Source organism: Salmo trutta, chromosome 39 (genome assembly GCF_901001165.1).
Source record: "Salmo trutta chromosome 39, fSalTru1.1, whole genome shotgun sequence".
NCBI classification, from domain to species: domain Eukaryota; kingdom Metazoa; phylum Chordata; class Actinopteri; order Salmoniformes; family Salmonidae; genus Salmo; species Salmo trutta.
Genome location: NC_042995.1, coordinates 25517885 through 25653769, shown reverse-complemented (window position 1 = coordinate 25653769; position 135885 = coordinate 25517885). Strand labels below are relative to the sequence as shown.

Genomic DNA, 135885 nt, shown 5'->3' with positions numbered 1-135885 from the left:
CACTTCATCATGAGATGATTGAATCTGAGCCCTCAGCTGTTTCCATATTTACCCCCATCCTCTCCTTGCTCTCTCTGAGGACTGGCTGGCACTCCTTCACAGTGAAGTTTATCAGTCTGACCCCGTTCCTCACTATTATCTGATACTAGCTGTGTGCTACTCTCTGTCTGCTCTCTTCATCCCTATGTGACCTATTGATGAAAACTGGATAAGAATCCTCATCTGAGCTCTCAGACTCAGCTCACCGCCCATTTTTCTGCTTCCCCTTGTGGAGAAGGGTTGGTTCCCTTCTCCACAGACCTCTACTGGGTGTTTCAACAGGTTCCTCAAATGGTAGGGAATTATATGACATGAGCATATTGCGATGCAGAACTCCTCTCGGGTTTGACCTCAGACAGGGCTGTCATCACCTTTCCTGGTTACCACCACATGTATTTGGTCCTCCCAGTGTGATCTTATCTTTCCCGGCCAACCACGTTCTGACATGTTCCTCACCAGTACACGATCCCCTGAGACCAGAACCAAACTCATTTTCTTCTGATCGTAGTAGGCTTTTCCCTTTACTGTTGATTACTCCATGTTTCTAATGGTGATGTCATAGGCTTCCGCCATCTGTTGCTACCACTTCTTAGCATAATCCTGGTATGATTTCTCCTGTTCCTTTATCTGTAACCCAAAGACAAGGTCAACAGGTAGCAGTGAAGCCCTTCCAAATAGCAGGAAATATGGTGAGAACCCAATAGCATCACTGGTGGTACAGTTATATGCATGAATGACCTTGTTCAGATAATCACCCTAGTTGGCCTTTTTCTCTTCATCTAGTGTGCGCAACATTGATAACAGTGTACGGTTAAATCTCTCCACCGGATTCCCCTGTGGATGATATGGAGAGGTTCTGGAATTGGCTATTCCCGTACAGTTCTGCAAGACTCTGAATAACTGAATTTCAAACTCTCTTTTCATGATGTATTTTTGACAAAGCCAAACTTTGAGAAAAAAACATCTTAAATCTTTTTTTACTGCAGTTTTCTGACTTATTTCTGGTGGGGTAGGCTTGTGCAAATTTTGTAGTTATCTAAACTAACAAAAATATACTCATAGCCCCCTCTGCTTTCCTCCAAATGTACAGTCAATTGAAATAATCTCGAAAGGAGCTGTAGCTCGTACATGTTGCATTGGAGCCCTAGTTATTACACTGGGTTTCTTTTGTTTGATACACTTACACACTTTAGTGATAAAGTGTTCAATGTCATGTTGCATGCGCGGCCAATAAAAGCCTTCTTGTGCTAAGTTCAACACTCTTTCTGTTCCTAGATGGGCCATTTCACCGTGTCTGTAAGTACTTGTAAATCAGTGTATTATACTGACTTGGTACCACAACTTTTGTCCTTTTTACTGTTTTCCTTTGTAATAATCCATCTGGTGAGACATTGAGCCTTTTCCACTCTTGCAGTAACTGTTTGACTTTGTATGACTCTTGTTGGTTTAGGCTTAGTCCTTTGACTTTTCAGTTCCAAGATTCTCGATACAGCTGCATCCTTTAACTGAGCCTGCATGAGATTGTGTGGAGACAGTCGGTCTGTAACTGTTCCCCCCCACCATGACAGCTCATTTTGCACTGATGGCCTTAGTGTGACAGCGCATATCCAAGTTATACAGTCATTCTGTTGTGTAATACAACTATATTAAGACCCTTACATTTCACCCACAGAACTTGGTCAAAACGTGACTGGCAGAGTTCTATTAAGCTGGCTGGGGTTGAACCAGCCTATGGCGCTAAACGTGACTAGTGAAGCCTTGAGTGAGGAGCGCCCTGCTCAAATCAAACAGAAATCTGCAAAGCAGTTGAGGCAGCTGAGGGGAGGACGGCTCACAATAATGTATGGAACGGAACGAATGGAATGGCATCAAACTATGTGTTTGATATTTTTCTACCCATTCCGCTCCAACCACTACCACAAGTCCATCCACCCCAATGAAGGTGCCACCAACCTCCTGTGCTGCAAAGCTTGTTATGTTGTCAACAAAGCAGCATTATCCCTGCATAACATATATGGTTACATTTTTAATTAACTTTTCATTGTGAAGGCAGATAAAGCGTTTTTATCAAAAGCTTTTGCATGCATTAGTCCACCTGCTTACCAGGGTTGTAGTGCTGATGGAGCGCGGGGGAGCAGCGCGCCTCACTTTTCAATTTGAGAATACACAGAGTTGGTAAAACTATTTATTGAAAAATACATATTTAATTACTACAAAAAAATTGCATGAAAAACGATAGAATGACAAACCAAATAGATAGGCAAAGTGTGGTTTCTTCCCTGTCTTCTCTCTGGTGGTGGTGAGAATGATGAAGAACTGTGTGTGCACATTAGCCAATCAGAACATTGAAAAAATAAAGCTAATTTCACCTTGTGTCTGCCGTGATGTTTATAAAACTCCAGACTCCCTCTTGCACAGTGGAACTGTCACATCCTGACCAGTAAAGGGGTTATTTGTTATTATAGTTTGGTCAGGACATGGCAGGGGGTATTTGTTTAGAGGGTTTCGGGGTTTGTTGGGCTATGTGTTTATGTAGAGGGGTGTTTGGTTATGTTCTATGTTAGTATATTTCTATATTCTGGTCTAGTCTTTCTAGTTCTATGTTTAGGGTTATTGGTTTGACCTTCAATTGGAGGCAGCTGTTCTTCATTGCCTCTGATTGAAGGTCCTATATAGAGGGGTGTTTTTTGTAATGTGTTTTGTGGGAAGTTGTTTTTGCATTGCTGTGTGTAGCCTGCAAGACTGTTTGTCGGTCGTTTTCGTTACGTGTCTCAAATAAAGTAAATATGAGCACTCAACCCGCTGCGCCTTGGTCTACTACATACGACGACCGTTACAGGAACCCAGAACGATATGTAACCTCTTGGTTATGGCGACACCGTTCTGCTGAGGACAACCAAACCAGAACGGCCACCGCAAAGCCCAAGGAGCCTGACCCTCTGTAGAAGTTGCTGTAGCCCTGCTTGAGATATTTAGCCTACAGTGGGGGAAAAAAGTATTTGATCCCCTGCTGATTTTGTACGTTTGCCCACTTACAAAGAAATGATCAGTCTATCACTTTAATAGTAGGTTTATTTGAACAGTGAGAGACAGAATAACAACAAAAATATCCAGAAAAACGCATGTCAAAAATGTTATAAATTGATTTGCATTTTATTGAGGGAAATAAGTATTTGACCCCTCTGCAAAACATGACTTAGTACTTGGTGGCAAAACCCTTGTTGGCAATCACAGAGGTCAGACGTTTCTTGTAGTTGGCCACCAGGTTTGCACACATCTCAGGAGGGATTTTTCCCACTGCTCTTTGCAGATCTTCTCCAAGTCATGAAGGTTTCAAGGCTGATGTTTGGCAACTCGAACCTTCAGTTCCCTCCACAGATTTTCTATGGGATTAAGGTCTGGAGACTGGCTAGGCCACTCCAGGAGCTTAATGTGCTTCTTCTTGAGCCACTCCTTTGTTGCCTTGGCCATGTGTTTTGGGTCATTGTCATGCTGGAATACCCATCCACGACCCATTTTCAATGCCCTGGCTGAGGGAAGGAGGTTCTCACCCAAGATTTGACGGTACATGGCCCCATCCATCGTCCCTTTGATGCGGTGAAGTTGTCCTGTCCCCTTAGCAGAAAAACACCCCCAAAGCATAATGTTTCCACCTCCATGTTTGACGGTGGAGATGGTGTTCTTGGTGTCATAGGCAGCATTCCTCCTCCTCCAAACACGGCGAGTAGAGTTGATGTCATAGAGCTCCATTTTGGTCTCATCTGACCACAACACTTTCACCAGTTGTCCTCTGAGTCATTCATATGTTAATTGGCAAACTTCAGACGGGCATGTATATGTATTCTTGAGCAGGGGGACCTTGCGGGCGCTGCAGCATTTCAGTCCTTCACGGCGTAGTGTGTTACCAATTGTTTTCTTGGTGACTATGGTCCCAGCTGCCTTGAGATCATTGACAAGATACTCCCGTGTAGTTCTGGGGTGATTCCTCACCGTTCTCATGATCATTGCAACTCCACAAGGTGAGATCTTGCATGGAGCCCCAGGCCGAGGGAGATTGACAGTTCATTTGTGTTTCTTCCATTTGTGAATAATCGCACCAACTGTTGTCACCTTCTCACCAAGCTGCTTGGCGATGGTCTTGTAGCCCATTCCAGCCCTGTGTAGGTCTACAATCTTGTCCCTGACACCCTTGGAGAGCTCTTTGGTCTTGGCCATGGTGGAGAGTTTGGAATCTGATTGATTGATTGCTTCTGTGGACAGGTGTCACGTTCTGACCAGTATGAGGGTTATTTTGTTAGTGTTAGCACTCAACCCGCTGCGCCTTGGTCCATTCCTGACGACCGTTGTTACAACAGGTGTCTTTTTTACAGGTAACAAGCTGCGGTTAGGAGCACTCCCTTTAAGAGTGTGCTCCTAATCTCAGCTCGTTACCTGTATAAAAGACACCTGGGAGCCAGAAATCCTTCTGATTGAGAGGGGGTCAAATATTTATTTCCCTCATTAAAATGCAAATCAATTTATAACATTTTTGACATGCGTTTTTCTGGATATTTTTGCTGTTATTCTGTCTCTCACTGTTCAAATAAACCTACCATTAAAATTATAGACTGATCCTTTCTTTGTCAGTGGGCAAACGTACAAAATCAGCAGGGGATCAAATACTTTTTCCCCCCACTGTATATTGGCAATTGGTTGAAACTCAGGGCCCCATTCTAGCTTGGTATGTCAGGTTGGGAAATTGGAAATGTGAATTGGAGGTAATAATACATTTAGGTTACAGTTTATTGAGATGTGTGAATACACCACACTAAAGATTTTATAGCTGTTTTAAAGCACTGCAATTCTATGCATTAATGATGTCTTAACTACTTGGTCAATTGACTTGATAGCATGTTTCAATCTATGCAAATAAATAATATTAATTGATAGTTCACCTGTTTCCTTTTATTCTGTAATAGGGTATATTGTAACCATGCGTTCAACTAATGAAATCAATGTTTATTTATGATAGTGTAGTGTAAGCTACACAACGCAATTACATGCCTACTCGCAACTTAAGCTCTCCTACAAACATTGCAATGAAATTAAGCGATATGTATTTGTATTTATATGAGGCTATAGCCTACATATAGCTATACGAAATAGTCGTACGCCTATTAGGCTATACTGCACATAATTATTTATTTGTCCTGAACTGGCCAAATGGCAGACCTATCATTCAGCACAAGTTGGTTCAACTTAATTAACATCATTGCACAATCCTGGTGCTATCCTTTCAGAACCATGAAGGGCACTCCAAACGTTTAAAATAACACTCATCAAGATCTGTTGCCTATGCCTAATAGTCTTACTCATCACTTATTATTATTACAAATAGAAGATTACTAAATGAGCACCATTGTGAGAAGAGGTAAAGTTAGATCAAAGCTGAATTAATGTCTTGCATGATCACATAATGATGAATTTGTATTTTACACAACAGAACCAAATATACAGTAATAACATAGCATAGTAGGCCTATAACATTACTGTTACACCAAAAACACCGCCTCATTTCTTATGAGATTTCAGGATGGTTAGCAGAAGCTGAATAGTCACCTAAAAATGCACCAAAACTCAGAGCGTGCCATTAGGCAGGATATGCTTTGATTGAAACAAAATACAAGAAACTCGTTAACTCCATCTGCTCTAATTCACTCACAAAAAAGTAATTAATGAAGATTGAAATGCATAGTATATTCCCATGCGACTGGTTGAGATCAATCAAATACCAGTTTCACCGGTAAAACGTGAAGAACTATAATTTACAATTGACAGTGAAGATTCGGTATGCCTAACTTTGTCACGCCCTGATCTGTTTCACCTGTTCCTGTGATTGTCTCCACCCCCTCCAGGTGTCACTTATTTTCCCCAGTGTATTTATCCCTGCGTTTCCTGTCTCTCTGTGCCAGTTCGTCTTGTATGTTTAGTCAAGTCAACCAGCGTGTTTTTCCCGTACTCCTATTCTTACAGTCCTCCCGGTTCTGACCCCTGCCTGTCTCTGGACTACTTTCCTGCCTGCCTGATCATCCTGCCTGCCCTGACCTTGATTCTGCCTGCCCTTCGGTACCTATTGGAGTCTGAACTGTTTTTTTTACCTTTTTGCCTGTCCACGACCATTCTCTTGCCTACCCCTTTGGATTAATAAACATGGTAAGACTCCAACCATCTGGGTCTCGCCTGTGCCTTGATAAACTTGGTGTTTGAGGGTATTAAAAATAGAAAATGTTCTTGAGATAATGTGGACATAGACAGACCTTGAATTTTATGCATATTCTATATAATAGGTTACATCAGTCGGTAGAAATGTTGATTGAGGAAATGACTTCATAAAAATCTGAAAATGCACTACCTCACCTAAAAAATAAATAAATGCACTACACAACTGGTGCAGACCTACATCACTTTTGTTTTGAGCCTACTTTGCCATCGGCCAGGAGGCAACCTGGTTCCAAAACCAATGCAATCACTTTCACCCAGTGCAAACTAGGCCTACGCTTGCGCCTGTGCCAGCTTAATAGATGCTTCTCCCTCTTTTTCACATGCCCCGCTACAAAGTTTCTCCCTGCAGGCAGTCACTGAGTCCGAGGAGCTCCTGAAACTTGACCCCAAAAAGCCATCTGGATCAGATGGTTTAGACCTTTTCTTCTTTAAGGTTGCTGCCCCTATCATCGCCAAGCCAGTCTCTCCTTTCTGTGAAGGTTCCCATTGCTTGGAAGGCAGCCATGGTTCGTCCATTATTTAAAGGGAGAGATCAAGCTAATCCTAACTGTTAGGCCTATTTCTATTTTGCCCTGTTTATCAAAAGTGTTGGAAAAACTTGTCACTAATCAACTGACTGGCTTTCTTGATGTCTAGTTTTCGCTCTGGTATGCAATCTGCTTTCCGCTCAGGTTATGGACGTGTCACTGCAACCTTAAAGGTCCTCAATGATGCCACAATTGCCCTTGATTCTAAGCAATGTTGTGCTGCTATTTTTATTGACTTGGCCAAAGCTTTTGATACGGTGGACCATTCTTGTGGGCCGGCTAAGGAGTATTGGTGTCTGAGGGGTCTTGTACTGGTTTGCTAACTACCTCGGTTAAAGTCAGAATCTGCTGTCTCAGCCACTGCCTGTCACCAAGGGAATACCCCAAGGCTCAATCCTAGGCCCCACGCTCTTCTCAATTTACATCAACATAGCTCAGGCAGTAGGAAGCTCTCATCCATTTATTTGCAGATAGTCTTATACTCAGCTGGCCCCTCCCTGGATTTTGTGTTAAATGCTTTACAACAAAGCTTTCTTAGTGTACAACAAGCTTTCTCTAGCCTTAAACTTGTTCTGAATACCTCCAAAACAAAGGTAATGTGGTTTGGTAAGAATGCCATTCTCCCCACAGGTGTGATTAGTACCTCCGGGTTTAGAGCCTTCCCTGTAGCTCAGTTGGTAGAGCATGGTGTTTGCAACACCAGGGTTGTGGGTTTGATTCCCACGGGGGGCCAGCACAGAAAAAAATGTATGAAATGTATGCATTCACTACTGTAAGTTGCTCTGGATAAGAGCGTCTGCTAAATGACTAAAATGTAAAATGTAGAGCAGGGGTGGGCAATTCTAGTCCAAGGGTCTGATTGGTGTCAGTTTTGCCCCAGCTAACACACCTGCCTCCAATCACCTAATCATGAAATTCACTTTAGAATGCAATTTGATTAATCAGCTGTGTTTGCTAGGGATGGAGAAAGTGTGACACCAATCAGGCCCTCGAGGACTGGAGTTGCCCACCCCTGGTTTAGACCTTGAGATAGTCACCTTATACAAGTACTTGGGAGTATGGCTAGACAGTACACTGTCCTTCTCTCAGCACATGCTAAAGTTAAATCTAGACTTGGTTTCCTCTGCCGTAAATCGCTCCTCTTTCACCCCAGCTGCCAAACTAACCCTGATTCAGATGACCATCTTACCCATGCTAGATTACGGAGACATAATTTATAGATTGGTAGGTAAGGGTGCTCTCGAGTGGCTAGATGTTCTTTACCATTCGGCCATCAGATTTGCCACCAATGCTCCTTATAGGTGTCGTAGGGTAGAGACCAAGACGCAGCGGGAAAATATACTCATCTTTTTATTTGGTGAAGAAGGGAAACACAAACGTATACAAAACACAAACGAACTGGACAGTCTTGTCAGGCACACAGCTAAACAAGCACAATCTCCCACAAAAACCCATGAAAAACAAACTCCTAATTATAGGACCCTCAATCAGAGGCAACAATAACCAGCTGCCTCCAATTGAAGGTCCAACCCCAATTAACTCAACATAGAAAAATACTAACGGATACAGGTATCCTGTGTGTGTATATCTTTTCTCTCCTCCTCCTCACAGGTGACAATCATCATTCCCCAATCAGTCATCAATCAGTCCCCAATCAGAAGACACCTGCTCCTCTTCCCTCACCCAATCACAGCCCCTTTCCCTTGGTTTAAAAACCCCAGTCAGTTGCTTTCTCTGTAGCTCATTCTCATGCTCTGTATTCAATCGCTCGCTGTGGCCCTAGCTATAGCGCTGTATTGATCTCTTTTGTTTTGCAACTACATGTCACATTTGTCCGGTTATCCTGTGAGTTTTGTTGTTTGTTTGGTGAGAAAAGGGGGTACCAAGACAAGTCGCCCATGGGCATACATTACCCTTAGGAATACTTTGTCTAGTTAGAACTGGGCGGACCACGCACTGTATTTTTTGATTAGCTAGCTAGCTGTTGTTGAAGTAGGCTAGTCTACCTTAGGGGTGTTTTGGATTATTGTTTCTTTGCTTGGGTCCAGCTCAGCCCCTTTTCTCACACCCCTTTACCGTGTGTTTAAAATAAACCCTGAGTGTTTGACGGTAGATTTCAGTAGTCCGTGGTTTTTGTTCTCACTGTTACTTGTCACGATTATCATTTGGATGATTTATGTTACGGGTCTCGTATCAATCCCCCCTAGACTGCAGGGCCAAAAGGGATTCGTAACACTAACAGAACATAGACTAACAAACCCCGACCCACATAAACCAAACACCCCTCTACCTAAATACATAGCCCAAACCACATGAAACAAACACCCCCTGCCACGCCCTGACCAAACTATAATAACAAATAACCCCTATTACTGGTCAGGACGTGACAATGGGACACATCACTATACTCCTCTGTAAACTGGTCATCTCTGTATTCCCGTCGCAAGACCCACTGGTTGATGCTTATTTATAAAACTCTTAGGCCTCACACCCCCCTATCTGAGATATCTATTGCAGCCCTCATCCTCCACATACACCCGTTCTGCCAATCACATTCTGTTGAAGGTCCCGAAAGCACACACATCCCTGGGTCGCTCGTCTTTTCAGTTCGCTGCAGCTAGCTGCTGCAACGAGCTGCAACAAACACTCAAACTGTTTTCTCAGTCTCTTCATTCAAAGACTCAATCATGGTGTCACGTCCTGGCCAGTATAAGGGTTAATTAGTATTGTAGTTTGGTCAGGACGTGGCAGAGGGTATTTGTTTTATGTGGTTCGGGGTGGTGTGTTTTGTTGAAGGGGCATTTGGTTTAAGTATTCCGGGGTTTTTGGGCACTGTTTGGTTTTCAGGTATTCTGTTTAGTCTAGTATGTCTGTTTCTATGTTTGGTTAATTGGGGTTGGGACTCTCAGTTGAAGGCAGGTGTTGTCTATCTGCCTTTGATTGAGAGTCCCATATATTAGGGTGTGTTTGTTTGTTATTTGTGGGTGATTGTTCTGTGTTTCGCCTTGTGCCTTACCAGACTGTTTTTGTTGATCGTTCGTGTTTTGTTATTTTTGTACGTTCATTTTGATAGTTAATAAAAGTCAAGATGAGCCTGCACATACCTGCTGCGTTTTGGTCCTCCTTAACCGACGACAACCGTGACACATGGACACTCTTAATTACAGTTCTGGCTGCTTTGTGTAATGTATTGTTGTCTCTACCTTCTTGCCCTTTGTGCTGTTGTCTGTGCCTAATAATGTTTCTACCATGTTTTGTGTTGCTACCATGTCATGTGTTGCTGCCTTGCTATGTTGTCTTGGGTCTCTCTTTATGTTGTGTTGTCTCTTGTCGTGATATGTGTTTTGTCCTATATTTATAGTCCCAGTCCCCGCAGGAGGCCTATTGCATTTTGGTAGGCCGTCATTGTAAATAAGAATTTGTTCTTAACTGACTTGCCTAGTTAAAAAAAATCTAATAATCCCCTCATGTAAACAGGAACCAACTTTGCCGCAATTCATGTATACAGTGGATATGTAAAAATGAACGTAACATACAAATATCAGGGCCTCCCGAGTGGCGCAGGCTGTATCACAACCGTCCGTGATTGGGAGTCCCATAGGGCAGAGCACAATTGGCCCAGCATCGTCGGGGTTAGGGGAGGGTTTGGCCGGGGGGGCTTTACTTGGCAAATCGTGCTCTAGTGACTCCTTGTGGTGGGCCGGGCGCCTGACTTCAGTTGTCAGTTGAACTGTGTTTCCTCCGACACATTGGTGCGGCTGGCTTCCGGGTTAAGCGGGGTTTGTTTCGATAGGACTCGACCTTTGCCTCCCAAGCCTGTTGGGGAGTTGCCACGATGAAAAGATCGAAATTGGGGAGAAAAAAGGGGGTAAAATCCAATAAATAGAAGAAAAAAATCTATATAATATACGAATGTCAACAAAATGTTGGCTATCGTGGTTCCAAGTGTTTAATAGCTACAAAAATCTCCGGTGTGACCCTTTACAAAAAACAATCATTTTTACATGAGGAAAAGGGTCAATGGGCGCAACATCGAGACTTCCAGGAAGCTTGTGAATCACACCAAGCAGCTCAGGGCCTCATTTATAGAGTAGCACAGTATGAGTCATAATACCCAGAAAACGTAGTGGTCAAACAGGGAAATGGTTCCAATCATTTCTCTACCATACAGGATTGTGTTATGGTATGACACCGCCACTATAACCATTGCTTAAAAATGTAACTAAATATCTGCATGCACCTTTTCTGAAAAGACTGCATGACAAAAATATTTAGGTTTATAAACTTGGATGCCATACATACACGTTTCCTGTTATAAATCAGACACGTCATAAAACTGTGCACAAGCATTACAACTCCACCTGAAAAACACCAATCAGTCAACTTTTGGTGACAATGCCCTTATTTGAAAGTATTGGTTAGCTAACTAATGAAACACAACACTATTATATACAACAAAGGAAACATGATACTATAGCAGTGCTAATATATGACCAACAGCTAAAAACAGGAAGCAGTATGCTTTGAACTTTTTATTACCCAGAAATCGTTTTGACATTGTGCAGGTATTCAATTAGGCCAAGACAGTAGCTAAAGGAAATAACAATGGCAAACCTGATCAAATCTCTTTGTAGGTGTTAGTACAACACTGTCAAAGAGTACAGTAAGATAGGCAAACTGCTTTTCCAAAAGATATCCTAAATGTGATGTCATGGCAACATTGGCTAGCTAAGCTCATGCATAGAAACACATCGGGTCTTACGGTCATCTCACACTGAACTGCGCATCAAATCAAAAGCACTAACGTTTTTATATTTTTTTCATTTTTTTTAATCGTGTCAGTTTCTCTTTCACTAGGTTATGCCTTGAATTTGAGAAAATTAACAGCTAAGGAAGAGTTGTTCCCTTCTCTCATTGACTTCTAAAACCATGGCCTGGTCTGCTTGGTATGTTTTGCAAGCGTTCCCGGAAATCTTGCGATGTTGCGCCTCGGTTTAAAAACTGACTGTGTACATACGAGTTAGGGGGCAAACATACTGCTCACCCAGACAACATTGCGGTCTGTATTGTCCAATCACAAAGCAGATACAAGTGACCTGACAGCGAACACGTGATGAAACTGTTCACTAATAGATCATGTGACTTGTATCTGCGAGGTTCATGTTATGACGAGTTATCCAGGGGAGAACGACTGCTCCCTCGCATTGAGGACTTCAAATTCAAGGCAGACCGCCTTTGCAGAAACCAGGATCCCCATTATAGTCAATGGGACACAGGATGTCACGTCCTGACCAGTAAAAGAGGATGTTTGTTATTGTAGTTTGGTCAGGGCGTGGCAGGGGGTGTTTGTTTAGTGTGTTTTTTTTTTTTTGGTTAATGCTCTGTTAGTGTATTTCTATGTTCGTTCTAGTTCTTCTATTTCTGTTTAAATAAGATTAGTTTACACATTCCCACTTCAGTTTGGTCCACTTTGTATGACGAACGTGACACAGGAACACTTGTAATCAAATAAAATTGTATATGTCACATGCACTGAATACAACTATCACGTTTCATGTAAGACCCAAATGCAGACTGTTGAAGTAACAATGTTTATTACAGCAACAGGGGCAGGCAAACAGGTCAAGGCAGGCAGGGGTTGATAATCCAGAGTTGTGGGGCAACGGTACAGGACGACACAGGCTCAGGCCAGGCAGAGGTCGGTAATCCAGAGTAGGGGCAAAGGTAACAGATGGCAGGCAGGCTCAGGCAGAGTGGTAAGGCAGGCGGGCTCAATCAGGACAGGCAAGGGTCAAAACCAGGAGGGCGAGAAAAAGAGACTGGGAAAAAGCAGGAGCTGAGACAAAATGCTGGTTGACTTGAACAAGACGAACAGGCAAAAGACACAGAAAACAGGTATAAGTACCCAGGCGATAATGGGCGATACCTGGAGGGAAGTGGAGACAAGTGAAACAGATCAGGGTGTGACAACAGGTACAAGACCTTAACCAACAACGCAGTTCAAGAAATAGAGTTCAGGAAATATTCACTAAATAAACTAAAAAAATGTAATAAAAGTAACACAAATAACAATAACGAGGCTATATACAGGGGGTACCGGTACCAAGTCATTGTAAATAGTCCGGGTAGCCATTTGAGTAATTGTTCAACAGTCATATGGCTTGGGGGTAGAAGCTGTTAAGGAGCATTTTGGACCTAGACTTGGCGCTCTGGTACCTCTTGCCGTGCAGTAGCAGAGAGAACGGTCTATGACTTGGGTGACTGTAGTCTGACAATTTTTTGGACTAATATCAACTCCAACATGCACCTGCTTGTTGTGGCAGCATACATAGACTATGTGGCAGGCAACTAACGTTAGGCCGAATGAAATTAATCTTGTCTGTATGCTATCGGCAGGTTAATTTATTCACCTTCCCATTTTATGACCCAACTTTATTTTTTGTCAACATTTATCACATGTAATCTCCTGTGAACTAGCTGACACGTAAGACAGACACTTAGCTGCACTAGCCTTCTTTTTCCCCAGAAACTGCTACTTCATCATGGAACTAAACTAGAATGCCCATTTAGTGGAATACTATCGGACACAAACAGGATTATGACATTTAATTCACATTCATAGAGCGCTGGTTGCTATTACGTGAAGATAGCACAATCAGCCATGTTACAACTTGTGAATGCATGTGACTGAATGCAAATGACTAAGCATTGATGAAAAAAAGCTTACACCTATTCAAAATTATTAATTGTTTTGTACAGTGTGTCATATATATATATATATATGCTGTGTCATGCAGGATGTAATTTCATGTGAAGCTATGTGCAAACAAAACTCGTAATAAAAATCAAGGGTGAAAGGCGGTAAGCAAAATAAATAGCTTGGTTAAGCTGTACCGGTAACACAATGAAAACAAAATGGCAAGAAAACTGTAGGGTATTTCACCACTGCATCTCAGAGGCATGAAAAATTAGCAAATAGACTTGAAAAAGGGTGGTATAGCCTAAGCTCCAAAATGCAACTTGGTTAGACTAGAAATTACATTTTGCCCTGGTCAGAGATGAGTAGCTGAGATGCGAGCAGACAGCAGTGGACACATGAATTCAGACCTAATCACAATAGCTGTCACATCCTGACCATAGAAAGCTTTTATTTTCTATGGTAGAGTAGGTCAGGGTGTGACTGGGGGTTAATCTAGTTTATATTTTCTATGTTCGGGTGATTTGTATGATTCCCAATTAGAGGCAGCTGGTAATCGTCTCTAATTGGGGATCATACTTAAGTAGCATGTTTTCCACCTGTGGGTTATGGGATATTATGTTTATGTGTAGTTTCATTGTCGTCACGTTTCGTTTATTCTTTTTGTATGTTTCTTAGTTTCACTATATATTAAAGATGTGGAATGCTACTCATGCTGCGCCTTGGTCCGATTATTCCAATGAACGTGACAATAGCCAAATGTCATCCCTTACAACAAAAGACTGCAGTATAACTGTACAGTGTGCCATCAAAGAAAAACCTTCTGAAATAAGTGCCTCTGGTGCCGAGTAACTGAACCCCTATGCTTTGCACTGCAAGTTGGTGAGTGGTAGTTCCTGTTTGATACCTTCACCAAATAAACTACATTTGTCCACCTCAACCTTTTTTCGCAAAGCATAGCCGCCAAGAACTGTACTCAGGAATTTACTGGAGATGCTATGGTCTTGACCCACCGATGGCCTTCCGTCCTGTACTTGCCTGACTTGAATTACAACTGTCTGCCCCTTGTACTATAATAAACTGAGACTCGTACTAGCCGTCTCATGTGTATGTGCATGTCTAACATGCCACCCATGTACCTCAAGCATGTTTGCTTCAGACATAGGATGAGTCGTTACATTCTTCCAAATCCAAGTCCTGACTCTCACGCATCTCCATCAGCCTAAAGAGGAACACAACTGTCCTTTTACATGCAGACTAGCACTGTAATGTTTTATTAACTTAAGCCTACCTGTGTGTGTGTGTCCAACATGCCACCCATTTAGATGGGGCAGGCAAACGACAAATCCAGGGCAGAGTCCTTAAGGTACAGAGTGGCAGGCAGGCAGAGGTCAGTAATCCAGGGCAGTGTCAAAAGGTACAGAACAGCAGAAAGGGTCAGGGTAGGCAGAATGAGCAAAACATGAGTAGGAAAAACATGCTGGTAGGCTTGACAAGACGAACTGGCAACAGACAAACAGAAAACAGAGGTATAAATGCACAGGGGATAATAGGGAAGATGGGCGACACCTGGAGGGGGGTGGAGACAAGCACAAAGACAGGTTAAACAGATTAGGGTGTGACATCATCATTACTTTAAGACATGAAGGTCAGTCAATATGGAACATTTCAAGAACTTTTAAAGTTCCTTCAAGTGCAGTCACAAAAACCATCAAGCGATATGATCAAACTGAGGACCGCCACGATCCGATGAAGAGAGAGGAGGAGACACCATTGAGGTAATCTCTTTGACTGATAGAAGGGTTGGTTTAATTGTATTTAGCAGAAACAAATCATATATTAACCTCTAGGGGCTATGTGGGACACAAGCGTTCCACCCTATCAACAACAGGTGAAATATCAAGGGCGCCAAATTTGAAAACAATTAAATGTCATAATTCAAATTTCTCAAACATACAACTATCTTACACCCTTTGAAAGATAAACATCTCCTTAATCTAACCACGTTGTCCGATTTCAAAAAGGCTTTACGGCGAAAGCATAAAGTTAGATTATGTTAGGAGAGTACATTGACAATAGCTGTGTGTAATGTTTTGTCAATTCAAAGACAGGCGTCACCAAAAGCAGAAATCAAAAATACTATGTAAATAATCCATTACCTTTGATTCTCTTCATCAGATGTCACTTCCAGGAATCCCAGTTCCATAACAAATGTAGTTTTGTTCGAAAAAGCTCATAATTTATGTCCAAAAAGCTCCGTGTTGTTAGCACATGATCTATGCCCGCCGGACTTGTCTTCATGAACGACGGGAAAAAATATATTTACGTTCGTTCAAACATGTCAAACGTTGTATAGCATAAATCATTAGTGCCTTTTTAAACCAGAACATGAATAATATTCAAGGTGGACGATTGCATTCTCTTTGAAAATGTATTGGAACGAGAGTACCCAACATGAACTCGCTCGCCAGAGTCTAATCGGCCACCACCGTTCCAAGGCTCTTGTTCGGTCAGATCTCACAGTATAAGACTCAAACCACTTTGTAAAGACTGGTGACATCTAGTGGAAGCCATAGGAAGTGATTAATAAGCCCCTGTGTGTTTCAATGGCATAGGCTTAAAGGTAATTCAACACATCAGGTATCCACTTCCTGTCAGAATTTGTCTCAGGGTTTTGACTGCCATATGAGTTCTGTTATACTTACAGACACCATTCAAACAGTTTTAGAAAATTCCGAGTTTTCTATCCAAACCTGAACAATAATATGCATATTCTAGCTTCTGAGTTGGTGTAGGAGGCAGTTAAAAATGGGCACATATTTTTTTCAGAATTCTCAATACTGCCCCCTAGCCCTAAGAAGATTTAACTGAGTGTACACTTTGTAAAGCAAATAAATCACATTTTAACTTGCCCAAGTCATATTTTCAGGTGCACAACCCTTGTTTCTCCCTTTCTGTCTCGATCTCCCTTTCGTTCACTCAAACTCACACACGCAGTTGCAGATAAGGGGAAACATATTTACCTTGACAGTAGGGTTGATTTACAATTTTTTTGTCCATTAAAATAACATCAAATTGATCAGAAATACAGTGTAGACATTGTTAATGTTGTAAATGACTATTGTAGCTGGAAACTGAAAGCTGAAACTTGTCAGTCTATTCTTGTTCTGAGAAATGAAGGCTATTCTATGCGAGAAATGGCCAAAACTGAAGATCTCGTACAACGCTGTGTACTACTCCCTTCACAGAACAGCGCAAACTGACTCTAACCAGAATAGAAAGGAGTGGGAGGCCCCGGTGCACAACTGAGCAAGAGGACAGGTACATTAGTGTCTAGTTTGAAAAACTGCTTCATTAAATAGTACCCGCAAAACACCAGTCTCAACGTCAACAGTGAAGAGGCGACTCCGGGATGCTGGGCTTCTAGGCAGTTGCGAAGAAAGACATATCTCAGACTGGCCAATAAAAATAAAAGATTAAGATGGGCAAAAGAACACGCACTGGAGAGGAACTCTGCCGAGAAGGCCAGCATCCCGGAGTTGCCTCTTCACTGTTGACATTGAGACTGGTGTTTTGCAGGTACTATTTAATGAAGCTGCCAGTTGAGGACTGGCGAGGCTTCTGTTTCTCAAACTAGACACTGTAATGTACCTGTCCTCTTGCTCAGTTGTACACCGGGATGGTGAGCTTACCCAGAGAGATCAACATTTTCGATTCCATGCAGAAGAAAGACATCTGATCACCCCAGTCCCAACAAACACAGTAAAGCTGTGGAGAAGAGTGTACTTAAGTGTCCTTCAAGAAAAGGTCCTCTTGAAGGGATGTCTTCAGATATCTTCTGTGAAATATTGAATGTCAATTTGTTTTCTGAATTTAACTTTACTGGTGATAATTGATAGGTAAAATCGGTTCTACCTTCTATACTGAGGTATTGAAATAGATCCATAGATTTTTTTGAACACTGAGTATATTTGTGAAATATTATTATTGTGAGTTGCATATTTTTGTTGTTGAGAAGTACAATTTATTATATAACAAACATACCGGCATTGGCATGTATATATTGGTCTCTGGTCTAATCTTTCTATGCTAATTTCATTACTGCAATTTCCGAATAATATATCCCAGAAATGTTCCATAAGCACAAAAAGCGTGCACAAATGTGTTTACATCCCTGTTAGTGAGCATTTCTTCTTAGCCAAGATAATCCATCCACCTAATAGATGTGGCATATCAAGAAGCTGATTAAATGGCATAATATAATACACAGGTGCACCGTGTGCTGGGGACAATAAAAGGCCACTCTGCTGTTTTGTCACACAACACAATGCCACAGATGTCTCAAGTTTTGAGGGAGCGTGCCATTGGCATGCTGACTGCAGGAATGTCCACCAGAGCTTTTGCCAGATAGTTTAATGTTCATTTCTCTACCTTAAGCAACCTCCAACGTCATTTTAGAGAATTTGGCAGTATGTCCAACTGACCTCACAACCGCAGACCATGTGTAACCATTCCAGCCCAGGCACTTCACATCCAGCTTCTTCACCTGCGGGATCGTCTGAGACCAGCCACCCGGACAGCTGATGAAACTGTGGGTTGGCACAAAGAATTTCTGCACAAACTGTCAGAAACCATCTTAGTGAAGCTCATCTGCATGCTCGTTGTCCTCACCTTGACCTAACTGCAGTTCGGCGTCATAACCGACTTCAGTGGGAAAATACTCACCTTCAAAGTGAGGATAAATCCCGGTTTCAATTGTACCGGGCAGATTACATTGTGTGGGTGAGTGGTTTGCTGATGTCAACGTTGTGAACAGAGTGCCCCATGGTGGGGTTATAGTATGGGCAGGCACCTCAGGTTTCTTCCTAGGTTTTGGCCTTCCTAGGGAGTTTTTCCTAGCCACCGTGCTTCTACACTTGCATTGCTTGCTGTTTGGGGTTTTAGGCTGGGTTTCTGTACAGCACTTTGATATATCAGCTGATGTAAGAAGGGCTATATATAAATACATACATTTTATGATAATGCATGTCGCAAGGATCTGTACACAATTCCTGAAAGCTGAAAATGGCCCAGTTCTTCCATTGCCTGCATACTCACAGTTATGATACCCATTGAGCACGTTTGGGATGCTCTGGATCGACGAATACGACAGCGTGTTCCAGTTCCCGCCAATATTCAGCAACTTGATTGTGTTAGGGTTGAACTGGCTATTTGTATGCATAACCTATATAATATACTGGGGAAGCTATGCTACAATATTAAGTATATAAACTACGGATAAGTCAACTGCTGAAGACAAGAACTACAATCGGCGACAGGAAGTGCGTCACGAGGCTGGAACCAGCCTGCACGCCGACGATAGGAGGAGCAAGTTTAAACCACGCTCCTCCTCCCTCTGACAGGCCAGCATTGAGCGGGAACGATCAATGTCAGAGTATATAAGAGAGAACAATAGGATGTGACGCTCTCTTCTCTGTCTGCCCTGCGAGGTGTAACAGCGAGACCATATATATATATATATATATATATATATATACACACGAACCACATATTTACCATACACGTGTTTGCATTAATTAAAGTACAAATAAATCAGAAGTTACTATGTGCTGACTATTTTGTTCTGATACCAGAATCTAATTGACGCAACTTTAACAATTGTAAGGATTCAGCATAGCCATGCTAATATGATATAAACCTGAGATTTGCCCATAAGTTTTCACAAAATTAAACTGACTGGAGCTCTATACTAAACATGTCAATTAGACAGGCTTTTTTCAAGGTCAGTGGAAGGTCATTAGTAAACAGGAAACAATTATGGTCCAAGCTGAATTCTGCGGTACACATACACTCAACCGAATTTGCATTAGAGAGGCTTCCATCAAAGACAACCCTTTGTGATCTATTGGATAGGTAACTAACTGTACATGCATGATAAAGCAGAGCATGTTAATCCATAACATCTATGTTTTTTCAGCAATATGCTATGATTAGGACTGTTATGGTGACCGTTTCATTTTTTTATTTAACCTTTATTTAACTAGGCAAGTCAGTTAAGAACAAATTCTTATTTACAATGACGGCCTACCCTGGCCAAAATCGGACAACGCTGGGCCAATTGTGCGCCACCCCGGCCAGATGTGATGCAGCTTGGATTCAAGCCAGGTACTGCAGTTACACCTCTTGCACTGAGATGCAGTGTCTTAGACCACTGCGCCACTCAGGAGCCCAAACGGTAACTAGGCTTCTCCAAGCTCTGATACTGCTGATGGTCATTAGTAGTCTACCAAACTTGCTAACTACCTGGTACTCAGTACTCTATTGTCCCTCTAATCACTCTGACGTCAATGCAAATGTAATCAGAAATCAAATCAAACACTTCATGAGAGCCCATGAGCTCTCATGTTGCACAACATTTCTATAGGATGCAATCGTGTGACAGTTTTGATGGCCTCTATTAAAGGCCATCAGCTTTCTATAGACTAAGCCTACTATATTTATTTCTCAACTTTCCTAATATTAAGCACATTGCATTGTTTTACAATAGGAGTTTAGCCTACCTGGCTGGCACTTAGGCCACTTGTGAATGATGCCCAGCTTGTGCAGTAACGCAAGAAACAGCGCATGCCTTTTTTTTGTGTGACTTTTTCCAATGATAGTCTCACACCTCATGTAGCCTAGCGCATAGGCCTATATGTGTAAGGAATGATGCTGTAGTATAGAAGCAGGTACGGGGAGTTGACATTTAATTAGGAACGGACATGCAGCAGGACAGGAACAGCGTCAGAACTGGGAAACACAAAGACAGACAATGCAGCAACGGGGAACAGAGCTGGGGAACTGACAAATATAGGGGAGGTAATAAACAGGTGATTGAGTGAGTCCAGGTGAGTCCAATATCGCTGATGCGCATGACGAGGGAAGGCAGGCGTGCGTAAATGATGGTGGCAGGAGTGCGTACTGCAGGACAGCCTGGCGCCCTTGAGTGCCAGGGGAGAAGAGCGGGAGCAGGCGTGACAAATAAATTATCTTGAATATCCATAGCCAAAGACACAATACTACTATATATAACATGATATAAACAAAGACAGTACAGTGAAGGTAAGCAAAAACTGCTTCTCCAATAGAAATCCCCGATCAAACTACTTTGTCATGGCGACGTTGGCTAGCTAAGTTCATGGGCAGAAACACCCCATTGGGTCTAACGGTCATATCACTCTGAACTGCGCATGTGCAGGCCCTCAATTCAAAGGCACTCCTTCGATATAAACTTGTTTTTGACGAAAATGAAAATGTGTCAGTTTGTCACTTTAATGAGTTTGGAGTAATAACATCTTCAACTACTAAAGACATTGGCTCGAATCTAGGTTGTGCCTTTAGATTTTGAGTTAACAACTTAAGGAAGAATTTTGGGTTTAGAAACTGTAAAGCACATTTTTGTTTTCCTTAATTTTTACAATATAGACCATTTTGAAAACCATTGTGCCTGTTCACACTACTGATGTATAATTAGAACTGGAGACTGAATCCAAGATGTCCACCAGTTCTTTTTAAGGTAATCTACTAACGTTTGCATATGTCGATTCAAGGACCGTCAATATCTGGGTTGCATCTGGTTAATACGGACCAACATCACATGAGCACTAGTAGTCAGTGCGCACAGTGAGCAGCGTGAACAGCAATGACGTCATCATGGCAGACATCGGATGAATATGAGTGTGAGTGATGGGAAAAAAATAGGCCTCAGCGACAATTATTTGAATAACTCAATGGATGTTTTGTGCACAAAATTGATGACTAAAGTGTCTTATTAGGAATTTTCAAATCTGACCTCTCTATGAGGCCGTGTATGTAAATTCTCTTTCTGGGCAGGGCATCAGTTAAAGCAACAATCAGCAGTAGAAACAATAACAAAGCGGTGTCTTCATCCCTGGTTTGGTAAAAAGCTGAAGGATGGGGCTGGAGAAATGTAACCACTCTCAAATTAATAGACAGAGCTATGGATGCAAGGACTGACCATCCCTGATATCAAAATTATATTTTAACCATGTTTTGAGGCTATTATAGTGTTTGTTTACATTTTCTTTGTATACAAACGATGAAGTAAAGCAAGCTTATATTTTGTGTTCTGATGGGGTACGACAGCTGAACTGAGCTGATGATGCATTTATAAGTTATATTCTTTAAAAATCAATGGGTACATATCATTAATTTAAGTAAAAAATGTATGAAGCAACTGCTGATTGTCCTTTTAAACTGCAGTACTGAAACAAAACTGTAAGACCCTGTGAACTAGAGGTCTTCATGGGTCCAAACAGTTTGACCTATTCCGAAATGGACCTGGGGCTTTCCCACACGGACCCTACCATTTTGCACGGCCCTGAGGACAACTAGACCCGTTTCGTATAGACCTGGTTGGATCCATAACCTGTCCGAACGGAGTGAGGGAAACAGCAGAAAAGCCATTTTTTAAGCTACTTTATTAAACAGAGTTGATAAAGCGTGAGAGCAGAGAGAGGTGCCACAAGCAGGCGGGGGAGGGGCCATACTGTGAGCAAGTGACATGGGGAGCAGGGAGGGAGAAAGACAGCAACCAACCAAGCCGACTCGTGCTATAGTAAGGTTATCATCAAATATGATTACATAGTACAGTGAGGGGAAAAAAGTATTTGATCCCCTGCTGATTTTGTACGTTTGCCTACTGACAAAGAAAGGATCAGTCTATAATTTTAATGGTAGGTTTATTTGAACAGTGGGAGACAGAATAACAACAACAACAAATCCAGAAAAACGCATGTAAAAAATGTTATAAATTGATTTGCATTTTAATGAGGGAAATAAGTATTTGACCCCCTCTCAATCAGAAAGATTTCTGGCTCCCAGGTGTCTTTTATACAGGTAACGAGCTGAGATTAGGAGCACACTCTTAAGGGAGTGCTCCTAATCTCAGTTTGTTACCAATATAAAAGACACCTGTCCACAGAAACAATCAATCAGATTCCAAACTCTCCACCATGGCCAAGACCAAAGAGCTCTCCAAGGATGTCAGGGACAAGATTGTAGACCTACACAAGGCTGGAATGGGCTACAAGACCATCGCCAAGCAGCTTGGTGAGAAGGTGACAACAGTTGGTGCGATTATTCGCAAATGGAAGAAACACAAAAGAACTGTCAATCTCCCTTGGCCTGGGACTCCATGCAAGATCTCACCTCGTGGAGTTGCAATGATCATGAGAACGGTGAGGAATCAGCCCAGAACTACACGGGAGGATCTTGTCAATGATCTCAAGGCAGCTGGGACCATAGTCACCAAGAAAACAACTGGTAACACACTACGCCATGAACGACTGAAATCCTGCAGCGCCCGCAATGTCCCCTGCTCAAGAAAGCACATATACATGCCTGTCTGAAGTTTGCCAATGAACATCTGAATGATTCAGAGGACAACTGGGTGAACGTGTTGTGGTCAGATGAGAACCAAAATGGAGCTCTTTGGCATCAACTCAACTCGCCGTGTGTGGAGGAAGAGGAATGCTGCCTATGACCCCAAGAACACCATCCCCACCGTCAAACATGGAGGTGGAAACATTATACATTGGGGGTGTTTTCTGCTACGGGGACAGGACAACTTCACCGCATCAAAGGGACGATGGACGGGGCCATGTACCGTCAAATCTTGGGTGAGAACCTCCTTCCCTCAGTCAGGACATTGAAAATGGGTCGTGGATGGGTATTTCAGCATGACCCAAAACACATGTCCAAGGCAACAAAGGAGTGGCTCAAGAAGAAGCACATTAAGGTCCTGGAGTGGCCTAGCCAGTCTCCAGACCTTAATCCCATAGAAAATCTGTGGAGGGAACTGAAGGTTCGAGTTGCCAAACGTCAGCCTCGAAACCTTAATGACTTGGAGAAGATCTGCAAAGAGGAGTGGGACAAAATCCCTCCTGAGATGTGTGCAAACCTGGTGGCCAACTACAAGAAACATCTGACCTCTGTGATTGCCAACAAGGGTTTTGCCACCAAGTACTAAGTCATGTTTTACAGAGGGGTCAAGTACTTATTTCCCTCATTAAAATACAAATCCTTTTATAACATTTTTGTTATATCATTTTTTATTTTTTTTTGTTATTCTGTCTCTCACTGTTCAAATAAACCTACCATTAAAATTATAGACTGATCATTTCTTTGTCAGTGGGCAAACGTACAAAATCAGCAGGAGATCAAATACTTTTTTCCCTCACTGTACATGTCTTGACTGCATCAAACCGGGAGAAAATAGTTAAGCTAGCCAAATTTAGCTAGCTAGGCTAATTGAGGCTGCAGTGCATATGCTTTCTCATCCTACAGTTACAAATAACAAAAACTCCATTTAGAATATTAATCTTGAGCGTCTCATCCCGTTAGCGGGATCATTTTCCAGCGAAAACTCCTAGCGACATTAGCATAACGAAATTCAATATTTTTCTTTTTCAAATATAGGGCTGTCTCATATCGTTTTATAGATACACCTCTCTTGAATCGACCCTCGTTGTCCGATTTCAAAAAGGTTTTACAGGAAAAGCACAATATTAGATTATGTTAGAGGAGTACTTTGTAAAAATTGCATCATATGAATTTTCCAACCAAGCACATGCATCACATATAACCAAAAAACAGCTAAATGCAGCACTAACCTTTTACAAACTTCATCAGATGACACACCTAGGACATCATGTTACACACAGCATGCAATCTTTTGTTCAATAAAGGTCATATTTCTATATAAAAACAGCATTTTACATCGGCACTGACGTTGAGTAACTATTTTCCCATAAAATGCGTCCCGGGAAACAGTGCTACAATTTTATAAATTACTATTCGAAAACGATTTTTTTTTTTATATTGTTAATCTAAGATTTATAGATGAATATCTCTTGAAAACACCTGTCATAACAGATTTTAAATTAACTTTACAGGGTAATCACACTTTGAGATCAAATGGGATGCGATACCCCAGAAAATGAGCTCCAAAGCCTAGCTCGGCGCCATCTTTGAACAATTGCAAATCACATCTGATCTTGTATAATATCGCCAATAATCCCTCACCTTTAGTTGTCTTCATCAGAAAGCACTTCCCGATATCCCAGGTCCATGACAAATGTATTTTCGGTCGAAAAAGTCCATGCTTTATGTTCCATTAGCTTCCTGTTGTTAGCGCGTCCTAAGGCTGTAATCAAATGTTGATCCGTGCGCGGCACCTGTCTAACGCAAAATGACTGTTTGCGATTAGTTAGGGTCGTTCAAACATGTCAAACGTTGTATAAAATAATCGTCAGGGCCTGTTTCAACAAGAGAGCCAATCAGATTCGAGTGGGACGATTTCATTGTGTTTCAAAAGGTTTCCAAAGGTGGGGGCAGACACGGCCGCCGACGTCACAATGCTCATGGCCCTACTACAGTGACCAATTGCCACATCGTCTCTTTCACTGAGTTTCTACCGCAGAACCCTCAAAACACTTTGTAAAGACTGGGGACATCTAGTGGAAGCACTGGAAAGTGCTCACTTATCATTATTTCACGTTGTGAATTATAGGTAAGGCTGTGAAGTCGAGTCGACAATTCAGATTCCCACTTCCTGGTTCAATCGGTCTCGGGGTTTTGACTGCCATACGAGTTCTGTTATACTCACAGACACCATTCAAACAGTTTTAGAAAATTTAGGGTGTTTTCTATCCATATAAAATAAGTATATGCATGTCCTAGCTTCTGACTTTGATTAGTAGGCCGTTGAAAATGGGAACGATTTTCTTTCAAAATGCGCTGTGGCGCCCCCTATCCTAGGGTAACGTCAAGAGGATTAAGAAGCCAGTAGCAGCTCTTGGTCGTTGTAGCCTATCATTCTCCTTTACCTTTTGATTGGAGACTGCCAGAAAACGTGGTTGTAACATTAATAATTTGGTTGTTATTTCATTGGTTACCTCTACGCAGATGCCCCAGGGGCAGAGTGGCACACACTCATTGATTATGGCACTTTTAAATGTTAGCGCAATCACTAGTACAACTTTTCTTGTTGATTGCATGTTTGTCACTGAAGCATGGCTGTCTTCAGCCTGTAGTGTTGCTCTTATTGAAACCTCCCCCCCAGACTACAGCTTTTCATACTCAGAAATGCTCTCAGCTGTAAGAACTTTTTGTGTATAAACAATACCAACCAAATTAGGTTTAGGACCAAATAGGTTTAGGACCTATTTAACCGGTCGAGAGGTTTTTGTCACCTTTGGTGAACATAACTCAGAGAAAATACATAACACGTGGCATTCCACAACGATACATTTTGGGTCCGGTAATGTTCAGTTTATATATGTTACCCCTTGGCAGCATTACCAGAAAGCACAGCATTGATTTTCACTGCTACGCAGATGATGCACACCTTTACATTTCTGTGTCACCAGAGGATTTTAGCTCAATGGATAAATGATTAGACTGTATTAGTGATTTATATACTAGGATGGCTCACAACTTCCTCCAGCTAAATCAAGACAAGACTGAGGTACTTACTTTTGGAGCCAAAGCACAATGAGAGAATCTGGCAGCACATTTTAATTCATGGGCAATAAATATATAACACCAGTTAAAAAACCTAGGTGTTGTTTTAGTCTCCCGAGTGGCGCAGCGGTGTAAGGTAATGCATCTCAGTGCTAGAGGCGTCACTACAGACCCTGGTTTGATTCCAGGCTGTATCACAACTGGCTGTCATTGGAAGTTCCATAGGGCGGCGCACAATTGTCCCAGCGTCGTCCGGGGTAGGCTGTCATTGTAAATATGAATTTGTTCTTAACTGACTTGCCTAGTTAAATAAAGGTTACATTTATATTCTGAACTCAATTTCGACTCACACATTAGGAATGTGACCAAAATAGCTTTTTACCACCTGAGGAACATTGCCAAGGTGCAGCCGTTTCTCTCTCAGGTTTATACAGAGAAACTCATCCATGCTTTTATTACAAGCAGGCTTGACTACTGTAATGCTCTCCTGTCCGGTCTACCCAAGAAAGCCATTGGTCAACTGCAAAACATACAGAATGCTGCAGAATGGGTACTGACTAATACAAGACGGAGAGCATACATTACACCGGTTTTAAGGTCTCTGCACTGTCTGCCTGTGAGTTTTAGAATTCATTTGAAGATTCTTCTATTGGTTTTTAAATCAATCCATGTTTGTGCACCCCAATACATGTCAGACATGCTTTTAAGTTATGAACCCAGTAGGTCCCTCATGTCCTCTGGCATCGGTCTTTTAACTATCCCAAAGCCGAGGACCAAGAGGCATGCAGTCGCAACCTTTAGTTACCATGCCCCCAGCCTCTGGAATAGACTGTCAAAGAACCTAAGGGAGGCCGAAACTGTTGACATTGTTAAAAGAGGTTTTAAAACACCTTTTTAATCTTTGCTTTTCCTTAGGGTGCTTTTAGTCATTCAGTTTTTGTTGTTATTCTTTAATTTTTTATCCTCTTATGTTTGTTGTGTAGTAAATATTTATTTTCATTGTTATTTTTATTTTCCTGTGAATCACATTGTGTTGCATTCCATGTCTGAAAAGTGCTGTATACATAAAGCTTAATTTGACTTGTATAAATAAAGTTTGATTTGATCCTAACTTTTGCCACACACACGCTATGACTGTAGCTTATTGTCACTTTGATGACTTATGACTGGCCAACAACAACAAGCTCCACGTGCCACACTCGTGCCACAGAATAAATGATAAAATGTCTCTCTCTCTCTACTGCAGCAGTCGCATTTGGATCTGTGCGGGTCCTTCCGGACAAGTCAGTTAAAATTACACATACAGTGACCAGTGACAATCATATCAGATCCGACCCAGACCCATGACATTATTTAGAATTCTGGATCCGGTCTCGGATATTTGGGAACAGGCGGATCCGTGAACACCTCTAGTGCAGTGTTTCCCAAACTCGGTGCACATTTTGGTTTTTGCCCTAACACTACACAGCTAATTCAAATGATCAAAGCTTGATGATCAGTTGATTATTTTAATCAGTTGTGTAGTTCTAGGGCAAAAAACAAAACGTGCACCCATTGGGGTCCCGAAGAATGAGTTTGGGAAACCCTGCTTTAGTGTGAACCCTGGACCCTTGGTTCACACACACATCTCCCCTCTCATTGACTAGAATCGTCCCACCTGATCTTGCCTCCACCTGACTGCTTTCCATTTTTTAAGACATTTATTTTAATTGTTAGGGCTTCCACTACATAATCTGTGATACCGCCACAGATAAAACAATGTGCCAGATATTTCACCAGATGTATAAATATGAAGCATCCGATTGGCGTTTCCACTCACTGCCAAATATGGGGATGAGAGGAAGCCCAGTGGGTGAATATCGAGTGAGGTGGATTTTGGCCAACATTCTGCTAATTTTGTCATAGATGAAACATTTGATCTACATACAGTTTTCTTTTTGCAAAAGTACAATCTGTAACAAACAGAGTGGACTGCGTTTTTGTATACTACCTTTGCCAAAGTTACAAAACAATCGCGTTGCTTAGGAGTGCAAGGGCAAATTGAGTTATTGCACAAGCGCACTTTAGATTAGGTGTTCCCTAATAGAAATATGCAAATAAATGCTAGAACGCACGGATAGGATCTCACTAGCTCTTGCTTGGCTCTGCCCACTTCCTTGCTTGTTCTGGCCAATATGATAAGTTTGATCCATTGTACAACGACGGGCTCTAGTCAACGTGTGAGCGTTGCAAAATACATTTACACATACTGTACAGTGCATTCGTAGAGACCCCTTCACTTTTTCCACATTTTGTTACATTACAGCCTTATTCTAAAATGTATTAAATTCATTGTTTTCCTAATCAATCTACACACAATACCCCATAATGACTAAGAAACTTTTTTTTTACAAATGTATTAAAAATAATAAACAGATGCCTTATTTGCATAAAAATTCAAACCCTTTGATATGAGACTTGAAACTGAGCTCAGGTGCATCCTGTTTCCATTGATCATCCTTGAGATGTTTCTACAACTTAATTGGAGTCCACCTGTGGTATATTCTATTGATTGGACATGATTTGCAAAGGCACACACCTGTCCCAGTTGATAGTGCATGTCAGAGCAAAAACCCAGCCATGAGGTCGAAGGAATTGTCTGTGGAGCGCCGAGACAGGATTGTTTCAAAGCACAGATCTGGGGAATGGTACCAAAAAATGTCTGCAGCATTGAAGGTTCCCAAGAACACAGTGGCCTCCATCGATCTTAAATGGAATAAGTTTGGAACCACCGAGACTCTTCCTAGAGCTGGCCGCCTGGCCAAACTGAGCAATCAGGAGAGAGTGTAACCGATGTGAAATGGCTAGTTAGTTAGCGGTGGTGTGGGCTAATAAGCATTTCAATCAGTGATGTCACTCGCTCTGAGACCTGAAGTGGTTGTTCCCCTTGCGTTGCAAGAGCTGCGGCTTTTGTGGCGCGATGGGTAATGATGCTTCGTGGGTGTCAGTTGTGGATGTGTGCAAGGTTCCCTGGTTCGAGCCCAGGCTGGGGCGAAGAGAGGGACGGAACCTACACTGTTACATTGGTGCCGTGACCCGGATCATTGGTTGCTGTGGAAAAGGAGAAGGTCAAAAGGGGGGTGAGTGTAACAAATGTGAAATGGCTGGTTAGTTAGCGGTGGTGCACGCTAATAAGCGTTTCAATCAGTGACATCACTCGCTCTGAGACCTGAAGTGGTTGTTCCCCTTGCGTTGCAAGAGCCGTGGCTTTTGTGGCGCGATGGGTAACGATGCTTCGTGGGTGTCAGTTGTTGTGTGCAAGGGTCCCTGGTTCGAGCGAATAGAGGGACGGAACGTACACTGTTATACCTTTGCACTCCTAAACAACAAAATGTTTTACTTAATTAAAGTCTGCAAAAGTCAACTCTGTTTGTAACATATTCTAGTTTTGGGAAGAGAAAATTGTATGTAGATCAAATGTTTCATCGATGAGAAAATTAGCAGAATGTAGGCCAAAATCCATCTTCTCCCACTGCCGGCAACTGGGCTTCCTCTCACTACCATGCATTGTAGTGAGTGGAAACGCCAAGCGGATGCTTCACATGTATACATCCAGTGAAATATCTGTCTCATTCGTCTATCTGTGGCTGAACTGAGGTCCACACTCCAGTCCAGGTGTGGACCTCAGCACCTTTAAATTGGATTCCAACCAATAAAGACCATAGAGGAAGACCAAAAGAGGCAAGATTACTAGAAACCAACTAGGTTTTCCCTTTTATCTGTAGATTAATTGTCGGAGTAGGAACACAGGATTTTGTGTGACTCAAAATGGATCGAAATTCCACAAAGATCAAGGGAAAAAAGGACCTTGTGCATTTCTGGTAAAACATCAACCAGATGTTTACACCCCAGGACAAATTTGCTAGCAACTGCAAACTTAACTAGCTAAATGTCCATGAATGTTTCAACCTGTCCCCAAATTAATATAGTTGGTTCAGAGTCCATTTTCATATTTCAACCTGCTTATCCTGATCGCGTCTGGTGTGGATGGACCTAAATCAACATGCCGTGCCCGGTAACAGTACTGTAATATTCATATGTGTAAACATACTGAACTGTAATTGGATGCATTTTACCGCCGTATCATACTGTGCTATTGGTTAAGACCACCTAGATGGTTAGGTCATGGTCAGTTGATCATGGTTGGAGATACGTGCATATGCATGTTGTAGCTAGCTAATAAACAGCTACGTTAAGAAATTGTTACGAACCGGCTCAGAGTTCGCAACAAAAGGGAGACAACGTGGAGACAAGGAGTATCAAAAATATATATTTATTAGATACCATAACTAGCACAACCAAAAACAAGGTGTCTGCATGGAGAGAGTCTCCCAATGACTGTGGAAGAGGTCTATTTATCCTGGGACACACCCGAGCCCAGGTGTTTTCCATGAGGCTGACGACCCTTCCAACTCCGCCCACCAGCATCCTAATAAGGAACAAGAGCAAAGAGAGAAATACAGCAGACAGAGTGGGAGGGTCGTCACAAAATATCCTGTAGTACTGCATTTTATTATTTTGTACAAAGCGTGCAAAACAAGACTAGTACCACTACATATTCGTCGAAAGCTAGCACGTGACTGAAGTATTGCCTGATTGTGACGTCAAATGCCGGCGCCTCTAAAATGATGTGACCTTCCATTACCCCCCACAGCAGGACCATTCCATAGGCAACCGATAGATGACAATTCCTTGGCAGGTTTAAAAAGATATTATTCAAAGGTAATAATCGTGACTAATTTTGTTTTATCTTGCGACCGTATCACTGCTGCTGGTATTCTACTAAAATTATGATATACCGGTAAGTTTAACGTGAGTAGGACAGCGTGTCCTGGGCTTTGAAGAATAGGAATTGCGTAAACCTAACCTGCAATTCGGAAACAATTGACTAAGGCTGTGCCCCTCCATCCATGCCCTTTTAGATTCTTTCATTTATAATTGATTTGATTAAAGTGGTATGATTTTATAGGTAGTTAGATCATTGACCTCTTCTTAGCTTGCTATAGCTAGCTAGCTAGCTAGCCTAGCTCAGCATCACTGACAGCTCCTTGTCAATAATAGCGGCAAATTACTAACTTGGCCAAACTAGCAGCACTACCCATCTGACTAGCAAACTCACCTGTCAGCTTTCTTCTATAGAAAAATGTGTTGTCGTAGTAAGAAACCCAATTACAATTAGCGAACTCGTTTTTGTTTTAACTATAAATTACGTATTGGTTCGCTAAATCGACTGATTGTTGTAGTTACGGGCCCGCGATGTCGGCTACAATGCTCCGTTGATGGTTACCTAGTTAGCTAACTTTAGCTGGCTGAGCTAGCTCAGGGCAGTGTGGCTAATTTGGCCCGTGAAGTTATATTTTTCTGAGCAAAAAGTTGCTGATTTGGTAGCTAGATCACGTAATCTCAAATTACCTTTCGATGGTAGAATCATCTTCATCGGGGAGGTGGCCCAGTTGCTTGCTGTTAGTCAACTGAACATTGCCCAGACTAATCCAGACCAAGTCCTGGATAACGTTAGGTGATAAACCAGAGTGTAGCTAACCTAACGTGTTCTGTATCTTCCACTAGGTTACTATGGGTGACATTGCAAAGGGAAAGAAGGCCTTTGTTCAGAAATGCGCCCAGTGCCACACTGTCGAAGACGGTGGGAAGCACAAAGTGGGTCCAAACCTTTGGGGTCTGTTCGGACGTAAGACTGGTCAGGCTGAGGGCTACTCCTACACGGACGCCAACAAGAGCAAAGGTAGGCCTTTTCACCTATCCTCCTAGTTAGTGGGAAATGGCTGGAAGGGATCCAGATTGTCAAATTAACCACATTTTCCGAACTTGCTGCATAAATTCTCCTAATCTGCTACGAAAGTCAAATCGTCTCGATTCGGAGTAGCGACAGGGCTAGAAAATGGTATATCATACACAACAGTTGAGGAACAATGGGGAAAGTAATTCGGCTTTGAAAGTTGATCATCTTGTAACCCCAATTTTGAGAAAATGGCCCTTTGAATGTTTTGGTACCCCTACTAGAGAGCTCTTCATTGTCTACACCCATTCAGCATTGTCTACACCCTTTCAGCGTTGTTTACGCCCTCTTAAACCTTAGCCCCACCCATCTCTTTAAGGATTTACATATGAGGCCATGTGCTAAACAGAGTGAGTATGTTAATAGAATGCTAAACATCCAAAGATTCCAAGACTAAAGACTTGTTTATACTACGTCTATTGTCATGTCTGTAGACAGTTGTTGCAGTGACATCATGAACATTCTATTGTCATCTGACATCAAACTTGTCGTTATGAAAAAGTATAAACCTAAAAATGACAGGCTGCATGACATCAGCAGCCTGGTGGTCCAACATAGCAGAACTGGTATATTTTAACACCAATGAACCCATCCATTTAAAAAATGAATTTAGTATATCTCAATCTAGAAAACGAGGCAACTAAAAGCAACTTTCTAAACAATGTTTTGGTTCATTTCTAGCTTGTTAGTTAGTTAGTTAGTTCGCTAGCCAGCTAACGTTGAGTTAACTGGGTAGCCAGTTCAATTAATGACCATATCATAGCTGACTGATTTAACTTTAGCACATTTTTAAAAATTATTACAGGTAAATAAACTCAAAACAACATCATTATTTACAAGTTAATGGCAAGCTTATTAAAGAAAATTGCTTACGTTTGTGAGTGTGACGGAATAAAAAAAGGGCATTCTGCCTGGTAAACACACAAAAATCTACGTTTATTTGTCACATGCACAGGCTACAGAAGGTGTAAACGCTATAATGAAATGGTTACTTGCATAGTGGAGTCTTTTGTTTAGACATGTAGCTAGCTAGCTAAACCATTCACCATAATACCAACTCATGTTACTACCTCATCTCTCGGGATTTCCAGCCCATCCATTATCTCAGCAAATTATGCCTAGCGGGAAGGTTCCTGACTTTTTCCGTGGCTAAACCAACTAGGCTCGTAATTTAATTTGTATTTACAGATGGCATACAAGTTTGTTATTAAGGCAAATTAAAGTTCACATGTTCCAGAAGGCATTTCTGCCACCAAAAAGGCTTTTTTGGTAAAGAATAAATATTTAAGTTCAAATTACTCTCCTGTGAAGTAGTGATGTGACATACGCCTAGTTTGCTGACAAAAGTCACAATTTGACAAAAGCTGGATCCCTTCTAGCCATGAACTAATTAGTGCTGCCTGAGTCAATTTACATTTCTAGTCAAGTGAGGAAATCTATAGCTGTCCCCAAACCTGCAGGTCATGAATAAAATGTCAGATAATTAACTGAATGTAGTCTTGATGTACAGAGTTCCTTGCCTTAGCTAAGGGATTGTATTATTCTCTTGTAGGCATTACTTGGGGTGAAGCCACCCTGATGGAGTACTTGGAAAACCCTAAGAAATACATTCCAGGAACAAAGATGATCTTTGCTGGCATCAAGAAGAAGGGCGAGCGCCAAGACCTTGTTGCATATTTGAAGTCTGCGACATCGTAAAACATTGTATTTGATGATAAATATTTAAGTTAAATGTGTTTTTAGTCTGAGTTTGTTGTCTCTTTTTGATCTGTACTTCAATGACACAAAATCACTATTTAATGGCCAGGACTCATCAATCTTTGTGTTGTCATGGCATCCGTCCTATGCCAGACCCATCTTACTTGTGAACAGAATCCAATATCACTTGATTTAATGCTGAGATATCAGTCATAGTTGATCAGCTGGTGGTTACTGAAGGCCCCTGGTTTCTCTCCCTCTTGAAGGAATGACAATATATTCCCTGGTTTCACAGGAGCTGTTGAAAGTTAAGTTATTTCACTTTAATGAAAGTTATAAGTATTCCAGAAGGCTGTTGGCAATTGTGAAGTGGCTATATGCGCTATGGTTATGTACCTGAAGGAATTGATCAATAAAGTGCTGACATTAGAGCATGCAATGCTTATTTTTTGTCTTTGTGTGGATTTTGTCTTTGCATAAATAACATAGGATTGATATTCAACAAGGAAATAGGTTTAGGTACATTGAGAGGTCTTTTAATTATAATAGGATATGTCATTAAACCTCAAAGTTCCAGAATGGTTTGAAAATGGCAGCCATATTGGTCAGGGAGAAATCCAAACCAGTCTAATTGGAATGAATGGCAGAGGTATAATCCTGATTATACTTTCAGCAGGAAAATATGACATATCAACAATTGTGTAATAGAATTATCATATAAATAGTTTATTGGTTTTATACCAATGTTCTGTATAAATAGCCTCTAAAATGTATGTAAACAGACCATATGTTTTTTCTTGGCGAAATTATTATGATACAATATCAGTACTTGTTGCAGTTACAGCTTGTTGCAGTTACAGCTTGTCTAAGTCCTATCAACTGATTTCAGCCTGTGTATGGCTGCATTGTTTAAATGGAATATAGACAAAATTGTGATCAGATTCAGTGGCAGATTTAAGTGCTAGCCCTGAGTTTTCATGGAGCAATCAATTGCTTGGGATTAAAGACACTGAACAAAAATATAAATGCAACATGCAAAAATGTCAAAGATTTTACTGTGTTACAGTTCATGTAAGGAAATCAGTGAATTTAAATACATTCATTAGGACCTAATCTATTGATTTCACATGACTGGGCAGGGGTGCAGCCATAGGTGGGCCTGGGAGGGCATAGGCCCACCAACTTGTCAGCCAGCCAATCAGAATGAGCTTTTCTCCACAAAAGGGCTTTATTACTGACAAAGACTCCTCTCCCCCCAGATGATCCCCGCAGGTGAAGAAGCTGGATGTGTAGGTCCTGGGCTGGCGTGGTTACACGTGGTCTGCGGTTGTGAGACAGGTTGGATGTATTGTCAAATTCTCTAAAACGACGTTGGAGACAGCTTATGGTTGAGAAATGAACATTACAGTTTCTGTCAACTGCTCTGGTAGACATTCCTGCCGTCAGCATGGCAATTGTGCGCTCCCTCAACTTGAGACATCTGTGGTGTTGTGTGACAAACCTGCACATTTTAAAATGGCCTTTTATTGTCCCCAGCACAAGGTGTAATGATCATGCAGTTTAATCAGTTTTTTGATATGACACACCTGTCAGGTGGATGGATTATCTTGGCAAAGGAGAAATGCTCTCTAACAGGGATGCAATCAAAATTGTGCACAAAATTTGAGAGAAATAAGCTTTGTGCGTCTGGAACGTTTCAGGGATTTTTTTATTTTAGCTCATGAAACATTTGCGTTTACATTTTTGCTCAGTGTATTATATATATCTATATATTATACTTCTAGTACCTGAGGTCTGTACCTGGAAACACAATATAAAGATGGCTAAGCAAGATAATCCTTAATCAAAGGTACTCTATATCAGTGTTTCCCAACCCTGGTCCTTGAGTACCCCCAATAGTATACATTTTCTTTGTAGCCCTGGACAAACACACCTCATTTAACTAATTGAGCATTTTATGATTCGTTTACAGTTTGAATCAGGTGTGCTTGTCCAGGGCTGCAATGAAAATGTGTACTGTTGGGGGTACTCGAGGACCAGGGTTGGGAAACACTGCTCAATATAATGACGAGATGGTGTTGTCTCCGTCCTAACAATTGGAGTTATTGGAGTTCTCATTTGGTCAAAAGTTTGTCCTCCGTCCTCTCCTCCGTAACCCAGAAACCAATGAGTGTGTCAGTTTGTTAGTAGGCAAGCGGCAGACAGTCCTCCCCTCCTCAATAGCATCCTTTTGGCAAGGAAACACAAGTGCATCCTACCGCAGAAGAGTTCTGATTTCTGCCTACCACACCCCCTTTGAATCTGCTGTTGTATTGTTAGAGGGGAAAAGCATGCACACATTTAAAAATGATATGCTACTTATCTTTTTAGCTCAAAATGTCTTGCACAACTACCTGCATTTGTTTTATCACTTTATACATTCAATTTTGGATTCTACCCTGTAAACATAATTTGCCTGATGATGCGCGATTGGAGAATTCATTTCAAATTTCATACAAGACCATTTTTGTCCATGCTGCCTCTCCTCGATTACCTTTGACCTGTTTCAAAAGGAGGCCAGAGAGGATGGAGGAGAGAGGACGCAGAAGTTGAGGAAATCCTATTGAGAAAAGGCCATAGTCGCAGGAGGAGGCGAGATCAGATGTAAACATTCTAGCCGATGAGAGCGCAGATACGAGTGTGAACAACAGACACAAACAACTCCGATTATAAAATCTATTTGATCACATAAGACTTGCTTAGCAAATTAGCAATTACATTTTTTTGGACAAAATCCCTCACACTCTCACAGACCCTAATACAAAAAAAATCCACACTTGGGGCTCTATTTAGTCTGTATCACTAAGGCGTTGCGAGAGAGAAATGTTAAGGTAATTTCCGATTGAGCCGACATATGCAGCATCTATTGTGAATGCAGCCCTAATTTCAATCATGCTCTAACGTGGACTTCAGCGATACGGATTGAATAGAGCCCTTGGTCTGCTTTTCGCTATATTCTTGAGTGGATCGTTTTTGACGGGAGTGGAGCCTCGCTTCGCCTCTTCTTCGCTGCCTTAATTTATGTTTTATGGTCTTTTTCCACAAATGCATTTCTTACAAGGGGTTGGGCAATGATTAACAACCAATCAGGAAGTAAAAGTTTAGAGTCTCTAAATTACCACTGTAAAATTATCCTGATTGTCAGTCTTAATGTAATTTGTGTTCAAAGATCAGACCCGGTTTTGTCCTCATATGACCTCAGCAAAAGACTTCAGTTCAGAATGGTGCACTGGACTGCAGCTTGATTTCACACAATCTTCATGAACTCAATGTAGATTATTGATAGACTAGTTTATAGAATTTAATATGAAGCTAATGTCAAAGAAATGCAAACTAGCGACAATGGACATACTTATAAAAATAAACTGGGTGAGTAATAATAGTGTAACGACCCTGGTTCAACAGTAATAATATGTGAAAAGATGTGGTTCTTGTGCGCCTCCGAGTGGGAAAAAAGTGGGTTGTGCAAGAAGTCTTCTAATCAGACGGTGCGTGCTCATATGCATAAACTAAGTAAAATTATCTGTCAAATTCAATATAAGCAGCATTTTTTGCATGAAAGATACTATTCATAGCTCTTGTGAAGAATGTTCCCCCCTACCGTCAACCAATAGTTGTATTTATTATGGATCCCTGTTAGCTCCTGCCAAGGCAGCAGCTACTCTTCTTGGGGTCCGTCAAAATTAAGGCAGTTATACAATTTTAATAACGTCACAATACATTCATTACCGATTTCACAACACACTAAGTGTGTGCCCTCAAGTGTGTGCCCTCAGGCCCCTACTCCACTACCACATACTACCAGCTGTACACAGCCCATCTGCAAATAGCCCATCCAACCAACTACCTACCTCATCCCCATATTTGTTTTTGTTTTTCTGCTCTTTTGCACACCAGTATATCTACTTGCACATCCTCATCTGCACATATATCACTCCAGTGTAAATTGCTAATTTGTAATTAATTCGCCACTATTGGCCTATTTATTTATTATTTTTCTATTGTGTTATTGACTGTACGTTTGTTTATCCCATGTGTAACTCTGTTGTTTTTGTCGCACTGCTTTGCTTTATCTTGGCCAGGTCGCAGTTGTAAATGAGAACTTGTTCTCAACTGGCCTACCTGGTTAAATAAAGGTGAAATTAAAAAAATATCTACGACCAATCATGTTAATTGTTACAAAATGTAGGAGGCAGACGGCATCGCCATACAGTGCTCGATTTGGCTTCACAATTCGCAATTGCGTTACACCCTCCGTACTGCGCCTCTGGCCGCATTTTTGGATCAAGCATAAATCGGTTTAAATCGGCTATTAGGTGGCAGAGGGTGAGACGAGGGCGGCATTTTCCGACCAAAACTGACCAAGATGCACCTCCAAAAACACCTCACATAATTCTGCCCCAAAACAATGAAAACATATCTCACCTCGTGGCATAAGGGCCATTAAGGTGAGGCCTAACAAAGTTGATTTACTGTTAGAAGGATGCCCTGCTTCCAGTGGCAACCTGTCATTCAGGGCAGGTGGGGCAGAGCCCCATATTTTTAACATTATTATATTTTCTTGGAGCTTGCCTGTTTTGCATGTTATTTTGGCATTAATACGTGTCACATATCAGTTTGCAAACAATGTAAAAATAATATATCATTGAGTTAACGAAGCCACATACAAACATGGTCTCTTTTTTGTTTTATTGAGTAAGGCAGCTCCAAAATGCAGGTATTTCAGCCTACCTCAGTGCTTTCTGTGGTGGTGGGGCAAGCCAGCAGAAAATACGGAGAGTTGCGCCATGATTGGCTCAGTGTTCTGTCACTTATGGGGACAATCTACTGGCAAATCCTTTTAAATCCTTGTCATATGAAGAGATATAATGAAGAGAAATTATAGATAAAATGTATCAGTACTCATCGTCCATTGGACATAAACATTACGCAAATTCAACGAGTGGTTTGAAAGGAATCAGTGAGAGTGGGTGTGGTCCCAAATCTGGGGCTCTTTTCCAAGTTTAAAATGATAAACATTCAACATTGGCCATGCTGTCAACGAAGCATGATTTGTGCCGCACACAAAACAACTGTTAACTCGGAACTATGAAAACTTCATAGACAACTGGGAAATCGGGAATAAACGAGCTCCGACTGGGAAAATACGTTTTGAACAGTCATCCAACTTGGAATTGTAAAGCACCATAAATCCAGAGAATGCAGACTTTGATGACAAAATTTGCCCATGAAGGACCGCTGTGCCACCTTTCTTTTCAAGTGACCACAGCACAACAAGGATTCCAAAAATGTATTGTATGCTGCTGCATAAATGATGTAATATGCCAGGGTGATATGTATATTGTTGGTAAGAAAGTAATACTAAGTGTATGTTGTGTGCCTCACCCTAATAATTTGGTCTATTTACCCCTCTTAATTTAGGCAACTGTTCTGACTGTTCTACTGTAGCCCATAACCTGTTTTAGAGAAATGTAATCATCAAATATTGTAAGAGCTTTAATTTTCTGCTTAGAACTGTATTTATCCTATAGTTCTGACCTGGTGTACAGTTGTCGCCAAAAGTTTTGAGAATGACACAAATATACATTTTCACAAAGTCTGCTGCCTCAGTTTGTATGATAGCAATTTGCATATACTCCAGAATGTTATGAAGAGTGATCAGATGAATTGCAATTAATCGCAAAGTCCCTCTTTGCCATGCAAAAAACATTTCCACTGCATTTCAGCCCTGTCACAAAAGGACCAGCTGACATCATGTCAGGGATTCTCTTGTTAACTTTTTAAGGTATAGAGGGCAGTATTTTCATTTTCGGATGGAAAGCATGCCCAGAGTAAACTGCCTAATACTCGGGCCCAGAGTCAAATATTTGCATATTATTAGTAGATGTGGATAGAAAACACTCTGAAGTTTCTAAAACTGTTTGAATGATGTCTCTGAGTATAACATAACTCATATGGCAGGCAAAAACCTGAGAAAAATTCTACCAGGAAGTGGGAAATCTGAGAATTGTAGTTTTTCTTTTGAATCCCTATCGAAACTACAGTGTCTGTGGGGTCACGTTGCACTTCCTAAGGCTTCCATTGGCTGTCAACAGCCTTTAGAAACTTGTTTCATGCGTCTCCTGTTACTGGGCAGAGAATAGGAGCTCAGTCAATGAGTGGACTGCCTGGGACCAGTGAGTTGTTTACTGCGCAGGCACGTTTGGCGCGCCGCTCCTTCTTTTTCCTCTGTAATGAATACGCTATTGTCCGGTTGGAATCTCATCGACGTTTTATGTTAAAAATACCCTAAGGATTGATTGTAAACAACGTTTGACATGTTTCTACGAACGGTAATGGAACTTTTTGACTTTTCGTGTCTGAATTTATGCTCACGCGTTATGCCTTTGGATAGTGATCTGAACGCACAAACAATACGGAGGTATTTGGACATAAATATGGAGTATTTCGAACAAAAATAACATTTCATGTGGAAGTAGGAGTCCTGGGAGTGCATTCCGACGAAGATCAGCAAAGGTAAGAGAATATTTATAATACTAATTCTGAGTTTAGTTGCCCTCAGAACTTGGCGGGTATCTGTATAGCTTGCTTTGATGGTTGAGCTATGTACTCAGAATATTGAAAAATGTGCTTTCTCCGTAAAGCTATTTTAAAATTTGACACAGCGGTTGCATTAACGAGTAGTATATCTATAATTCTTTCAATAACTGTTGTAAATTTTATCAACGTTTATGATGAGTATTTTTGTAAATTGATGTGCTCATTCACCGGAAGTTTTGGTGGGAATACATATTCTGAACATCACGCGCCAATGTAAAATGGGGTTTTTGGATATAAATATGAACTTTATCGAGCAAAACATACATGTATTGTGTAACATGAAGTCCTATGAGTGCCATCTGATGAAGATCATCATAGGTTTGTGAATATTTTAGCTGTATTTTTGGTTTTTGTGATGCATGTCCTTGCTTGGAAAATGGCTGTGTGGTTTTTCTTGTGAAGTTTATGTCCTAACATAATCTAATTTTATGCTTTCACCGTAAAGCCTTTTTGGAATCGGACAATGTGGTTAGATTAATGAGAAGTTTATCTTTAAAATGGTGTAAAATAGTTGATTGTTTGAGAAAATGAAATTGTGAGATTTTTGTTGTTTTGTATTTCGCGCCATGCTATTTCACTGGCTGTTGAATAGTGTGTCCCGAAGGTGGGACCTAGCCCATAGAAGTTAACAGTGCACTTGTTAACATCCTAAAAATACTACCGTTTACTATAGAATACTACAGTACTTACTGTAGTAAATTGTAGTATACTGTAGAATACTATAGTAAATACAACAGTATTATTTGGAAAACAAAAACTGTAGTAAATACTACAGTAATATCTGCAAAAACACTAGAGTAACTACAAACACTTTTCTTTACTATAGTATATTTTACAGTATTTAATCCCAATTTGTGCCACCCATAAATGAGAAATCTACATGCCAACTATAGACCACATATTATGTTCCCTACCAGTTATAGAAAAGAGCAGAAGTTGTGAACTATCTGTTCAGATCCCAGTCCTACCTACGTGTTACGGAAAAAGTGCTATTAGTATTTCTCCAGTAGGTTTCCTCAAAGAGTAAGCCTCCACTTCTATGTCAAAGATAATAAAGCAATAACACTATAGTTAATTCTACAGTAATGTCTGCAAAAACTCTACAGTAAATACTACATTATACTAAAGTCTGAAAAAACACATCATTAATTACTATATTATATACTATAGTTTTCTTTTACTACATTATTTATACTATAGTTAACTGTAAATACTATGGTATACTACAGTAAATACTACAGTATACTACAATCTGCAAAACACTACATTAATTACTATTAGTATATACTACAGTTTTCTTTTACTACATTATTTATACAGTATACTACAGTAAATACTACAGTATTCACTGTAGTGTTTTGCAGACTATAGTCCGTAACAGTGAATACTACAGTAAAGTCAGCAAAAACACTACAGTGGACTCACTCTGTATGCAATAATAGTGTTTAACATTATTTTTGAATGACTACCTCATCTCCTTACCCAACACATACAATTATTGTATCTATAAGATCCCTCAGTTGAGCAGTGAATTTCAAACACAGATTCAACCACAAAGATCAGGGAGGTTTTCCAAAGCCTCGCAAAGAAGGGCACCTATTGGTAGATGGGTAAACTCAGTTGCCAGAGAGGAAGGAAACTGCTCAGGGATTTTACCATGAGGCCAATGGTGACTTTAAAACAGTTACAGAGTTTAATGGCTGTGATAAGAGAAAATTGAGAATGGATCAACAACATTGTACAATAGTTACTCCACAATACTAACCTCATTGACAGAGTGAAAAGAAGGAAGCCAGTACAGAATAAAAATATTCCAACACAGTAGGCCTTCTGGAAAACCCTAGAAAGGTGTGCCAAAGGAGAAGAACGGATCTTTAATGTCCTACGGCACATAGAACGCATTTACTCACAAATAAAATAGGCCCGCAGGCCACCAGTTGGCCCTCTATTTATTTTTTACACCCCGTTTTTCACCCCAATTTCGTGGTATCCAATTAGTAGTTACAGTCTTGTCTCATCACTGCAACTCCTGTATGGACTCGGGAGAGGTGAAGGTCGAGAGCCGTGCGTCCTCCGAAACACAACCAAACCAAGCCACACTGCTTCTTGACACAATGGCCACTTAACAAGGAAGCCAGCCGCACCAATGTGTCGGAGGAAACACCGTGCACCTGGCAACCGCCAATTTAGGCTACTTACATACAGGTGCATATGCTAATAATTGTGCATTCTGTAGGTTTAGATAGATTAGAAAACTTTTTTAAAATTACACCAAATGGAAAATTGCATTTGGCGCCCTGGCTTACATTAAAGGGATAAAAACAGACATAAAACATACACATTACACACATTGAGCATTTACGTGTCAGATCATCAGTCTTATTTGGGATAAAATACTTTTTAGGCCATTCTTCCCGAGGGGGGGGGGGGGGGGGGGTTGAGTTGTTGTTGGATACTTGGAGAGCTTTTTTGTGAGGTGTTGTATGTACAGTTCATGAAGTGGTGTTGGCCTGATTTACAAAATTGTGTATTTATAAAAGTGTGTCTTAAACTAGGCCTATTTCGTTGTATTGCCTACAAGCTTATGGGATACAACTAATAGACTATACCCACTAGATGTCACTGAATGAAAAGGAAACATTCTGGGTGTATTTTTATGGTGAGCTCTCAGTGTCCAGACAGCGCCAGGGGCCGTTACCACCTTGTCAGTCAGGCTGCCGCTGCTTTACGCTTTCATTATTTCTAGACCTCATTTTTTATTTCTATACAAGTGAACTATGTTCATATTCAGGACGCTGTTCGGTAAGATTTAATTTGATTTGTGTTAGTGTAAGGGACTTTAAAGATAATTGCGGCTCTGGGTGTTTAAGAGCAAATTCACAAGGGAATATCAACTGCGCAATGATGGAGGTAGAATTGTCAAGTGCACATCGAAGTCAACAGGTAAGAACAGAGGCTGAATAACATGCTTCATAGGCAGCCTAACAAATTTGTTTCTGACTTAAGAGAAACGCTTAGACTATAGAAATTGTGTCATAAGCCATTGTTGTTATCCTGTGGTAGGCTACTTAAAATGTTGCAGTATAGCCAACAGTATAGTAGACAGAGGAGGAGGCTAAGAAACGGCATCATAAAGTAGACTAGGCAAACTGGATTAGGCTATTTTGTGTTATATGGAACAAATTAAATGTAGCATAAATAAAGCCTAATAAATAAATGTGGATTGAAATGATTTCAATAGGCATAGAATCTCACCTTTTCCAACATTTACTTGTTGTGAACCTTTTCTCATACATCTGTAGAAAAATCTGCAAAGTCATTGGACAGCCTCATACTTGAGTTCTTTACCACAGCTGCACCCTATAACACAGTTTCAACCTGTTTCATAAAGATTCAAATCCACGTTTAAGGTTGAATTTCGAAACCAGGATGTCTTTGAATTGGTCCGGAAAAAAACATTTTATACATCTGATTCTTCCCCAAAAATAATGGCATCCAGTTTATTGTTTGTCGAGAGCCCCCTCCAGGACTGTGGTGGTACCCTGTAGCGTGTGATCTCTGTATCGATGGCATATCATCAGAGGCCACCTTCGCTCAGTCCACTAGGTCCACAATTGTAGGCAGTCTCATAGAGGAATGTTTGTTTGTAAAAGCTTATGTTTTGAAGTTCTATGAATTAAATATATTATAGGAAGAGATGTTCAAAGATAAATGTATCTTGATACAACTACTATATACTCCAAAGATGTATCAAACCAAAATATTTTAGCAAAGCATTGTATTCAGATAAACATTATCAGTGAAGGTAACATACATGTTACTTGCTATAACTGTGATATATGGTTGAATGCACTGACTTTAAGTCACTCTACGTAAGTGTCTGCTAAAATGACCAAAATTAAATGTGAAAAAGAACCTGCAAAGCACAGTGGGTATTGTTATAATAAGGGGTGGAGCTCATAAGACTAGTGGCCAGTGTGCTTTGCAAGGGTTCATTTTAACGTTTGCATTTTGGTAATTTAGCAGACAATCTTAATACAGCATAGTGCTATCAGATTTCTTATACCAAAGCAGCAAATTTGATGTGAACCGCTATAAAATTGTGAACCGCTATAAAAAAAATGGTATGGAAAAGTATTTTGTATTTTGAGAATACAAATTACAGCTCTGAACGTGTCTTGTTACAAAATACATTGGTTTGTAGTTCAGGCCAGCAAAATACAAATGACAAACTACTCAAAAGTAATTGAAATACATGCAACATAAATACTGCCCATCTCTGATAATAGGCCTACTGCACTTTATCAAGCTGAGTTGTATGATGTAGTTGGACCTTGTAGGTGGATGAACAGCTCTCTTGTTATGATGGAATGTGTTGTTGTAAACACATCAATGAAGAGCACAGCAGTAAATATTACCCTCTTCATTTAAAGGGTGATATAACCTAGGATACTGATGGTGTGAATACAAAGCATATTTTATTATTTTCTATTCTACTTTATTCTATTCTAAGTCTTTGATCCCTCCTCATGCCATGGGGTGGGGGCTAATTAAAGGGGTATCCGCAGCGTTCTCCCAACCACTGTTTAGGTAAAAAGGTGAAGGATGGAGCTGGAGACATCTAACCACTCTCAAATGTATAGACAGAGCTATAGATGCAAGGACTGACCATCCATTATAATTTTAACCATGTTGTGAGGCTATACGGTGTTTGTTTACATTTACTTTATTTACAAACATTGGAGTAAAATAAGCTTATATTTTGGATTCTAATTCGATACGACAGTTGAACTAAGCTCATGTCATGAGGCATTTCTAATTTATATTCTTCAATAATCATTGGGTACAAAAAGTTGATGTAGCCTTTTTAATGTCCTGAGTATATAGATGGTTTGGGCAATAAGGTCAATTGAAATTAATGAATTAGGCCCTAATCTATGGATTTCACATGACTGGGAATACGTACACTAACGTTCTAAAGTTTGGACTCACTTAGAAATGTCTGTCACGTCCTGACCATAGAAAGATGTTATTTTCTATGGTAGAGTGGGTCAGGGCGTGACAGTTTTTTTTCTCCTCTATGTTTTCTATTTCTAGGTTGTCCGGTTCTAGTTTTGTATTTCTATGTTGGGGTTTTGTTTGGGATGATCTCCAATTAGAGGCAGCTGGTCCTCGTTGTCTCTAATTGGAGATCATACTTAAGTAGGGTTTTTTTCCACCTGGGTTTGTGGGAGATTGTTTTTGAGTAGTGTATGGTTCACCTCTTCGTCAAGGTTTGTTGTTTTGTTCTTTAGTTTATGTTTATGTATTGCATAGTTTCACAGTGTAAATAAAATGTGGAACGACACACACGCTGCACTTTGGTCCGCATCTCCTTCCTACGACAGCCGAGACAATGTCCTTGTTTTTGAAAGAAATGCACATTTTTTGGTCCATTAAAATAACATCAAATTGATCAGAAATACAGTGTAGACATTGTTAATGTTGTAAATGACTATTATACCTTCATTTCAACAAGGAACACAGACTGAGACCAAGGTCTCTTTTACAGCTGGGCCCTGCGTATACATGTTTACACATACAGTTTAGGTACAATGATTAAGAAACTACACAAGACAAACAAAACGATCACAGATAACACAAAAAAATACAGCAACAGATTACATTTACACATAGGTTATTCCCCTAACAGCACAAGAACTTGCATTACCCGAAACAGTTACAAGCAATACAAAAATAAATATCCTCCAATAAATATTGGGCAAGAGGGACAAGAGTCTCAAGTTTAAGTTTAGTCTGCAGGCTATTCCATAGGCAAGGAGCGTAACAGGAAAAGGCAGCCATACCCAACTCTGTGGAAATCGCATGGACATCAAGTGTAATCCATGCTTGAGACCTGGTTTTAGGAATTCTAATTCTAATATTGATGAGTGATGATAAATAAGAAGGTAGCTTATTCAGAAGTGCTTTATAGACAAACACGAGAGCATGTTGTTCTTGTCTCACAGACAGCGAAGTCCAACCCACATTTTGATATAAAACACAGTGGTGAGTTCTGTAGCTAGCACCCATAATAAATCTAAGTGTGCAATGATAAGTAGCATCCAGCAATTTAAGTGTTGATGCCGTAGCATGCATGTAAATAATATCCCCATAATCTATAACAGACATAAAAGTAGCTTGCACAATTTGTCTTCTATTTGTAGAGGACAAACATGTCCTGTTTCTATAGAGGAAGCCTAGCTTGATTTTTTGCCGTTTACAATGTTCGTCAATGTGCATTTTAAAAGACAGTTTATCATCCAACCATATCCCTAAATATTTATATGCAGAGACCTGATTAATTCGAGAACCATCTAAGCTCATAAGTGCAAGTGTATTTTCAACCAACTTTTTGAACCTATTAAAAATCCTAAAATGTGTTTTCTTTGCATTTAAAACAAGTTTCATCTGTAAAAAAGTCCCTTGTAATATCTTAAAATCTGTCTCCAATAATGATAATGCTTGGTCAGCCGTTGAAGCGATAGAGTACATGACAGTGTCATCAGCATATAAAGGAATTTGACATTTATCTCATCACCGATATTGTTTGAATAGAGAGTGAACAGTAATGGACCAAGTATAGAACCTTGTGGGACCCCAAGGTTACAAACATTGGAGTAAAACTAGAAAGAGAAAAAGGAGTGGGAGGCCCCAGTGCTCAATTGAGCAAGAGTACGAGTACATTAGAGTGTCTACAGTCGTGGCCAAAAGTTTTGAATGACAGAAATATTAATTTTCACAAGTCTGCTGCCTCAGTTTGTATGATGGCAATTTGCATATACTCCAGAATGTTATGAAGAGTGATCAGGTGAATTGCAATTAATTGCAAGTCCCTTTTTGCCATGCAAATGAACTGAATCCCCCAAAAACATTTCCACTTCATTTCAGCCCTGCCACAAAAGGAGCAGCTGACATCATGTCACTGATTCTCTCGTTAACACAGGTGTCAGTGTTGACGAGGATAAGGCTGGAGATCACTCTGTCATACTGATTGAGTTCGAATAACAGACTGGAAGCTTCAAAAGGAGGGTGGTGCTTGGAATCATTGTTCTTCCTCTGTCAACCATGGTTACCTGCAAGGAAACACGTTCCGTCATCATTGCTTTGCACAAAAAGGGCTTCACAGGCAATGATATTGCTGCCAGTAAGATTGCACCTAAATCGACCATTTATCGGATCATCAAGAACTTCAAGGAGAGCGGTTCAGGGCGCACAGTACTACATAGAGCCAATGCTAAATGGAACTCTATTCCACATCAAGTAACTGACACAAGCAGTACAATTGTATTTTAACAACACCAACATTGGTACAGACACACACACACACACACACACACACACACACGGATTTAGTTATGTAGATACAATGCCTTGCAAAAGTATTAATCCCCCTTGCCGTTTTTCCTATTTTGTTGCATTTTATTTGGATTTCATGTAATGGACATACAAGACATAGTCCAAATTGGTGAAGTTTGCTTAGTGTCATTGTCCTGCTGGAAGGTGAACCTCCGTCCCAGTCTCAAATCTCTGGAAGACTGAAACAGGTTGCCCTCAAGAATTGCCCTGTATTTAGCACCATCCATCATTCCTTCAATTCTGACCAGTTTCCCAGTCCCTGCCAATGAAAAACATCCCCACAGCATGATTCTGCCACCACCATGCTTCACTGTGGGAATGGTGTTCTCTGGGTGATGAGAGGTGTTGGGTTTGCGCCAGATATAGCATTTTCTTTGATGGCCAAAAAGCTCAATTTTAGTCTCATCTGACCAGTGGACTTTATTTAACGAATTATGTGACTTCTGAAGGTAATTGGTTGCACCAGATCTTATTTAGAGGCTTCTTAGCAAAGGGGGTGAATACATATGACTGCACTACTTTTCAATTTTTTTATTTTTTATTTTTTGAAAGAAGTTATTTTTTCCATTTCACTTCACCAATTTGGATTGTGTTGTGTATGTCCATTACATGAAATCCAAAAATCTATTTAAATTACAGGTTGTAATGCAACAAAATAGGAAAATCTCCAAGGGGGATGAATACTTTTGCAAGGCACTGTAGCCCACCACATGCACTGTTTTCAAACCATATCTGGATGGATCCATAATGAATTACTATGGGAATAAATATCAATGAGTTACAGAAATATTGGAATAAAGTAGATGATAGGCTTTCTTTTAAAAAACATGTTACTGAATTGGGAAAAAAGCTCAAATTCAAGATAGGGTTCCTTTACAGAAACAGGGCTTGTCTGTCCTCTGTAAATAGAAAACAAATTGTGCAGGCTACTTTTATGTCCGTTTTAGATTATGGTGATATTATCTATATGCATGCATCGGCAAACACATTAAAACCACTGGATGCTATTTACCATTGTGCACTCAGGTTTATCACGGGTGATAGTTACAAAACTCATCACTGTATCCTATATCAACATGTGGGTTGGGCCTCTCTATCTGTGAGGCGAGAGCAACATGCTCTCTTGTTTATTTATAAAGCACTTCTTTTACAATTACCTCCATATATATCATCATTAATTTCCACTAGATATACTAATTTTAAAACCAGATCACAGATGTGGATTACATTAGAGACTCCTGCGGTCTCCACAGAGTTGGGTAGGACTGCCTTTAGTTCCTTTGCACCTTATTTATGGAACAAACTGCAGATCCAACTTAAGTTAGACACTCTGGTGTCCCTTGCCCATTTCAAAAATGTTATGGAGGATCAATATGATGTTGTCTGTGATTGTTTCTGTTGAATTGTGTCTTTGTTTTGTATGTTTGAAATGTTCTTGTCTGTATGCCTAAAACTGTACATGTCAACATGTTTACACGGGGCACAGCCGTAAAAGAGATCCAGGTCTCAGTCTGTTTTCCCTGTTAAAATAAAGATTTAAAAAATAATTTAAAAAAAAGTAGTCTAATGCAATTGAAGGCAACAAATTGTTGCTTACTGAAACACCCAAAGTCATCCAATGTGTTATCATAGGATCTACCTGCGTGTGGTCAACAATTTCAGCACCGTTTCGTGCTGCTTTCAGAGAAGCATGGGGAATTGTTTTGATAAATCAATCATATTTTTCTTTTCACTGAATCTTCGTTTGGGTAGTGGTTAGCCTACAATTCGGGTGTGGAAATGTTAGAATTATTTTGCTCTTCACTCGTGGTCGCTTAGTAGCCTAGGCCTACTCCCAACTGGTCACATTGTACAGCGTCATATTTTCCTACCGGAAACCCTGAGGCCTACATAGGTTACTGTAAAATGCATTTGAATGTTTCTTGGAATAGAAACTGTCACGTTGTCTAATGATTGGAGACAGGCACAGGAATACGTAATAGCGGTTTTTTTTCCAAACAGAGAGTAAAGGTGTAAACCTCTAAATAATACAAAGGACGAGACCCGTAAAACAAGTGCACAAATACATGCAGCATGGCAGCCGATACAAGAGCACAGGTACTCACAGGACCAACGGACATGGTAAAAATAACCAACAAGGACAATGGAGAACAGAGGGCACATATATAACATACTAATCAGAGGGAATGGCAACCACTTGTGCGTAATGAGACAAGACAGTCTGGGGTTGGTGGTAATGAATCTAGTTCAGTGATGTCTAGAAGGCCGATGACGTAGACCTGGGCTGGTGAACGGAATGAGCAGCAGTACTGAGGGGATCCGTGACAGTACCCCCCGCTGCAATAGCAGTGGGACAACACCGGCCTCGTTGACGACCACAAGGACGCGAGGTGGGTCGATCAGGGCGCCGAAGGTGAAAATCCCTGGTCAGCGAAGCGTCCAGGATGTAGGAAGTGTCCAGGAACCCAGCACCGCTCCTCTGGGCCGTAGCCCTCCCAGTTGATGAGGTAATAGAGACGCCCCGCTCTACACCTCGAATCCACGACTTCACGGACCGAGAGCGCCGGACCTCCCTCGATATCCAGAGGAGGAGGCGGGGCGTCACTGGGTCCAGCATCAGCGAGGGGACCAGGCACCACTGGCCTGAGGAGAGACACATGAAAAGTCGGTTTAATGCGGTAATCAGCAGGGAGTTGCAAACGGTACGTTACCACATTTGTATTTGTATTTATTATGGATCCCCATTAGCTGCTGCCAAAGCAGCAGCTACTCTTCCTGGGGTCCAGCAAAATTGAGGCAGTTCATGCAATTTTAAAACTTTACAATACATTCACAGATTTCACAACACACTGTGTGCCCTCAGGCCCCTACTACACCACTACCACATATCTACAGTACTAAATCCATGTGTACAGTGCCTTGCGAAAGTATTCGGCCCCCTTGAACTTTTCGACCTTTTGCCACATTTCAGGCTTCAAACATAAAGATATAAAACTGTAATTTTTTTGTGAAGAATCAACAACAAGTGGGACACAATCATGAAGTGGAACGAAATTTATTGGATATTTCAAACTTTTTTAACAAATAAAAAACTGAAAGATTGGGCGTGCAAAATTATTCAGCCCCCTTAAGTTAATACTTTGTAGCGCCACCTTTTGCTGCGATTACAGCTGTAAGTTGCTTGGGGTATGTCTATCAGTTTTGCACATCGAGAGACTGAAATTTTTGCCCATTCCTCCTTGCAAAACAGCTCGAGCTCTGTGAGGTTGGATGGAGAGTGTTTGTGAACAGCAGTTTTCAGTTCTTTCCACAGATTCTCGATTGGATTCAGGTCTGGACTTTGACTTGGCCATTCTAACACCTGGATATGTTTATTTGTGAACCATTCCATTGTAGATTTTGCTTTATGTTTTGGATCATTGTCTTGTTAGAAGACAAATCTCCGTCCCAGTCTCAGGTCTTTTGCAGACTCCATCAGGTTTTCTTCCAGAATGGTCCTGTATTTGGCTCCATCCATCTTCCCATCAATTTTAACCATCTTCCCTGCCCCTGCTGAAGAAAAGCAGGCCCAAACCATGATGCTGCCACCACCATGTTTGACAGTGGGGATGGTATGTTCAGGGTGATGAGCTGTGTTGCTTTTACGCCAAACATAACGTTTTGCATTGTTGCCAAAAAGTTCGATTTTGGTTTCATCTGACCAGAGCACCTTCTTCCACATGTTTGGTGTGTCTCCCAGGTGGCTAGTGGCAAACTTTAAACGACACTTTTTATGGATATCTTTAAAGAAATGGCTTTCTTCTTGCCACTTTTCCATAAAGGCCAGATTTGTGCAGTATACGACTGATTGTTGTCCTATGGACAGAGTCTCCCACCTCAGCTGTAGATCTCTGCAGTTCATCCAGAGTGATCATGGGCCTCTTGGCTGCATCTCTGATCAGTCTTCTCCTTGTATGAGCTGAAAGTTTAGAGGGACGGCCGGGTCTTCGTAGATTTGCAGTGGTCTGATACTCCTTCCATTTCAATATTATCGCTTGCACAGTGCTCCTTGGGATGTTTAAAGCTTGGGAAATCTTTTTGTATCCAAATCCGGCTTTAAACTTCTCCACAACAGTATCTCGGACCTGCCTGGTGTGTTCCTTGTTCTTCATGATGCTCTCTGTGCTTTAAACGGACCTCTGAGACTATCACAGAGCAGGTGCATTTATACGGAGACTTGATTACACACAGGTGGATTCTATTTATCATCATTAGTCATTTAGGTCAACATTGGATCATTCAGAGATCCTCACTGAACTTCTGGAGAGAGTTTGCTGCACTGAAAGTAAAGGGGCTGAATAATTTTGCACGGCCAATTTTTCAGTTTTTTATTTGTTAAAAAAGTTTGAAATATCCAATACATTTCTTTCCACTTCATAATTGTGTCCCACTTGCTGTTGATTCTTCACAAAAAAATACAGTTTTTTATCTTTATGTTTGAAGCCTGAAATGTGGCAAAAGGTTGAAAAGTTCAAGGGGGCCGAATACTTTCGCAAGGCACTGCATGTATAGTGCGGGCATGTGTGTGTGTGTGTGTGTGTGTGTGTGTGTGTGTGTGTGTGTGTGTGTGTGTGTGTGTGTGTGTGTGTGTACGTGCGTGTGTGTGTGCATGTGTCTGTGCCAATGTTTGTGTTGCTTCACAGACCCCACTGTTCCATAATTTTACTGCTTGCGTCAGTTACTTGATGTGGAGTGTGGTGTAGCCATGGCTCTATGTAGTACTGTGTGCCTCCCATAGTCTGTTCTGGACTTGGGGACTGTGAAGAGACCTCTTGTGGCATGTCTTGTGGGCTGTGCATGGGTGTCCGAGCTGTGTGCCAGTAGTTTAGACATGTATAGTGTTGAGTAATCCACATACATAGCAACTCTGGCTTTACTCAAAGTCAGTGGCATGTCGTTAATTAAAATTGAAAAAAGCAAGGGGCCTAATTAGCTACCCTGGGGAATTCCTGATTCTAACTGGATTATATTTGATAGGCTTCCATTAACTTCTACGGGCAAGGTGGGACGTTTGCATCCACCCTAGTCAACAGCCAGTGGAATCGCGTGGCACGAAATACAAATACCTCAAAAATGCTATAACTTCAATTTCTCAAACATATGACTATTTTACACCATTTTAAAGACAAGACTCTCATTAATCTATCCACATTGTCCGATTTCAAAAACATTACATTATGTCAGGAGAGTACCATGCCAAAAATAATCACACAGCCATTTTCAAAGCAAGCATATATGTCACAAAAACCAAAACCACAGCTAAATGCAGCACTAACCTTTGATGATCTTCATCAGATGACACTCCTAGGACATTATGTTATACAATACATGCATGTTTTGTTCAATCAAGTTCATATTTATATCAAAAACCAGGTTTTTACATTAGCATGTTATGTTCAGAACTAGCATACCCACCGAAAACTTCCGGTGAATTTACTAAATTACTCATGATAAACGTTCACAAAATACATAACAATTATTTTAAGAATTATAGATACAGAACTCCTTCATGCAATTGTGGTGTCCGATTTTAAAATAGCTTTTTGGCGAAAGCACATTTCGCAATATTCTGAGTACATAGCTCGGCCATCACGGCTAGCTATTTTGACACCCACCAAGTTTGGGGCTGACTAATCTCAGAATTACTATTAGAAAAATTGGATTACCTTCGCTGTTCTTCGTCAGAATGCACTCCCAGGACTTCTACTTCAACAACAAATGTTGTTTTGGTTCCAAATAATCCATAGTTATATTCAAATAGCTCCGTTTTGTTTGTGCGTTCAGGTCACTATCCGAAGGGTGACGCGCGAGCGCATTTCGTGACAAAAAATTACAAATATTCCATTACTGTACTTAGAAGCATGTCAAACGCTGTTTAAAATCAATTTTTATGCTATTTTTCTCATAAAATAGCGATAATATTCCAACCGGGCAACGTTGTATTCATTCAAAGGCTGAAAGAAAAAAATGGAGTAGTCTCGTGAACGCGCATCTCAGTCTCACTGTCCCCAGTCTGACCACTCACAAACTCTGCTGCTGTTCTTTGCCCAGAGACAGCAGACACCCCATTCCACTTTCTGGCGGCTTTAGAGAGCCAATGGAAGCCTTAGAAAATGTCACGTTACAGCACAGATGCTGTATTTTTGATAGAGATGCAACAGAAGGACAACAAATTGTCAGACAGGGCACTTCCTGTATGGAATCTTCTCAGGTTTTGGCCTGCCATATGAGTTCTGTTATACTCACAGACACCATTCAAACAGTTTTAGAAACTTTAGAGTGTTTCCTATCCAGATCTACTAATTATATGCATATTCTAGTTTCTGGGCAAGAGTAGTAACCAGTTTAAATCGGGTACATTTTTTATCCGGCCGTGCAAATACTGCCCCCTAGCCCCAACAGGTTTTAAAGAACACCCTCTGTGTTCTGTTAGACAAGTAACTCTTTATCCAGATTATAGCAGGGGGTGTAAAGCCGTAACACATATGCTTTTCCAGCAGTAGATTATGCTCAATAATGTCAAAAGCTCAAAAGCTGCACTGAAGTCTAACAAGACAGCTCCCACAATCATTTTATCATCAGTTTTTCTCAGCCAATCATCAGTCATTTGTGTAAGTGCTGTGCTTGTTGAGTGTCCTTCCCTATAAGCATGCTGAAATTCTGTTGGCAATTTGTTTACTGTAAAATAGCATTGTATCTGGTCAAACACATTTAACCCTCCTCAGGACTTTAAACGGCCCCTCCGTCTGGCTTGGATGCCAAGGTGCCAGGGCCGGCTGATACCCCAACATGCATTGGAAAGGAATGAGGTTAGTGGAGGAGTGGCGGTGGGAGTTATGCGCATACTCAGCCCAAGGTAGAAAATCTGCCCACTCCTCATTCTAGTCCTGACAGTAACACCTCAGGAACCTGCCCCTCCTCCTGATTGACCCTCTCTACCTGCCCATTAATTTGAAGACGGTACCCGGAGGTGAGACTGACCATGACCCTCAGGCGTTCCATGAACGCTTTCCATATGCGTGAGGTGAGCTGAGGGCCACAGTCTGACACAATGTCCATCAGGATCCCGTAGTGCCGGAAGACGTGCATAAAAAGAGTCTCTGCGGTTTGCATGGCTGACAGGATTCCAGGCAGAGGAAGGAGGCGACAAGCTTTGGAAAACCGGTCCACAACGACGAGAACGGTGGTTTTCTCCTGGGAGAGGGGAAGGTCAGTGACAAAGTCCACCGAGAGGTGAGACCAGGAACATTGTGGAACCGGCAGGGGAAGGAGCTTTTATAAGGGAGGTGTCTGGGTGTTAGACTGGGCACAGATGGAGCAGGAAGAGACTTCTCAGTCAGGCAGACGATGGTACGGCTTATCCCAGTATGACTCGACACAGGCGCCTGGGGCAGAGGCCCAGATTCCTCCTTCTCCCACACTCTGCTTCGGGCAAACGTGCAAAGCCCACCTCCATCTTCTCTGGCCATGGAGCAGGTGTAGCCATAGGCTCTGGATCCCGCGCAGGTCTTCGTTGGGACCGCAGGAGGGTGTCCAAACAAATCTCCATGCTGATAATCTGTGCCTCCTCCGCAGTCCGCTGCAGAACACGGTGACCAGAGCCAACTCGTTCCATCCGGTGGAGGTCCTGAACTCCAGGGCGAACTCCGAGGCGGTCCTAGATCCCTGGTGTAGTGAGAGTAGGCGCTCACCCCCCTCTCGGCCCTCCACAGGATGATAAAACACAGAGCAGAAGAGAAGCCACAGTGAAGCGCTCATAGGACTCAACCTCGGGTCCACCCGTTTCTCAGACCGCGGTCCCCCAGTCCATGGCCCGTCCGGTCAGTGCCGAGAAGAAAGTGGCAACCCTGTCTCTCCCGGAGCGAGGTACAGGTCGCATTGCAGAAGGAATCCTTTGCATTCTGCAGGCGCGCCTTCAAAGCACTCTGGGAGGGACAGGGGTATTCCGCGGGCCGTTCAGATGGGAAAGAGGCAGGTTGTGGTGTGGGGGCTGGTGCCGGAAGCAGTGCTGGAGACTGGCGGGACTGCACACTCTTCTCCAAGTGCAGGATGGTTGCCAGCACACTGTCCATGGTGCTGCCAAGTCTGGAGAGACAGTCCTCGTGATGCTGGACTGTCCCTGCGATGGTCACCAGCTCTGCCTTTCCCACTGTCTCCATAGGTGGTCGGTTATTCTGTTACGTTGTCTAATGATTGGAGACAGACGCAGGCATACGTAATAGCGGGCTTTATTTTCTCCACCCAAACAAAGAGCAAAGGCGTAAACTAGTGATGCATCGATATGACATTTTTGGCCGATACCGATATCCGATATATTTTTTTGGGGGCCTTTTAAGCATTCTAGTACGGTTAAATAGTTAATACACACACATGGACACAGCGGTCTAAAGCACTGCATCTCAATGCAAGATGCGTCACTACAGTCCTTCTCGAGGCAGTATCACATCCGGCCGTGATTGGAAATCCCATAGGGTGGCACACAATTGGCCCAGCATCGCCCGGGTTTGACCAGGGTAGGCTGTCATTGCAAATAAGAATTTGTTCTTAACTGACTTGCCAAGATAAATAAAGGTTACACACACACACACACACACACACACACACACACACACACACACACACACTGGTACTGTATTTATAATGTATCATAAAAGGTGCTTTGAAAAAGAAACCTAGGTCTCTGTGTTCCCTGTTAAAAAAAGAAAAAACACACAACCTGGTCCAGGCCAATTGATGAAAGCCTCTGAATAAGTAATGAGTGAGCCACAGTGTCGAAGGCTTTAGACAAGTCAATGTCTGCAAAGGTTCATACTGTATCTAGCTACTTCTGCTCACAGAATGAATAGCAGGATTTGGTTCTGGGTTCCGAAATTAGTTGAAACTAAGCCTGAAACTAGACTGCACGTTCCACATGTCTGTTTTTCTAATGTATGTTATCTGCTGCTGAAATGAACCCATAGTAATCAATGAGACATGCTACACTGGCCACAGAAGCAGCACATCAGTGAATTTTAATGTGTATAATTTTTTTAACCAGGCAAGTCAGTTAAGAACAAATTCTTATTTACAATGACAGCCTACCCCAGCCAAGCCCTAACCCAGATGGCACTGGGCCAATTGTGCATCACCCTATGGGACTCCCAATCACAGCCAATTGTGATACAGCCTGGAATTGAACCAGGTCTGTAGTGACACCTCTAGTACTGAGATGCAATGCCTTAGACCGCTGCGCCACTCGGGAGCCCAAGTGAAGCTTGCATTGGTGAACGTTCTTAAACTTCAAGTCTATTTCAAGAACAGAGACCCGTGTCTGTGAAGCGTATCCAACTGACATTTGGATTATAGTTTTGGCATATACTATACCCTTTTTGCACTACTGAGCCAAACTGAGCTGAGCCAAGCCAAGCTGTACTGGGCTTTCCTGATTATGCATTCATCAGGTTTGCTGGAAACGTGCTAGAAAGGAAAATGTGAATCAGGCACCCACATTATTTTGGCCAGTAGCAGATGCTCTTATCCAGAGTGACTTACAGGAGGAATTAGGGTTAAGTGCCTTGCTCAAGGACACATTGACAGATTTTTCACTTAGCCAGCTCAGAGATTCGAACCAGCAACCTTTCAGTTACTGGCCCAACTTGGAAATGGAAAAAATCATGAATATTTGTCATTTGAGTGACCTATACCTTTATTAATGGTGGAATGTAAGTTTCTGTAGCTGTATGTCGCTCAGGATACAAAAAGTTCAAAAAGTTATACAGCTGCACCATTGTGAGCATCTTTACTGGATACATCACTGCTTGGAATAGCAACTGCTTGGCATCTGACCACAAGGCGCTACAGAGAGTAGTGTGCATGGCCCAGTACATCACTGGGGCTGAGCTTCCTGCCATCCAGGACCACTTTACCAGGCCGGGTCATTGATCCTTCTTGCACAAACTTCTTTGACTCGTCACATACGCTGCTGATACTGTTTACTATCTGTCACTTTATTTGTAGTTACTGTATATGCACAGTTGAAGTCGGAAGTTTACATACACCTTAGCCAAATACAGTTAAACTCAGTTTTTCACAATTCCTGACATTTAATCCTTGTAAAAATTCCCTATCTTTCGTCAGTTAGGATCAGCACTTTATTTTAAGAATGTGAAATTATTTATTTCAGCTTTTACTTCTTTCATCACATTCCCATTGGGTCAGAAGTTTACGTACATCAATTAGTATTTGGTAACATTGCCTTTAAATTGTTTAACTTGGGTCAAACGTTTCGTGCAGCCTTCCACAAGCTTCCCAAAATAAATTGGGTAAATGTTGGCCCATTCCTCTTGACAGAGCTGGTGTAACTGAGTCAGGTTCCTAGGCCTCCTTGCTCGCACATGCTTTTTCAGTTCTGCCCACAAATTTTCTATGGGATTGAGGTCAGGGCTTTGTGATGTCCACTCCAATGCTTGGGGTCTTTGTCCATTTGGAAGACCCATTTGCAACCAAGCTTTAACTTCCTGACTGATGTCTTGAGATGTTGCTTCAATATATCCACATAATTTTCCGTCCTCATGATGCCATCTATTTGGTGAGCACCAGTCCCTCCTGCAGCAAAGCACCGCCACAACATGATGCTGCCACCCCCGTGCTTCACGGTTGGGATGGTATTCATCGGCATGCAAGCCTCTCCCTATTTCCTCCAAACATAACGATGGTCATTATGGCCAAACAGTTCTATTTTTGTTTCATCAGACATTTCTCCAAAAAGAATGATCTTTGTCCCCATGTGTTAAGAGTGTGTATCGGAGGCGAAGTCAGGTGCAGGAGAGCAGAGTGTAGTGAACAGGCACACTTTTTATTCCAGTCAAAATTACAGCACAAAATAACATAAAATGTGCCCAAAACACGGAACATAGACAAAAAGTAATGCGCGTAACAATATCCACAAAAATACATATGAAAAAAATACATATGAATTGATTGGTGAATGAAAACCAAGTGTGCAGGGAACAAGACAAAACAAATGGATACATGAAAAATGGAGCGGCGATGGCAAGAAAGCCAGTGACGTCGACCGCCGAACGCCGCCCGAACAAGGAGAGGGGCCGACTTCGGCGGAAGTCGTGACACCATGTGATGTTGCAAACCGTAGTCTGGCTTTTTTATGGTGGTTTTGGAGCAGTGGCTTCTTCCTTGCTGAACAGCATTTCAGGTTAGGGCTAGGGGGCAGTATTTACACGGCCGGATAAAAAACGTACCAGATTTAATCTGGTTATTACTACTGCCCAGAAACTAGAATATGCATATAATTATTGGCTTTGGATGGAAAACACCCTAAAGTTTCTAAAACTGTTTGAATGGTGTCTGTGAGTATAACAGAACTCATATGGCAGGCAAAAACCTGAGAAGATTCCAAACAGGAAGTACCCTCTCTGACCATTCCTTGAGCTTCTTGGCTCTGTTTAAAGAAAATTTAGGATCTTTGCTGTAACGTGACACTTCCTACGGCTCCCATAGGCTCTCAGAACTCGGGAAAAAGCTGAATGATGTAATTCCAGCCGCTGGCTGAAAAACTTTAGCGCCTTGGTTAAGTGGTCGATCAGAGGGCCATCAGACTGAGGCTCGTGCACGAGGGGATCCCATGCTTTTACTTTCTCTCTCTTTGAACGTAAACACGCTTTCCTGGTCGGAATATTATCGCTTTTTTACGAGAAAAATTGCATAAAAATTGATTTTAAACAGTGGTTGACATGCTTTGAAGTACGGTAATGGAATATTTAGAATTTTTTTGTCACGAAACGCGTCGTGCGCGTAACCCTTATTTACCCTTTCGGATAGTGTCTTGAACGCACGAACAAAACGCCGCTATTTGGATATAACAATGGATTATTTGGGACCAAACCAACATTTGTTGTTGAAGTAGAAGTCCTGGGAGTGCATTCTGACGAAGAACAGCAAAGGTAATAAAAATTTTCTTATAGTAAATCTGACTTTGGTGAGTGCTAAACTTGCTGGGTGTCTAAATAGCTAGCCCTGTGATGCCGGGCTATCTACTTAGAATATTGCAAAATGTGCTTTCACCGAAAAGCTATTTTAAAATCGGACATGGCGAGTGCATAGAGGAGTTCTGTATCTATAATTCTTAAAATAATTGTTATGTTTTTTGTGAACGTTTATCGTGAGTAATTTAGTAAATTCACCAGAAGTTTGCGGGGGGTATGCTAGTTCTCAACGTCACATGCTAATGTAAAAAGCTGGTTGTTGATATAAATATGAACTTGATTGAACAAAACATGCATGTATTGTATAACATAATGTCCTAGGGGTGTCATCTGATGAAGATCATCAAAGGTTAGTGCTGCATTTAGCTGTGGTTTGGATTTATGTGACATTATATGCTAGCTTGAAAAATGGGTGTCTGATTATTTCTGGCTGGGTACTCTGCTGACATAATCTAATGTTTTGCTTTCGTTGTAAAGCTTTTTTGAAATCGGACAGTGTGGTTAGATTAACGAGAGTTGTCTTTAAAATGGTGTAAAATAGTCATATGTTTGAGAAATTGAAGTAATAGCATTTCTAAGGTATTTGAATAACGCGCCACAGGATTCCACTGGCTGTTACGTAGTTGGGACAATTTTGTCCCACCTACCCTAGAGAGGTTAAGAAGCATGTGTAAAATACAAATTGATTTTAAAAGAGCATCTGCCAACTGACTAAAATGTGAAATGAATGGCCTCTTGTTTAAAAAGAGATGTGGAGTGTCTGCAATTAACTTACAAGATTTTGCCTGCTCAATGTGTACATTTATGTTATTAAACTGTAGTACTTTGTTTTTTATGTTGTAAATGTGTTTTTGCATAACATGTAGTGTGCTGCTATTTTGGCCAGGTCAGAGATTTTTAATCTCAATGAGACTAACCTGGTTAAATAAAGGGAACATTTTAAACATTAAAATAAAGATCAGCCTGAGGATAGCCTCTAGTCAGGCTGCTTTAACAGGTTCCAATACTGGCTGATTGATGGGCCTGCTAATATAACTATGCATGTAGCTGTGTTCACCTCTCACTTTCTTTTGTTAGTTGATAAATGGGTTTGCGTGGGCCTAAAGTGAAAGCTATATTGTGTAGTCATTTGAGATAAGATTGACAAATGAGCCTTTACCATACTTTTGTCATGCTCACAGGGCCAGGTGAGTCTCACCCAACTCTCACATTAGTTTTCCTTTCATACTATTGACCTAGTCAACTGACACCACAAGACATTGTATTTCAAGGCATTTAGACACATGAAAACGCATTCCATTGTGTTGTGGGATGGTCATGCTGCCATGTTATCTGCACAATCCGCACGCTAAACAGGAAAGTGTACATGCAGTTACATCACCCCCTCTGCTGTAATCTTTTCCCAGGTGGTGAAAGGTGGCGTGCCTCTAAGTAGGTTTCAGAGGGCCAGACCGTCACTGCAACAGAATGAATATTATACTGGAAACAGAGTTTCAATTACATTTTGGCACAATACTACAGTGCCTTCAGAAAGTATTCACACCCATTGACTTTTTCCACATTTTGTTGTGTTACACCCTGAATATAAACTTGATTACATTTCCATTTTGTGTCACTGATCTACACACAATACCCCATAATGTCAAAGTGGAATTTTTGTCTTTTGATTTTTTTGCAAATTAATAAAAATATGTTTTAGATACGTTCAGGAGTAAAACAAAAGTACTTAATAAGTGTCATAATAAGTTGCATGGACTCAGTCTGTGTGCAATAATAGGGGTTAACATGCTTTTTGAATGACTACCCGATCTCTGCACCACACACATACAATTGTCTGTTTTGTCTCTCAGTCGAGAAGTGAATTTCAAGCAGAGATTCAACCACAAAGACCAGGTAGGTTTCCCCATGCCTTGCAAAGATGTGCACACATTGGTAGATGGGTAAAAATAAAAGAATGCGTTTCCTTTTGAGCATGCTGAAGTTATCAATTACGCTTTGGATGGTGTATCAATAAACTCAGTCACTACAAAGATGCAGGCGTTTGCCGGAGAGGAAGGAAACAGCTCAGGGATTTTACCATGAGGCCAATGGTGATTTTAAAACAGTTCGAGTTAAATGGCTGTGATAGGAGAAAACTGAGGATGAATCAACAACATTGTAGTTACTCCACAATACTAACCCAAATTGATTAAAAAGAAGGAAGCTTGTACAGAATAAAAATATTCCAAAACGTGCAACCTGTTTGCAATAAGACACTAAAGTAATACGGAAAATACTGTGGCCAGGAAATTAACTTTTATCCGGAATAGAAAGCATTATGTTTGGGGAAAATCTAACACAACACATCACTGAATACCACTTTCCATATTTTCAAGCATGGTGTTGGCTGCATCATGTTATGGGTATACTTGTCATCGGCAAGGACGTGGGAGTTATTTAAGATAAATATAAACTTAATAGAGCTAAGTGCAGGCAAAATCCTAGAGGTAAAACTGGTTCAGTCTGCTTTCAAACAGTCACTGGGAGACAAATTCACCTTTTTAGCAGAAAAATAACCTAAAACACAAGGCCAAATATACACTGGAGTTGCTTACCAAGACGACATTGAATGTTCCTGAGTGACAGAGTTACAGTTTTGACTTAAATCGGCTTGAAGATCTATGGCAAGACTTGTAAAAATCTGTCTAGCAAGCAATTGACAGAGCTTTGACTTAGGGGGTTGAATGCTTATCTAATCAAGATATAATGGTGTTTTATTTTTCATTAATTAAAAGAAAATCATATAGTTTTTTCCCCACTTTGACATTACAGAGCATTGTGTGTTTGTGGATCATTTACAAAAAATAACCAATTCAATTAATTATAATCCAACTTTGTAACCTAAAAAAAATGTGTAAAAAGTAAGGAGCTGTGAATACTTTCTGAAGGCACCGTGTATTTAAAAAAATGCAATGTGACAGCTTTACACACTCATTGGCATTCTCTCAAACAGCTTCATGAGGAATGCTTTTCCAAAAGTCTTGAAGGAGTTCCTACATATGCCGAGCACTTGTTGGCTACTTTTCCTTCACTCTGCGGTCCAACTCATCCCAAACCATCTCACTTGGGTTGAGGTCGGGTGGTTGTGCAGGCCAGGTCATCTGATGCAGCACTCCATCACTCTCCTCGGTCAAATAGACAGTCTTGAGGTGTGTTGGGTCATTGTCTTGTTGAAACAAATGATAGTCCCACTAAGCGCAAACCAGATGGAATGGCGTATTGCTGCAGTATGCTGTGGTAGCCATGCTGGTTAAGTGTGTCTTGAATTGTAAATGAATCCCTGATTTACCAGCAATAAAATCCTCTAAATTAACTGAAGTTCTACATGGTTGTCAGGAGGTCTATGTGTAGCTGGTGTGTAGGAGTCAGGCGCAGGACAGCAGATATGAGTAAATAGATGTACTCCAGATTGCGGAGGTCAGTCCAGATGAGACAGGGTGTTTAGCCCCCTCAAGCCAATGTCTCCACGCCTTCAGAGCCTTGACAACAGCCAACAGCTCCCGGTCCCCCACATAGTTTCGCTCCGCCAGGCTGAGCTTCTTCGAAAAGAAAGCACAGGGGCGGAGCTTTGGTGGCGTGCCTGAGCGCTGAGATAGCACGGCTCCTATCCCAGCCTCGGACGCCTCCACCTCCACTATGAACGCCAAAGAGGGATCCGGATGAGCCAGCACGGGAGCCGAGGTAAACAGAGCCTTCAGGTGACCAAAAGCCCTGTCCGCCTCAGCAGACCACTGCAGCCACACCGGTCCCCCCCTTCAGCAGTGAGGTAATGGGAACTGCTACCTGACCAAAACCCCGGAGGTTTTCCGGTAGTAGTTGGCAAACCCTAAAAACCTCTGCACTTCCTTTACCGTGGTGGGAGTTGGCCAATTACGCACGGCTGAAATGCGGTCACTCTCCATCTCCACCCCTGAAGTGGAAATGCGGTACCCTAGGAAGGAGACGGACTGTTGGAAGAACAGACATTTCTCAGCCTTGACGTACAGGTCATGCTCCAATTGTCGACCAAGCACCCTGCGCACCAGGGACACATGCTCGGCGCGTGTAGCGGAGTATATCAGAATGTCGTCGATATACACCACTACACCCTGCCCGTGCAGGTTCCGGAAAATCTCGTCAACAAAGACCTGGAAGACTGATGGAGCATTCATCAACCCGTACGGCATGATGAGGTACTCATAGTGCCCAGAGGTGGTACTAAATGCTGTCTTCCACTCGTCCCCCTCCCGGATACGCACCAGGTTGTTAGTGCTCCTGAGATCCAATTTTGTGAAGAAGCGCGCCCCGTGCATTGATTCAATCGCACTGGCGATGAGAGGCAGCGGGTAGCTGTACCTCACGGTGATCTGATTGATACCTCGATAGTCAATACACAGGCGCAGACCCCCATCCTTCTTTTTCACAAAAAATAAACTCGAGGAGGCAGGTGAAGTGGAGGGCCAAATGTATCCCTGTCCCAGGGATTCGGAGACATATGTTTCCATAGCCACCATCTCCTCCTGTGACAGAGGATACATGTGACTCCTGGGAAGTGCTGCGTCTACCAGGAGATTTATCGCACAATCCCCTCGTCGATGAGGTGGTAATTTAGTCACCCTCTTCTTACAGAAGGTGAGAGCCAAATCGGCATATTCTGAGGGGATGCGCACGGTGGAGACCTGGTCTGGACTTTCCACTGTTGTCGCACCGATGGAAACCCCCACACACCTCCCTGAGCACTCTCGTGACCACCCCTTGAGAGCCCTCTGTTGCCACGAAATAGTGGGGTCATGACAGGCCAACCAGGGTAGGCCCAGCACCATGGGAAACACAGGAGCATCAATAAGGAAGAGACTGATTCTCTCCTTATGACCCTCCTGCGTAACCATATCTAGTGGAGCGGTGGCCTCCCTAATCAGCCCTGACCCTAATGGTCGACTATCTAGGGCATGCACAGGGAAGGGCATATCCACAGGAACAAGGGGGATCCCTAAACTAAGGGCAAAATAACGGTCAATAAAACTCCCAGCTGCGCCTGAATCTAGGAGCGCCTTATGCTGGGAATGTGGAGAAAACTCAGGAAATGAAATAAACACATACATGTGAGCAACAGGGGGCTCTGGGTGAGCCTGGTGCCGACTCACCTGGGGTGACACAATAGTGCCCTGCCTGCTGCCTCAACTCCCTGAGGAACCCCCCCAGCACCGACCAGCAGTGTGCCCTCGGTCCGGAAGTCCAATGAAAAATCCTGTGCGCTCCTCGTCCCCTGCCTTAGGTGGAACAGTCGTTGACCTGCCTGAGGGTCAACGACCACCCTCAGGTAGGTGGTCGAACACTGCCCGAAAGCGGTGAACTCTGCGTAATGGTCCAACGCCGTGTCTCCCTCACTCCATACGGCGTTGGACCACTCCAGGGCTTTGTCTGAGAGGCAGGAGATGAGGGCGGACACGCTGTCACGTCCCGAAGGAGCCGGGTGGACGGTCGCCAGGTAGAGCTCAAGCTGGAGTAGGAACCCCTGGCATCCGGCAGCCGTCCCATCATACTCCCTCGGGAGCGCAAGCCGGATCCCACTAGAACCAGGTGAAGGAGGGGTGGACAGTGGGACCTGCTGTAGTGGGGCTGGTGGAGGCGCTGGACGACCTCCTCCTCTCTCCCAATGATCCATCTGGTCGCGTGCTGCTGGACGCGCTCCTCTATCTCTGAAGGGAGGGCGTCTGCTCCTGCTGACTCCATTCTATGGGATGAGTGATTCTGTCAGGAGGTCTATGTGTAGCTGGTGTATAGGAGTCAGGTGCTGGACAGCAGATATGAGTAAATAAACTTATTTTACTCAACATAATAAAAATGCAATACAAAAACAGAACCCACAATAACAGACCTTCCTACATAGAAACAATCACTCACAAACAAACATGGGGGAACAGAGGGTTAAATAATGAACAGGTAATTGGGGGATTGAAACCAGGTGTGTAAGACAAAGACAAAACAAATGGAAAATGAAAAGTGGATCGGCGATGGCTAGAAGGCCGGTGACGTCGACCGCCGAACTCCGCCCGGACAAGGAGAGGGACCGACTTCAGCGGAAGTCATGACAATGGTTCGCTCTGAATTTGTTTAGAGTACAGTATACTGACATCCACTTGGTATAAATCCATAGTAAATCCCATTACCAAATCATAAGAAAGTTACCCGAGAGTGCCACTGAACTGGATTGGCATAAGTTTACTAGGTACAGTCTATAAATTATATTCATCCATCCTCAACAGTAGGTTAATGCATCTATTATTACGCGTTTTCCTTTTCAATTTAAAAAAATAATAATTCTCTGCATTGTTAGGAAGGACCCATAAGTAGGCGTTTCACTGTTAGTCCACACCTGTTGTTTACGAAGCATGTGACAAGTACAAATTGTTTTTATCAGAGCGTCTGCCAATTGACTAAAATGTGAAATGAATGGCCTCTAGTTTAGAGAGAGATGTGGATCTGAGTGTTTGCAATTAACTTGGAAGATTTTGCCTGCTCAATGTGTACATTTATGTTTTTAAACTGTAGTACTTTGTGTTTTATGTTGTAAATGTGTTTTTGCATGACATTTTGTGTGTTGCTATTTTGGCCAGGTCAGAGATTTTTAATCTCAATGAGACTAACCTGGTAAAATAAAGTTAACATTTTAAACATTAAAATAAAGATCAGCCTGAGATTAGCCTCTAGTCAGGCTGCTTTATCAGGTTCCAATACTGGCTGATTGATAGCTCTGCTAATATAACTATGCCTGTTGCTGTGTTCACCTCTCCCTTTCTTTTGTTAGTTGATAAAAAGGTTTGCGTGGGCCTGAAGTGAAAGCTGTATTGTGTAGTCATTTGAGATAAGATTGACAAATGAGCCTTTACCTTACTTTTGTCATGCTCACAGGGCCAGGTGTCTCACCCAACTCTCACATTAGTTTTCCTTTCATACTATTGACCTAGTCAACTGACACCACAAGACATTGTATTTCAAGACATTTAGACACATGAAAACGCATTCCATTGTGTTGTGGGATGGTCATGCTGCCATGTTATCTGCACAATCCACACGCTAAACAGGAAAGTGCAAATGCAGTTACATCACCCTCTCTGCTGTAATCTTTTCCCAGGTGGTGAAAGGTGGCGTGCCTCTAAGTAGGTTTCAGAGTGCCAGACCGTCACTGCAACAGAATACATATTATACTGGAGACATAGATTCAATTACATTTTGGCACAATACTACAGTGCCTTCAGAAAGTATTCACACCCATTGACTTTTTCCACATTTTGTTGTGTTACACCCTGAATATAAACTTGATTACATTTCCATTTTGTGTCACTGATCTACACACAATACCCCATAATGTCAAAGTGGAATTTTTGTCTTTTGATTTTTTTGCAAATGAATACAAATATGAAAAGATGTAATGTCTTGAGTCAAGTATTTTAAACCCTTTTGTTATGGCAAAGCTAAATACGTTCAGGAGTAAAAAAAAAAGTGCTTAATAAGTGTCATAATAATTTGCATAGACTCAGTCGGTGTGCAATAATAGGTGTTAACATGCTTTTTGAATGACTACCCGATCTCTGCACCACATACATACAATTGTGTTATGTCCCTCAGTCGAGAAGTGAATTTCAAGCAGAGATTCAACGACCAGGCAGGTTTTCCCATGCCTTGCAAAGAAAGGCACCTATTGGTAGATGGGTAAAAATAAAAGAAAGCGTTTCCCTTTGAGCATGCTGAAGTTATCAATTACGCTTTGGATGGTGTATCAATACACTCAGTCACTACAAAGATGCAGGCGTCCTTCCTAACTCGTTTGCCGGAGAGAAAGGAAACCGCTCAGGGATTTTACCATGAGGCCAATGGTGATTTTAAAACAGTTCGAGTTAAATGGCTGTGATAGGAGAAAACTGAGGATGAATTAACAACATTGTAGTTACGCCACAATACTAACTTAAATAGATTAAAAAGAAGGAAGCTTGTACAGAATAAAAATATTCCAAAACGTGCAACCTGTTTGCAATAAGGCACTAAAGTAATACGGAAAATAATGTGGCCAAGAAATTTAATTTTGTCCGGAATACAAAGCATTATGTTTGGGGAAAATCTAACACAACACATCACTGAGTACCACTCTCCATATTTTCAAGCATGGTGTTGGCTCCATCATGTTATGGGTATACTTGTCATCTGCAAGGACGTGGGAGTTATTTAAGATAAATATAAACTTAATAGAGCTAAGTGCAGGCAAAATCCTAGAGGTAAAACTGGTTCAGTCTGCTTTCAAACAGTCACTGGGAGACAAATTCATCTTTTTAGCAACAAAATAACCTAAAACACAAGGCCAAATATACACTGGAGTTGATTACCAAGACGACATTGAATGTTCCTGAGTGACAGAGTTACAGTTTTGACTTAAATCGGCTTGAAGATCTATGGCAAGACTTGTAAAAATCTGTCTAGCAAGCTATATAATGGTGTTTTATTTTTCATTAATTAAAAGAAAATCATATAATTTTTTTCCCCACTTTGACATTACAGAGCATTGTGTGTGTGTGGATCATTTACAAAAAATAACCAATTCAATTAATTTTAATCCAACTTTGTAACATAACAAATTGTGTAAAATGTAAGGAGCTGTGAATACTTTCTGAAGGCACTGTGTATTTCAAGCAATGTGACAGCTTTACACACTCATTGGCATTCTCTCAAACAGCTTCATGAGTAATGCTTTTCCAAAAGTCTTGAAGGAGTTCCCACATATGCCGAGCACTTGTTGGCTACTTTTCCTTCACTCTGCGGTCCAACTCATCTCAAACCATCTCACTTGGGTTGAGGTCGGGTGGTTGTGCAGGCCAGGTCATCCGATGTAGCACTCCATCACTCTCCTTCTTGGTCAAATGGCACTTACACAGCCTTGAGGTGTGTTGGGTCATTGTCCTGTTGAAAACAAATGATAGTCCCACTAAGCGCAAACCAGATGGGATGGCGTATCGTGCAGAATGCTGTGGTAGCCATGCTGGTTAAGTGTGCCTTGAATTCCAAATAAATCACTGATTTACCAACAAAATCACCCCCAACCATCTCACTTTCTCCTCCATGCTTCACGGTGGGAACCACACATAAGGAGATCATGCGTTCACCTACTCTGCATGTCACAAAGACACAGTGATTGTAACCAAAAATCTCAAATTTGGCCTCATCAGACCACAGGACAGATTTCCAACAGTATAATGTCCATTGCTAGTGTTTCTTTGCCCAAGCAAGTCTATTCTTATTATTGGTGTCCTTTAGAAGTGGTTTCTTTGTAGCAATTCGACCATTAAGGCCTAATTCACGCAGTCTCTTCTGAACAGTTAATGTTCAGATGTGTCTGTTACTTGAATTTTGTGAAGTGTTTATGTGGGCTGCAATCTGAGGTGCAGCCCACATGAACATATCCTCTGCAGCAGACGTAACTCTAGGTCTCCCTTTCCTTTGAGCCAGTTTCATCATAGTACTTGATGGTTTTTGAAACTGCACTTTAAGAAACTTTCAAAGTTCTTGAAATTTTCCACATTGACTGACCATGTCTTAAAGTAATGATATACTGTCGTTGCTCTTTGCATATTTGAGCTGTTCTTGCCATAATATGGACTTGGTTTTTTAGAAAATAAGGTAATCTTCTGTATACCACTCCTACCTTGTCACAACACAACTGATTGGCTCAAACACATTAAGAAGGAAAGAATATTCCACAAACGAATTTTTAACAAGGCACACCTGTTAATTGAAATGCATTCCAGGTGACTACCTCATGAAGCTTGTTGAGAGAATGCCAACAGTGTGCAAAGCTGTCATCAAGGCAAAGGGTGGCTACTTTGAAGAATCTCAAATATAAAATATATTTTGATTTGTTTAATACTTTTTTGGTTACTACATGACTATTTCCTAGTTTTGATGTTTTCACTACAATGTAGAAAATAGTAAAACTAAAGAAAAACACTGAAATGAGTAGGTGTGTCCAAAGTTTTGACTGGTACTCTATATATATATAATTTAAATACAGCGTTGATGTCTTCTGCTTATTTTTGTCAAATAGCTATAATAAAATGTATGATAATTGCTAATGTCTTCCTTCACGTTGTCATACACATGTAGTTGTCATTATATCATATTTTAATTATGCATGTATGTATATTGAAAAATAGTGAGGAATCGAAATGTGACACCTGAAAGACGTGTATTTGTATTTGTATTTATTATGGATCCCCATTTTGGCAGCAGCTACTCTTCCTGGAGTCCAGCAAAATTAAGGCATTTTCTACAATTTTAAAACGTTGCAATACATTCACAGATTTCACAACACACTGTGTGCCCTCAGGCCCCTACTCCACCACTACCACATATCTACAGTACTAAACCCATGTGCATGTATAGTGTGTATGTATGTGTGAAGTTGCAATGCCTGATATTGTCTGATATTCCATTTATTTCTGTACCCCATTCAGTCATGTAACTTTAAAGGGGAAAACCGTAGTTGCTACATCCATTTTAGGACTTAAAAATGTATATTATGTACCCATAGATTTTTGAAAAATATAACTTTTTTATAAAGGCCTCTTGAACTTAGTTTAACTATCGTACCCCACCAGAACCAAAATACAAGCTTGTTTTACGCCAATGATTTTAAACAAACACTGTATTGCCTCAAAACATAGCTACAACTATAATGATTATATCATATATAGATGGTAGTGTAACCGATGTGAAATGGCTAGTTAGTTAGCGGTGGTGCGTGCTAATAGCGTTTCAATCAGTGACGTCACTCGCTCTGAGACTTGAAGTAGGGTTTCCCCTTGCGTTGCAAGGGCCGCGGATTTTGTGGCGCGATGGGTAACGATGCTTCGTGGGGTGTCAGTTGTTGATGGGTGCAAGGGTCCCAGGTTGGGGCGAAGAGAGGGACGGAACCTACACTGTTACATTGATGCTGTTGACCCGGATCATTGGTTGCTGCGGAAAAGGAGGAGGTCAAAGGGGGGGTGAGTGTAACCGATGTGAAATGGCTGGCTGGTTGGTTGGCGGTGGTGCGCGCTAATAGCATTTCAATCAGTGACGTCACTCGCTCTGAGACTTGAAGTAGGGTTTCCCCTTGCATTGCAAGGGCCGTGGCTCTTGTGGCGCGATGGGTAATGATGCTTCGGTGGGTGTCAGTTGTTGATGTGTGCAAGGGTCCCTGGTTCGAGCCCGGGTTGGGGCGAAGAGAGGGACGGAACCTACACTGTTACAGTAAGTCCTTGCATCCAAAGCTCTGTCTGAATTTGAGAGTGATTACATTTCTCCATCCCCATCCGTCAGCTTTTTACCGAAACAGTGGCATGGAGAACGCTTTGTTATTGTTTCAACTGCTGATTGGTCCATTAAAGGAGACGTGATTCCTGAGAATGGACAGACACATACTCAGTCATTTACTTATGGCCAATTCAAGTTATTGCATGCATTTTATTCGGAATTGTCGGTAATTTTATTTAGAAGAGTAGTCCCTGTGATGCTGTATGGGGAAAAACCTCTAAAGCTGCCCTGATTTTACACATTAGTGGAAAGACTATAGTGTAACCGCCTAGTCATAAAGCAGGGACTAATCATTCAAAACCTGCCCCAATACAGTGGCAATAACGCTATCACAACAGCCGTCTAGCCATAAATATGAAGTTAATGGCCGATTGTACTGTTTAATGGGGGGGGGTAAAACAACTGATACGGGAGGAAAATGTGTACTTTACCAGAATAGTTTTCTTGTTAAGTTATCTACTGCGCCAAAGGGTTGATGTTGGTTGAGTCAAGGTCACTGTCTGTCCTTTTGATCCTCGCCTTGCGTTCCTTTGAAACTCTTTTGTAATGGATGTTTAGCTTGTTACTGAGTCAACACCACACACTCTTGAAGCTTCATGGCCACATAATGAGCTGCATGTGTTTGTGAAAAGAACCTTTGATACCCAGAGATACCCACTTGGACCCAGAACCGAGATTAAGCTTTTTAAGCCTATGCTTAATCTGGGTCCAGGAAACAGCCCCACAATGTCTGTGGCTCCTACTGTCATCTTGAAAATAAATGAGTTGGGACAAATCTTCTAAAATGTGTGCCTTGCTAGCAGGTGTATTCATCAAATGCATTTTGCATGATGATTGTAGAGGTGAACAGCCTAAAGCAGTTACTGCAACATTCCAGTGGCAGACCTATGAATTAAACTGTCCAAACACATGTTTGGCAGTCTACCAGCCAAATATTAGGTGTTACGTTCTTTGTCATAATCATCAAAGTTTAATATTCAGTGTAAAAACTGTAGACAATAGAATATAATAGAAATCTTATGAAACAACCAATGATATAATAACTGTGAGAGGTTCTTATATGGGTTCAGCTTTATCAAACATAACACATTTGTCTTGTTACCTATTGGTCAGGTTAGATTTGGTCCAGCATGTTTGCGATTGGACTAAAATCCAAGCCTGCTGAATAATAATTACCAATCAGAGAGTATCTCGGCCAATGGCTTATTATTGAGTTGAGCAGCGTCTTTCAGCCTCACTGTGTGCTGCTCTTGCATATAGAAACAAAGGCTGATCAAGGACATAAAAAAATGCTGGTTTTGTAAGCTGTGCAATATGCATGCAGTACTCGTATTTTACTCTGCGCTCTTTAGTGGATCTTGCTCAGTCATTCCTGATGGTATTTGGTGGTTTAGCTAGATGCTGGTGTTGGAGGTTGCTGAAATGTACACGTGGGTGTGGAGCCATACTGCTTTAAGAATGAGGAGAACAGCATGTATTATTCATACATCCTCGTCACACATCTCATCTGATTGAGTTGTGTTATGGCTAAAGGTGGGGGTAAGGGACAGCTGTCCACAGGGAGGGGAACAGGGGATACAATACGTGGCACAGAAGCTTTCTGGGTATTGTCGACACACCCTTTTTGATCCCACTTGTCTGCCTTCTGTTTGTTCGTGATGGGTGAGCATACAATATCCATCTTATCCTAACATTTTGTCAAATACTTCAGGATCCCTGCATTAAAAGTGGTTCTTTAAAGAACCCTGCCTTCAAATCAAATCAAATCAAATTGCATTTGTCACATGCGCCGAATCCAACAGGTGTAGATGTTACAGTGAAATGCTTACTTACAAGCCCTTAACCAACAGTGCAGTTTTAAGAAAATACCAACAACAAAAAAGTAATAAATAAGAATAACAAATAATTAAAGAGCAGCTAAGAATAGTTGCAGTAGCAGTGGTGTTGGCTGTATTGTTGTCCTGCTATCCTCCTATCTTACTCACTATGGTCGTTGTTCTCCTGCCAGGATATGAACTTAATTGACATCCTGTGGAGGCAGGACATTGATCTGGGTGCCGAGCGGGAGGTGTTTGACCTGAGCCTGCGGCAGAAGGAGGATGAGCTGCGCAGGCAGAGGGAACTGGAGGAGGAGAAGAGGCTGCACCTGCTGAGGGAGCAGGATAAGGCCTTGCTGGAACAGCTGGAGCTGGACAAGGAGACTGGAGAGTTCATGCCCTGCCTGCTACCCAGTGAACCAGAGCTGCCCAACACAGATACTACCCCAGAGGGAAACCAGGTATCTGTCTGTCTGTCTGTCTGTCTGTCTGTCTGTCTGTCTGTCTGTCTGTCTGTCTGTCTGTCTGTCTGTCTGTCTGTCTGTCTGTCTGTCTGTCTGTCTGTCTGTCTGTCTGTCTGTCTGTCTGTCTGCCTGCCTGCCTGCCTGCCTGTCTGTCTGTCACCAGAGAGTGGTCCCCCTCTGGAATAGAAAAGAGAAACGAGATTAGCATTTATGCTAGGGAAATGCATGTGTATGTGTTCTGTGTCTTGTTTTTTTAAATATTAATTTTGAGGGTGGTATACAAAAGTATCTACATCCACAGTAAAACGAGTCCTATATCGACAAAACCTGAAAGGCCGCTCAGCAAGGAAGAAGCCACTGCTCCAAAACCGGCCAAAAAAGCCAGACTACGGTTTGCAACTGCACATGGGGACAAAGATTGTACTTTTTGGAGAAATGTCCTCTGATCTGATGAAACAAAAATATAACTGTTTGGCCGTAATGACCATCGTTATGTTATGAGGAAAAAAGGGGAGGCTTGCAAGCCGAAAAACACCATCCCAACGGTGAAGCATCATGTTGTGGGGTTGCTTTGCTGCAGGAGGGACTGGTGAACTTCACAAAATAGATGGCATCATGAGGACGGAAATTAGGTGGATAAATTGAAGCAACATCTCAAGACATCAGTCAGGAAGTGTCACAGCTGCCTTCAGAAATGGACCAAAATGCAGCAGAGTTAGTATTCATCCTTCAATTTAACCTGTTAGGGCTAGGGGGCAGTATTTACACGGCCGGATAAAAAACGTACCCGGTTTAATCTGGTTACTGCTCCTACCCAGTAACTAGAATATGCATATAATTATTGGCTTTGGATGGAAAACACCCTAAAGTTTCTAAAACTGTTTGAATGGTGTCTGTGAGTATAACATAACTCATATGGCAGGCAAAAACCTGAGAAGATTCCTTACAGGAAGTGCCCTCTCTGACAAGATCTTGTTCTCCTTGTCTCTATTTATTGAAGACTGAGGATCTTTGCTGTAACGTGACACTTCCTACGGCTCCCATAGGCTCTCAGAGCCCGGGAAAAAGCTGAATGATATCGAGGCAGCCCCAGGCTGAAACACATTTGCGCTTTTGGCAAGTGGCCGATCAGAGGACAATGGGCTTAGGCGCATGCACGAGTCGACCCCGTGCTTTATTTTCTTTCGTCTTTTTACCTAAACGCAGATTCCCGGTCGGAATATTATCGCTTTTTTATGAGAAAAATGACATAAAAATTTATTTTAAACAGCAGTTGACATGCTTCGAAGTACGGTAATGGAATATTTAGACATTTTTTGTCACGAAATGCGTCGTGCTCGTCACCCTTCTTTGCCCTTTCGGATAGTGTCTTGAACGCACGAACAAAACGCCGCTGTTTGGATATAACTATGGATTATTTGGGACCAAACCAACATTTGTTATTGAAGTAGAAGTCCTGGCAGTGTATTCTGATGAAGAACAAGCAAGGTAAGAACATTTTTCTTATAGGAAATGTGATTTTGGTGAAGCCTAAACTTGCAGGGTGTCTAAATAGCTAGCCCTGTAACGCCGGGCTATGTACTTACATTATTGCAAAATGTGCTTCATCCGAAAAGCTATTTTAAAATCGGACATATCGAGTGCATAGAGGAGTTCTGTATCTATAATTCTTAAAATAATTGTTATGCTTTTTGTGAACGTTTATCGTGAGTAATTTAGTAAAATCACCGGAAGTGTTCGGTGGGAATGCTAGTTCTGAACGTCACATGCTAATGTAAAAAGCTGTTTTTTGATATAAATATGAACTTGATTGAACAGACATGCATGTATTGTATAACACAATGTCCTAGGTGTGTCATCTGATGAAGATCATCAAAGGTTAGTGCTGCATTTAGATATGGTTTGGGTTTATGTGACATGATATGCTAGCTTGAAAAATGGCTGTGTGATTATTTCTGGCTGGGTACTCTGCTGACATAATCTAATGTTTTGCTTTCGCTGTAAAGCCTTTTTGAAATCGGACAGTTTGGTTAGATAAAGGAGAGTCTTGTCTTTAAATAGCTGTAAAATAGTCATATGTTTGAAAAGTGTAAGTTTTCGGATTTAGAGGAGTTTGAATTTCGCGCCCCGCCCATCATTGGATATTGGATCAATCGTTCCGCTAGCGGAACGTGTAGATGTTAACGAGAGTCTTGTCTTTAAAATGCTGTAAAATAGTCATATGTTTGAGAAATTGAAGTAATAGCATTTCTAAGGTATTTGAATAACGCGCCACAGGATTCCACTGGCTGTTACGTAGGTGGGACGATTTCGTCCCGCCGACCCTAGAGAGGTTAATTAGAACGAACACTATACAAAAACAAAAACAAGGAAACTGACAGCCAACAGTCCTGTCAGGTGCAACCACACTAAACAAGAAACAATTACCCACAACCCCAAAGAAAAACACACACTACTATATAGGACTCCCAATCAAAGGCAACTCAACACACCTGCCTTCAATTGGGAGTCCAATCACCAACACAACACTTAACACACAAAAACCCTGCCACGTCCTGACCAAAACTAATACATTTGCTCCCTCTGCTGGTCAGGACGTGACAGGAAGTTAAAGCTTGGTCGCAAATGGGTCTTCCAAATGAACAATGATTCCAAGCATACTTCCAAAGTTGTGGCAAAATGGCTTAAGGACAACAAAGTCAAAGTATTGGAGTGGCCATCACAAAGCCCTGACCTCAATCCTATAGAACATTTGTGGGCAGAACTGAAAAAGTGTGTGCGAGCAAGGAGGCCTACAAATCTGACTCAGTTTCACCAGTTCTGTCAGGAGGAATGTGCCAACATTCACCCAACTTATTGTGGGAAGCTTGTGGAAGGCTACCCAAAATGTTTGACCCAAGTTAAACAATTTAAAGGCAATGCTACCAAATACTAATTGAGTGTATGTAAACTTCTGACCTACTGGGAATGTGATGAAAGAAATGAAAGTTGAAATAAATCATTCTCTCCACTATTATTCTGACATTTCACATTCTTAAAATAAAGTGGTGATCGTCACTGATCTAAGACAGGGAATGCTAAAGGGATAACATGTCAGGAATTGTGAAAAACCGAGTTTCAATATATTTGGCTAAGGTATATGCAAACTTCCGATTTCAACTGTACATTATGTTTAAAAGAAATTCAAATAACTTTATCGCTCATACAGCCAGTAATTTATATCTGTGTGTCTGTTTTTGTAGAACACCATTTTTTCCAGAGTGGATGGGGATGCACTTTCATTTGATGAGTGCATGCAGCTTCTCACAGAGACATTCCCTTTAGTAGAAACCATTGAGGTAAGAGAATACACTACCAATACCTACAAACCAGTAACATAATTCCAATCTGTTTCTCCTCTTATCAATGCATCCCCTCTAATTTCCAGTATTTTTCTGTGTATTCTAGCTCCCCCATCCTCCTCCTGCTCATATCATGCCCTCCCCTTCCATTGGCAACAGTAGGCCAGATATGCTGACCTCCCAGCAGTCACCTGTGGCCCAGAACCCCATGCTCTCTGCTCTGCTGGCCCCCCACAAGGCTCCCACTGTTGTGCCTGCGTCTCTGGATCCAGCCGCTGTGGATGTGGAGCAGGCCTGGATGGAGCTGCTCTCCCTGCCTGAGCTCCAGGTAGGTATGACACAATGGTACAATTCATAAGGCCACAACAAGCCCTGTTCAGCTAGGTAACGGACACCTAAAGAATGCACGAGTGGCTGCTGCAGAAGGGCGGACGAGGACACAGCACAAGCACGCCTTTGTTAGAACAAATTTGAAAAGTAGACTTCCTGATAATTCTCTTTTATTTATGCCCTTTTCTGTTGGCATGAACTTTCTCAAACAGATATTATTGTGCATCACACAAAATATACGTACCCCGCATAGGCCTAAATGCAAGAAAATACATTTGCCAAATGAGTTTCCATGTTCTGAAATAGCACGCACATTAGAACTCATCGAACTCAAGTCCAGGAAAGTTTACAAGCCGAACAAGCCTTATTGGATTGATGAGTTAAGGTACCTATGATCTGTACACTGCAAGGCTGAACACTTATTTCTACAGTGTAAAGATAGGAATACAAGATAACATTTTAGAAAGGATTTTAAGAAAAAACAGCATGTGTTTGATTAAAGACTGAGCCAATTCAAACAGAGATATCAGAGACGGCAGGTATTACACCTTGAGAAGATACAGAAAATAAATTCTCAACAGTTCTGGAACCAAATAAGGTAGGACCAAAACGACATAAGAAAATTCCAATGGAAGTCAGTGAAGAGCAGGGGGGCTGAAGTTCGATATTACACGGGTACTTAATGAGTGGGAGAAGGGGTTTGCAAGTTTGTTCTCAGGTAATGAAAATGTGGCATATTTTGAGGAAGAATTTTATAAAGACACATGTTCCCTGAAAACTGAACTGGGAAATGGCAGGTAGCGGCAGCAGGTAGCCTAGTGGTTAGAGCGTTGGACTAGTAACCAATAGGTTGCAATATCAAATCCCCGAGCTGACAAGGTACAAATCTGTTGTTCTACCCCTGAACAAGGCAGTTAACCCACTGTACCTAGGCCGTAATTGAAAATAAGAATTTGTTCTTAATTGACTTGCCTAGTTAAATATAGGTAACAACAACAAAAAAACACAACGTCAAACTCAGAACCCTCTTATATACTGTATTGAAATGTCAGAATGACAGTAGATAGAATAATTAATTTCAGCTTTCATTTCTTTCATCACATTCCCAGTGGGTCAGAAGTTTACATACACTCAATTAGTATTTGGTAGCATTGCCTTTAAATTGTTTCACTTGGGTCAAACATTTTGGGTAGCCTTCCACAAGCTTCCCACAATAAGTTGGGTGATTTTTGGCCCATTCCTCCTGACAGAGCTGGTGAAACTGAGTCAGGTTTCTAGGCCTCCTTGCTCGCACATGCTTTTTCAGTTCTGCCCACACATTTTCTATAGGATTGAGGTCAGGGCTTTGTGATGGCCACTCCAAAACTTTGACTTTGTTGTCCTTAAGCCATTTTGCCACAACTTTGGAAGTATGCTTGGAATCATTGTTCATTTGGAAGACCCATTTGCGACCAAGCTTTAACTTCTGACTGATGTCTTGAGATGTTGCTTCAATATATCCACATAATTTTCCATCCTCATGATGCCATCTACACTGCTCAAAAAAAATAAAGGGAACACTTAAACAACACAATGTAATTCCAAGTCAATCACACTTCTGTGAAATCAAACTGTCCACTTAGGAAGCAACACTGATTGACAATACATTTCACATGCTGTTGTGCAAATGGAATAGACAACAGGTGGAAATTATAGGCAATTAGCAAGACACCCCCAATAAAGGAGTGGTTCTGCAGGTGGTGACCACAGACCACTTCTCAGTTCCTATGCTTCCTGGCTGATGTTTTGGTCACTTTTGAATGCTGGCGGTGCTTTCACTCTAGTGGTAGCATGAGACGGAGTCTACAACCCACACAAGTGGCTCAGGTAGTGCAGCTCATCCAGGATGGCACATCAATGTGAGCTGTGGCAAGAAAGTTTGCTGTGTCTGTCAGCATAGTGTTCAGAGCATGGAGGCGCTACCAGGAGGCAGGCCAGTACATCAGGAGACATGGAGGAGGCCGTAGGAGGGCAACAACCCAGCAGCAAGACCGCTACCTCCGCCTTTGTGCAAGGAGGAGCAGGAGGAGCACTGCCAGAGCCCTGCAAACTGACCTCCAGCAGGCCACAAATGTGCATGTGTCTGCTCAAACGGTCAGAAACAGACTCCATGAGGGTGGTGTGGGGGCCCGACGTCCACAGGTGGGGGTTGTGCTTACAGCCCAACACCGTGCAGGACATTTGGCATTTGCCAGAGAACACCAAGATTGGCAAATTCGCCACTGGCGCCCTGTGCTCTTCACAGATGAAAGCAGGTTCACACTGAGCACATGTGACAGACGTGACAGAGTCTGGAGACGCCGTGGAAAACGTTCTGCTGCCTGCAACATCCTCCAGCATGACCGGTTTGGCGGTGGGTCAGTCATGGTGTGGGGTGGCATTTCTTTGGGGGGCCGCACAGCCCTCCATGTGCTCGCCAGAGGTAGCCTGACTGCCATTAGGTACCGAGATGAGATCCTCAGACCCCTTGTGAGACCATATGCTGGTGCGGTTGCCCCTGGGTTCCTCCTAATGCAAGACAATGCTAGATCTCATGTGGCTGGAGTGTGTCAGCAGTTCCTGCAAGAGGAAGGCATTGATGCTATGGACTGGCCCGCCCGTTCCCCAGACCTGAATCCAATTGAGCACATCTGGGACATCATGTCTCGCTCCATCCACCAACGCAACGTTGCACCACAGACTGTCCAGGAGTTGGTTGATGCTTTAGTCCAGGTCTGGTAGGAGATCCCTCAGGAGACCATCCGCCACCTCATCAGGAGCATGCCCAGGCGTTGTAGGGAGGTCATACAGGCACGTGGAGGCCACACACACACTACTGAGCCTCATTTTGACTTGTTTTAAGGACATTACATCAAAGTTGGATCAGCCTGTAGTGTGGTTTTCCACTTTAATTTTGAGTGTGACTCCAAATCCCGACCTCCATGGGTTGATAAATTGGATTTCCATTAATTATTTTTGTGTGATTTTGTTGTCAGCACATTCAACTATGTTAAGAAAAAAGTATTTAATAAGATTATTTCATTCATTCAGATCTAGGATGTGTTATTTTAGTGTTCCCTTTATTATTTTGAGCAGTGTATTTTGTGAAGTTCACCAGTCCCTCCTGCAGCAAAGCACCTCCACAACATGATGCTGCCACCCCCATGCTTCACGGTTGGGATAGTGTTCTTCGGCTTGCTAGCCTTACCCTTTTTCCTCAAAACATGAAGATTGTCATCATTTCCAAAGAGTTCTATTTTTGTTTCGTCAGACCAGAGGACATTTCTCCAAAAAGTACAATCTTTGTCCGCATGTGCAGTTGCAAACTGTAGTCTGGCTTTTTTATAGTGGTTTTGGAGTAGTGGTTTCTTCCTTGTTGAGTGACCTTTCAGGTTATGTCGATATAGGACTTGTTTTACTGTGTATATAGATACATTTGTACCTGTTTCCTCCAGCATCTTCACAGGGTCCTTTTCTGTGTTTCTGGGATTGATTTGCACATTTCGCACCATCGTTCATCTTTCGGAGACAGAACGCGTCTCCTTCCTGAGCGGTATGACGGCTGCGTGGTCCCATGGATGTTTATACTTTCGTACTATTGTTTGTAAAGATGAACGTGGTACCTTCAGGTGTTTGGAAATTGCTCCCAAGGATGAACCAGACTTGTGGACATCTACCATTTTTTTCTAAGGTCTTGGCTGATTTCTTTTGATTTTCCCATGATGTCAAGCAAAGAGGCACTGAGTTTGAAGGTAGGCCTTGAAATACATCCACAGGTACACCTCTAAATGACTCAAATTATGTAAATTAGCCTATCAGAAGCTTCTGAAGCCATGACATCATTTTCTGGAATTTTCCAAGCACAGTCAACTTTGTACGTAAACATCTGACCCACTGGAATTGTGATACAGTGATTTATAAGTGAAATAATCTGTTTGTAAACAATTGTTGGAAAAGTTTCTTGTGTCATGCACGAAGTAGATGTTCTAACCGACTTGCCAAAACGATAGTTTGTTAACAAGAAATTTGTGGAGTGGTTGGAAAATGAGTTTTAATGACTCCACCCTAAGTGTATGTAAACTTCCGACTTCAACTGTAACCTGTACCTAAATGAGGAGTTGTCCGTGGCAGAAGTTAAGAAGGCGATTGTTACAGCAAAAAATGGGAAAGCATTTGGCATTGATGAACTTCTTAATGAATTCTTAAAATCCTCTGAATTAACTGAAGTTCTACATGGTTTGCTTTGAATTTGTTTAGAGTACAGTGTACTGCCATCCACTTCGAATAAGTCCATAGTCAGTCCCATTACCAAATCTTTCAAAAATTACCCGGGAGTGCCACTGAACTGGAGAGGCATAAGTTTACTAGGTACGGTCTATAAAGGATATATATCCACCCTCAACAGTAGGTTAATGCATCTATTATTACGTGTTTTACTTTTCAACTTTTTCTCATAAAAAATTCTATGCATTGTTGGGAAGGACCCATAAGTAGGCGTTTCACTGTTAGTCCACGCCTGTTGTTTACAAAGCATGTGACAAATACAAATGTATTTGATAAGAGCATCTGCCAACTGACTAAAATGTGAAATAAATGGCCTCTAGTTTAGAGAGAGAAGTGGATCTGAGTGTCAGCAATTAACTTGCAAGATCTTGCCTGCTCAATGTGTAAATTGATGTTCAGTGCCACTGAACTGGAGAGGCATAAGTTTACTAGGTACGATATATAAATTATATTCATCTATCCTCAACAGTAGGGTAATGACCTTTTTGGAGGATCAAAACATTCTGGTGGAAAAACAAAATCGTTTTCATAAATCCAGAGACTGTATCGATCATATCTACTCAGTGTGTACAATAGCCAGTATACAAACATTAATAACACCTTCCTAATTGTGAGTTGCACCTCAGAACAGCCTCAATGCATCGGGGCATGGACTCTTCAAGGTGTTGAAAGCGTTCAACAGGGATGCTGGCCCATGTTGTGTCAAGTTGGCTGAATGTCAACTGGCGATTTGACACATAAAGTGTCATTCATTCATTAATTGTATTAATTCACTCTGTGATCAAGTTTCACTGAATAGGGTTTTCATACCTGCTATGGAGCTGTATATAGTTCCACCACAGGATAGCACTGATACAAATACAGTGAGGGAAAAAAGTATTTGATCCCCTGCTGATTTTGTACGTTTAACCACTGACAAAGAAATTATCAGTCTATAATTTTAATGGTACGTTTATTTGAACAGTGAGAGACAGAATACAACAACAAAAATCCAGAAAAACGCATGTCAAAAATGTTATAAATTGATTTGCATTTTAATCAGGGAAATAAGTATTTGACCCCCTCTCAATCAGAAAGATTTCTGGCTCCCAGGTGTCTTTTATACAGGTAACAAACTGAGATTAGGAGCACACTCTTAAAGGGAGTGCTTATAATCTCAGTTTGTTACCTGTATAAAAGATCCATGTCCACAGAAGCAATCAATCAATCAGATTCCAAACTCTCCACCATGGCCAAGACCAAAGAGCTCTCCAAGGATGTCAGGGACAAGATTGTAGACCTACACAAGGCTGGAATGGGCTACAAGACCATCGCCAAGCAGTTTGGTGAGAAGGTGACAACAGTTGGTGCGATTATTCGCAAATGGAAGAAACACAAAAGAACTGTCACTCTCCCTCGGCCTGGGGCTCCATGCAAGATCTCACCTCGTGGAGTTGCAATGATCATGAGAACGGTGAGGAATCAGCCCAGAACTACACGGGAGGATCTTGTCAATGATCTCAAGGCAGCTGGGACCATAGTCACCAAGAAAACAATTGGTAACACACTACGCCGTGAAGGACTGAAATCCTGCAGCGCCTGCAAGGTCCCCCTGTTCAAGAAAGCACATATACATGCCCATCTGAAGTTTTCCAATAAACATCTGAATGATTCAGAGGACAACTGGGTGAAAGTGTTGTGGTCAGATGAGACCAAAATGGAGCTCTTTGACATCAACTCAACTCGCCGTGTGTGGAGGAAGAGGAATGCTGCCTATGACCCCAAGAACACCATCCCCACCGTCAAACATGGAGGTGGAAACATTATGCTTTGGGGGTGTTTTTCTGCTAAGGGGACAGGACAACTTCACCGCATCAAAGGGACGATGGACGGGGCCATGTACCGTGAAATCTTGGGTGAGAACCTCCTTCCCTCAGCCAGGGCATTGAAAATGGGTCGTGGATGGGTATTCCAGCATGACAATGACCCAAAACACATGGCCAAGGCAACAAAGGAGTGGCTCAAGAAGAAGCACATTAAGGTCCTGGATTGACCTAGCCAGTCTCCAGACCTTAACCTGTTATGGATAGGGGGCAGTATTTTCACGGCCGGATAAAAAACGTACCCGATTTAATCTGATTATTACTCCTGCCCAGAAACTAGAATATGCATATAATTATTAGCTTTGTATAGAAAACACTCCAACGTTTCTAAAACTGTTTGAATGGTGTCTGTGAGTATAACAGAACTCATTTGGCAGGCAAAAACCTGAGAAGATTCCTTACAGGAAGTGCCCTCTCTGACAAGATCTTGTTCTTCTTGTCTCTGTTTATTGAAGACTGAGGATCTTTGCTGTAACGTGACACTTCCTACGGCTCTCATAGGCTCTCAGAGCCCGGGAAAAAGCTGAATGATATCGAGGCAGCCCCAGGCTGAAACACATTTGCGCGTTTGGCAAGTGGTCTATCAGCGGACGATGGGACTCATGCTCGTGCACGAGACGACACCATGTTTTTATTCTATCGTCTTTGAACGAATAAAACGACTCCCGGTCGGAATATTATCGCTTTTTTACGAGAACATTTTTACGAGATTTTAAACAGCGGTTGACATGCGTCGAAGTACGGTAATGGAATATTTAGAATTTTTTTGTCACGAAACGCGTCGTGCTCGTAACCCTTCTTTACCATTCGGATAGTGTCTTGAACGCACAAACAAAACGCCGCTGTTTGGATATAACAATGGATTATTTGGGACCAAACCAACATTTGTTATTGAAGTAGAAGTCCTGGGAGTGCATTCTGACGAAGAACAGGAAAGGTAAGACCATTTTTCTTATAGGAAATGTGATTTTGGTGAAGGCTAAACTGGTTGGGTGTCTAAATAGCTAGCCCTGTGATGCCGGGCTATGTACTTAGAATATTGCAAAATGTGCTTAATCCGAAAAGCTATTTTAAAATCGGACATATAGAGTGCATAGAGGAGTTCTGTATCTATAATTCTTAAAATAATTGTTATGTTTTTTGTGAACGTTTATCGTGAGTAATTTTAGTAAGTTCACCGGAAGTTTGCAGGGGGTATGCTAGTTCTGAACGTCACATGCTAATGTAAAAAAGCTGGTTTTTGATATAAATATGAACTTGATTGAACAAAACATGCATGCATTGTATAACATAATGTCCTTGGGTTGTCATCTGATGAAGATCATCAAAGGTTAGTGCTGCATTTAGCTGTGGTTTTGTTTTTTGTGACATTATATGCTAGCTTGAAAAATGGGTGTCTGATTATTTCTGGCTGGGTACTCTGCTGACATAATCTAATGTTTTGCTTTCGCTGCTTCCGCTAGCGGAACGTCTAGATGTAAGAGGTTAATCCCATAGAAAATCTGTGGAGGGAGCTGAAGGTTCGAGTTGCCAAACGTCAGCCTCGAAACCTTAATGACTTGGAGAAGATCTGCAAAGAGGAGTGGGACAAAATGCCTCCTGAGATGTGTGCAAACCTGGTGGCCAACTACAATATACATCTGACCTCTGTGATTGCCAACAAAGGTTTTGCCACCAAGTACTAAGTAATGTTTTTCAGAGGGGTCAAATACTTATTTCCCTCATTAAAATGCAAATCATTTTATAACATTTTTGACATGCGTTTTTCAGGATTTTTTTGTTGTTATTCTGTCTCTCACTGTTCAAATAAACCTACCATTAAAATGATAGACTGATCATTTCTTTGTCAGTGGGCAAACGTACAAAATCAGCAGGGGATGAAATACTTTTTTCCCTCAATGTAGAAAGCAATTTTCTGCCATGACTGTACATAGTCTTGAACTACAATGGCAATGCTATCTAATTTTAGATAGTCATTTTACCCAATGTTTATAAGGGTTGCCCACTGGAGATACAAGTCTCTTGTTTTTCACTATGATAATAAAGACATGAAAATAACAGTCTCACCTTTCAATAAAATATTTTACAATGTATATAGGTCACTGACTGTTTTCTAATTCTTTGATTTCCTCTATTTTCAACAGCAGTACTTAAAAATGCAAGTGTCAGATATCCTGGATCAGAATGGCTATACCAGCACAAGCATGCCCCTAGAGGTGCAGGACCCTAACTACAGCTTTTACTTGCCTGAGCTCCCAGACTTGGTCACAAACATAGATACTACACCACCCGTCCCACTCATCAACAACTTCAAAGGGATGGTTCCCCCTGACAACCTCAACCAAATGACTCTGAAAGCCCCGGAGCTCAACACAACCTACACCACAGACAGCCTCTGTAAGCTGTTCTACACTGACCCCTCAAACACAAAACCAAGCTCCCCCATGTTATCCTATAATTCCAATGAGGCCTACCCACAGGAGGAGGTGAGACACAAACCACTGGAACCGTCAGAAATACATCTCCCCCAATTTTCCCTGACAGATGGACACAAGACTGCTACAGAGTTCCCTGACTCTGACTCCGGTCTGTCAATGGACAATGTCAGCTCGCCTAAGAAATCTCATCAGGACGATAGTTCTATGGGATACAGCGACTCAGACCTGGAGGAGATGGACAGCAACCGGTCCGAGTACAGAGAGATGTTCTCACTGTCTCTCCATGGAGAGGAACAACAGTCCTCCCCTTACAACACTGGTACAGTATCCCATCTTCCGGCAGACAGCCTACCCTACCCAAAAAGTGAGCTCGTAGAGGGCAACGGCCATAACCAGCGCCCATTCACCAAAGACAAGCCGAGAAGGCGCTCTGCAGGCTGCCAGTCCCGTCTGTCCAGAGACGAACAGCGGGCCAAGGCCCTGGGGATCCCCTTTGCTGTGGAGCTCATTATCAACCTGCCCGTGGACGACTTCAATGAGCTCATGTCCAAGCACCAGCTTAACGAGGGCCAGCTGGTCCTGATCCGAGACATCCGCCGACGGGGCAAGAACAAGGTGGCAGCCCAGAACTGCCGCAAGCGCAAGATGGAGAGCATCTCAGGCCTGGAGGGGGAGCTTGAAGCCCTGTGCAAGAAGAAGGCGCACTTGCTCAGGGAGAGTGCCCAGAGGAACGGCAGTCTGAAGGAGCTAAAGGAGCAGCTGGGGAGTCTGTACCTGGAGGTGTTCAGTTGGCTGAGAGATGAGGAGGGGAAGCCCTACTCTCCCAGTGACTACTCCCTCCAGCAGACCTCCGACGGCAGCATGTTCCTTGTGCCTCGTGTTAAAAAGACACTCAAGGGTGAAGACAAATAGTCTCTTCCATTGCACTGTTTTCATTACTTTTGTTCATACCTACTCTACAAGACTACCATGCTCAAAGTTCTATGCTAGACTATCAATTTTATATATGTTGCTTAAGGAGTAGTGAAACAGGAGTGTTATTTAACTTAATTCCACTTGGTTAATGCAATAATATTGACAATGTTGAAATCTCTCCTTATTTTGTACAGCAATACTTTTTTTGTTCATGTAATCATAGCTATGCAAATAGATTTCTACCCTATTTGTAATTGAGACATGATGACATGTGTGTATGTACAGTTGAAGTCAGAAGTTGACATACACTTAGGTTGGAGTCATTAAACTTGTTTTTCAACCACTCCACAAATTTCTTGTAAACAAACTAAAGATTTGGCAAGTCAGTTAGGACATCTACTTTGTGCATGACACAAGTCATTTTTCCAACAATTGTTTACAGACAGATTATTTCACTTATAATTCACTGTATCACAATTCCAGTGGGTCAGAAGTTTACATACTCTAAGTTGACTGTGCCTTTAAACAGCTTGGAAAATTGGAAAATGATGTCATGGCTTTAGAAGCTTCTGATAGGATAATTGACATCATTTGAGTCAATTGGAGGTGTACCTGTGGATGAATTTCAAGGCCTACCTTCAAACTCAGTGCCTCTTTGCTTGACATCATGGGGAAAATTAAAAGAAATCAGCCAGACCTCAGAAAAAAATGGTAGACCTCCACAAGTCTGGTTCATCCTTGGGAGCAATTTCCAAACACCTGAAGGTACCACGTTCATCTGCACAAACAATAGTACGCAAGTATAAACACCATGGGACCACGCAGCCATCATACCACTCAGGAAGGAGACGCATATTGTCTCCTGGAGATGAACGTATTTTGGTGTGAAAAGTGCAAATCAATCCCTTTTGAAGATGTTTGAGGAAACAGGTGCTAAAGTATCAATATACACAGTAAAACTTGTCCTATATCGACATAACCTGAAAGGCCGCTCAGCAAGGAAGAAGCCACTGCTCGAATACCACCATTAAAAAGCCAGACTATGGTTTGCAACTGCACATGGGGCCAAAAATTTTACTTTTTGGAGAAATGTCCTCTGGTCTGATGAAACAAAAATAGAACTGTTTGGCTATAATGACCATCGTTATGTTATGAGGAAAAAGGGTGATGCTTGCAAGCCGAAGAACACCATCCCAACGGTGAAGCACGGGGGTGGCAGCATCATGTTGTGGGGGTGCTTTGCTGCAGGAGGGACTGGTGCACTTCACAAAACAGATGGCACCGTGAGGATGGAAAATTATGTGGATATATTGAAGCAACATCTCAAGGCATCAGTCAGGAAGTTAAAGCTTGGTCGCAAATGGTCTTCCAAATAAACAATGACCCCAAGCATACTTCCAAAGTTGTGGCAAAATGGCTTAAGGACAACAAAGTCAAGGTATTGGAGTGGCCATCACAAAGCCCTGACCTTAATCCCATGGAAAATGTGTGGGCAGAACTGAAAAAGCATGTGCGAGCAAGGAGGCCTCCAAAACCTGACCCAGTTACACCAGCATACTATTTAATGAATCTGCCAGTTGAGGACATGTGAGGCATCTGTTTCTCAAACTAGAGACTCTAATGTACTTGTCTTCTTGCTCAGTTGTGCACTGGGGCCTCTCACTACTCTTTCTATTCTGTTAGAGTCAGTTTGCGCTGTTCTGTGAAGGGGAGTGGTACACAGCTTTGTACGAGATCTTCAGTTTCTTGGCAATTTCTCGCATGGAATAGTCTTCATTTCTTAGAACAAGAATAGACTGACGAGTTTCAGAAAAAGTCTTTGTTCCTGGCAAATTTTGAGCCTGTAATCGAACCCACAAATGCTGATGCTCCAGATAATCAACTAGTCTAAAGAAGGGCAGTTTTATTGCTTCTTTAATCAGCACAACAGTTTTCATAATTGCAAAAGGGTTTTCTAATGATCAGTTAGCCTTTTAAAATTATAAACTTGGATTAGCTAACACAACGTGCCAATGGAACACAGGAGTTATGTTTGCTGATAATGGGCCTCTATACGCCTTTGTAGATATTCCATAAATCTGCCGTATCAAACTACAATAGTCATTTACAACATTAACAATGTCTACACTGTATTTCTGATCAATTTGATGTTATTTTAATGGACAAAAAATTAGCTTTTCTTTCAAAAACAAGGACATTTCTAAGTGACCCCAAACTTTTGAATGGTAGTGTACATAGTATTGGTAGTATTGGTACGCAATATAAAAATAAACATTTGTATAGTGAAGAGTTACACATTTATGTGTTACACACATAAATTACACATTTTAATGAAATTCAATTTCTGCTTCCTGTAAGACATGTCCAATTCAAATTAAATTCAAATTCAAGAGTTTATTTGAAATTCAAGAGCAATTCGTAACTAAATTCTGAATCGACCCCAACCATGCTAACTAGGGGAGGATGCCCCATGTTCTTGAAGTATACAACAGATAAAAATGACAGGGGTGTTTGTTGAAATTTGTGCGAATAAAGGTTGAAAGATCATCTCCACCCCATTTCTATTGTTCTCCTCCTTTCATGTCTAAGTGGAGGTTCATTACCCTTACAGAAAAACAGGCTTCTGGCAAACAGTTGTGGCAAACCTTTGGCCAATTTACCATCAATTTGTGACAAGCTCATATTTTCACATGCAAATTAGTTTTGTCGCAAACTGTTGCGGTGAATTTGCAGAACTTTCTGTTTGCTGCAAACTCAGTATGAATATGCACATTAGACCAGGTTTTTGGTTACTGTGTGTTAAACATTGAAATGTTTGTACATAAACCAAATCACATAACTTTAAATGAACTTACTATACAGAGAAATAAATGAAACATCTAAATATAGTAAATATACTAAACAACATGTATTCAATGTCTTTAACAGATAAAAAATGTATCCAATACAACTTGAAATCATCAGCATGGTAATGAAGAAAATAGCAAAGATTGGATATTTCAAAAATAAATAGTTTAATATTTTTATGTAGCTACAACATTTACATGACAAAATGGAAACACTATGAGGATGTTGACCTAAAGGGACAACTACAAAATGATTTACATTAGCCAAATGATAACTGAGCAATAGATTAACCAATGGAAGTTTAAAATATATTAACGAACATTTTATAATTAAAACAACAAAAACGAAATCAAACCCAGTTCTGAAATATTGCCTTTTTGAGTGAACTTTTGTAGATGGTGGCCCTGTGGAAGTCCTTCGTCCAAAGCTTATTAAATGCGTGCACTAAAACAATCAGAATACGTAACAAAATTAAGATACTGAAAACAATTAACATTTTGGCCTCTTATAAGGTAGAAATTGAGTTATGCCTAATATGGCAATGTCCATGTGTTTATGGGTAATTCCTATTTCATTAATCTCGGCAAGGCCAAACAAAATGAAATGAAAAGTTGTATATTTTTTCTACATTACGAAAATTGGATATCAAATCTTTTTCTCGTTTATGGTTTCTAAATTGGGCATCGAGTAACAGAAAACAGATAATGACAACATGTATCAAATGTGTATTTCTTATTTTTGTTCATACCTGTAAGTACACGCCCCTTAATATAATATTCCCGGCGCATAGCTGGTGTGTTTACAGCTTGAGTTGAGCTGCAGTGTCGGCTCCCGAGTAGCGTAGCGGTCTAAGGCACTGCATCTCAGTGCAAGAGGTGTCACTACAGACCCTGGTTTGATTCCATGCTGTATCACAACCGGCCGTGATTGGGAGTCCCATAGGGTGGCACATAATTGGCCCAGTGTCATCCGGGTTTGGCCGGGGTAGGCCGGCATTGTAAATAAGAATCTTAATTGACTTGCCTAGTTAAATAAAGGTTAAATAAATAAAAATAAAATAAAAATATAAAAAGTCTGTCACCACTATAGGCCATATCAATATGTACGGTCACAGCATTGATATCACTTGTAGATATGTGACCGACCAACACGATTTGGTCTTATGTAGCAACGTTTGAAATTATGTTTTTTACATTGGATAAAAGTCAGTGATGGAAAAAGTACCCAGTTGTCATACTTGAGTAGAAGTAAAGATACCTTAATAGAAAATGACTCAAGTGAAAGTCACCCAGTAAAATACTACTCGAGTAAAACTCGAAAAGTATTTGGTTTTAAATATATTTAAGAATCAAAAGTAAATGTAATTGCTGAAATATACTTTACTATAAAAAGTAAAAATGTCTTATAGTCAGCAAAGCAGACGGCAGAATTTTCTTGTTTTTTAAATGTCCGGATAGTAAGGGGCACTCCAACACTCCAACATAATTTACAAACAAAGCATTTGTGTTTAGTGAGTCAGCCAGATCAGAGGCATTAGAGATGAGCAGGGATATTCTCTTGATAAGTGTGTGAATTGGACCATTTTCTGGCCAGACTCGGTAGGCTCGGCAGGCTCCATGCCACAGCTGGCTTGCTAGGCTCTGGTCGGTGTACTGCGGTTGGAGCTGTACATCGGAGAGTGGGTGCTGTTTCTCTGCTCCTTCTTCGGCACTCTAGGTCACCGGCTCCAGCGCCCCAACCAGTGCGACAGCTTCCCGCGCTTCGGCATAGGTGGCCGGTTCGCTCCTGTTCCCCGGGATCGGCGTCCTGCAGCTGGAGCCGTGCATCAGGGAGGGGGTACTGTCATGTATACTCCCTCTCTGGCCTCTAGGTCACCAGACTGCTGATTATTACGCGCACCTGTTACCATCGTCACTCGCACCAGCTCTTATTAACACTCACCTGGACTCCATCATCTCCTTGATTACCTACCCTATTTATGTCACTCCCTTTGGTTCCTTCCCCAGGCAATATTGTTTCTGTGTCTGTTTCATGACAGTGCGCTGTTCGTGTTTCTTGTTTTACTCATGTTCATTTATTTATTAAATGTATTCACTCCCTGAATTTGCTTCCCGACTCTCAGCGTACATCATTACAAGTACATTATTTTCTTTAGGAATGTAGTGGAGTAAAAGTTGTCAAAAATATAAATAGTAAAGTACAGATACCCCCCCAAAAAACTTAAGTAGTACTTTAAAGTATTGGTGCAGTACCCACTGGAGAGCTCATCTTTGTCTATAGCCATTCAGCATCGTTCACACCCTCTTAAGCTTTAGCCCCACCCATCTCTTTAAGGATTCACATGTGAGGCTATGTACTGATCAACCAAAGATTTTAAGACTAAAGGCTGGCTTATACTACAGGTGTGTTTGTAAATTTAATCTGGAGTGCCAGACTGTGCTCTGGGTGTTCGTAAACTTAGAGTGTTGTCAGATTGTCTGTTCCTGAATTCAGAGCGTTTCGGTCTTGGAGCGTTCAGAGCGCATACTAGATTCTCTGTCTGAGGAGTAGGGTTGATCCGAGCGTTCGAACCTAACAACAGCAGTCAAGCACCCAAGCTAACTGGCTAATGTTGGCTAGCTTGCTAGGTATTTCCAGACACAAATGAGAGAAAAGCTCACTCTGACCATTTTATTCACCCTAGCAGAGCTGTTTAGGCTGTTTTTATGTTATCCAGAGTGTTGCTGACTGCAACTGTGCTGCTGGCAACAATTTAATCACGTTTTTTTGTCCAATGTTTCCTGACACCGGCAATATTCAACGGGTGTTGAGCGTTTGTAAATTCGTCAGTTATTCTGCACTCTGGCACACTCAGATGAGTGTGCTCTGAAATCGACAGACATCTATCGACAGTTGTCACAATGACATCAAACATTCTTTTGAAATAGTTACTTGCGTAGTGGAGTATTTTGTTTAGGCATGTAGCTAGCTAAACAATGAACTATAATCCCAACTCATAATGTTACTACCCGGCATGAATCTACAGGTAGCTAGCCAACCAGGTTCAATGTTAGCTAGCTAACATTAGGCTATAACTAGCAATGCAAATGGTTATGAGATACGAATAATATTACACAGATTATACATGTAACGTTAGCTAGCCAGCCAGCTAATGTTAGCTAGCTAGCTAACAGTACACTTTAACTTAAAATGAAACCGACTTTCTGACAAAATAAGAAACGTGTAATATCTGAAAATGTAGCTAGCTAGACTCTCTTACCCATATACATGGATGGACGCTCTCTGTCACAGATGCCATGGTTGCCCTTAATTTGAAGATGTAATCTGGAGATAGGTGTTTTATACAACAGCCTTCTGTGTGTTCTCTTTTTGACTCCGTCTGCATATTTGCAATCAAACGCCAGAAATGTCTCCATCTTCTTAGCAATCATACTAAAAATAATCTCTAATACCACTGATTTCAAAATGTTATCCTCCAGAAAGTGAAGAACAACACTTATGCAGTTATACAATGTGATATCATTCAAAAAAGCCGCGTTAGAAAGGATTACCTACACATACTGACCATCTCATGTTTTTGACAGAAGCGTGCTACATGGCAGACCAATCCGAAGTCATTACTCGGCATGTCCAGCCCACTCATTAGCTCAGCCAATCATGGCTGTTGCTGTCTTTTTCCGTGGCTAAACACACATCTGTAAATTTTTATTTGAATTTACAGATGGCATACAAGTTTGTTATTAAGGCACATCAAAGTTCACATATTCCAGAAGGCATTTCTGCCAAAAAAGGCATTTTTATTTAAAAAAGTTTATGCTCCTGTGAAGTAATGACGTGCGACATACGCTTAGTTTCCTGAAATGAGTCACGTATTTGTATTTATCAGGGTGCATGCTGGAATAAGAAATGTCATAAATGTGTCAAGTGCAGCGTCTGGTTGCTCCTCATTACACACCATAGACCAACAAATATTCTTTACATCATCAAAAAATGAATCACTACAAAACTTATTGAATGACTTATATGCTATATTAGGCCCAGCCTTTGGAACTATGGTTTACCTAGATATGGCTACAAAACTCAGCAAAAAAAGAAACGTCCTCTCACTGACAACTGTGTTTATTTTCAGCAAACCTAACATGTGCAAATATTTGTATGAACATTCAACAACTGAGACATAAACTGAACAAGTTCCATAGACATATGACTGTGACTGACAGAAATGAAATAATGAGTCCCTGAACAAAGGGGGGGGTCAAAATCTGATGTGGCCACCAGCTGCATTAAGTACTGCAGTGCATCTCCTCTTCATGGACTGCACCAGATTTTCCAGTTCTTGCTGTGAGATGTTACCCCGCTTTTCCACCAGTACCAACAATGGTACTGGACCTGAAATTATTGCCAATTTTTTGGAGTCTTTTAATGCTAAAATCAGTTCTTTAAAATCAATTTTCAGATGTTCTGAGCTATCCCCCCTGATGTCGTTTGACCCCACAAGGACTAAGACAGCATCAGCTCCTTGCATCTGTTGTATAACAGTCGGAAGCAGCCTTGTGAGGTACTATACCAGTGTTGTGTTGGATAGTCATCGCCAGCTAGCTAACATAGCATCCCTCTGTTTGAGCAGGGTGTTTCATTAGGCTGAACTAGCTAGATGCTTTTGCTAGTTAAGTATGTGCAACTGAAAGTGTATAAAAGGACGAAATGTCTCTCTCTCTCTATTTCTCTCTGGCTTCTCCTTCATTTAGGAAGAAATTAATTTGTTCAAAACTGTTCAACTATTGTCTTTCTTAGAAAGAGAGGGTCCAGATTGTCTAGCCCGGCTGATTTGTAGGGGTCCAGATTTTTCAGCTCTTTTAGAACATCAGCTATCTGGATTTGGGTGAAGGAGAAATGGGGGAGGTTTGGGCGAGTTGCTGTGGGGAGCGCAGGGCTCTTGACCGGGGTAGGGGTGGCCAGGAGGAAAGCATGGCCAGCCGTAGAAAAATGCTTATTGAAATTCTCAATTATAGTGGATTTTTCGGTGGTAACAATGTTTCCTATCCTCAGTGCAGTGGGCAGCTGGAAGGAGGTGCTCTTACTCTCCATGGATTTTACAGTGTCCCAAAACTTTTTGGAGTTTGTGCTACAGGATGCAAATTTCTGCTTGAAAAAGCTAGTCTTAGCTTTCCTAACTGCCTGTGTATATTTGTTCCTAACTTCCCTGAAAAGTTGCATATCACAGGGGCTGTTCAATTCTAATGCAGAACGCCACAGGATGTTTTTGTGCTGGTCAAGGGCAGTCAGGTCTGGAGAGAACCAAGGACTATATCTGTTCCTGGTTCTACATTTTTTGAATGGGGCATGCTTATTTAAGATGGTGAGGAAGGAACTTTTAAAGAATAACCAGGCATCCTCTACTGACAGGATGAGGTCAATATCCTTCCAGGATACCCGGGCCAGGTCGATTAGAAAGGCCTGCTTGGTGAAGTGTTTCAGGGTGCGTTTGACAGTGATGGGGTGGTCGTTTGACCGCAGACCCATTACAGATGCAGGCAATGAGGCAGTGATCGCTGAGATCTTGGTTGAAAACAGCAGAGGTGTATTTGGAGGGCAAGTTGGTTAGGATGATATCTGTGAGGGTTCCCGTGTTTACGGATTTGGGGTTGTACCTGGTGGGTTCATTGATCATTTGTTTTGAGATTGAGGGCATCAAGCTTAGATTGTAGGATGGCCAGGGTGTTAAGCATGTCACAGTTTAGATCACATAGCAGCACGAGCTCTGAGGTTAGATGGGGGGCAATCAATTCACATATGGTGTCCAGGGCACAGCTGGGGGCAGAGGGTGGTCTATAGCAAGCGGCAACGGTGAGAGACTTGTTTCTGGAAAGATGGATTTTTAAAAGTAGAAGCTCGAATTGTTTGGGTACAGACCTGGATAGTAAGACAGAACTCTGCAGACTATCTCTGCAGTAGATTGCAACTCCGCCCCTTTTGTCAGTTCTATGTTGTCGGAAAATGTTATAGTTAGGAATGGTCAACCGGATGCTGGAGTGAGTAGTCGTGCTGTACTTTGCTCCGCGGGTAATATTACATTTCATTACATTACAACAGAATGATTTGATTAGTGTAATGTTAGCTAGCTACATAGTTGTCTTTGCTGTCTTTGTATCAAGGATAAAGGTGAAGCTAAAGGTGTAGCTTTGAGAAACTAACTTTGAGAAACTAACAAGGTTAGCAAGCCAGCTGTATTCGTTCGCAGCGACGCAGCATTTTCCAAACGACGTCAACACCACAGCCACTGCTAGCTAGCCAACTTGACCAACTAGCAGTACTGTAGAAACTAAATACATTATAACGGAACGATTTGATTAGTGTAATGTTAGCTAGCTACATAATTGTCTTTGTATCAAAGATAAAGGTAAACGCAGCCACTGCTAGCGAGCCAACTCTACCAGCTAGCAGTACTGTATCATTTTTAGTCAATAAGATTTTTGCAACGTAAGCTTAACTTTCTGAACTTTCGAGTTGTGTAGTCCACTTGTGTAGCTAGCAGGACTGACTTTGTGTTAGCTAGCCAACGTTTAATTACTTCTGCGTTATGAAAGGAACTAGACACGGACATGAATGATCCATTGGTAGTTTGTTGTAACCAAGTATTGGTGCTAACCGTGTGTTATTGGATGCTAGCATGCTAGTTAGCTACGGCGTCATAGGATACGGTGCACTGGGTGGGTTTCACGGAAGAATACTGTACCAAGTTATCTAGCTGAATAAAGTAAGTTTGAGCCTATTCCTGGAAACATTGAACCACTGTAGTTTACATTATTTATAATTTCTAAAGTGGAATTTGGAAAAGTTGTATTTGAGTGTTTCAGTGAATAGTTCACTCTCGCTTCCCCAGTTGTTTAGTTAATTTTCATTCCAATCTCCTTTGCATTAGCGTAGCCTCTCCTGTAGCCTGTCAACTATGAGTCTGTCTATCCCTGTTCTCTCCTCTCTGCACAGGCCACACAAACGCTTCACACCGCATGGCCGCTGCCACTCTAACCTGGTGGTCCCAGCGCGCACGACCCACGTGGAGTTCCAGGTCTCCGGCAGCCTCTGGAACTGCCGGTCTGCGGCCAACAAGGCAGAGTTCATCTCAGCCTATGCTACCCTCCAGTCCCTCGACTTCTTGGCGCTGAAGGAAACATGGATTACCACAGAAAACACTGCTACTCCTACTGCTCTCTCCTTGTCTGACCACGTGTTCTCGCATACCCCGAGAGCATCTGGTCAGCGGGGTGGTGGCACTGGAATCCTCATCTCTCCCAAGTGGACATTCTCTCTTTCTCCCCTGACCCATCTGTCTATGTCCTCCTTTGAATTCCATGCTGCCACAGTCACTAGCCCATTCAAGACGTTCCGCTAGCGGAACACCTGCTCCAATATCCAATGATAGGCGTGGCGTGAAATACAAACTCCTCGAAAAATCTGAAAACTTCCATTTTTCAAACATATGACTATTTTACACCATTTTAAAGACAAGACTCTCCTTTATCTAACCACACTGCCCAATTTCAAAAAGGCTTTACAGCGAAAGCAAAACATTAGATTATGTCAGCAGAGTACCCAGCCAGAAATAATCAGACACCCATTTTTCAAGCTAGCATATAATGTCACAAAAAACTAAACCACAGCTAAATGCAGCACTAACCTTTGATGATCTTCATCAGATGACACTCCTAGGAAATTATGTTATACAATACATGCATGTTTTGTTCAATCAAGTTCATATTTATATCAAAAACCAGCTTTTTACATTAGCATGTGAAGTTCAGAACTAGCATTCCCACCGAACACTTCCGGTGAATTTACTAAATTACTCACGATAAACGTTCACAAAAAACATAACAATTATTTTAAGAATTATAGATACAGAACTCCTTTATGCAATCGCGGTGTCCGATTTTAAAATAGCTTTTCGGTGAAAGCACATTTTGCAATATTCTGAGTAGATAGCCCGGCCATCATGGCTAGCTATTTTGACACCCACCAAGTTTGGTACTCACCAAACTCAGATTTACTATAAGAAAAATTGGATTACCTTTGCTGTTCTTCGTCAGAATGCACTCCCAGGACTTCTACTTCAATAACAAATGTTGGTTTGGTTCCAAATAATCCATAGTTATATCCAAATAGCGGAGTTTTGTTGTGCTTTCAAGACACTATCTGAAGGGTAAAGAAGGGTGACGTGCCCGGCGCGTTTCGTGACAAAAAATGTCAAAATATTTCATTACCGCACTTCGAAGCATGTCAAACGCTGTTTAAAATCAATTTTTATGCGATTTTTCTCGTAAAAAAACAATAATATTCCGACCGGGAAACCCTGTTTTCGTTCAAAGACTGAAAATAAAAACATGGTGTCGTCTCGTGCACGTGCGCGCCAGTCTCTTTGTTCTCAGATCGACCACTTACCAAGTGCGCTACTGTTTTTCAGCCATGGTCTGCAAAGTCATCATTCAACGTTCTGGCGCCTTCTGAGAGCCTATGGGAGCGTTAGAAAATGTCACGTTACAGCAAAGATCCCCTGTTTTGGATGGAGATGATCAAGAAGGCCAAGAAATAGTCAGAGAGGGCGCTTCCTGTTTGGAATCTTCTCAGGTTTTGGCATGCCAAATGAGTTCTGTTATACTCACAGACACCATTCAAACAGTTTTAGAAACGTTGGAGTGTTTTCTATCCAAAGCTAATAATTATATGCATATTCTAGTTTCTGGGCAGGAGTAATAATCAGATTAAATCAGGTACGTTTTTTATCCGGCCGTGAAAATACTGCCCCCTATCCATAACAAGTTAACATCCTTATCATTTATCGCCCTCCAGGTTCCCTTGGAGAGTTCATCAATGAGTTTGACGCCTTGATAAGTTCCTTTCCTGAGGATGGCTCACCCCTCACAATTCTGGGTGACTTTAACCTCCCTACGTCTACCTTTGACTAATTTCTCTCTGCCTCCTTCTTTCCACTCCTCTCCTCTATTTACCTCACCCTCTCACTGTCCCCCCTACTCACAAGGCAGGCAATACGCTTGACCTCATCTTTACTAGATGCTGTTCTTCTACTAATCTCACTGCAACTCCCCTCCAAGTCTCCGACCACTACCTTGTATCATTTTCCCTCTCGCTCTCCTCCAACACTACTCACTCTGCCCCAACTCAGATGGTATTGCGCCGTCGCAACCTTCGCTCTCTCTCTCCTGCTACTCTCTCCTCTTCCATCCTATCATCTCTTCCCTCTGCTCAATCCTTCTCCAACCAATCTCCTGATTCTGCCTCCTCAACCCTCCTCTCCTCCCTTTCTGCATTCTTTGACTCTCTATGTCCCCTATCCTCCCGGCCGGCTCGGTCCTCCCCTCCTGCTCCGTGGCTTGACGACTCATTGCGAGCTCACAGAACAGGGCTCCGGGCAGCCGAGCAGAAATGGAGGAAAACTAGCCTCCCTGCGGACCTGGCATATTTTCACTCCCTCCTCTCTACATTTTCTTCCTGTTTCTGCTGCTAAAGCCACTTTCTACCACTCTAAATTCTGCCTCTAACCCTAGGAAGCTCTTTGGCACCTTCTCCTCCCTCCTGAATCCTCCTCCCCCTCCCCCCCTCCTCCCTCTCTGCGGATGACTTCGTCAACCATTTTGAAAAGAAGGTTGACAACATCCGATCCTCGTGTGTTAAGTTCATTCGAGTTACCAGCCTCAGAAATTGCAGCCCAAAAAAATACTTCACAGAGTTCAAGTAACAGACATGTCTCAACATCAACTGTACAGAGGAGACTGCGTGAATCAGGCCTTCATGGTCAAATTGCTGCAAAGAAACCACTACAAAAGGACACCAATAGGAAGAAGAGACTTGCTTGGGCCAAGAAATACGAGCAATGGACATTAGACCGGTGGAAATCTGTCTTTTGGTCTGATGAGTTCTTTGAGATTTTTGGTTCCAACCGCCGTGTCTTTATGAGATGTAGAGTGGGTGAACAGATGATCTCCGCATGTGTGATTACCATGAACCATGGAGGAGAAGGTGTGATGGTGTGGGGGTGCTTTGCTGGTGACACTGTCTGTGATTTATTTAGAATTCAAGGCACACTTAACCAATATGCCTACCACAGCATTCTGCAGTGATACGCCATCACATCTGGTTTGCGGTTAGTGGGACTATCATTTGTTTTTCAACTGGACAATGACCCAACACACCTCCAGGCTGTGTAATGGCTATTTTACCAAGAAGGAGAGTGATGGAGTTCTGCATCAGATGACTTGGCATCCACAATCATCCGACTTCAACCCAATTGAGATGGTTTGGGATGAGTTGGACCGCAGAGTGAAGGAAAAGCAACCAACAAGTGCTCAGCATATGTGGGACCTCCTTCAAGATTGTTGGAAAATCATTCCAGGTGAAGCTGGTTGAGAGAATGCCAAGAGTGTGCAAAGCTGTCATCAAGGCAAAGGGTGGCTACTTTGAATAATCTATTTTGATTTGTTTATCACTTTTTTGGTTACTGCATGATTCCATAAGTGTTATTTTATAGTTTTGATGTCTTCGCTATTATTCTGAAATGTAAAAAATAGTAAAAATATAGAAAAACTCTTGAATGAGTAGTTGTGTCCAACTTTTGACTGGTACTGTACAGTGGGCTCCAAAATTACTGGCACCCCTGACTTGCAATGCACAAACAATACTTAAAAAAAATATATAACCAATATAATTATAGAGAAACTCAAAATACCAACTTCTGAGAAATACTGTACTTTATTAATGTTTCAATGGAACCCACCAAAATAATTTATTCATTTAATTAAAAATCAATGTCCTCCAAATCAAGGTTACACAATTAATGGCACCCTTAAAGATGATTGTAAATAACATCTACCAAAATTAAACCAGGAATTAAATTCCACTTATTTAAGTTTATCTAAGTCTTAAGGAACTATATTGAGCCATTACATCACTTCCTGTTTTACTAGGGTATAAAAATGAGGTAACATGCATGCAATATCCCTTTGTCATCCAACACCATGAAGAAAACAAAATAATTGGCAGTTCAAAAGAGACCGATGATCATAGACCTTCATAAATCTGGTAATGACTACAAGAAGATCCACAAACATTTGAATATACCACAGAACACTGTCAGGGCAATTATAAAACTATTACAAAGATATGGAACAGTTGAAAACCTCATGGGTAGAGGACGCAAATGCATTTTGCCCCCCAGGATAGGGAGGAGGATGGTGAGAAGCAACAAAATCCCCAAGAATCACTGTGAAAGAATTGCAGGCCTTGGTGGCATCTTGGGGTCACCAGGTTTCAAAAAGCACCAGATGCCACCTGCACAACCACAGGCTCTTTGGAAGGGTTGCCAGAAGAATGCCCTTTCTGACCTCAAGACACAGACGCAAGCGCTTGGAGTTTGCCAAATGTCATTTAGATTATGACTGGAAAAAGATGCTCTGGTCAGATGAGACCAAAATTGAACGTTTTGGTCAGATACAGGATCGGCATGTTTGGCGTCGAAGCAGAGATGATTACAAGGAGAGGCACCTAATACCCACGGTGAAATATGGTGGTGGGTCAGTGATGTTTTGGGGCTGTTTTAATTCCAGAGGTCCAGGGTTAAGATTGATGGCATAATGAATTTCACCAAGTATCAGCAATTTTGGCTGACAATCTGGTTGCCTCTGCCGTAAGACTGGGACTTGCCGGATGTGGACTTTCCAACAAGACAATGACCCAAAACGTACCTCAAGATCCACACAGAAATGGTTCTGTGACAACAAAATCAAAGTTCTGCCATGGCCATCTCAGTCGCCGGACATCAATCCAATCGAAAACCTGTGGGCTGAGTTGAAGAGGGCAGTTGATAAGCGCAAACCCAAGAATGTGAAGGATCTTGAAAGGATCTGCATAGAGGAATGGTCCAAAATTCCACCAAATGTGTTCCTTAACCTTGTAAAACATTACAGGAAAAGACTCCATGCTGTTATCCTTGCCAGAGGTGGTTGCACTAAGCACTACAGTGGCAAGAAAAAGTATGTGAACCCTTTGGAAGTACCTGGATTTCTGCATAAATTGGTCATAAAATGTTGATCTGATCATCATCTAGGTCACAACAATAGACAAACACAGTCTGCTTAAACTAATAACACACAAACAATTATAAAAAAAATAATAATAATAAAAAAAGAAATGCATGAAATGTATGCATTCACTACTGTAAGTCGCTCTGGATAAGAGCGTCTGCTAAATGACTAAAATGTAAAATGTAAATGTAATACGTTTTCATGTCTTTGTTGAACACACCGTGTAAACATTCACAGCACAGGGTGGGAAAAGTATGTGAACCCTTGGATGTAATAACTTGTTGACCCTCCTTTGGCAGCAATAACCTCAACCAAACGTTTTCTGTAGCTGCGGATCAGACCTGCACAACGGTCAGGAGGAGTTTTGGACCATTCCTCTTTACAAAACTGTGAACCGCTCTCTTGAGGTCTTGCCACAGCATCTCAGGTTGAGGTCAGGACTCCAGAAGATGTATTTTCTTCTGTTGAAGCCATTCTGTTGTTGATTTACTTCTGTGTTTTGGGTCGTTGTCCTGATGCATCACCCAACTTCTGTTGCGCTTAAATTATCGGACAGATAGCTTTACATTCTCCTGCAAAATGTCTTGATAAACTTGGGAATTCATTTTTCCGTCAATGATAGCAAGCTGTCCAGGCCCTGAGGCATCAAAGCAGCCCCAAACCATGATGCTCCCTCCATCATACTTTACAGTTGGGATGAGGTTTTGATTTTGCTGTGCTGTGCCTTTTTTTCTCCACACATAATGTTGTGTGTTCCTTCCAAACAACTCACCTGTAGTTATCTGTCCACAGAATATTTTTCCAGTAGCGTTGTGGAACAACCAGGTGCACTTTTGCAAATTTCAGATGTGCAGCAATGTTTTTTTGTTGTTGACCACAGTGGCTTCTTCCGTGGTGTCCTCCCATGAACACCATTCTTGTTTAGTGTTTTACATATCGTAGACTCATCCACATAGATGTTCGCATGTTCCACAGATTTCTGTAAGTCTTTAGCTGACACTCTAGGATTCTTCTTAACCTCATTGAGCATTCTGCGCTGTGCTCTTGCATTCATCTTTGCAGGACGGCCACTTCTATGGAGAGTAGCAATAGTGCTGAACTTTCTCCATTTATAGAGAATTTGTCTTACCGTGGACTGATGAACATCAATGCTTTTAGAGATACTTTTGTAACCCTTTCCACCTTTATGCATGTCAACAATTCTTAATCTTAGGTCTTCTGAGATCTCTTTTGTTGGAGGCATGTTTCACATCAGACAATGCTTCTTGTGAATAGCAAACTCAAATCTTGTGAGTTTTTTTATAGGGCAAGGCAGCTCTAACCAACATCTCCAGTCTCGTCTCGTTGATCCAGGTTAGCTGTCTTCTGACTTAGCTTTTGGAGTATCCATTAGCCTAGGGGTTCACATACTTTTTCCAACCTACATTGTGAATGTTTAAACTATGTATTCAATATAGACAAGAAAAATACAATAATTTGTGTGTTATTAGTTTAAGCACACTATGTTTGTCTATTGTTGTGACTTAGATGAAGATCAGATCAAATGTGATAACCAATTTATGCCGAAATCCAGGTAATTCCAAAGGGTTCACATACTTTTTCTTGCCACTGTAAATGAGGAATGCCAATAATTATGAAACCTTGATTTTGGTGAAATGTATTTTGTATTAAATAATTGTATGATTTTGGTGGGTTCCTTTGAAACATTAATGAAGTACAGTATTTCTCACAAGTTTGTTTGTGCATTGCCAGTCAGGGGTGCCAGTAATTTTGGAGCCCATTGTATATATTCTCCAAACTCTTCCTACTATTTTTATATTTATTTTTATATTTGTGCGTATTGTTAGATATTACTGCACTGTTGGAGCTAGGAACACAAGCATTTCGCTACACCCGCAATAACACCTGCTAAATATGTGTATGCGACCAATAAAATTTGATTTGAAGTGATGCGGGCGCTGGGGATGTGGAGTGTTATAGTGGGTCTAGGCAGGTGTGATGTAGTTGATGTTTGTATGATGTTGTCATTTGTATGTGTATGTTTTGTATTTTTTTTAAATAAAATCATACACTTTTTTTAATTGTATTTTTTTTGTCAAAGAGCTGCACAAAATACACAAAATGATCTTGATTAGATAAGTATTCAACCCCCCTAGTCAATACATTTTAGAATCATTTTGGGGAATGACTACAGTTGTGAGTGTAACGGTCGTCGTACGTAGTGGACCAAGGCGCAGCGGGTTGAGTGCTCATAGTGACTTTTATTGAACACAAAATTAAACAAAACGATCGAACGAACGAACAGGATTGTAGGCTACACACACAGCTATGCAAACAACAACTTCCCACAAAGGGACAGGTGAAAACAGGGCTACTTAAGTATGACTCTCAATAAGCTGATTGAGTGCCATACCAGGCCAACAAAGAAATACAAAACAAGAACATTACCCAAACACCCCGGAACACATAAATCAAACACCCCTCTTACATAAATACATATCCCATTAAACCCCGGACCACATAAAACAAATACCCCCGCCACGTCCTGACCAAACTACAATAACCAATAATCCCTTATACTGGTCAGGACGTGACAGTGAGTCTTTCTGGTAAGCTTTGTACACCTGGGTTGTCCAATATTTGCACACATTCTTCAAAAAATTCTTCAAGCTCTGTCAAGTTGTTTGTTGATCATGAATAGACAGCCGTTTTCAAGTCTTGACATAGATTTACAAGCCAATTTAACCTCTCTAGGGTAGGGGGCAGTATTTTCACGGCCGGATAAAAAACGTACCCGATTTAAACTGGTTACTACTCTTTTCCAGAAACGAGAATATGCATATAATTTGGATAGAAAACACTAAAGTTTATAAAACTGTTTGAATGGTGTCTGTGAGTATAACTTCTCACACGACTGGAGGAGAAAGGTACAGGAGTTGAGCAAAACCAAATCAGAAAAGGCCCTTGAGAACAACCAGACGTTGGAGAGGAACCCCATCCTGATCTTGTTTGCCCATAGGAACATTTCTTAGAATTTTGGATATTCTTGAATTTTGAATATCTTCTAGACAAGTAGTCATTTGAAGCCCCACTCTGCAAGGTTTCTATTCCAATACTTCAAATAATGAAATACAAAACTATTAACATAGGAGACCATGTAAACGTATTATATATGGGATCAAATGATATTTAAAAAGAGTAATGTTTATCTCATGGAATGTGATTCCTTGAGCAACACATTCTGAATGTACAAAACATTAGACTAACTGGATAGGCAAGACAAAATATTTTTTTACCTTCATTTAACTAGGCAAGTCAGTTAAGAACAAATTCTATTTACAATGACGGCCTAGGAACAGTGGGTTAACTGCCTTGTTCAGGAGCAGAACAACATATTTTTACCTTGTCAGCTCGGGGATTCGTTCTAGCAACCTTTCGGTTACTAGTCCAACACTATCCACTAGGCTGGCTACCTGCCGCCCACAAAATATTTCACTGCCTTTGAATGGGGTATGGTAGTAGGTGCCAGGTGCACAAGTTTGAGCATGTCAAGAACTGCAAAGCTGCTGGGTTTTCATGATCAACAGTTTCTTGTGTGTATCAAGAATGGTTACCAGCGGCATTGCCGGCTATACAGTGTACTGTGCTATAACGCAACTGCATTGAGTCCTGGCCGGAGTGTGGCTTTAACTTTCCTACACTTTAACTTTCCTGCACTAATGTCCTGGTTGTCCATGCAGTCCAAAGCCACTATGACAATCATAGCATTCCAAGAATTCTACTAAATCTGGCTTCAAAAGAGAAAACCCGCAAACAGTGCAGCCCATCCTTCCCCTTAAGGCTTTTTTTTACCAGCTCCTGATAGGGTTAGGGTTACGTACATATTACACCAATATTTCTTTCTTACCTATACAGAAGACCCGGTATGTTAAGGCTTGCACACATTGCACCGAATGTGGCTTTAGCGTTGGTCTGCCAATTATTTAGCGCGCTGTTTTAGGGACCACCTGCAGTAGACTTCTGAGATTCTGCATGTAAAATTGGTGCGCACTCGGTTCCGAAATTATTTTCAGAGGTGCAAATACTCTCGGCCAGCAACTGCTATTGGTGTGTCTGAGCCCACCTGTAAAAAATTATAAGGCAATTGTAGTAACTTGACAAGGAATGCCCACAAGCAATTCAATATTTATTTCCTTTACTTTCAACCTAATAAATAAAAGGTGTACCAGCCATGTACAAATGGTATAAATATAGCAAAGCGATACAGCCCACTCAACCTGTGATAGAGTCGCATTGAACAGGTACGACTCTGGGTGATGACATCATCAAAGGGAAAAGGTCACGGTCAAGGCTAATGCCAATAATAACCATGAACACATGAATAGTAATCATACTATAGTGCAGGTAAGTACAGTCGTGGCCAAAAGTTTTGAGAATGACACAAATATTAATTTTCACAAAGTCTGCTGCCTCAGTGTCTTCAGATATTTTTGTCAGATGTTACTATGGAATACTGAAGTATAATTATAAGCATTTCATATGTGTCAAAGGCATTTATTGACAATTACATGAAGTTGATGCAGAGTCAATGTTTGCAGTGTTGGCCCTTTTTTTTCAAGACCTCTGCAATCCAAACTGGCATGCTATCAATTAACTTCTGGGCCACATCCTAACTGATGGCAGCCCATTCTTGCATAATCAATGCTTGGAGTTTGTCAGAATTTGTGGGTTTTTGTTTGTCCACCAGCCTCTTGAGGATTGACCACAAGTTCTCAATGGGATTAAGGTCTGGGAAGTTTCCTGGCCATGGACCCAAAATATCAATGTTTTGTTCCCTGAGCCACTTTGTTATCACTTTTGCCGTAATGGCAAGGTACTCCATCATGCTGGAAAAGGCATTGTTCGTCACCAAACTGTTCCTGGATGGTTGGGAGAAGTTCCTCTCGGAGGATGTGTTGGTACCATTCTTTATTCATGGCTGTGTTCTCAGGCAAAATTGTGAGTGAGCCCACTCCCATGGCAGAGAAGCAACCCCACACATGAATGGTCTCAGGATGCTTTACTGTTGGCATGACACAGGACTGATGGTAGCGCTCACCTTGTCTTCTCCGGACAAGCTTTTTTCCAGATGCCCCAAACAATCGGAAAGCGGATTCTTCAGAGAAAATGACTTTAACCCAGTCCTCAGCAGTCCAATCCCTGTACCTATTGCAGAATATCAGTCTGTCCCTGATGTTTTTCCTGGAGAGAAGTGGCTTCTTTGCTGCCCTTCTTGACACCAGGCCATCCTTCAAAAGTCTTCGCCTCACTGTGCGTGCAGATGCACTCACACCTGCCTGCTGCCATTCCTGAGCAAGCTCTGTACTGGTGGTGCCCTGATCCCGCAGCTGAATCAACTTTAGGAGACGGTCCTGGCGCTTGCTGGACTTTCTTGGGCGCCCTTTATATAATGTTTTCGTAACCTACATTACTCATCTCATTTGTAAATACTGTACTCTATACCATCTACTGCATCTTGCCATCATGATGTAATGTATCACTAGCCACCTTAAACAATGCTGCTTTATATGTTTTCATACCCTACAATACTCATCTCATATGTATATACTGTACTGCATACCATCTATTACATATTGCCTATGCCGTTCGGCCATCACTCATTTATATATTTTTATGCACATATTCGTATTCATTCCTTTACACTTGTGTGTACAAGGTAGTTGTTGTGGAATTGGTAGATTACTTGTTAGATATTACTGCATGGTCAGAACTAGAAGAACAAGCATTTCGCTACACTTGCATTAACACCTGCTAACCATGTGTATGTGACAAATACATTTGATTTGATTTGATTTTGAAGCTTTCTTCACAACAATTGAACCACTCTCCTTGAAGTTCTTGATGATCCGATAAATGGTTGATTTATGTGCAATCTTACTGGCAGCAATATCCTTGCTTGTGAAGTCCTTTTTGTGCAAAGCAATGATGACGGCAAGTGTTTCCTTACAGGTAACCATGGATGACAGAGGAAGAACAATGATTCCAAGCACCACCCTCCTTTTGAAGCTTACAGTCTGTTATTTGAACTCAATCAGCATGACAGAGTGATCTCCAGCCTTGTCCTCGTCAATTACTCACACCTGTGTTAACGAGAGAATCACTGACATGATGTCAGCTGGTCCTTTTGTGGCAGGGCTGAAATGCAGTGGAAATGTTTTGGGGGGATTCAGTTCCTTTGCATGGCAAAGAGGGACTTTGCAATTAATTGCAATTCATTTGATCACTCTTCATAACATTCTGGAGTATATGCAAATTGCCATCATACAAAGTGAGGCAGCAGACTTTGTGAAAATTAATATTTGTGTCATTCTCAAAACATTTGGCCACGACTGTACAATAACATATTCAGTGTAATTATTTATATAGTATCCACACTATAACACTTCTCCCCCTTAATTTCAATCCCCCCTGTGAGGAAATGACATAAGATTAACAAGTAAACCACATCAGTGTTTTCTTTTCTTTTCAACACTTTAGAACTTCTGCTAGTGTTACTGTACATGTAAAAAAAAAAAAAAAAAAATTACAGTCCTTATTTCTTTTCAACTAAGTCTGCTGTCCCAAACAAACAATAGCACCACATCTCTCGGTCTCAACTACAGAGTTAGTCTTTCAGGAGGCTTGTGACTATGCTATGATCTGCGCAGTACTCCTGGTGTGCCACAAGACACAGGTAAGGCGTCTCCCAGTGGAGCTGGGTCTGAGGGAACCGAAGCAGGATGGTGTTTGTGAGAGAAAGTCCATCACCCTCTGCAGGAACCACTGAATGCCCCTGTTCCTCAGATACTGCTTCCTGTGGGGTTTCAACTTGTATACTACCACCCGCCCGTCTTTTCTTTGCCATAGCGCAGGCGGATATGGTTCTGGTGTCTGCGCATGACTCGACCATCAGTCAGTTTGACCACAAAGGAGACTTGACCACTCTGACTCAGAATGCTACCTGGCAACCAACGTTGGCTGCTTGTGAAGTTGCGGATGTAGACAGTGTCACTTGGTTTTAACTGTCTCTCCCTCGCGTGGTGGTCATGTCTTTCTTTTTGTTTCTCCTGCTTCCGTTCCACTCGTGCTTTGATGTCCAGACGCAGTAGATCCAGGTGAGCTTTTGGCTTTCTGCCCATCAACATCTCAGCTGGAGCCTATCCTGTTGTTGTTTGTGGCGTGATCCGGTACTGGAACAAGAACCGAGAGAGCTTAGTTGTGATGGTTACCCCAGTCATCTTTTTGATCTTTCAGTGTCTGCACAGCCCACTCCGCTAAGCCATTCGAGGCCGGGTGAAACGGAGCGCTGCGGACATGTCGAATCCCATTTCTCAGCATGAATTCTTGGAACAAGTTTGTTATGTTGTCGGACACAAGAGAGTCAGGCAGACCATGGGTTGCAAATACCTGCCAAAACGTTTCAATGGTTGTGGTCGCTGTGATGTTGCTCATATTGTGAGCCTCCAGCCACTTGGAGTCCTTGTCCCCCATGACAAGGAACATGTGACCCACGAAAGGGCCTGCAAAGTCTATGTGCAGCCTGGACCATGGGCGGTCAGACAACTCCCACAGATGTAGTGGCACAGGCGGCGCCATCTTCAGGTTGATCTGGCACATGATTTCACTTTGTTTTCTATGTACTGATCCATGTTAGGCCACCAGGGTGAGCCTCATGGACCTCATCCATGACTTGTGCACAGCCAGGGGATGGAAAAACCACTCTGGACCCCCAGAGTATACAGCCATCCTGCACACTCAGCTCAGTTTTGTGCTTTGCATATGGTCTCAGTCCCTCATCCTCTATGACGGGAGGCCAACCCTGCATAAGGAATCTTTTCACATGGGCCAGGATAGGATCCCGGTCTTTCCACAGTTTGATCTGTTTGGCATTCACAGGTGAGTTTGACAATCTCTCCATTAGGAAAATTGTCTCGGGAGGCACCACAGCTATGGCGGGCATCTCGAGTAGTGAGAGACGGCTGAGCGCTTCTTCGTTTGCATTGTCCTTTCCCGCTCTGTACACTATAGTGTACTGGTAAGCTGACACTAAGGGCCCAGCTCTGTATCTTTGCTGAAGCTATGGGAGGAATGCATCTTGATTCACTGAAAAGGCTCATCAGCGTGCGTGATGCAAATCCAATGGGTTTCTTTTACCCGTCCTCCTTCTGATGAGAGAATACTGCCCCGACGCCATAGAGCGAGGCGAAATGAACCAGCAGTTGTGGTAATGGTAGTAGTGCATTCACTTCCTTGAAAGCTTTCTCTAGAGCTGGCCCACACTTCCATTTACAGTCTTTGTGGAGCAGCTGATAAAATGGAGCCAACACTGTTGACAGCTCATAGTACTTGACCGTGCCCAGGAACGACCTGAGATTGGACACGTTCTTGGGATTTGGAGCATCCTTGATTGCCCTGACTTTTCCTCCACAGGACACAGACCCTGCCTGCGCTGTAATCTTGAGACCTAGGTATGTTACACTGTGCTTAGAATATGCACTTGCTATGCTTCAGGCGCAGCCCTGCCTTGGAGAATCTCTCTAACGCCTGATCCAGATGGTGGAGGTGCTCCTCCTCCATCTCCCCCATAACCAGGATGTCGTCCAGGTACACTGCTACATGAGGGATCCCCTGCAGCAGATTGTTCATTGTCCTCTGGAAAATGGCTGGACTGGACGACAAGCGTTTTTCAGAGTGGCACTACGCCCTTGTGCGTGTTGACTGTAGCATACTCTTTTGAGACCTCATCCAGAAGGAGCTGTTGGTAGGTGTGACTCATGTCAAGCTTTGAGAACGTCTTGCTTCCAGCAAGTGTCACGAACAGGTCCTCCACCCTCAGCAGCGGGTAAGCATCCAGCTTAGAGGCCCTGTTGATGGTGAGTTTGTAGTCCCTGTTCGCATTGAGCAGGTACAACTCTGGGTGATGACATCATCAAAGGGGAAAGGTCAAGGTCAATGGCAATAATAACCATGAATTATACTATACTGCAGGTAAGTAGTAAGGGAGCATCTGGTGAACTAACATTTTGTTTGTTTGTTAAACGCTGGATGATTCAGAATCCTTTGAAGAGCTTGAACGATTCATTGACGAGTGATACTTACGAACTCTTAGAAACATGTCGCTAGCTTCGGAGGACTCAAGCATTGTTAAGGACAACCAACCCAATTAACAAAACAAAACAAAATCAGGTTGCACAATTGGTATCAACGATGGAACCAAACCATCCCCTAGTAAGAGGGCGCATGTGGCGAGTGGGGAGAGGTTTACAGATATGGATGTTGACTTGTTAAAATCCATCAATGAAAGGCTTGCCAAACTTGATATCTTGGATATATTACGAGAGGACATCAATGCATTATGTGCTAGTCTAGAATTTAGCCAACGTCAGATTGATGATCTAAGGAAAGAGAACACGGAGCTGAAAGGTACTGTAGACTCTATTCATAGCAAGGTGGAGGTGGTACAAAGGGAGAACAAACAACTTAAAGAAACCTTGCTTGATGTACAGTGTCGATCAATGCGGGACAATCTAATATTTTCAGGATACCGGAGAATGACAACAGCAGAGGCTGTGAAGACACAGTCCGAGATTTTATGTCAACTCAACTAAAACTGCCCACTGATGTTGTGCGTAATGTCACTTTCTCCAGAGTCCATAGAATAGGTAAGGCCTCTGGAAATAGGCCACGGGCTATTATTGCATGATTTGACAAAATTAAGCAAAAGGAAATGACGAAGAACATGGGCAGAGAACTCAGAAACACTGATTTTGGAATGAATGATCACTTCCCCCGAGATCAATGAAAGGAGAAAAAAACTATATCCCATCATGAAGGAAAAACGTTGCCTGAATCAACTAGTCTCCATGGTGATGGATAAACTTTATATCAAAGGGCAATTGTATCGGGACTCTAGAGTAACTCCCTGGCTATTTTAATTTAATGTTCAAATTTGAGTTTGTGTGTTGTAGTGTATCATGACAACTTCAACTATAACGAATACATGCTCTATTGATCTTCACTTGACAAGGAAAGGGTTGCATATAGCTCAGGTTAATGTATGTAGCCTTCCTAACAAAATACATGAGGTTTTTAACTTGGTCAAGATAAATAATATTCATATTTTGGCCTTGACCGAAACGCATTTAGATGCATCTGTAAATGATGGGCAAATGAATATTCATGGATATAGTCTACTTAGAAGGGACAGGAATAGGAATGGTGGGGGTGTAGCACTGTACATTCAGAATCATATACCTTTTAAGAGGAGGGATGACCTTAATGTATGTCAAGTAGAGGCACTATGGGCTCAGGTACATCTGCCTCACCAGGCAGCTATATTGGTGGGATGTGTGTATAGACCTCCTAGCTCTAAGGTGTCCTATTTGGATGACTTATGCACTGGGTTTGACAAGGCCACAGATAGCAACAGAGATGTATTTATCTTGGGTGATTTTAATATAAAATGGAAGGATCACAATAATTCGAATAGAACAAAATTGATGAGATATGCTGAGAACTGTGGTTTGAAACAAATGGTTAACCTCTCTGGGCTAGGCAACAGCCAGTGTAATCCCGTGGCGCGATATTCAAATACCTTAGAAATGCTATTACTTCAATTTCTCAAACATATGACTATTTTACACCATTTTAAAGACAAGACTCTCGTTAGTCTAACCACACTGTCCGATTTCAAAAAAGCTTTACAACGAAAGCAAAACATTAGATTATGTCAGCAGAGTACCCAGACAGAAATAATCAGACACCCATTTTTCAAGCTAACATATAATGTCACATAAACACCAAACCACAGCTAAATGCAGCACTAACCTTTGATGATCTTCATCAGATGACAATCCTAGGACATTATGTTATACAATACATGCATGTTTTGTTCAATCAATTTCATATTTATATCAAAAACCAGCTTTTTACATTAGCATGTGATCGCAAAAATCATTCCACTACCACTGCATTGGTTGACATGACTGACCAGTGGCTCAATGCTATGGATAATGGCAAGTTTGTGGGGGTACTATTTTTAGATTTCAGTGCAGCATTTGATTTAGTGGATCATGAAATAATTTTGACAAAATGAATGCATTATGGTTTTAAGGAGGTAGCATTGAATTGGGTACAGTCATATCTAACTGACAGGAAACAGTCCACCTATATCAATGGTTAATTTTCTTCCCCCCATGCTTTAAACTGTGGAATACCGCAGGGCAGCTTCCTTGGGCCACTTCTTTATTTAATATATACCAACGACCTTTCCTATGCCCTAGCTGAAACTCAAGCTACTATATTTGCAGATGATACTACAATTTATGCAGCAGGACAATCGGTTCAACAGGTACAGCAAGCTTTACAAGGAGATTTGGAGAATATTAGGGAGTGGGTTTGCCAGAATAAACTTGTTTTAAACACCAAGAAAACCAAAGTTATGTTGGTCTGTTCCACTAGGAAAAAGCCAAAACAGCATGGGATTCAATTAAGTATGGGAGGAGTACAAATTGAAGAAGTGAGCAGAAACCAAACTATTAGGAGTGCAGCTAGACAACTGCTTATCATGGTCATCTCAAATAAATAATCTATGTAAAAAAAATATTAAAACAGCATGTATACTCAGAAGGATAGCTAAATATTTACCAGGAAAAAATCTTAAGCAAATAACACAAGCTTTAATTGAGAGTCAAGTGAACTACTGTTCTGTGGTCTGGGGAAATGCATCATCAAGTGAAGTTAGGAGGCTGCAGATTGCACAGAACAAAGCAGCAAGAATTGTTTTACGGTGGAGATATGGTTTTTCTGTTGCAGTCATACGCAATGTTCTTGGTTGGTCATCAATCGACAAGATAATTGAAAAAAAACATGCTTATTTTATTTCATAATATACATAATTTAAAACGGCCAAGTACAATTCACAACGGTAATCAGTTGGTAAGAGACAGACATTCCATAAATACTAGGAATAGATTGTCCACCATCTATGCGTTATCCAGACAGAAAAGAGAAATAGGCAAAAGAACATTTCGATTTAGAGCAATAAAGAAATGGAATAAATTAACTGAGCAAACCAGAAACCTTTCAATATATACATTTAAACAGTATTTTAAAACAATTTAAATATAATACACAGAAATGTTGTGGGATTACAGTAGATGAAGAATCCATATTTTTTAGATTGATTATTTATTGGTTTATTATTTTAGTATATTATGTATGTTTGTAATAGTGTGTTATATGTGAAAATGTGTTCGTATATACATTTTATTTTAATATTTAAGGACTCTTGGAAGATTAGTCCAAATGGGGACTAAAAGAGATCCAAATAAAATCTAAATCAAGTACAATAACATATTCAATGTAATTATTTTTATAGTGTCCACACTATAACAACAATGTTTACATGAGTTACTTACTTGCAGACATACCCATTTTATACATATCAGTGAATACCGTATTTTTTATACTGTATTATACCGTATTCTGAAAAGGGTAAAAAAAATAACTTGTCCTTGTTGTTATGAAAAAGTATAAACACAAAAAAAGCTATCAGAGCAGCTTAACGATCGCTGCAGCTGTACACAGCCCATCTGTAGATAGCCCATCCAACTACCTACCTCATCCCCATATTGTTTTTATTTACTTTTTTTTACTCTTTTGCACACCAGTATTTCTACTTTTCATCTGCCCATCTATCACTCCAGTGTTAATTTGCTGAATTGTAATTACTTCGCTACTATTGGTCTATTTATTGCCTTACCTCCTTACTCCAATTGCACACACTGTATATAGATTTTTCTATTGTGTTATTGACTGTACTTTTGTTTATCCCATGTGTAACTCTGTGTTGTTGTTTTCTGTTGAACTGTGTAACTCGCAGTTGTAAATGAGAACTTGTTTTCAACTGGCCTACCTGATTAAGTAAAGATGAAATAAATAAATAAATAAAAGAACACTAATAAACCCATCTGTTTTAAAATGTACAAGAATATGTCAATCTAGCAAGCGAGGCAACTAAAAGCAACTTTCTACAGTAGACTGTGATTTGGTTCATTAGTAGCTAACTGACTAGCCAGGGCTTTGTTTCCCAGAGCCTTCTTAGCGTTAAATCAATAGAACCTTCTTACATGCATCTTTAGTAGCCAAGATGTTTCCAAGAGACTTTATTAATAACGTCGCTCTTAAAAACCTTCTCACATCTATGAGTGATCCAGACCACTCTGTAAAGCAGCCAAAGTGCATCATTCGATTTTTTATACAGAAGATCCCTGCTAAACACAGCCTAAACATCTTGATTCTAAACTCAGCAAAAAATAAATGTCCTCTCACTGTCAACTGCGTTTAGTTTCAGCTAACTTAACATGTGTAAATATTTGTATGAGACTTTATTAATAACGTGTCAACAACTGAGACATAAACTGAAGAAGTTCCACAGACATGTGACTAACATAAATGGAATAATGTGTCCCTGAACAAAGGGGGGGTCAAAATCAAAAGTAACAGTCAGTATCTGGTGTGGCCACCAGCTGCATTAAGTACTGCAGTGCATCTCCTCCTCATGGACTGCACCAGATTTGCCAGTTCCTGCTGTGAGATGTTACCCCACTCTTCCACCAAGGCACCTGCAAGATCCCAGACATTTCTGTGGGGAATGGCCATAGCCCTCACCCTCCGATTCAACAGGTCCCAGACGTGCTCAATGGGATTGAGATCCGGACTCTTCGCTGGCCATGGCAGAACACTGACATTCCTGTCATGCAGGAAATCACGCAGAGAACGAGCAGTATGGCTGGTGGCATTGTCATGCTGGAGGGTCAGGATGAGCTTGCAGGAAGGGTACCACATGAGGGAGGAAGATGTCTTTTCTGAAACGCACAGTGTTGAGATTGCCTGCAATGACAGCAAGCTCAGTCCGATGATGTTGTGACACACCGCCCCAGACCATGACGGACCCTCCACCTCCAAATCGATCCCACTCCAGAGTACAGGCCTTGGCGTAATGGTCATTCCTTTGATGATAAAGGCAAATCCGACCATCACCCCTGGTGAGACAAAACTGCAACTCATCAGTGAAGAGCATTTTTTGCCAGTCCTGTCTGGTCCAGCGACGGTGTGCTCATGGGCGACATTGTTTCCGGTGATGTCTGGTGAGGACCTGCCTTACAACAGGCCTACAAGCCCTCAGTCTAGCCTCTCTCAGGCTATTGTGGACAGTCTGAGCACTGATGGAGGGATTGTGCATTCCTGGTGTAACTCGGACAGTTGTTGTTGCCATCCTGTACCTGTCCCACAGGTGTGATGTTTGGATGTACCGATCCTGTCAATGCGAGGACGATCAGCTGTCCGTCCTGTCTCCCTGTAGCGCAGTCTTAGGCGTCTCACAGTACGGACATTGAAACGTATTGCCCTGGCCACATCTGCAGTCCTCATGCCTCCTTGCAGCATGCCTAAGGCACATTCACGCAGATGAGCAGGGACCCTGGGTATCTTTCTTTTGGTGTTTTTCAGAGTCAGTAAAAAGGTCTCTTTATAGTGTCCTAAGTTTTCATAACTGTGACCTTAATTGCCTACCGTCTGGAAGCTGTTAGTGTCTTAACGACCGTTCCACAGGTGCATGTTCATTAATTGTTTATGGTTCATTGAACAAGCTTGGGAAACAGTGTTTGAAATCTTTACAAAGAAGATCTGTAAAGTTATTTGGATTTTTACAAATTATCTTTGAAAGACAGGGTCCTGAAAAAGGGATGTTTCTTTTTTTTGCTGAGTTTATCTGTCTGACTGTGACTGTCGATCATTTCAGAACGAAGGTGACTACAAATACAAAGTTGCAAAAGTATTAGCAATTGTGACAAACAAGTGAAGGATAAAAGTATGCTTCCAACTGAGCACAGACGTCAATTTAACATCTATTCCACTTTGGTTAAACATAATTTAATTGAAATTACTTGGAAACAACATTGATTTAACCAGTGTGTGCCCAGTGGGTTCAAATTAAAACACAGATTACTGCATTAAAAGATCAATGTTCAATCAATTGAGTTCTATTTCGCAACTAGGCTACTGTTTATAATTTTTGTGCGCAATGATGTGCCCAATCTGTGATTTAGTGCATTATTATTGGGTAAGCATAATAAAGTGCCTCAATAGCCTATTTGCATCCATTTGTTGTAATATCTCTTTAGTAGCTGATCCGTCGTCAGTATTGTTGAATAATTATTATGTTAAGTGTACGATTTGAATGGAGAAATCTACTTTGAGTGTAGTGCTTGTTTTCTTCCAATCATTTTAGTATTAAGTGCTTAATGTTATTTTTTGTAATTTCATTTTTACTTTTACCCCTTTTTCGTGGTATCCAATTCGTAGTTAGTCTTGTCTCATCACTGCAACTCCCGTATGGACTCGGGAGAGGCGAAGGTCGAGAGCCGTGCGTCCTCTGAAACACAACCCAACCAAGCCGCACTGCTTCTTGACACAATGCCCACTTAACCCGGAAGTCAGCCGCACCAATGTGTCGGAGGAAACACTTTGCACCTGGCAACCGTGTCAGCGTGCACTGCGCCCGGCTCGCCACAGGAGTTGCTAATGCGCGATGGGACAAGGACATCCCTGCCGGCCAAACCCTCCCCCAACCCGGACGATGCAGGGCCAATTGTGCGCCGCCCCATGGGTCTCCCGGTTGCAAACTCAGAATCTCTAGCGGCACAGCTTATCATGACACAAGGCGAGACCCAGATGCAGACACAAGAGGCAGATGGTTGGAGTCTTACAATATTTATTATTCCAACAGGGTAAGACAAGAGAACGGTCGTGGACAGGCAAAAGGGTCAAAACCAGTTCAGAGACCAAAAGGTACCAAAGGGCAGGCAGAATCAAGGCCAGGGCAGGCAGGATGATCAGGCAGTTGGGAAAGTAGTCCAGAGTCAGGCAGGGGTAAAAACTGCGAAGACTATCAAAAAGAGAATAGCAAAAGGAGTACGGGAAAAACACGCTGGTTGACTTGACTAACATACAAGACGAACTGGCACAGAGAGACAGGAAACAGGGATAAATACATTGGGGAGAATAAGTGACACCTGGAGGGGGTGGAGACAATTACAGGAACAGGTGAAACAGATCAGGGTGTGACACAGCTAGCACTGCGATGCAGTGCCTTAGACCACTCGGGAGGCCCCATAATGCTTAAGTTACATTGCAATTTTATTTTATTTATTTATTTCACCTTTATTTAACCAGGTAGGCCAGTTGAGAACAAGTTCTCATTTACAACTGCGACCTGGCCAAGATAAAGCAAAGCAGTGCGACAAAATCAAACAACACAGAGTTACACATAAACAAACGTACAGTCAATAACACAATAGGTAGTTGGGTGTGCTATTTACAGATTGGCTATGTACAGGTACAGTAACCGGTAAGCTGCTCTGACAGCTGATGCTTAAAGTTAGAGAGGGAGAAATAAGACTCCAGCTTCAGTGATTTTTGCAATTCCTTCCAGTCATTGGCAGCAGAGAACTGGAAGGAAAGGCGGCCAAAGGAAGTGTTGGCTTTGGGGATGACCAGTGAAATATACCTGCTGGAGTGCGTGCTACGGGTGGGTGTTGCTATGATGACCAGTGAGCTGAGATAAGGCAGGGCATTACCTAGGATAGACTTATAGATGACATGGAGCCAATAGGGAAACGAGGCCCAGTTCATATGACGACCAGGGCCCGGTTTCCCGATAGTAATAGAATTTAGGCTACTATTTTAACAATGCATCTTTCATACAAGATGTAACATGCATTTCCCAAAACACCACGTAGAGAGGACGTTCGCTAAGTGTGTCGTTAGAACTTTTTGTATTTATTATGGGGATCCATAATGAATACAAATACAAATAGGATATTAATAGGAGCGTCGTTAATCTCTTAGGTGTTTCCTAAAACCATCGTTACTAACGTTGTTCTTGAAAACGCTTGTTATTATCGATTGTCTCAGACCACTCCTAGAACAGCTAAGTACGTCGTTAGATTTTTTTTCTCCCTTCCGCTTCAATTTATGCACAGACGATCTCCACTAAACACAAAATCAAGATGTTTAATCTGGCTTTCTGTGACAGCTGATAACTTCAGAATAAATGTGACAGTGACTAATACAAAGTTGCCCATTTCTTTGCATAACAAGCAAAGGATATAAAGACGCTCCAAATGAACACCGAGATGACTGTATTAAAAGATAAATACAGTATAGGCTACATATAGCTATTTATTTGAATGATATTGAAATCAATTTAATGTAAATTCAATTTTATTTTATTTAGCTATTTGTACGTAATTCTTGCCTCAATATATGTAATGATGTGTAACAGACACTTCGGTTCATAAAAAAATCCAGTCAGAATGTTGTAAATTATAGCAACAGCCCTAGCAACAGAAGTTAGAACCAATCGAATCCCATTGTGACGTAGAGGGGGACATTATTTTGCATGACAAGCCCCCTGGATAGATGATGAATGGAAAAATTGTATGGTTCAAAGAAATTATGCAAAAAAAGATGACAAATTCCATGTGCTCGCCAGAGGTAGCCTGACTGCCATTAGGTACCGAGATGAGATCCTCAGACCCCTTGTGAGACCATATGCTGGTGCGGTTGGCCCTGGGTTCCTCCTAATGCAAGACAATGCTAGACCTCATGTGGCTGGAGTGTGTCAGCAGTTCCTGCAAGAGGTATGCTATGGACTGGCCCGCCCGTTCCCCAGACCTGAATCCAATTGAGCACATCTGGGACATCATGTCTCGCTCCATCCACCAACGCCACGTTGCACCACAGACTGTCCAGGAGTTGGCGGATGCTTTAGTCCAGGTCTAGGAGGAGATGCCTCAGGAGACCATCCGCCACCTCATCAGGAGCATGCCCAGGCGTTGTAGGGAGGTCATACAGGCACATGGAGGCCACACACACTACTGAGCCTCATTTTGACTTGTTTTAAGGACATCACATCAAAGTTCGATCAGCCTGTAGTGTGGTTTTCCACTTTAATTTTGACTGTGACTCCAAATCCAGACCTCCATGGGTTGATAAATTGGATTTCCATTGATTATTTTTGTGTGATTTTGTTGATTTTGTTGTCAGCACATTCAACTATGTAAAGAAAAAAGTATTTAATAAGATTATTTATTTCATTCAGATCTAGGATGTGTTGTTTATTCTTAAAATTCTTAAAATAATTGTTATGTATTTTGTGAATGTTAATCGTGAGTAATTTAGTAAATTCACTGGAAGTTTGCGGTGGATATTCTAGTTCTGAACATCACATGCTAATGTAAAAAGCTGGTTTTTGATATAAATATGAACTTGATTGAACAAAACATGCTTTCCCTGTGGCTCAGTTGGTAGAGCATGGTGATTGCAACGCCAGGGTTGTGGGTTTGATTCCCACGGGGGGCCAGTACGGAAAAAAAATAATGTATGAAATGAAATGTATGTATCCATTCACTACTGTAAGTCGCTCTGGATAAGAGCGTCTGCTAAATGACTAAAATGAAAATGTAAAATGATTGTATAACATAATGTCCTAGGAGTGTCATCTGATGAAGATCATCAAAGGTTAGTGCTGCATTTAGCTGTGGTTGTGGTTTTTGTGACATATATGCTTGCTTTGAAAATGGCTGTGTGATTATTTTTGGCTGTGTACTCTCCTAACATGAGGTTAAAGCTTAATATATAATGGCTGCTGTAGAAGGTTTTGACCCCCGGTTGCAACTGCCATTCGGCCTTAATCGCAGGCCCCTCCAACAGTGGTAAAACTTGTTTTGTAAAAAGTATTTTAGAGAATTCTGAACATGTGTTATCTCAGAAGGCTGACAATATTGTGTGGTGTTATTCGTGTTATCAACCAATGTATGATGAATTGTTGAAGAAAATAAAAATCAAGTTTGTTGAAGGAATACCTGAATCCCTGTCTGATGATGAACTTTTACCTCCTCCTAAAAACAATCTGCTGGTTTTGGACGATATGCTATTTGCAGGTAGCGAACATCCTGAAATTGCACGAGCTTTTACCCAATATACTCATCATAGAAACCTGTCTGTGCTTTACTTGGTGCAGAATGTGTTTCACCAGGGTAAAAACAGCCGTACAATTAGTTTGAACGCCAATTACATGGTTTTGTTCAAAAACCCTAGAGACAAACTACAAATTAACACTCTAGCTCAGCAGATGTACCCGGGAAGGAAATCCTACTTCATGGAGAGCTATGAGGACGCTACCAAAGTGCCATTTTCTTATTTAATCGTGGATTTAACCTGTTTGGGATAGGGGGCAGTATTTTCACGGCCGGATAAAAAACGTACCCGATTTAATCTGGTTACTACTCCTGCCCAGAAACTAGAATATGCATATACTAGATTTGGATAGAAAATACTCTAAAGTTTCTAAAACTGTTTGAATGGTGTCTGTGAGTATAACAGAACTCATATGGCAGGCAAAAACCTGAGAAGATTCCATACAGGAAGTGCCCTGTCTGACATTTTGTTTTCCTACTGTTGCATCTCTATCAAAAATACAGCATCTGTGCTGTAACGTGACATTTTCTAAGGCTTCTATTGGCTCTCAGAAGGCGCCAGAATGTGGAATGAGGTGTCTGCTGTCTCTGGGCGAAGAACAGCAGGAGATTTTGTTACTGGTCAGCCTGGGAACAGTGGCACTGGAGATGCGCATTCATGAGATTTCTCCATTTTTTTCTTTCAGCCTTTGAATGAATACAACGTCGCCCGGTTGGAATATTATCGATATTTTACGAGGAAAATAGCATAAAGATTGATTTTAAACAGCGTTTGACATGCTTCGAAGTACGGTAATGGAATATTTTGACATTTTTTGTCACGAAATGCGCTCGCGCGTCACCCTTCAGATTGTGACCTGAAAGCACGAAGAAAACGGAGCTATTTCAATATAACTATGGATTATTTTGAACCAAAACAGCATTTGTTGTTGAAGTAGAAGTCCTGGGAGTGCATTCTGACGAAGAACAGCAAAGGTAATCCAATTTTTCTAATATAAATTCTGAGTTTAGGTTGTCTCAAACTTGTTGGGTGTCAAATTAGCTAGCCTGTGATGGCCTACTCAGAATCTACTCAGAATATTGCAAAATGTGCTTTCGCCGTAAAGTTATTTTAAAATCTGACACTGTGATTGCATAAAGGAGTTCTGTATCTATAATTCTTAAAATAATTGTTATGTATTTTGTGAACGTTTATCGTGAGTAATGTAGTAAATTCACCGGAAGTTTGTAAATGTTAAAAGCTGGTTTTGATATAAATATGAACTTGATTGAACAAAACATGCATGTATTGTATAACATAATGTCCTAGGAGTGTCATCTGATGAAGATCATCAAAGGTTAGTGCTGCATTTAGCTGTGGTTTTGGTTTTTGTGACATATATGCTTGCTTTGAAAACGGCTGTGTGATTATTTTTGGCAGGATACTCTCCTGACATAATCTAATGTTTTGCTTTCGCTGTAAAGCCTTTTTGAAATCAGACAATGTGGTTAGATTAACGAGAGTCTTGTCTTTAAAATGGTGTAAAATAGTCATATGTTTGAGAAATTGAAGTTATAGCATTGTTAAGGTATTTGTATTTCGCGCCACGCTCTACCATTGGATATTGGTGAGGCGTCCCTGAAAGGTTAAAAGCAAATACTCCAGAACACCTGAGGCTCCGAACAGGCCTGTTTCCGTGGGAGTGGCCGGCTGCGTACATTCCTAAAAAGTAACCGCTATGTCTCTGCGTTTAAAAAGAAACCTGCCCCTCTTGAGAAGCCTAGTTGGGGCTACAGCTAAAGAACGGAAGGCCATCTTGGATCACGGTTCTTCAGATCTCATATTATCCCTATGTGAGATTGCTTTGAATCTTCTCAAAGGGCGCATTCCACTCACCCTGACCCAATTAAAAAAAATTAAGAGACAAAAGACCGCGATCAAACTCTTTGCCAATAAAAGAGCCAGTCTTCAAAAGAAAAGACATAACCTACAACAGTCTGGGGGTTTTCTTCTGCCGTTGCTAACTATAGCGGTGCCCTTCATCACCAGCCTTATTGCTGCCAGGCATGGGGCTTGAACACAGAGTGTGATGGCAAATAAAATATACTTCAACAAGAGTTGGATAGACTTAAAAAACAAATGCAGGGTCCTGAAAATATCAGACAAACAGCGGAAAATTATTTGGATACGGCCATGAAGGATATTTTGAACCGAAAAGGATTGAACCCCTATGATAAGGTTAAAAAATACACAAACCTCTTGCAAAGGTATTTGGCCTTGGTAAAACAAGGTGAGAGAGATATCAACCATTTAACGCTTTCCCTACCTGAACCTTTAAAAGATGACGCGCCTAGAGAGAGCCATACCCCTGTAATGCCTGTACCTGCGATCTTACCGGCTGAAGATCAAATGCCTGTTGAAGATAATGTTATGCATGACATGTTGACACATGTTCCGGCACGTAACAGGAAAAATGCAAGATACATTAAGAACAAGCTAAAAGACTCAAAGGGGACCGCTACTTGGAATGACAAAGGAGAGTTTATCCTTCAGGGCGCTGTTGTCAAGGGTTCCCATATGCTTGACTTGCTTAAAAGTACCACGGCAGCCCACAAGGTTGCTGATGACAGAAGACCACCAGGGTGGCGTCAGTTTCTTAAGGCCCTGGCAATCCTCAACATTCCCCTCTCGGGGGTACCTAACCAAAAGCTTCGTCAACAGATTCTAGCTTTAAAACAAAACACTTCACCGAGCTACAGCACCCCTAAAGATGCCCCAACAAACCCTCCCCCCTATGAAGGGGATGATGATGACTCATTTAGCCTCATTTAGCCCTCCGGACCTTTTCCTAATCCCGATCTCTCAGGGTGGTTAGACTTTTGAATGACTTTTGAACGACTATGATTAAATTCAATAAAATGTATTCGAAAAATTAAGCAATTTAACATTTGTGGCATTCTTGAAACATTTGACGTGAGCATACGCCTTGATTACACGGTCTTAAAGGACACATATTTGAACACTTTTAATATTTTCTAACAAAACAATCTACAACGGCATCATTACTTCTTAAATCATCATTATAAAGAGACATAACATCTTCAAAAGAAACTCCACGGGCTCTTTGACACAGGTAGAATACACAGTGTTGACCACATGTAGTGGAAAGGTTATCTTGCACTTGTTTGATGCTGTAGTAGATCTTTGATCCGTTTTTGGTCCAAAAATCTTTAATAGATTTGGGAAAATGTGAAAAACCGGGGGGAAAGCCGTAGAAATAAAAAAAAGTTGAGATTTTTCTTCCTCCTTCATCTTCTAGTGTCACAGCTAGCCAGTGTTCACCCGGCATGTGTTTAGGATGGGTATTGACAATAAACATGGCCGGCCGCTCAGGCCATTTCTAAACAGGTAATTCATCACAAGCCCACACTCCATAAAATTGTTTTCCAATCAAGCGGGTCATGAGCCCCTCCAACTCTTGGGTATTCATGTCTTTGCTCAACGATCCTTAATAATAATCCACTAAGACCTGTCTTCGGGCATTCACTTCCAAGATTGAATCAGAGCACGCATAAACAATCATGCTAACTGTACAGGCTAAAGGTGTACGGAAACGAATTTCCAGCCTGAGGTTACCTTGGGACACCACAGACAGATTTCCTGAGGTGTTATCATCAGGGGATAAATTGAAAGCATACAATGTGTAACCCTCTGCAAAATCATTTCTGTCAATAGGTAAAGAGAGATCTTTTAGATGCCTCCCGGTAGCCAGGAATAGATTGTAAAATTCTCGCACAGATATGTTGTTATAAACCTGTTAGGGCTAGGGGGCAGTATTTACACGGCCGGATAAAAAAACGTACCCGATTTAATCTGGTTACTACTCCTACCCAGTAACTAGAATATGCATATAATTATTGGCTTTGGATAGAAAACACCCTAAAGTTTCTAAAACTGTTTGAATGGTGTCTTTTCAGTATAACAGAACTCATATGGCAGGCAAAAACCTGAGAAGATTCCTTAAAGGAAGTGCCCTCTCTGACAAGATCTTGTTCTTCTTGTCTCTGTTTATTGAAGACTGAGGATCTTTGCTGTAACGTGACACTTCCTACGGCTCCCATAGGCTCTCAGAGCCCGGGAAAAAGCTGAATGATGTCATTCCAGCCCCAGGCTGAAACACATTTGCGCTTTTGGCAAGTGGCCGATAAGAGGATAATGGGCTTAGGCGCGTGCACGAGTCGAGCCCGTGCTTTATTTTCTTTCGTCTATTTACCTAAACGCAGATTCCCGGTTGGAATATTATCGCTTTTTTACGAGAAAAATGGTATAAAAAATGATTTTAAACAGCGGTTGACATGCTTCGAAGTACGGTAATGGAATATTTAGAATTTTTTTGTCACGAAATGCGCCGTGCTCGTAACCCTTATTTACCCTTTCGGATAGTGTCTTGAACACACGAACAAAACGCCGCTGTTTGGATATAACGATGGATTATTTGGGACCAAACCAACATTTGTTATTGAAGTAGAAGTCCTGGGAGTGCATTCTGACGAAGAACACCAAAGGTAATCAAACTTTTCTAATAGTAAATCGGAGTTTGGTGAAGGCTAAACTTGCTGGGTGTCTAAATAGCTAGCCCTGTGATGCCGGGCTATCTACAAAGAATATTGCAAAATGTGCTTTCACCAAAAAGCTATTTTAAAATCGAACATATCGAGTGCATAGAGGAGTTCTGTATCTATAATTCTTAAAATAATTGTTATGCTTTTTGTGAACGTTTATCGTGAGTAATTTAGTAAATTGTTAGTAAATTCGCCAGAGGTTTGCGGGGGGTAAGCTAGTTCTGAACGTCACATGCTAATGTAAAAAGCTGGTTTTTGATATAAATATGAACTTGATTGAACAAAACATGCATGTATTGTATAACATAATGTCCTAGGTGTGTCATCTGATGAAGATCATCAAAGGTTAGTGCTGCATTTAGCTGTCTTCTGGGTTTTTGTGACATTATATGCTAGCTTGAAAAATGGGTGTCTGATTATTTCTGGCAGGGTACTCTGCTGACATAATCTAATGTTTTGCTTTCGTTGTAAAGCCTTTTTGAAATCGGACAGTGTGGTTAGATTAACGAGAGTCTTGTCTTTAAAATCTGTAAAATAGTCATATGTTTGAGAAATTGAAGTAATAGCATTTCTAAGGTATTTGAATAACGTGCCACAGGATTCCACTGGCTGTTACGTAGGTGGGACGATTTGGTGCCACCTACCCTAGAGAGGTTAAATTGCGGGTGGAAAGCCTTAGCAGGGACCTGACGTCCGTCCTGACAGAGAGCTACATACTCTGCATTGAAGTGTTGAAAATTAAATGGGTTTTTATTTTAGCTGCCCGTATTAGAGGCGTGATCAACCAAACCTATAACCACGAAGTGGGGTAAAGGGCCTAGAAAAAGGTTTTCTTGACTGCAGATTCTACTGCCCACAGGTATGCTAAAGGTTTTCATGGTAATTCTTTGGAGGGTAAAGGGCATTTCCTTTCATCAAAGCCTGTGTGTGACCCAGACGAACTGCCGGAGATACAGACACTTTTTTAATAAAAAGCGTTGCCCCCAACACTTTTAAACTAAAGTCACCATCTTGGGCAGACATCAGACAAAACTCATCCTTGGCCCTGGTTAATTTGAGTCTTAAATCAACCGAATTTAAGAGTAAACGTTCTTGAAAGAAAATGTCAGAGTGTATAGGCCCTATTTGATGAAACTCTCGAGATTCGGCACAGTAGCGAGCGCGTGCCTCCAGTCCTTTGTTTGCACCGGTGGAAGGATCTATCGATTCCATAGAGACTCCTGCAGTATCCTTGCTAAACAGCCCGGCGCTGAATTGTGTCTTGAGAGTGTCTTCGGAGTAGTTGAGTAAACACTCCATGATGGCCCCATAGGAGTATGTGGCACTGCTTTGACTGATTAGGCATTCACCCAAAGTCACATGCACTTGGGAGAAGATGGTGGCCAAGGGGTAATTAATGAGACTCACTTTGGCATCGTTTGCAATATTAGTACCATCTCTTTTGGTCACTTTTAGACGTAAATGCACCAAGGTGTTGTTGAGGTCCAGATAGTTGTCACCGTGGCCTGGTTTGAAAAATTCTATAGGACCGTTGTCGGAAATGGCAGAGAGTGGGGCTATCTCCACATAACAGGACCTGTCTATTGAATGTTGGGTTAAGGGGGCCGTGAAAAGATCGATCTCTGTCTTTATAGCTTCAGAGGACATGCGGTGTAAAAGAGCCATGTTTCTTGGTTCTTTTAGAAAATACTTCCAAGTATTCTTTTTGCCGTTTTAGGTCCAGACCTCCTCACTTTACCACGTCTTTGACTTACTGAGTTTCTTTTAACGGTTAACCTCTGCTTTTTAGGCTGGCCTGCGTCTTATACCCGGAGGTCTCTTTTTTGGTCTTCGAGAAAACATCATAAGACCCGAGCCTTCTTGATGCTCGGCATCTGGTGACGCCCTTCGGGTCATAGCATTGGCTACAACCTCACTTACTATATTTTTAGCCGCTGATTTTAAATGTGGTTTGGCTATGCTGAGGCCTCTCTTCATAAACGGTAAAACCATCCTAAAGAGGTTACGAAATATACCGCCTATCCCCAAACCGAACATGGTCGGGGATCCATGATAGCTGGGTAACCCATTACCCACTTGATCAACATAGTATGAGACGTAGCGGTTAGGGTCGAGATGGTGGTTGTGTTCCATAACCATTTTAATGTATTTGTATTATGTTTATAAAAAAATATATAAAATAATAATAATATATACTGCTCAAAAAAATAAAGGGAACACTTGAACAACACATCCTAGATCTGAATGAAAGAAATAATCTTATTAAATACTTTTTTCTTTACATAGTTGAATGTGCTGACGACAAAATCACACAAAAATAATCAATGGAAATCCAATTTATCAACCCATGGAGGTCTGGATTTGGAGTCACACTCAAAATTAAAGTGGAAAACCACACTACAGGCTGATCGAACTTTGATGTGATGTCCTTAAAACAAGTCAAAATGAGGCTCAGTAGTGTGTGTGGCCTCCATGTGCCTGTATGACCTCCCTACAACGCCTGGGCATGCTCCTGATGAGGTGGCGGATGGTCTCCTGAGGCATCTCCTCCTAGACCTGGACTAAAGCATCCGCCAACTCCTGGACAGTCTGTGGTGCAACGTGGCGTTGGTGGATGGAGCGAGACATGATGTCCCAGATGTGCTCAATTGGATTCAGGTCTGGGGAACGGGCGGGCCAGTCCATAGCATCAATGCCTTCCTCTTGCAGGAACTGCTGACACACTCCAGCCACATGAGGTCTAGCATTGTCTTGCATTAGTAGGAACCCAGGGCCAACCGCACCAGCATATGGTCTCACAAGGGGTCTGAGGATCTCATCTCGGTACCTAATGGCAGTCAGGCTACCTCTGGCGAGCACAAGAAATGCCACCCCACACCATGACTGACCCACCGCCAAACCGGTCATGCTGGAGGATGTTGCAGGCAGCAGAACGCTCTCCACGGCGTCTCCAGACTCTGTCACGTCTGTCACGTGCTCAGTGTGAACCTGCTTTCATCTGTGAAGAGCACAGGGCGCCAGTGGTGAATTTGCCAATCTTGCTGTTCTCTGGCAAATGCCAAACATCCTGCACGGTGTTGGGCTGTAAGCACAACCCCCACCTGTGGATGCCGGGCCCTCATACCACCCTCATGGAGTCTGTTTCTGACCATTTGAGCAGACACAAGCACATTTGTGGCCTGCTGGAGGTCATTTTGCAGGGCTCTGGCAGTGCTCCTCCTGCTCCTCCTTGCACAAAGGCGGAGGTAGCGGTCCTGCTGCTGGGTTATTGCCCTCCTACGGCCTCCTCCACGTCTCCTGATGTACTGGCCTGTCTCCTGGTAGCGCCTCCATGCTCTGGACACTACGCTGACAGACACAGCAAACCTTCTTGCCACAGCTCGCATTGATGTGCCATCCTGGATGAGCTGCACTACCTGAGCCATTTGTGTGGGTTGTAGACTCCGTCTCATGCTACCACTAGAGTGAAAGCACCGCCAGCATTCAAAAGTGACCAAAACATCAGCCAGGAAGCATAGGAACTGAGAAGTGGTCTGTGGTCACCACCTGCAGAACCACTCCTTTATTGGGGGTGTCTTGCTAATTGCCTATAATTTCCACCTGTTGTCTATTCCATTTGCACAACAGCATGTGAAATGTATTGTCAATCAGTGTTGCTTCCTAAGTGGACAGTTTGATTTCACAGAAGTGTGATTGACTTGGAGTTACATTGTGTTGTTTAAGTGTTCCCTTTATTTTTTTGAGCAGTGTATATAATACTAATAATATATTATATATGTAGTGAGGCTTTGGAGGGCCTAAAGTGGAGTTTTACAATCGTTTTACCATAAGTAAATTCGATGTTTTGTTCTGATCCGTTTTAAGCTCAACCAGAATGTTCTCAATATATTTCTTGCTTACAGGTACGTAGTGTGGCTTGTCGTAGATGACAGTGACTATCCCTCCATTCTTTCCCTCTATATGAACTGTTCTCAGGAGGGGCACACAACTGTCTCCTACCCTCTGATATGACATGATGTTGGTATACACAAATATGTTGTAAAACCCTGCATGTATATCCGCAGGGAATGGGGTTAATTTATCTTTCACATACGTCCATTTATTGGGAACCAGCCCCAACCTGTAGGCTAAATTACCGGTGGTCTTTATACCCCTATCCGCAGTCCCTGAGATTTGTACACGTTTATGAATAGGGATGTAGCTCAAGAGTATTTCCGTATTGTTCTGGGTTAGGAGTTCATTCAACTCTGAGACGATCGTGTCGACGGTTCTATAGAAACCTTTTTTAATCTTTATAAGTTTCGCAGGTTCCGATATCCTTTTGCAATAAAAATCCCGGTCCTTCTCTTTGATATTATACCAGCTGTGGGGGTATGTAATCTCACTGAGACCTACTTCCCAGGCCTCGGATAACTCTATAGGCTTTGGAAAATTGGTTGTATAATTCGAACTTTGGTTCTTACGATATATGTGTGCAGACGCATTACTGGGGAGGGTCAGGTAGAAGCCGCTGTGTTCCATGATGCACTCCTGTGTACACGCGAATGATGTTGTATTTATCATGCCTGAGGGTTTAAATGAACCCCCGATGCCTCCACCACATTTTGCTCTAAAACCCAGCTGTTAAACTTTTGGGGCCAGTTTTTCCAATGGACCAACACCCATTTTTTACCCCTTTCTCTCTTATGATCTAGAATCTCCTCCACGTGAAAGACTTTGTCTTTAACCATCTGTACCTGCTGTAGTTCCTTCTCATAAAACGATCCCTCTATAAGCTCCCCGTCATAATCTTTTAACTTGTAGACAGGGGGTATGCGAGGTAGACATTCTGTAACGGTGAACACCTCGTCGCTGTAACCTTGCTCATATTTATGTCGAAAACACCCTTCAACTTTGATATACGTACCATGTCCCCCACTATGAATTTAAAATCAATTTTTTTCTTACGGCGAAGGGGGAACAAACCATACAGATTTTCAAAGACTTGAAAAGAGTTTTCAGAAGGGACCTCTGCGGGCTTCATCCTTATACTCTTATGGCAGCTGTAGTTGTAACCCTTTACTAAATCTTGAACTATATCGATATATCTATGCGTGTTGTGAGCTGTAAAATATCTCCACATCCGCTCCTTCAGAGTTCTGTTAAAGCGTTCAACAACTGAAGCTTTCAAATCCGAGCCTGTGGCAAAATGTACTATATTGTGCTTCTTCATGAGTTTCTGAAAAGTATTATTAAAAAATTATTTTCCGCCATCAGTCTGCACTTTCTTGGGGACTCCTCTTTCCTTCAAGATAGTGCCAAAGGCCCTGGTCACCTCTGCCCCACTTTTATTTCTTAAGACCCTTACAAAGGCCATTTTAGAGAAAATATCTATAACCGTTAGCATGTATCGATTTCCATCATTTTTATCTGCATAGGCCTGCATGTCACATAGATCCGCCTGAAACTGGGACAAGGGATGAGTAGGAAAAACTCTATTTCTTGGAAATTGTTTTCGTACAGGTTTATGCAGAGTATAAGCATCCTGCGCGGCTAACCAATCATCCACTTGAGCAACGCCTAACAGGCTACCTATTCCTTCGGCTATAGCTCTCTGTAAACGCTCCTTACTCCCATAAGACCCAGGGTTAGAGGGGGTGTAATACACGTTTTTCAACATCTGCTCCGCCATCCTTCCTGCCTCTCTGAGGTACAATAACGTTAATAAGCCACTTTCAAATAGCGACAACATTTCAGTTTCATTTTTGTATTTTAATTTTTGCAAACATCATATATTACATATACAGACAATTTACGATTCGTTGCAGGATACTTTTCCCCGTTTTCTCAACAATCCCAGCATGCAACACCCTGTATATTTGGTTTAGATTTACAGGCTTGTGTCGCTGAATTTTTAAAACACACACATCAGCTATATAAATATATAAACAACAAATAGGACACATGTTACAATTAAACTGTGTTTCAAACAAATAAAGTAAAATCTTAGACAAGTTTGTTTCTAGTTCTTCAGAATCATCCACAAGACGGGAGACCAGTTGTGTCCATTGCATACTCTCGCCCGTATGTCGTACATGATTCATGATTTGCTCCATTTTTAGCACACGCTCTACATTAGCCCATGTATAATGGGTTGTGTAGAACGATACATTGTTCACTTTATTTTCAATAATTTGATGCATCACATTTGTAAGTTCTCTCAAAAGAAAAAACGTATTTATTTTCTCTAACAACGTATGTATATAGTTCCCCATTGCTTTACATCTAAATAACAAATAGGTATTATCACTCGGTCTCTGGGGTTTTGTTGAGCCAGAAAGTCATCACATCCTCCACCACAGCTTCCCGGTATTTGTTGTCGTCCACCAGGGTGTGTCGGATTTCTTTGAGTTTCTCGTGGATGTAGGTCGCCTCCTTCAGTTCATGTAGGAAAGCCTCGGTTACCCCGTAAACTCTGGGAATAGACGGCACAAGACCCATAGACTCCAGGGCTCTGACCAGCGCAGGTATAAACCTGCAGGACCACAGTCTTTTCACCAGCTCCTCAAAATGGTTGAAGAAGTAGTATCTTGGGGGCTTGTATAAACACGGATGCCGGCGCTGGCTGGGGTGATTGATCTCACAACCGATGCATTTTTCACGTATATACTCTCCAATCACCACCTTTAAAAATGTGGCTACAGAGCCCTTGATGGTGTCCACAAAAATAGTACTGACCACCCCATCAAACACATCCTCAGGCTGTGTACATGTAGGGGGTGTCGGGGGTCTTGGCTGGGGGGAGTAGAATGGTTGGTTGCGAGGCATACAGTCCTTAGGGTCTGGCCCCCATGACGTATCAGAGTCCAGGTATGTTGTAGGAATATCCATGGTACATGCTGAAATGAAGAACTGGAGGCTTTAATGGACCTCCTTTTATTGTAGAACCAGGCCTTTGGGGGTTCAGGGCGTGGTTAACGCAGCCGCGTACTTAGTTTTCTTCGGGGGCTGACCCTTCTGAGGATGACCCTTCTTGGGGTTCCTTTGAATCATAATCCTCAGGATTCGTATATATTATGCACTTCCTTAGCCGAACAATGCTCTGCCACTGTTGGCTCTGTACAAAAAGAATGTCCAACAACTCTAACATGCTCAATTCCATTAGATCCCAACTTTTAAAAGGAATAAGCATGTGCAACCTGAAATCCCCAGTCAGGCCACCATCACAAATGTTTTGGTTGCGGGTTTCCTCGTTGCTGATATAGAACTCCACGCATCCACATGGAAGTCCATTCTTTCTCTGTATTTTCACCCTGTGAAATACTCTTCCGGAGGAGTCTGGGGTACCTTCCCAACGGGCCTCGTAGCCCGTGAACAAGCTATACCCCTTGGTGATAACTCTCAGTTCGGGACACAAAACCTTGCGAAAAACCGACCAGTCTTCAGCCCCATAGTCCACTGCTAAGTCTGGTCTGTATATTCTCCACCTTCGGCTACGGTATAGAGTTTCACTCTACGGGCCGGGTAATCAAACTGATACCCCCAGTGCTGTCCATTAGACATCATCACTTGATCTTTCAGTGCAGTTGCGGGCGGTATTTGGGTTCTACACAAACATAGAAACCGCTTTTTTGGCGCATCGTATATTGTTGCTTTATACTGGGTCTTTTTTCCATGTTTCAACCGCGGCCCTGCTTCCGTTGTTACGGTCATCACTGCTTTACCAAAATCCATGTTTATTTTTAAAATCTTGTTTAGTGTTCTGGGGCCGCATGTGTGCCTGGGGCGTATTTATAAGACGTCTGCCTCCAACACATAGCCCCCCGGACATTCCTAATTCATAGACAACAACCCTAAGAGCAATAAAATAGGGGGGGGTGTGGGGGCCATCCTCTTTGAAATGTTCAAACACAACCCCCCCAGCTCAACGAGGTCCATACACATCAATCATCATGACCACTTCAAAGAGATGCAATATAGATATAAAATAACACACACTCTAACACGTGACAGAACAGGATGCAACTATATGACCCTAACCACGTGACACCTTCCCGCCTGGATGTCCTGACCGGATGCCCTTATTTGGGCATGTACGCATCATTTGGACATAGGGTCATAAATCACGATTTTGACCGATGCCGTCTACTTTATTCTCTCTCTCCTCTGCACCAGCTACACATAGATCCTTACAACTATTGACAATGGTAGCAGACTGTATTGCCACCAATGAGTGTGTCCACAGGCGTGGAAGGAAGTTAAAGTAATTCCACTACCTAAAAATAGTAAAGCCCCCTTTGCTGGCTCTACCAACTGCCCAATTAGTTTGCTGTCTGTTCTTACAGTAGTAAACTGACAGAGAGAATTGAAAATATACATTTTTGAATGACAAGTTAACTACTGACTTTCAGCATGCATATAGGGAACGACACTCAACTTGTACTGCAATGACTCAGATGACTGATGATTGGCTAAAATAAAAGGATAATAAGATGATAGTTGGAGCTGTATTGTTAGATTTAAGCCTTTGATGTTATTGATCATAATTTGTTATTGAAAAAAAATAACTTGTTATGGCTTTACATCAACTGCCATCACATGGTTGGAGAGTTACGTATCCAATAGAACTCAGAGTATTCTTCAATGGAGCTTCTTTAACTTCTTTGGGCTAGGGGGCAGTATTTTCACATCCGGATAAAAAACATACCCGATTTAATCTGGTTACGACTCCTGCCCAGTAACTAGAATATGCATATAATTATTGGCTTTGGATAGAAAACACCCTAAAGTTTCTAAAACTGTTTGAATGGTGTCTGTGAGTATAACAGAACTCCTATGGCAGGCAAAAACCTGAGAAGATTTCATGCAGGAAGTGGCCTGTCTGACAAGGTGTTGTTGTTCTTGCTTCTGTTTATTGAAGAGTCAGGATCTTAGCTGTAACGTGACACTTCCTACGGCTCCAATAGGCTCTCAGAGCCAGGGAAAAACCTGAACGATGACGAGGCAGCCTCAGGCTGAAACACATTATCGCCTTTTCCAAGTGGCCCATCAGAGGACAATGGAATTAGGCGCGTGCCCGTTTCGACCCCGTGCAGTATTTTCCTTCGGCTGTTTAGCTAATTGCAGATTCCCGGTCGGAATATTATCGCTTTTTTATAATGGCATAAAAATAATGGCATAAAAATTGATTTTAAACAGCGGTTGACATGCTTCGAAGTACGGTAATGAAATATTTAGAAATCTTTTGTCACGAAATGCGCCGTAGGGAAGTAGAAGTCCTGGGAGTGCATTCTGACGAAGAACAGGAAAGGTAAGACCATTTTTGTTATAGTAAATGTGATTTTGGTGAAGGCTAAACTTGCCGGGTGTCTAAATAGCTAGCCCTGTGATGCCGGGCTATCTACTCAGAATATTGCAAAATGTGCTTCATCCGAAAAGCTATTTTAAAATCAGACATATCGAGTGCATAGAGGAGTAATGTATCTATAATTCTTAAAATAATTGTTATGCTTTTTGTGAACGTTTATCGTGAGTAATTTAGTAAATTGTTAGTAAATTCCCCAGAAGTTTGCGGGGGGTATGCTTTTTCTGAACGTCACATGCTAATGTAAAAAGCTGGTTTTTGATATAAATATGAATTGATTGAACAAAACATGCATGTATTGTATAACATAATGTCCTAGGTGTGTCATCTGATGAAGATCATCAAAGGTTAGTGCTGCATTTAGCTGTCTTCTGGGTTTTTGTGACATTATATGCTAGCTTGAAAAATGGGTGTCTGATTATTTCTGGCTGTGTACTCTGCTGACATAATCTAATGTTTTGTTTTCGTTGTAAAACCTTTTTGAAATCGGACAGTGTGGTTAGATTAACGAGAGTCTTATCTCTAATAAAATACAAACTCCTTTAGTTGGCTCTCCCTATTTGATTTCAAGAAAGACAATCCTTTATCTGATCATCCCTGTTTTTGTTTTGCTACACTTTTTGGTTTGCTTCTTGTCTTTAAGTTTGGTGTAAGTTTTTATTTTGTTTGCCTCTTAGTGGGTCAATTTAGTGGGTGCTCATGGTGGGTGTCTTTTAGGTCCCAGTTGTTGTTATGCTACTTTCAGTGGACACCCCCATGGTGTCTTTCGAAACCCCTTCTAAAACCCAACCTGTTTTGTTTTAGTTGTCAGTGGCTCTTTGTTAGTTTCCCCTTCTGTTTGAGTAACATTATTGGTTTTCTTGCTGGGGAATGTAACAAGACCTAAACTGCAGTTGTGCATAAAGGGTGTGACCTTTGTTGTTGAAATAAAAAAACTGAACTCCTAGGAGTAACATTGGATAGTCAGTTATGGTCAAGTCACATTGACAAAGTTGTTGTGAAGATGGGGAGAGGTCGGTCTGTTATAAAATATATGTTTTTGACACAAAGATAAACTGTACTAGTTGTTCAGGCTTTGCTCTTGTCCCATATTGATTACTGACCGGTAATATGGTCTGGTGCAGCAAAGAAAGACCTAGCAAAGTTGCAGCTGGCTCAAAACAAAGCAGCACGCCTTGCCCTTAACTGCACACACTGAAGTAACAATATGCTTGAGTCTTTCATGGTTGTGGAGAAATTGACTACATCTCATCTTTAAGAAACATTTGTGTGTTGAAAATGCATAACCATGTATAATCTATATGATACACTTCAAACAGACATACATAGACCAGCAGACACGCCACTATGTTTTTTTTTACGGTACCCAAACCAAAAACAGATTTACTTTGTCGCTCACCATAGGTTACACAGACAAAAAGCAAGTTTAGCTAAAAAACAAACTGA

General features: G+C 41.6%; 2 protein-coding genes across 5 annotated transcripts; both read left to right on the top strand.

Moving 5' to 3' along the window:
* Positions 1–30661: 30661 nt before the first annotated feature.
* Positions 30662–34028, top strand: LOC115179380 (cytochrome c). 2 transcript variants are annotated; one of them, XM_029740852.1, is made up of 3 exons: positions 30662–30810; positions 31657–31831; positions 33438–34028. In XM_029740852.1, the coding sequence occupies exons 2-3, from the start codon at positions 31663–31665 to the stop codon at positions 33581–33583; spliced, it is 315 nt and encodes a 104-aa protein (XP_029596712.1). In that variant the 5' UTR covers positions 30662–30810; positions 31657–31662; the 3' UTR covers positions 33584–34028. The 2 variants fall into 2 exon arrangements, with proteins under 2 accessions (XP_029596712.1, XP_029596713.1); XM_029740853.1 differs by having other exon boundaries at positions 30687–30889.
* Positions 34029–42699: 8671 nt separating this feature from the next.
* On the top strand, positions 42700–86813 carry LOC115179289 (nuclear factor erythroid 2-related factor 2). 3 transcript variants are annotated; one of them, XM_029740674.1, is made up of 5 exons: positions 42703–43165; positions 73010–73279; positions 76525–76620; positions 76730–76951; positions 85265–86813. In XM_029740674.1, the coding sequence occupies exons 1-5, from the start codon at positions 42839–42841 to the stop codon at positions 86465–86467; spliced, it is 2118 nt and encodes a 705-aa protein (XP_029596534.1). In that variant the 5' UTR covers positions 42703–42838; the 3' UTR covers positions 86468–86813. The 3 variants fall into 3 exon arrangements, with proteins under 3 accessions (XP_029596535.1, XP_029596534.1, XP_029596533.1); XM_029740673.1 differs by having other exon boundaries at positions 42706–43165; positions 85262–86813; XM_029740675.1 differs by lacking the exons at positions 76525–76620; positions 76730–76951 and having other exon boundaries at positions 42700–43165; positions 85262–86813.
* The last annotated feature ends 49072 nt before the right edge of the window (positions 86814–135885 follow it).

Coding starts and splice junctions, on each gene's coding strand:
- LOC115179380 (XM_029740852.1), top strand. CDS start 31,663: ATGGGTGACATTGCAAAGGGAAAGAAGGCCTTTGTTCAGAAATGCGCC. Junction 31,832..33,437: donor GGACGCCAACAAGAGCAAAG/GTAGGCCTTTTC, acceptor ATTCTCTTGTAG/GCATTACTTGGGGTGAAGCC.
- LOC115179289 (XM_029740673.1), top strand. CDS start 42,839: ATGTCACTGAATGAAAAGGAAACATTCTGGGTGTATTTTTATGGTGAG. Junction 73,280..76,524: donor CTACCCCAGAGGGAAACCAG/GTATCTGTCTGT, acceptor CTGTTTTTGTAG/AACACCATTTTTTCCAGAGT. Junction 76,621..76,729: donor CTTTAGTAGAAACCATTGAG/GTAAGAGAATAC, acceptor TGTGTATTCTAG/CTCCCCCATCCTCCTCCTGC.